The 121896-nt window shown below is 28.1% G+C and overlaps 2 protein-coding genes across 2 annotated transcripts; one reads left to right on the top strand and one right to left on the bottom strand.

Moving 5' to 3' along the window:
• Positions 1–2440: 2440 nt before the first annotated feature.
• On the bottom strand, positions 2441–79375 carry LOC132931886 (casein kinase I-like). Its single transcript, XM_060997957.1, has 4 exons — positions 79252–79375; positions 5171–5240; positions 3308–3478; positions 2441–2859 (listed from the first exon to the last, which is right to left on the bottom strand). The coding sequence occupies exons 2-4, from the start codon at positions 5208–5210 to the stop codon at positions 2717–2719; spliced, it is 354 nt and encodes a 117-aa protein (XP_060853940.1). The 5' UTR covers positions 5211–5240; positions 79252–79375; the 3' UTR covers positions 2441–2716.
• LOC132918539 (uncharacterized) lies at positions 71676–72218 on the top strand. The gene is made up of 3 exons (XM_060979804.1): positions 71676–71904; positions 71983–72146; positions 72190–72218. Exons 1-3 carry the CDS (start codon positions 71771–71773, stop codon positions 72216–72218), a joined length of 327 nt encoding a protein of 108 aa, XP_060835787.1. The 5' UTR covers positions 71676–71770.
• Positions 79376–121896: the final 42521 nt, after the last annotated feature.

Below are 121896 nucleotides of genomic sequence, written 5' to 3'. Positions count from 1 at the left end.
GCCAGGTCTTAGTAAATAAAAATAATCCAAACTATTGTAAAATACGTCCTATATGGTTAAAAAACTAGAAGCTTAATAATATTATAATGTATATTCAGTCGTATAAAATATAATATACAAATATTTAAACGAATATTGGAGTGGTTCAAATTTTAATTGAACTGTTAACTATACAATCGTGGTTCAACAAACAGGCTATGATAAAATTATTAAAATTAAAACGCATTTTAGTTATTAGTTATAACTTATATATTTGTATAAAATGTTAAATATACGTATGTTGATATAATATGTACATCGATGTATAGACATTACTTGACGTCAATCCATGCCCACGTCATACATTTAGGTTATCAAATGCATAATTTTGAAAAATAAATAATCAAAACAATCGTATGGTTGCACAATATATATTAGCAACATATAACACATTACGGTTTATTACATAAATCGTAATAGATTTATTTTTATTTTATTATTGTTTTAAACAATGAACTTTTCAGAATATTATGTTGACATATACTATATGCACTGCAAGTAAAACAGTACTTAAAAAAAAAAAACTTTTTCTCGGTTATTATTTTTTAGTATAACGAGTGTGTACGTGGAGAAGGCAAAATTGAAGTTGAGTGTTCTCGACTTAAAAAAATCCCTTCAATAAAGGCACTTGGACTTGGACGGTAAATGCTACTTTTTTATTAACTTATAAATAGCACTTTTGGTTTTAAAAGTTGTTTATTTATAATTATAGATACTTAAATACATGATGTTAAGACCCAGATTAATAGTAAAATGATCAAAAGACTAATAATATTATATCTTTTTTGATTAAAAAAAAAAGTTTAAACAATAAAGAACTTTAAGAAAATTAACATATTTTCAAAATATGAGTTTAGTCTAAATTAGTGGAATTTTGTTGAGAAATGTTTATGTCCATCTTACTGAAATCAATAAAATAAAATGTATATTTTAAATTTTTGAGCCGTTGGTTTTTGAATAACTGTAAAATTACTCAAAACAATTTTTTTTAAACAAGGCTTATCATTATGTTTTTACTATTAATATTTTTCATGATATTTTTCTTGACACTCAGGAAAACTAATGATGAACAAATAAAATAATATTTTAAAAGTAATTACTGTTTAACATTATCATTAAACGATTAAACTAGAAAAGGAAATATGAGCGCAAACAAAAGTAAAAATAAAATAAAACTCAATCGTTAGTAAATCAAAGTTGGGTTATATGCTTAACTCCACTTAGAGTCTAAAATGAGAAAAAACTTAGGTATACTTATAATTGTATTATATACTTTATATAACATTAGTTTTTTTTTTTTTATTATTATGATTTAAATTTAATAGAATACATTGAAAAGCGTAACTACGGTTTCCATATTTTATTAAGATGTCGGAAATAAAAAAAACTGATATTTAATATTGATATATAGCAATGCAATTTATCAAAGTTTTACTAAACTTAAATAAAAAAAAATTAATACGTACTGTAATAAATTTTAATTGAATGATTTTATTTGAACGTTATTATGAGATATTCTTGAAATAGGTTAAATTTATTATACTCCAAATAATTAACACGTTTATAAGGCGCTTCGTAATAAGTCATATATTAATTGTCTAATTTTACGAAACCGAAAATATTAGTATATAAACAACTACATAACGCGCTATTGATAACCCGCGTGGATAAATATATTGCTTATTAGTAAAAATATTTAAAATAATAATAAACTGATTGCACCAAACTCTGTAAATTTAATGATGTTACTTTTAATTTATTATTTGATAATTTATTATAGTATTAGATAATTTTGTTTTTTCAGAAAATTACCATACAATTTGAAACTGAGAATTTGAATACGTGATTTTTGGTAAACATAAATTATTATCTTTGTTCTTACGATATACCCATAAACTGTTTTAATGTCTGGTAATAATAATAATAATAATAATAAATAAGTATATAAGTTATAATTACATAATAAATCACTTATTTGATATTCCTATCTATAAACATCGTATTATATTATATTTGCTATACGATTTTGTAATGTAAAAATTATTTTTTAACTGGTATGACAGTTTATGTGTAAATTATTATAAGTTAGGTTATTAATATCATAATAAATAATAATATATCAGATATCTAATTATTAAAAAAATTAAAATTAAAATTCATAATTTGCTGCAAATGTTGTTCGTATAATAAACTGTTACTGTATACAAATACATACAATTATTATTATTCGTTTTTATCACCTATTTTTTTTTTTTTTTTTTTAATAAATGTGCAATGAATTGTAAATTGCCATAGAAAGTATTGTACATTATTTTGTATATATATATATATATATATTTATAAATGTATTTCCATCGCTAAAAGTTAGGTGATTTTCTTGAAGGAAAATACAGTACAAACATTTTCATGAATGCATAAATTATATTTTATATTTATCGTCTACAGATTAAATTAAATTATTTCATTGTATAGCACTAGTAATTTTTGCAGTTAACAGGTAGATTCTTCTTTCCACGCAAATATTGCAAGTAAAATAAAAAATGTATTATAGTTGTATAATATTATGTTTGTGATAATTTAATTTTTGTTTGAAAAATGATAGGGCTTACAATTAAAATGAATTACGATATTTTTTTTACTGTTTATATAAAAAAGAAATAAGTTAGTAGCACCATTTTTATTTTTCAATCCAATCGAATATTTGATCGTCTTCAAATCCGTTTTTATGAAGGGCAGTGGTAAAAATATGTCGGAGAAGTCTATAATTGGGTTCCTCGTAAAATTCAAGATGTCTGACGTATTGCATGTATTCTGCCATTTCTATCAATACAAAATAATTTATATTTCAACATAAACAATATTTGAGAGGGTTTAGAAGTGGTTACTTGCTGTCTATGTACAGTAGAGTAGCATAGTACCGTTCTCTTACCATTATAGCTTCCAATTAATATACATAGTAATTCGATAAGTACTCCAAAGAAAAAAATTGAATTTGATGTGCACATGAAATATACTATATATTATATATAATATATATACTATATATCATATATTTTCAAACTTGTAAGAAATCAACCAAAACTAATTAAATAAACCATGTTTTTATTTAGATTTGTTGGGGGCATAAGGTGCATAAGTGAAACATTATACATAGACAGCAATTTATTTATTTTGGTGTATTTTTATTGAGTATTATTTAGTATAATATTAAACATATTATTATAATATGTATTATATTTTTTCTATTTATGATATTATAAATGTTTACCAGGGTAACCCTCGCAAAGGCTATCAATTGGTGTATTTTTTTTCATTTCGCCGATTTTCTGAAATCGCTCTTTTGCGTTTTGTACTTTAAGCCCTTGCCAAGGCAAAGAACCTCGTGCCAAGTACATGTACATATGACCCAATGATTCCAAATCGTCACGACGGCTTTGCTCTGAAACGATAATGATTGTAACCTAACTTTCATTTTAAACTGTGCAATTGCGAAACATTTGAACGCTCTTAACACTATTATACTATATTGATCAACCTTTTCCGAGGTGAGTGTTTATACTCATGTATCTAGCTGTACCAGTCAGATTTTTTTTCTCTCTGTAAGGTATATGCTTTTTCGTTCTATGATCGATATACTCTTTTGCCAGTCCAAAATCTGTTTATTATTTAATCTGTTAAATTTTTTTACAGTTTAAAAGTAAAATCAATACGTAATCGATGAAAAATATTTTTCACCTATTATATAGATGATATTATCTTTTTTCAGTAGATTCCTGCCAACGACAAAATTTTCGGGCTTGATATCTCTGTACACTATTCCTCTTTCGTGCACGGTTTCTATCCTTTGTAACTATAAAATAATCAATTGTAATGGCGAGATGTAAAGTGTTAACAATAAATAAATAAATGATTGACAATACTGTGTGTATAGCGATCATTAGAATAGTTTTCAAAGTGAATTTCCTTTTACAGACGTTAAATAAATCTTCCAAAGATGGGCCCAGTAATTCCAAGACCAAAGCATTGTATTGTGTTCCGGCTAATTTGTAACAGTAAACTTTTGGTATGCCTTTCATATTATGCGTTCTATCTACGTAATGATATTTTGAGTTTAAGTATCAGCATTTTTCTTTTATTAATACTTGATCGTGTAGTTTTTAGAAGGGAATTTAATTTCGAACAATAATAAAATAATCGTTATATTCTATGAAGGCTTTGAGATAAAAGTATATTTCACTTTTATAATAGACTATTAAAAATACAGATGAAACATGGTATTTTACAGACAAAATGCTATGCTCCGAGAGCATAGAAAAACTATATATACATCATGTACATATTATTAAATATTTATATTAGAAATTATTATGTAATATGTTTAACAGTCTCGCAATTGAGTATTAGTAGTATGAACCTGTTATAATGTATCAATACTTTAACTTATTTATAATATAATATAGGTACTAATTGTATACACGACATCGCCCGGAAAAAATGAAAAAATTTAAAATAGAGTGTTATAATATTTGTGTATTTGGGTTTTAGAGTACATATAAGTTACATATAAGTTTTCTGGGAAATCGATGTCGATGTATTTTGTGGACTCATTCAACCGAGATGGGCAATCTACCTATTTAGATATAACGTTTAGTATATTCAAAGATGATATTTTAAACTATACTTTTGAAACGTTTTGAAATATTCATTAATATCGGATACATAGTTTTAAATCTATAAGCAATATAATAATGTTATGGGAAATTTTTTTATAATTTTCTGTAACCAATAGTAACGCTAATTAATTGTATAAAAAAAAATTGATTTTATATTGAGTTAAGGCGAAATTTATGTATGTGCCAGAGTGGCTAAAAGGATTGAAAAACAAAATTATGAACACCCTTCGAATCTTAAGGAATAAGCATTGAAAATTCGGTTCAAATTGGTTAAACATAGTTTCTAAAATCGTTGTAATTTCAGTGGGAAATTGTCAAATCTTCTAGTTATATACTCTACGCATATCCGAGACAAGATTAAAGTTAAATAATATATTAATGTTAAATAATATACTAAATGATTTCTGCTTGGCAGTATCTAAATTAAACCCGGACTTTTTGGTTTTCAAATCACTTACCCGTTGCTCCCAACTGTCTATAAATGTTATATTCAAACATGAGTTGTGGTATTTTTGCTGTTACAGCTTCCTGTAAAATATAAAGAAAATAATAACTCATTTTATTATTAATAGATATATTGTTTGTTGTATATAATATAGTACCTATTTGTAAATATGTTGATTATTTCTATAATAATAATAATAATAAAATATTTATGTAATTTGTGTTTTTGATATAATTCGTGTATTGAGTTTTTTGAAAGATATTTTAATATAAACGCTACTATTTTTCTGTATGCCAAATGATGTAGATCTTTTTAAATATTTTTATCTTATGTTTTTTTAAATTTTAGACTCAAATTACCCATTTAAAAAATATTTGATATATCCTAATAATAATAATAATGGTAATAATATTTTTGGGGTATGATATATTTATTTAATACAGTGGACGCCGCTTATAAGACTAATTTTGGGACCAGTACAAAGTGAGTCTTATAACCAAATGAATCTTATTACATATATCTTATCTTACTACATATTTTTCTATAATTTTAATTTACTTTAATCCATAATATTACATAATATTACATACTCATTATTGAATTAATTTAAAAATTTTGATAAAAAAAAATTAAAATTATAATACATATTATAAAAATTATTACATTTTAATAAACAATTATAAAATATGTATGATGTATATATTATTTATGAAAAACATTTTTAATTTTGGTTTGTTTTGAGTTATAAACTAATATTTCGAAAATATATTTCTCGTACTCATATTACGATCATTACGACAATTGCGAAAGATGTGAAATGCTATAAAATTTGTTGTACACATATTATACAGCATGAATCGAAACCAGAAATAATCCGAAAAAATAATTTTTTTGCGAAATTTGAGTCTTGTAAATGAAGTGATGAGTCGTATAATCGAATTTTTTATAATGTATTTGGATACACCTTGTCCATTCCAAACGATTTTGAGTCTAATAAGTGACTGAACCTTATATCAGTGAGTCTTATAAGCGGCGTCCACTGTATATTGTATATAATATGTATATTGTCTTAAAATAATAAAATATATATTCATTTAAATTTACAAACTTGTTCACTATAATTTTTAAGTATATAAGGTCAAAAAATAATCAAATGAAAAAAATCATGACAAATTTTCAAAACATATCATATTCTCTGTAATTTTACTTTAATATTACTTAAAAATCATAAGAAATGAATTTGCTTGAAAAAGTTTTATCAATATTGCTGGTTTGTGAAGGAATTACATGGTTATTAATGAATAAATTAAATCAATTAAATTTAATTTCATGTTTTCAGGAATAGTCAATGACCATAGTTGAATAGTTTATGGATCACCATCGATGTAACGTACTGATCGAAAATCGATCTATAAAAGAAAGCATGCTCTATGTGCATGGTTATTCCCTGGCTTGTATATGATTTATGAGTTAAAAATAAACAAATATATTATAATTAGTTTTACCGTATAATTAAATTCATTATGTTGAAAATTTTAAATTACTTGATAGGTGCTCAAAAAAAATGTTAATTAGTTCATCTGAATTATATGTAAACGTTGCGAGCTGTGGTAAATACTCTAATGGATAATCAATGATAAATTAAATAATGAAATATTGTATAGGTACTATTATTATTATTAGTAGTAATTGTAGTAGTATACTGTCTATAATAAAACAATCTATAAATTATATCTCTAAGCTCTAGGCCAAAAATAATCTATTAATCAGAAAATATATCGTAAAAGAATATATTTATCAAATCAATATAGTATATTTCAGGCTAACTAATAACTGTATATCAATAACAAATTCGGTGGATGCATAGGATAAGGTCAGAACGGTATTAAAAATTTAGTGTATTTCCAACTTCATAATATAACATATAATAAACCTGAATAATTATTTAAAATCTATTATACTTATTATTAAATTGATTTTTTTATTATTTGTTTTTAATTAATTGCAAACATATTATTTACTTTAACTTTTTTAAATCCATTATGAGAACAGATATCATTATAGTTTGTTGTTTAACATGAATTAATTGAATATATCTCTAATAATAATACAAGCTAGTTATGGTATTTTTTATCATCAATATAAATAAGAAATTATGATTTTATTATTATAATAATTGATTTTTAACAGAATCATGAATTTGTTTATTTATATTTTTTTGTTATGAGTTGTTTTTATGAAATGATTCAAAATAACTTATCATTATATCATACAGTATACACATATTATACATAAACGACATTAAAGACAATTTAAATGTAGTTTTTTTAAATGTTTCATTAGTTTTTGAATAATCATAAAAAAATCTATGAAATAATGAAAATAAAACAACTACGGTTTTATTATTTATATTATAAGTACTAAAATCTATGAATAAAAGTTATGTTTTTCAATTGGTTTAAAATTCACAGGTTTCACGAGTAAGAGTATTTCAATATCTATACTATATTAATTTTTAATCCCATCGTAAGACTAAATTTATAAACGTCATGTATCATTAGCTTATTTTCTACCACAAGATTGACTGTAGAAAGTAAAACTTATAGGTCCGAATTAAACACTGATTTATTTGCATGCTAATGTGGATTTAAGTTGTTTAATCTAAAGGAAACAAAAAAAAATGTATTAATTTATTTATTAAATATGCAGTTCTGTGTAAAGATAAGACATCTAATTTATATTAAATTATCATACAAGGTATAGTAAGAACAAGTAATAAAATAATTAACTAATATTGTTGAAAATCTTTTAGAAATATTGTTATTATTATTTGTTTATTACTACCTACAAAATATTCTCTTAATAATATATAATACAGGATAATTTAGTATATAATTCAACTTCATAATATTAGCAAATGATAATTCACAAAATTAATGATATTAACTTATTGAATAGTTTCAAAACTTTTTTTCCAAGTTCTCTAGTACATCATTATGAACTAAAATATAATATAACAAATAACGTAAATCAAACTTTTCAAACTTTTTGTAGCGATGCGATTGATAAAAAAATCTAAGAGTACGTTTTTCGAACGCCAAATTCTACTCCTATGGAAGATAATATAATAGATTGGATTGCTATATTCTCGATTTTATCGTGTTAATTGCTTATGTTATATTATAGTTCATTTAACTTGAAATTTATCTAATAATCAAATAAAATATAAATATTTTTTAAAATTGTAACGTATGTACGGTTGAAATTTGTTAATTACTCTAAATATTATGATTAAAGAATTATCTATGATTGTTAAAATACTGTTTTTATGGCCACGTCTTCGTTATTTCTTATGTCTTTTCCAATTCGAACCTCCCCAAAATTTCCTTTTCCGATTTTTTTACCAAGTCTGTAATGGGTATCCACTAAAATGGTTTTGGAATTTTTGACGAGAGCTTTCTGAGTTAAACTAGGAGGCTGAACGATTCCCGGTACTGCAGTTTTCTTTTGTTGTGCCATCTAAGTAAGATAGTTCATTAAATCCATCGATAACAGAAACAATATCGTTATTTCGTTAATATAATATTACGTTTTCTACACAGCTACCTTTTAATTGTGTATCAAGATGAATATAATCGATGTAATTTTTTCAGTATTATTTTTTATGTGTCGGCTTTGAAGTCTTATATTTTTATCTTTATTTATTTTGAGCGTTTATTTGATTAATCCTATGACACAAAATATTAAAGTAGGCAAATACACTTAACAAAATGCGTTACTATAGGGAAATATAAATATAAATAACTGATATGAATAGAACGTAATGTATATTGAACCTATAATTTATATACATTTTTTCTACGTGAATGAATAAGTCAATGCATTTTTTTTTGTATTTATTAGTTTAAATATTATTATAAAATGTTACGGTTACAATAAACACTTTTTTTGGCCACGATACGCTATAATTATACATTTATACGAGTGTTCAATGTTTTCACTAATACCCATTGTGTATAATTTTTAATATATTTTACATCGGTAGTATAAAAAAAATTAAATTTGTATCGACAACATTATTAACGCAAAAAATAATGTATAACAATGCATATGATGGACGCAAATATTTGTTTGAATACAATACAGTATTTTGATCGTTTAAAATGTTAAAAACTTTACAAGTTAATTTATATCTAACGAGTTAATACGCACAGGTGAATTAAAACGTATTTTTCGTTATTTTGGTTTATATTAATGTGCGTGTTAAATATTCAAATGGATGCTCGGTGTTAAAAAAAATTACGTAAAGATGCGCAGGCAAAGAAAAAACGGGTCTAGAGTTAGTTTAAACATTTTTAAATCCCCGCGGGAGAGCATATCCTACGCCAAAACTTTTACAGTACGCACGGTGTGAAACCCCACATATTTGTTATACCAAAATTGATCTTGCAAACCGACCGCCATAGTATAGTGAAACGTCTGTTTAATATCTGCCACTTGTCCGCGGAGAACGGCTCACGGAAATCCATTAGTCTGTTTAACACTCGCAGTCTAACACCACTTGCACTTGCATCCACGTCTATAGTGTCGCGCACAAACCATCGTCCTATGTACCTATATATTTTATTGAACACAATTAATCGTAGAGGAACATTATTATCGAAACGTTTTGTTTCCAATTTATAAACGCACCAAAACTTAAACGAATTTACACAATTTAAACATACAACATGTACCTTGTTCAGTGTTGAACAGTTACGAAGGAGGACGAAATGAACAATGCATAAAATATCGGTTAACCAGAATATTAATAAATATACGTTGCGGTTTAAATTCCGAATTCTAACAAGAAAATTCCTTTAATTTCTAGCTTTGTAGATAGAATAGTATAGATCAATTTTAATTAAATTTACGATATACATACATATACATATACATATATATATATTATATTATATTATATAGAAAATAGATGATTAATTTATAAGGTCGTTGTTTTTTTTTTATTCATATTATACTTTTAGTATTCTGTTGTAATTTTATGTACAAATAGTAAATATTTTCGTTTTAAAAATAATAAAAATAAAATAAAATGTATCTTGTTAGAGAAACAAACATAAAGTTAAATAAACTTAATAGGATATGATCTTTATATAAAAATATATATTTATTAATGTTTATGAATATTATACATTGCTTAATCCTTTAACATTTTGTTCATTCATCAATTTTATTTCTCCTTTTTAACACAACCTTTTTATTAAAAAAAATATAAAATTCATTAAATAATTTTACGCGTTTTCAAAAAGAATATTATTCACCCATTTGATATAATATAAATAATATACTTAATGTAAAATATTGAATTAACCTATTTGAACAATTTGTTTTACTGATAACTAACGTTTAATGTAAAACAGGAAGCTGTAAGGCTGCGTGGTGTGCGGAGTAACATTATACTTAATGTATATATTCTTAACCTCCGTTATACACCTCAATAATATTTCATTTTAATCATAGCTTAGTGTTAACTTTATACGTAAATTATAATTAGTTATTTTTAGTGATTTAGGAATTACGTATTATTCAAATATAAATAAGGTGCGTAGATAAAATAATTTGAAATTGTCAAAAAAATAAACACAACAAACTAAATTTAAGTTTTCCATGTTTGTTTAATAAACGAAAAGGTCTAACGGATGTTTGTTTTACGTATTGTCAACGATATTTTTTCGATTTAATGACAAAGTGGTTCTTTGAAATTTCAGTGTGCACAGTTAAGTCAATATTGTCAATGGCCATCTAAAATATGTTGTTTAGGTATTTTAACCTTTTAGAGTATAATTTTGTTTTTAGCATAACATGATTTGAGTCGAAACAATATCAAAATTTTGTTAGAAACTGCATTAAAAAAAAAAAAATAAAAAAAATACTACATTATAAAATGCAGGTGAATAATATGTTTTTATTTTAGCTTTTTCTTGTTATAATATTACATAAAAATGAAAGAAAACATTAAAACTAATATTATCCAATTCTAATTATTTTAATGTTTACAAGTGTTATGCTTGAATTGTATTTTCATATCATATAGCCTATAAATATGTATGAACAATTATAATTCCAAAACTTTAAATTAAAATTAAGCATATCTAATTAATAGTTGTAAAACTCTACATAAACATATTATACTAATTATGTGTACCTAATAATATATACATGTAATATTATGTATAACGTGATGGGTGTACATCAGTATACAGTAAATTAGAACAATTTTTAACAAAGATGCAATATTTTTTTAGAATATTTAAGCATTTCATGAGAAACTTTCTGTGAAAAGTCTTAGATGAAAAATTTATATGACATAAATTATTTTAATTAATTAAAACTAATAATTTTTTTTATTCCTAGTTAAATTATTATCATTTGGAAATAATTCTAAAATCGTTCATAACGGTTCAATAACGAATATATTAATTGTTAGTTCTAAATACTTACTGTGATCAATGAGAGAGACACATACTTAAACTATTCACTTAAGTACTAAACAAATAAACGATCAATTGTATGTATTGTATATAACTAATATATATTGAGCTTATTATTTAAATGTATTTAATTAACCGACGATTTAGACCAATTTATTTACTTTTAAACAAAATTCTAATAATGTATTGGTATTTTAAATGAATAATATAATACTATGCATTTTTGTCTAGAATTTAATTAAAATGTTCGTGGAATAATGTGGTTTTAATGTCGTTAATATATAATATTATATAGTGTATATTTCATTTGGGATAATTGTAACCGATTTGAAACTATCTTCTGGTGATGTAGAATTTATATTATTAAGTTATATAATCTATGTAGTTGATCTGTGATAGTATAATTTATACTTTCAAGGTGTCAGATATTATATGGAATTATCTAATTTCTATTTAGGTGACACCACCGACACATCTGTCGCTACTTTTTAAGTAAAACAAAAGATGCAATAGACTTCATACAAGTTACAACAGACAAATACAAGACGACAAACGTTGGTTATATATAAAATAACAAGCTCACAAAAATCTACAACTAATAACACGTATTAATATATATATATATATATGTAACATGTGTGTATTAAATAATACATTATCAGGCGCAGTAAGTGAATATTACCTGCCATAAACGTAAAGACAAAAAGGCATAAGCGTTACAAACTGTAAATTCTTTTGATTTTTCATTATATTCTATTATTACGATTATAAATATACAAATTTCAGTGATAAGTTATATAAACGTGCAGTTGATACCTACCTCTACCTATATAAATAATCGTACTTTAAAAATAGGATACAATATTATTAAACTTTTTTTTTTTTATTTACGAACATATATATTTATTAATAATGTTATTGATTTAAATCATAATTGCATCGATTTTTTTGGTTCTGTAATATTTTATCAACAATCGCCAAAATATTTCGTCGTTATAATTTATACAGCGTTTTATAAGATTAACTAGTTACCACACTAAAATATTTACATGGTATAAATAATATATATTATTTTAGGTTTAGACAATAAATATGGTAATATAATATTTTGATTTAATGAGTCACGTGTGTTGGCTTCACACATTCGCACTCATTGCGTTGTATTTTAATAGGGTTTTTTATTAATAATATAGCGATAGGTAAAATTTGAGCATAATTTTTTAAATCGAATTAAATTGTATGCAGATTATATAAGTTTTGTACACTTTATTTATTAGGTACCTATTTAATATGAAGTTAGACTAATACTTTGAAGTAACGCGTTTTATTCAGTAACTTTTATTAATTTGATACTTTTTTTTTTCAAAAACGTGCCGGATTTGCAACTATAAAAGAAAAAAGATTTTATTTTTAGAATTGACATGTTTCAGAACAAATACTTTTTGGAAAAAAGTCAGGTGTCGAATTATAACAAAAGGAAAAGTTGGAATCATTTTTGACACGTTAATAATGTGTATATTATGAATTGTTACAAGGACAATATTTGAGTATTCATCAATTTTTATTTGAAAAAGTTTTAACACAATAATCTTGTCGATATTGTTTCGTACTCAATTTTTAATCATATTTCATTAACTGATATAATACGAGCTGACTATAAATTATTAAAGACACATTAAAAATACCATTTTTTAAGCATTATTATCTATTAATTAAATGTTTTTATATTATTTTCTATATTTGCTTGTGTTAATAAATCAAATGATTTATAAATATTGATTATTTAAACATTTCAAATACAAAATAAGTATTTAAAATTATTACACCAGTTATATTTTTGGATCTATGGCGTTTTAAATGATTTATGTTAAATAACAATTACTGAAATTTTTTTTATAAACATAAATTATCGCAATTAATTAATATAAATATAGATTATATTTTCTGAACTAATTAAGAAATGTTTATTTATGTAATTTAATTAGATATATGTTCTGAGTTCATATTAAGCGATAAAATAAGTAAAGAAAAATTCATTAAACATTTGAATTTTAGATAATTTTATTTACAAATTTTTACTCTACACTTTATTATGACATTTACAAGTTGCTGCCATTACTCAATAAATTTTAACATATCTTCATTATTTATATATATATTAGATTATATTTATAAAATTTTAAAATATATTAACCGTGATATATTCATTTTTTTACGATCTACTTATTCATAGCAAAATAAATATAAATTAATATGTAAATATTTTTCTTTCCCAATGGTCATTGTTGTCGGCTGACGATGGTTCTTAAGAAAAATAAAATAAAAATATCTACTGTATAAAGAAACCAGATATTATTGTATCATTTGTATCTCATTCATTATTTACTCTGTAATATTAGATGGTATTTGTTTTTTCTCTACGTATACGTAGCCAAGTACAAAATCTTGAAAAATGTTGGTCTTTTGATGTAATATATTGTGCTATATACCACGCATTCCAGTATGGACGAGTAAGGGTGAATATAAGATTGTTTACAAGGAATAGTACACCTATCGGTATGTTTACAAGGTGAAAAGAAAATATATCATTTCACAATCAAAAGAAGAGCGTTTGCATTTCAAAGCGAAACACAAATTTAAATAATATAAAATAAAGTATATTCCTGAGAAAAAAAAATAAGACCGGGGAACGTAAATCGTCAATTACAACACACTGTTGTAACCGGAAGCGATGAATAGGATCCATATATATATATAAACATTATAAATGTATAATAATATTGCTGCAACAAACAAGTATATGAACGGCGCTGTGCGATTTACGAGCGCATTCTGTAATAATGGTTCCTACAAGTAGGTATACCTAAATGTATCTGATTTATGAGTATACAACGAATTACGGCCGATGATAAATTATTGATATTATAAATTATTATTGTTTTATTGTTATCATATCGCCTAATAAAATTCAGCGTAATAAATTGTTAATAATAATTACATTCCTAAAATGGCAAATTTGATGTATTAATCTGCTTGTCGAAAGTAGTAGAAAGCCAGAAAATAATAGTTATTGGACTCTCAGTGGAGAGATGGATATATTGATTTTTATCTGGTTTGTACTTTAAATAGGTAAAACTTAAAAATTACTAGTACTTATTTTTATAATCGGAGAATTTAAAGAAAAACAGAATTTATTACGCAAATCCAATTTTATATATTTTATTTTTATGTAACTAAAAAAAGAATTACCGTAAATACTTAAAATTTACACCATATGTTTATATTATTGTTTTTTATTTACGATATTTTCAAAATATTTCGACTTATTTTTGAGTTAGGTATTTATAGACATATGAAATTGAAGAAAATTTTTTTTTATATGCATTAGGAGTTAAAATTTTGTCAAAATTTCAAAAAATTACACACTATTTTGTAGTTATAAATGTTAAAAAAGTTTTTATTTTTTATTTAAGTTTTGAAAATGTAATACAAGATTACGCATAAATAGTTCATACGGGCACCATAATTATCTAAAAAATGTACAAGGTCAATTATTTTTTTTATAGAGATTTTAAGTTCGAATTTGAATTAAATAACTTATTTAAACGATAAATAACTATATATTAATTACTATTGTTATGATATAAAAACGTCATTAATCTTTTATGTATTTTATTTAAAAGTAAATACATTAGTATTTAGTAATGTTTAATAGCAATATAAAAAAATAAATATTATCACTTGTTGATATTGACTGAAAAGTTAATAACAATGATATATAATATATATCGTATAAATATATAATATGAATGTATTATACTAATTAAATACTAATAATATAATAAATTATAAAAAATTCTTCTCTAGTTTAATTATACGAAAAGATGACTTGAATTTAAGTTTAAGACATCCATTACTACAGCGATCTCTCTCGACGTCGAGCAGTCATGATATTAAACTCGAAACTTATTGTACAGTAGATGTGACAAATCTCCTACAGGCTTTTGTTGAGTATAAACCATTTCAACTCAAAAAATAAAACATGTACAGGTACATGTAATATGAATAATAAATGATTAAATGTAAAACAAAGTTTTTTTTTTGTGTACATAAAAAATGTTATTTATATTATAATATTGCAAAAGTAATTTTTATAACAATAAATAAATAGGTATAAAGTAACCAAAAATATTAAAAACTATTGTGACAGAATAGATGAATAAAAAAGGGGGAAAGAGAACCGATGGCGTTTGCAAGAATTGAACACTGCAGTTTATCTATATTCACATTACTGAAGTCAGTTCCGGGCGGTCGAGTGCAGTGTTGGACATAGGGGTGGTGACGGCGTGACTGCGACGGACTGAGAAAGCGATTCGTGTGATGTAATGCACTTGGATGGCAGTGGCGGCGCTGAGTGATAACGGTGACTTGGGTGAGTGCAACTAGTGTAAGTGCACTTGCAACGAGTGCAACAGCTAGAACGGATGGCGGAGAATTCAGTGAATCAGTGCGATGGTTCGTGTCGTTTACGCGGGTTTTTTTATGTTCACCAGGCCGAACATCGGTCAAGCTCCACTTTTCTTCGGCTTCTTTTTTAACCCCATCTCGGTCACACAATTACAATAAATTATGTTTCTCAATAGTGGGCTCAGATACCACCGTTTCTGCGGTCTCTACCGCTATACCAACAAAGTCACCTCGGTCAGCCTTGATAATTGTTTATTTGTTTTAAGATATTACCTATTTATACTATAAATAACATACTTTATTAGATATGGTACTCTACGGTATTTACAGAAACATGTTATTATGTCTTGAGTTGTTATAAAGTTGATATAATATGGTATAAATATATATAATTAATTATAAAATGTAATATTTTCGATAAAAATTATATCAACTTACCGTAGTACTATAAGTAAATTATGACTTTAATATAATATATTACAATATAATGATAAGTCTGATATTTTGATAGACCGTCTTCGCTCAGAATCGTTTCTCGTATTCAAATTTAACACACCCATAACAGTGACCCACTGAACACCTAATATACAGAAAAGCGTTACCCACTTACCAAGTTTTTAAAAAATATGTTTTTCATAGTAAATTATCAACTAACGGTATTATTATATTTTGTAATTGCGGTAACCAAAACCGCAATTGAACGATCACCGCGGGCTCATAAAAATAATTAATTAAAATCCAAAACCTAAATGGCTGTTTCAAACTATATTATGGTCACATCTTTTGACGTCTACAATATGAGAAAATAATTCCGTTTAAGTGGTAAATTGTTTCCGGCATGTATGCGAATTATTTCCCCTCACTGGGTTGTCCTCAAACTACTGTGGGCAATTCAAATATCGAGGCTTGAAATAAATGTTGATACCAATTTCGATGGAATCGAGTAAGATGAGCGCCAACACAAAGTTTTACTACACTTGTTTGAACTGTGGAGAGATGACTATAAAACTATGTTTATGATGAACTCGCAAATTCTTGCAAACTATTCGTATAATATATCGATGCAATTTTAACGATGGTGATAAGTCGGTGAACCAAGTTCATGGACATAAATTCTGTAGCGGCGCCACTATCATTAGAAAAATATACATGCGTGTACAATAAATTTATTAACATCATATCACATTCGATCGGATAAAATGAAGTCATAATTTAAATTTTAAACTATATAACAAGCGTAAATATAGGTATATGATATACCTACCTTCTGAGAGTAGTACATCTCCGAATACCCAATTACTTATAAATTTATAATGTGTGTAGCTTATAGATTAAAAATAAGTATTATTATAGAAGTGCTGAGATATTTTTGAAAAATAAGAGTTACTCCGTTCCCTCACAAACGGACACCAACACAACTGATTCAATCGCTTCGTTGGAATAACTATTAATAATTTAATATAATCTTATATACAAAATATAAATAAAATTGAATGTTGGCTTTTTTTAAATGCTTTATTTCGAAGACTTTACTTGAAACTTTTGAAATTTAAAATAGATAATTACTCGGTTGATTATGAGATAGGTCAGTAAACATAAGAATCCCCAAAAATGCAATCATTAATCACCGGGAAGTGGGAGGTGATTATTAGTAAATAGAGATAGCTTTTATAAAACATATATGTAATATAATATTTAAATCTAAAAATATATCTTTCGATTTTTATTTATCCGTTTATATATATAAAGTAGAATTTAATGTCGCTTTGTTTCTCGAAATTCGTGGTGTCGAAAACTTTATACCATATGTTTATTTACATTATTTTATTTTTATTCATAAGGTAGGCCACGTTAATATATTTGTTAAATCGCAACTCGCGTAAAAACTGGGTACCGCCAGCTAGTATTAAAATATTTTAATTTGATATGATTGTGCTACATGCGTTCGGCGGGATGCCAGCCCTCGACGGGCGACCGAATAGGTTCTTATGGCTTATTCCCTTATTTTACGTCGGGGTGGCCGGCGTCGAACGGGCCGATAAATAACGCAGGCGGCCGTGTGGATAGCACAATAATATAATATAAACCATGTGTGTATTGTATACAGGGTGTTGAGACACCGCGCTTTGAGCCCGTTAATATATATTTTATTTCCAATTAGTTGGAATTTCGCAATTTTTGAAAACGATTACAGCGCAAAAGAACCACACGCGATAATAATTATTGTAGTATCTGTATTGTTATTACAATTTATTCAGAGTAGTTTTCGGTTTGCACAGAATCGTAAGTCGACTGCTGGAAAATTTAAAGTTCGTTAGACGATTTATTCATATAACATCTAATACTATATTATCGTTTCCGTATAGGTATTTAAAAGATTTTTTTTTATTATTATTTTCTATTCAAGTCACTTTCGGGTTCGTTGGGTGCATGCTTTAATGTATAATTGTGAATACATCGCCGAAAAAAAGTGACACACCCTGTATACCATATTCATGGAGTACAACAGCCCACCAGCTAGGCCGTTATTAAAATCGTATTTATGTTTATATAGATACACACTCGACCCAACGCGACTTACGTGCTTTATATATATATAAATGCGCTTGTAGTGTGTATTGTTGATATATACTTATGCGGGTACACGATTTCGTTACAGAAGCCGCGCGCCTTTTACACACAAACGTGGACACGAAAAACACATTAGCACAGCGGCGGAGGGTCATTAAAAATAAATGTATACGTGTATGTGTGTGGGTGGGTGGGTTTGTGAGTGTATATGCAGTGGCGTCATTTCGGTAGACAGCGTATTGCATGTATGTACCGGACTATATACGGCGGCCAGTGTGAACTTATCAATTTTCTTGGTAGGAGGGTACATTTTGTTTATTATCGACGAAAACTTTGGCGTAAGTAGAAACCGAATTAGACGTCAATGAACTTAATACATGATTTTGTATTTTTTTTTTTTTTTAATTATCTGTAACGTATGTTATAATATTATGTGGCTCGCATTTTCAGTATTAATATAATATATAAAATAAAAGTATAATATTAAACGCTAACTAGCAATGGCGATGGTAGTGATGTAACACAACATTTTTTTGTATATATAATTACGCCTACTTATTAAAGTAGTAAAAACAATTAGAATGATTATCTAATTTTAATTTGGCATGACCAAAACGTGTGTAAATTACATTTCTTACATCTAATATATTTTTAAAATTTGTGTATTGCTTTAGAAGTTTAGAACTCGTGTCGCATACGACTTAAATAACTATTATACATTACGTAATGAAATATTGAACATAATGATAATAACAAAAATTACTACACGATATACAACTAAAAAAATATGTATTATTAGCATAGACTATAATATGAAAATTGTATGGGTTTCATTTCTAGTCTAAAAAAAATGGTTTTTGTATATTGTGTTTGTATGAGGGTCGGTAGTCTAGCTATATATATAATATATATATAATATTATAATATAAGCCACGCGTATACTTTCGATAAAGTTATACGGAAATGTCGGCAGCACGCGGTACCCATCTAAAACGCATTATTATTATTATTATTATCATCATCAAAGCTCTCGGCCAGTCGCCCGTTTGTTTTGCATTTAAACAATAATACTATTATATAAAATCTGCGAGAGCGCCTATACATAATATTTTGTTATATTAATACTGTATCATGTATATAATAAATGTTGTTGGGAAAATAGCTTTGTGAACTATAATCATATTAAATTGTATATAATTTATTTTGTTATTGTTCTGCGACGGTTGAAAGTATCGTCTAGTTGTATGTGCTTCGCGTTATCGCTGAAGACTCTTTATTAATATGATGTATATATAATATATAAATATATATATATATATATATATACCTAATGGTAAGCGATTACACCGATACCATCATCAATTGAATTTACTGTCCTGTCAAATACACAGTGGACGTCGAATATTTTTGACAACTTTAACATTGGAAAAAAAAAAAATAAAAACAATAATACCATTGCAAAAAATGTTTTAATATATTCACTTATTTTACCTGCGTTCTTATCGTCGTAAACGTTATACGATAATTTTATAACTTATGGCGGGTATACATTATAGGTACTTCCGTCGTATTGATTTTCGATTTGAATGATTATTCTCGGTTTTAACGCTTATTACAGTATTTTATTATGCCGAATTACATATGGGTACTCCGGTATACTCGATTAAAACGTTTTAATGTTTAGACAATATATTATACATTTAATGTAATGACATTTACATAAAGTCGTAAAACTGTAAAAGTACATTAAGTCAATTCAATTCGGTGAGTAAACGATTATAATGTAATATTAAACGACGTTTTATTTACAAATTAAAAACTAATATATTTTAAGATTGTGGTTTCCGTTTGTTTTTATGGGCTTTATATTAAAGCGAGTTTATTAACAGGGGATATTGAAATTTTACAAATCACCAATGCCAATTAAATTATTGTATAAGAAAATATGTAAATTTGATATGCATTTGCATGTAATCTAGTTGACCTAAAAACAAATGCAATTGATTTTATGTAATAGATTTTGAGTGGGGTGATAAATGTATTGATTTTACGATGTGTGTTTATTTTGTGTCTGTATAATATACGATAAGTACTTGAAAAAATGGTTACATTTTCAACTTTGAGGATAGTTTAGGATAGAAAATTGGATCTTGTTAGTTGTTTAAGAGAAATTAAAAATTATTAGTGTTTCTTATAATAATCAGGAAAAGGAGGATTTTTACACAAAACCAGCTTTCGACAAAATCGATATTGTTTTTGGTGTAACTCAAAATAATAACCGTAGAAACTTGAAATTTTCAGCAAATATTTATATTATCATTTTAATTATATGATAAAATGTTGAAACTTTTTAATATTTTTTGAGTTATTTTTAGACAAGACAAAATATCATTTTTTTTAAAATTTATTTTCCATAATTATTGTCGATAAAATATTATTTGTGTGTTCAAAATGCTTTAAAATGTAATCCATTTTACACCTATATAAAAATAATAAAAATACTTTTGCACAATATTTTTTATGTCTATATTTTAAGTTAAAACGAAATTGGTCAAGTTTAAAATATTTTGTAGTTAGAATTTCAAAAAATTGTTTTGTTATATATCTACATTTTAAACTTTTAATACACGTTTCCTTATTAGTAGTTCATACTAAAATCATAAAATCTAAAAAATGGCAATTATTTTTATTGACATTTTAACTACAGATTTTGATGATATTTATTACTTATTGAAATAATAAATAACGATGTTATTTATTTTGTTATAATTTAAAAACATTTTTTGTGGAACTTAAAAATTGTACGTTCATTATATTATACAAACATTATTATATTGTATTTTATTATACGTAATGATGTTTTTGATTGATTTTAAAATATCTATATTTATACTTGAACGTACCTACTTTTATTGTTTTACGGTATTTACAGAAAGATGTTATTAAATTTGCAGTTATATAAGTTGAAATGAATTACTTTAATACCTATATAATATACATCAAAGAAACATTATTAAATATACTATAGTGGTATAGGTTGACTCTTAGACAGACTGTTTTCGTATACATAATTAATACATCGCTACATTCAAATTTAACACACATATATCAATGATCTACTTGTTACCTAATGTACAGCAGATTGGTACCCACTTATTTACATCTTTTGTACGAATCTTAATAAGTATCAATATTAAATATAATTATATTGTAAAAATGATTTAGAGTTTCACGAAGAAAAAAAACAAAAGAACCAATAGCTTTTATTTTTTCATTATTGGTAAAAATATGAAGTTTTCAATTTTGAAGCTAAACTAAAAGTTAACACTTATAATAGGTATTGAATGGAAATGCAGAGGTATATCAATTATCTATAATTTATTAGTCAACGTTCAATAAAAATGTTATCATGATTATAGTTTCTAATGTTTCTATAATACCTATTAACATTTAAACGTTCCCAATATACTGTAATGTGGAGTACGTATTTTTCAAACTTATCATTCACAATACCATTATACAACTTCCTGATTTAATTGTAATTAAGAAAATAGCGGTGCCTAACTACTACAATCTATTCGCTCTATTTTTCGTGGTCGTTCGGCGTAAATTACAGTGGTCAAACCTATACAATTATCATCGTATTTCATTTGAAGTCTAACTATTGAAAATAATAATACGTTTCAATTCATCTTAATTTTCGTTGTAATAAATTGTTATTACTACTATTGCACTATTGGATACAGTATTTATTTTATAATGTTTATTGAAATAATAAATTGAACTTATTATATATTTATTACAACATATAGATATTTCAACATTTTACAAAAATGATAAAACCAATTTATCTGATTAATATTTGTATAAATTTAAATTAAATAAATTAGTATAGGCACTTACTAACTTCTGTTTTTCATAATTATTTACAAGTATAATATTATATTGCTAATTATACATGAATTTTTATTTCTGTCACCAGGATAAAAAATATGTTTATAATTTTCAAACACTGGTTTTACGATATCGTATGTCCTGTGGTACTTCAAACTACAAAAATATTTTGTATATAGTAAAATTTCAACGTAATTTTTTCATCTGTATAAGTAAATTATTTAGATAAAAATTGTCTTATAGTATATCTATCAATGTCAACTTATTTGCAATTTTTATTCATAATTAATATATATAATATATATGTAATGCATAATATTATATAATTTAGCTATATTATAAACACTATACTACAAACTTTTAGTCAATGGTTAGCAACTTTTTTGGACTCTCAGGCAACATTCACAAATTAAAAAGAGTTCACTGACCAGATAAAAACAAAAATTTTATATTCTTAAATTATTTACTAAGAAAAAAACTTTAACATATTAAAATTTATAAAAATAAATTGGTCATTCTAGAATTTAAAGCAGGCCATATTAAACCGGTTACCGACCACTGCAGTATAAAGCTTATACGAGATGAAGAATTGTAGCAGTTCAATAATAACTTTATAGTCGCTATTAAGGACGAACAATACAAAGTTAAATATTGCAAAATTCAAAATAAAAAAACGTTTATACAATTCCATTTAAATAGTTATTAGTGTATTCATTCGTTTGATCTCGAGCAAATGCGAATAAAAAATAAAACATAAATATATGTGTAAAAAATTGATATAGATTGGCTAGAGTAACGATGTTTACACATATATAGCCATAGTTTAATGAGCAAAAAATATAACTCTCTCTCTCTCTCTATATATATATATATATTTATCTTTCTATCTAATCTATCTACCTCTTTCCAACCTATACATAATACATATTTAGTGTTATTTGTTCGGTCTGAAATGTATGCAATTTGTCAACATAGTTAGCAGTAATCTTTTCAGGGGATTGTGTTTGTACAGAGAGTTATTGACGTTGCGTACGCCCGGCCGTATGAAGAATAAATATGAATTTATTGTTGAGAAAAATGCAGTGCAGTGTTCGACGCTTTTCGGCTCACGTATGACGTGTACAGTTACCATATACTTATACATATATATATATATTATAAAATATTGTGTAGTTTTATGTTTACGCGTCATTAGATCTTACGCTATTGCATTTAAATGCATGTACCCGATGTACGTGCACACGTGAATATAATTCAAGTAAAACGCGTACATTACGAACTATACACGCTCAGTAACGGACGTGCGAAATACATTTTGTCCATTGAAAGGTGTTAGTTATTGCCTTATTGGTTATGGGTAGATTTTTTTTTTTTTTAAATTTCACGTATACCAAATTGTATTATATTGTGTTTTGGCGGAACAAACCATTTATTAATAAATGTATACTCCATGGGCCGCATGACAAAATAAATTCATATTCTACGACGAGAAGGAGGGCCTATAGCTATTATGTTATTGTACGCCACTGCAATTTTTTTTTTCCATAAATATATACGCATGCATTGTACAAGTCACATATGATAATCGAAACCTTTATCGTGGGTTAAATTATACACTTTTATTTATATTATTATTATTATTTTTTTTATGTTGTAACAGCCCCGACTGCGACTGGCCAACTGTCATATACATTTGTTTGATTCGATCTCCTATACGCGGGTATATGCTTATACTATTATATATTGTAGCTTCGTGTGACCCTACATATACGCCATGCCATTAATTATGGATTTGTCGGCGACGGAAGGGAGGACACGACTGTGGCCGTGGCGGGAACGTGGCACAAAACAGTCTAAAATGTAAAATCGCAAATTAATTTAGACACTTTGTCCAAAACGGGGTTAGTACAAGGATTAACGTATTACGAGCTTACGTGTAACGTACCGTCTATTGTACATATTAGTTTTCGTTTCTATCAACGGTCGACATCGTCCGTCATTCCAACGAGTGAAAATAATATTTTAAGTATATATATATATATATACCTATATGGCTATATATATATATAAATTTATTATATATAAACGACTAGCTATTTAGAATAATATTTTATATTCAACATTTATTATAAAAATAAAGCTTAAAATAATTTTAACGTAATTTTAATATTTAATTATTTTACGAATACATATAATCAAGTTTTATTTTCGTTTAGTAGTTTTGCAGGAAAGAAAGCCATTTACAATACATAAGACACAAATTGAAACGAATAAATGCTGATACAGTTTAATTTTCAGTGGTAACATAAAATGTTTTCGGTTCGTTTACACCATCACGCTGAAGCATGTAACTATGTAACTATAATGTAAGTATAATAATTGAAATTATATTATTGGTATTTTCAATTGCATATTAATAACTGTGGAGATCAGTATTTTATGATCGCATTTATTATCATTTGCAAATAATATGTGCTATCAGATCAGACTATGCACTCAAATATAAGGTTTTTTTCATTTTGAAATATACGTTTACATTATTTTTTTTTTTTTTTTTGATATATTAAAAAAATTTGTTTCATTACATTTATCATTAATTTTAAATTTACATAAGAAAAATAAAAAATACAAAAGTATAAAAAGTGTTTGAAGTAAAATAATATGTAATGTTATTGATATCGGATCACTAGATAATGTACCTATACACAACTATATATTATATGTATAAAATATACTCGTTTAAATAAATTGTTTTGAACCTAGACACCGTGAAATAATTGTTTTTTAAATCAGTTACACGTAATTATGCCGTATAATATACACGTTTTACGAACAAATGTGTAAATTTAAATAAAATGTGATTTTACGCGTTTTACCATTTAACCCATATTTTTAACTGCCGAGGAATTTGAAAAATGACCAAGCTTTAACGAGTTTAACGTATAATGGTTCTATTGTTAAACTTTTGTTCCGTGTAAAGTCATATAGATTGAACACAGCACAAGAAATTCTGCAAATGAATTATTAAATATTTAAATCATATAGTATGGTGGATAATTAGTAATTATCCGTAGGTATAGTATGATTAGTATGTATAATATGTATATACTAAATAGTATATTTGCCTTACTTATAATGTATACATGTTATGATATTTCATGAGTTACCATATGCACAATATTGTACGCATATTGTAGAATATTTTTTTCTTATATCATACCGTTTTTTCTTCAATTTTTAAGAACATATATACAGGGTATAACTTGTATCATTATAAATCGTATTAAATAATTCGCAGTTTTTTTCGAAACTAGTAAAAAATATTAAAAATCAGGAGATTAATGAAATTAAAATTTTGGAACGTCAATATTTTCAAAAAAATGAACTCTGCAAAGTGGCTATCTTCAATTTCTTGACTATAATTAAATAAAAAATATATATTTTTTTAATTTTTTACCAAAACATTAAAATAAATTTAAAAATGAAATATTTGTAGTTATTGTCTCTTTGAATATTTTAAAAAACCAGAAATATAATATTTCCATTATTTCAGGAGATATCACATTGGGTAAATCCTCACGGGACACCCTATACATATATATTGTTATCTACTATGTCCTTAAATCAGTGTCTACGGAAAATTTAAAATAAATGAAGTTAAATCGTATATTGTCGTGTCCCGGATACAACATAAATATTATGTTTACGGGCTCACGGTAAAACGAAAAAATATCCCATGCTTTCTACACAATATTATTATTATATTATAATATATTCAAAATGATATGTACAATGTCTATTATATAACAATATATATTATTGTCAATCGGACGCGGTCGCATATTCAATCATCAATTACCAACGCATGCAGTAGGTATATACACGCGTAGATATTGTGGTGCACACACCTGCGGTCTATTCGATGCCGCAGCCGTTCGATTCGTATTTCGATTACCGCACCACCACCACTCGCCTTGCAGTGGGCTTAATGTAACGCATAACACTATAGGGCCGGCCGCCCTCTCGTCGAGCCCGCGACGTTTAACAATAATGACAATAATAATAATGATGATGGTGACGATGACGACGACGACGACGACGATGATGATAATAATAATAACAGTCGACTTGTCACGAATTAGAAACGACGGCCAGATGTGGTTTTGTGTAGGTACTCCTGCAGCAGCAGATATCTGCATTCTGCACACCGTCAACAGCCTATAGTGTCGGGGTTCGAGTGACAACGATATAATATTTTAAATAGTTGTATTTTTACTTACGGCGGAAGAAAAAAAAATATTTAATGTTTGCCGGGCTCGTACAGCACGGAAACGGTACAGTACTATGTATTATAACTTAACCGTTCTATTATCTTTTATTATAACTGCATTATGTCGTGCACGACTATTATAATATATATTTAGGTACGCATAAAAGAGTGAAGACTCGTGCAGGAGGGGGTTGTCTGTATTTCTTATCGCCGTTTAAAATGCGAGTCGGAGGCGATATTTAAATATCCCCCCAAAAAAAAAATCGATTCGATTTAAATGTCATAACTCATAGGCGTTCGCGTAGTGTTGCTCGTGAATTTAAAAAATTTATACTTATACGTTTTTACGGAAAATTGAACAATTATTGTCGCATCCCTTAAACGTTCGCATGTGTGCAGTACACCATAAATGTATGTGCAGTGACGATTTATCATATTATTTTAATATCGTCATAAACGAGTGTAATATATTATGTACTGTTTGTGCAGGCATGCGCGAGTTAAACAGAATACGCGACCGCGTCATTCGCGAGATGAAATAATTAAGATAATGACCCTCGTTTTGTCGACAACGCATTTATGCGCAATAACGTATACAACAAATTGTAATATGTTTATATGAATATAATGTGTGCGCTTAATCTGAAATCTACTTTGTGGAATTCGCGAGATGATAAAACTTTCAGCGGAAAGATTCAAAAGCGAAGAGACGTCAGCAAAGTAGGATAATGCCTGTCCGTCCGCACATCACGCACACGCGTATCATATTAATTTATTTATATTTATGTACACGTTGTATACGCGCTGCGAAACATTGACAATATAGTCGTCGCGAATTTTATCGTAAAGTTTACATCGTTTTTATCGCTTACATTTTTATTTTACTCGAAATCATATTATATTATACATAAACTTTTATACAATTTTATAGTTGCAAAGTCTAAAGTAATTTACGATTTAACCTAAATATAACTACGCCGTGGCAAATGTTTACAACCCAAATACTTAATAGCGACGACACGTTTATTATAACTGACGTCAGACTTTGGATTAATGTATATTGTATATATCGAATTTCGACCGTGTTTAGTTTAATTCACGATGAAACAAATTTGAAGCTTATAAAAAATATAAATGAACTAGGTTGGCGATCATATATATTATTTTACTTATTAAATAATCAACTTACGAATTAAGCTGAAACATTTCAGTCGGGAATCGTATAATTTTGTAGTTTATTTTTCTTTGAACGCGTATAACGTATAAGTACATATTATTTTACCGTTTCAACGTTTCAAAGGTAATTTTTTATTACAGTTAATACGAGCCGTAGAAACAGTGGATATTTTCAATACGTTTATTAGATTATTTATATGCTGTTGTTCAAAAACAATAATAAAAATCACTCTAAAACATTGCACACAAAAATACACTACATCTCATTTGAACTGAATTCGATCGATTTCATTCGAATGCACAGTTTGACTATTTGAAATTCGAAATGGTTAGAAAACGTAAGTCTGTTACAAATCACTGAACAATAAGACGATATTTGTTCATGAGTGCTTTTACAGTGGAAGTATTTTTTTTTTTTTTGTAAAATTACACATTATAGGCACTTCCGTGATTTTATACACATATCATAAAAGGTAGTTTGTTAAAAACATTACGTATTGAACAAATTTCGAAAAGACATTAACAATTTTAAGAATAATACCCGAATTTTGAAATTTGTCTGAAAGTGCCCACTTTGAATTTTATTTTTTTTATAATGATGTGAAAATGAGGTTTCTTCAGTTATTTTTGATTGACTGCATCTCCGGTGGAACAACGACATAAGTGCAAATTTTTGACTTTTTGACATAAGTACGACAACAGTACAATAACATTTCATTTTATCTAATGGAACAATGACATAAGTATAATACCTATTATTGACCGCTAGAGAGCAGTTTCGTCATTGTTGAAAATAGCGGTTTTTAATCACATGTCCAATGGAACAATGACGTTTTCTGAAGAACAATTACATTTTCACTTACGCCGTTGTTCCACCGGAGAAGCGATATGTTTTACACCTTAAATACTCTTGATGGAACGAGAGTATCGATGCAAAAGACTCGAGGATGAAGAGGATATCTCGCGGCTAATTTATAATATGTGAATATGTCTATTATTGTCTAGTATACAGAACCGATTAATGGTACCAACTGAATAAGAATACTATATAGCCATACATCGGTATATACGTACTACAATACTTATCCCTTATTGGTCACAAAAAAATATAGCATATAAGTATATTATGTCATGCATTGTGACCCACTGCTGCGGAGTCAAAGACCATTTTCCGCCTAATCTAGACAGTTTTCATGCAATTTTTTTTTATTCTTATGTAAACGGCGTTGTGTATTCTCTGCGTAGTCATTAAAATCGATTTTCAATTTTCAGCCGTAGCGCGTGTTAAACGATCAATTTTCATTACGATACAGCCATCTATATATATTAGTATTATTAACTGCGCGTATTACAGCACCACAGCAGTAGCCATTTTATATCATGGGAAACCAATTTTTCTAAAGTAAATTAAACGTGACAGTACACACCTATATATAAATAAACACACATACACACATCTAACCTATATAATTACACGTCCGACAGTCGTAATGAAATTCGATTCCTAATAGCGCCCGGCTGTGTATTAGCGTTTTTTTTCTTTTCTCTTCTCCGCCACCGCCACCTATTGCTCCTACTCCCCCAAAAGTATTTTTCGGTAACGATTGCCAGCGGGATTGGCCTCCGTGGGTCGCCGTGCAGCAGGTCGTTAGTGCGCTGCACTATATATATAATTATATATATATATACGTTAACTGCTGCTGCGCCGTGGCGCGTAACACGGGCATGCACGTAATTTATAACGCGTGTAGCCTAATAAACATAATTAGGCTTTACGCGTGTCTGGCCATTTTCATCCGTTTGAATACCAAATTTCCGGCCCGCCATTGCCTCTCCGATCCCACCCCACAACACCTCCCGCGGTGGCGAACATCATTCGAAACGATGGTCGCGTAGACGATCCAAATATTGCGAATTCGAGCACGTCCTTGTTCGCAAAAACAATAATAAAATAAAACTAACTGTTTCACGTAATGTCTATTGCGCATTTGCGCCAGATCGAAATCGATTAGAAAATGCATGTCTTGTACATGAATCCGATCGCGGTTCTTATAATATAATGATAATATCATCGTACCATTCGTACCGTTTAAATTGTTAAGTCAACTGTAAACGATGACGGGCCATTCATCACCCATGCTTATGATTACGATTAATGTACATAGGTACTTATCGGCTATCGCTTATGTACACTCAAGAACACATAAATGGGGAGGAGGAATCGCCAAAGATAGATAAATTGGTTATTAATGTTCGATTATTACAATATATTAATAGATTAGAGTAGACTACTGGATATAAAATTAATGTTGATAAACAATCATTTAATTTATACTTTGGTCCACTAATGTAGCTCTAGTTTACTTGTGAGTTTTTGTGCCTTATATAATAAAAATCACCTAGTGTATCACAATTTTAATATTGAAAAAATATGATCATCGATTAATCAATGATACATGAATTTAATCAATGAAATTGCATTATATTATAATAGACAACTATGATACACCTACCGGATAAACAAGCCGATGCCAGCATATGATGTACCTAAATAATCTATCTAAAACGCCGCACGATCATATTGTAATATTATTGTTTAAGTGCTAACCTTTCTACGCGTGTCTTATACGATAGTTTATCATGGACCAAATGTTAATAAAAACGCCCAAAATGTTGTTGCGAAATTAAGCGGTTTAAACAAATAAATTATAATTTATAAACATTTGTAGTTAGTATATATAAAAAAAAAAATCATTTACCTGTTTTTTCGTGTTGTACGTATATCACTATTGGAGTAATGTATTACTTCCTTCTGTGTATAATTGAATACATTTGTACGTAACTATTTAAAAAAAGCAAGGTAATTGGCTATAATAAATGAAATATTTTAGCGTTTTAAAGCTATTCTCATATCGGTTATAAGTTATAAGTTTATATATATAACGTTTAAAATCAAATAGAAGTATTATCGAACAGTAGCGTATTAATGGAAATAATATGCGTTTGATGACTACTTGAGCGTAAATGCGTAATACAATTACGCGCCGCCACTATCTGCACACGCTTAGCATACTATTTAAATAAATTAATTTTAACCCACGTACTGTGTATATGTTATATTAGAGTAGCATATTATATTGTGACGGTTTTATTTGCTTTTTAGTCCGATTTTCCCTATGGTGCGTTTAATATAGGTGCATATATATAATAATACAATGTACAATTTAATACCTATTCGGAATCAATAGACATTTTCGAGTGCATAAAACTTATACAAAATTTGAAGCGGAAATGATGAAAATCACCGTGGATGTCACTCGCTAGTGGTTGAGTGGTGGCGGAGGACAGGTGATGACGATAACGTTCATTCAAGTGTCACGGTTTGTTGACCTCTCAGTTTTTCTCTCTCTCTATCTAGCGCGCTTCCTGTTCCCTTAAAAAAAATGCTCGGTGGAGACAAATAAAGGTCGAACGAAAGGGTCGCATTTACGAAGGGCACTGTACTTGACAAAAAAAAAAAAACTCTTATGTCCCGTTGCCCGAAAACCCCGGAAACCCTATTAAAAATGTCAGCGGGCCGTCCATGAAGGGGGTTGAAAATACTTAAAAAAAAATAAATAACAAATAATAAATAAATAGGCTGAGTACCAAAGGCTTACCGCGACTCGTAAGTCCATGAAATAATACAAGAGTATTGACTGTATAATATAATATATATTTAACAAAACATCTGATTGAATGCAAATAATTAAGTGCCCGTGGAGACGAGGGAGAGAGGAATGTGAATTCGAGCGATAATTTTCAAAGAGAAGTTTCTGGTGTTTTTTTATATGCGTGCAAGTGGCGTGTGTACTTTATTACTTTTGTGCGATACAATATCTAATAATATATTCTCCTGAGAGAGGGTTGAGGGGAGGAGAGATTGAACGTGGACAATGGCGGGCCGCACTCTATTCTCAGACATTTACCAACAAGGTGACAAATATGTTAAGCTATAAATGCTCCAAATTGAGTTATATTTAATAAAATACATAGTATGGATATTTGTTATTCATTTACGCAATTGGATTTAATAAAATCACAATAGTGCCAGTAAAGACTTTTTTTATAACATATTAGGTATATTTAAATGTATAAATACATTAAATTATAATGTGCTATAAAATGTATCGAGTATATAATATGCTTTTATTATAGCCAAGGTTAAGTTTTTATTTATTAAAAACTAAATGTTTGTGCCAGATAGTTGTTGAAAAGAAAAATTGCGAAAGTAAATTCATAGACCGTACAAAAAAGAAAAACCCTTATAGAATCGAAAATTTGTGTATATGTCTGGCGCCAATAAAGATTGAATACGATTTTGTAATCGATGGCGGAATCATGCCAACGTTCACAATATTCAGTAGACTACGAGTTTATAAATCAGTTATAAGATTATATCATAATTTGTTGTTTATTTTTTACTTGTCCTGGGCAAGAATCAGTTTCATTTTTTTTATTGTTAAATAAAAATATACAATCTTTAAAACATGTTTGTACAATAAGCAGGTTTGATATTATAAGCTGTATACACCGCTGAATTGGAAAATTACCCAATACATTCAGCACGTGTGTTAATTATTGAGAGATGACAAAGCAGAAACTCCCTACAAGGGACAAAATTTCATTTTTAGTCTTCGTCGAGGATTATCATCGAGTAGTTTGTTTGTTGATATTTTAGTGATTAAAGGATTAGTGTGCGATTGGAGCTTAAAGCTTAAAACGAATTCTAGAGTCATACATTTTTCAAAGTTTCAACTTCGAGATCTTTATGAAGGTTGTTGCGTGTTATGTACCTGCAAGGTTAGGTACTTAAATTGTATTGTGTAATACGTTAAATACGATCGGTGTATAGATGTGGGCGCGTACCTGTCTACTATAATATACTTATTAAATGCGATCAAAAACTAATTAATATAATAACGTCGCGGCGGGTATTCAAAAAGTTTTAAATTGAAACCGTCATAAAAACATTTCTTATGATATAGTATATTCTATAGTTGGTTATTTTCACTAGACATGATCTGTAATATATTAAAACATTATACTATTTTTATGATATTTTAATATATTGTTAACACTCGTGCAAGCGAAAACATGCACAAGATACCTAAGTGTACGTGCACACGCGTCACTGTCACATACACAACGATGTCCATGATCAGAAATCTACAAACTCTATACCTATATATCACTTATCTATCATAATATTATAATTTGGTACGTTAATATCTATATATCTATGACGGTTATCGGATAACGTCGTTTGGTGATTCAAATATTCGATTATGTTCGTGTTAAATTTAGCCCTGCAGCAACATTCCGTCCGAAGAATAGACAACAATCGAAAGTTTTTGATAAAAATGATGTATAGACATTTTGTTAGGAACGATAACTATTATAATGGTATATGCGCGTAATACACCACAAGAGGGCAGTGCATAAGGCATAATATAGTAAATAATATCACCACACATTTCCTATGGTTATGGTTTTTTGTGCACTTTTTTAATGCATAACAACTGAATTTCCACGTGGATTTAGAACAATATGTAGCAATATAATAAATATAACATAACTTATCATGTGACTATATATTAGGTACTTGAATATTATTATTTTAAAATACCCAAAGTCATGATAATTAAGTACTTTTCTTACTTAATCAATTAAATTATTAACTTTACTAATTTAATTTGCTGTCATCCGTAATAACATGGATTTTAAATCAATTAAAAAAATAGTATTTGGCGCATTACGCTTATACAAACTTGTTTATTTGTTTATCTATTTATTTTTGTTTTATCACTTTGTAAACAATGTTTTTAATTTTAAACAAATAACCAATTTTTAATTTAACAATTTAGTAGGTAGAAAAAAGTATTTAACTGCCAAAGCTACTGCAATGTAATCTAAGTAGAAATAGTAGGATACATTTTGAACAGAATGGTTAGTTATTAAAAAAAAAAAAAAATAAATGAAATGAAATGTTGCACAATTACTAATGCATAGTAAAGGTTAGGTTAATTGAGTTAAGTTCATATTTTTCTCTGTATTTACTTTTGACTTTTACAGACTTAAATAAATGACGTAGTAACTATATTAACTTAACGTTATCAACGTTGAATTAATTTAATTAACTAGTGTTAATTTTTTCCATTAACTTGCTTACCTTTGAGCTTTATATTTATTAAACGAGACTTATAATAACAACAGATAATAAGCATATTATTGGTCTAAAATGAAAAGTTCGTTTTATTACATCTATTAACCTGAAGATAATAATGTATTGTTTTATTTGCCAAACTATAATATATAATATAAATGTATAATATATTATTTATTATGATATGTATTAATATGCATTGATCTATTTTATAGCTATATAGAGGTAACTTTCTAAATGTAAAACAACAACAGTTTTTTTTATATATCTAATTATATATCTAATTAACAATAGTTTTTAGGAACACTTATTAATTATTGGAAAAACAAGCATGTTAAAAATATGTTGGTTTAAATTTAATATTCTGAGCGGGCGGATTAATTTATTTTGGCTCTGGTATGCTATGATGTCTGTGGTGATGATATTATGATTTTTGCGTGGGCGGTAATAATATAATAACTTTACGTACAATGCAAAATTGTTATTATATTACCCACCGCAGTGATGTCACGTCAGTGTGTGAGAACCTTTATCTTGAAGGCACCTCAGAATTATAGAATTATAATTTACTTATAATGCTAATTTGTATATAGATTATAAATTAAGCATTTCTCGACAAAATAAAAAATATTACAATCGTCTTTTTCCTGGATGGCAAAGGGATACACTTTAAAATTTGTCTCTACATAGGGTACTCGTTAGTACGGCATTTAAGTCTATCGCTAATCTTATTTTTCCGAAAATTCACTTGGATTTCACGTTTGAAAGAAATGATTTTCATATTATGGCAACGCGCAGATTTGAAGTAGATTGATCGTATTCATTGTGTCCATATTTTACATTCTAGAATTATGTGGGAATATTAAATTTCGACCCCTTTTATTCTGACGGCTACCGCCGAGTAATACACTCCCCCCCTATATCGCTGTAATTATCAATTGGAAGCACGCACGAAATATTTGTCAATTCTTATCGCTCCATGGCGGCCGTCAACCGAGATATTATATTTATTGTTATGAAGTATCTCTTTAGTCTTTATTTCATACTCGTAAACGATTGAACAAAAACAGTTTTCCGTATTGTATTTTTTTTTTTTTTTTAATTTATAGCTGAACAGTTTTATAACCTCTCAGCCGTATGCTCGCAGGTCAAATTGTGCACGAATAATAGAAATAATAATTTAATATCTTATATAACTTATAGTTTTTATTTGGATTTTCTTAACGACCGTAATAACAATCATTGTCTTCTGATTTTTTTTTAAAATTTAATAATAAGTATTTTTTTGTTATATTATAATCACTTTTTTATTTTTGTTACTAAAATCACGTACAGTGAATGAGTTGGTACAACGCAGCAGCATTAAACAAATTATTTATGTAATAAACTTAAATATTTATGCATAATTATTAAAATTAATTTTTATGTTATAATTATTTTTATACTCATCCCTTTTTTACTTATTCACATTATAGCTATTAGCTTGCATTCAATTAGAGTCAATAAACCTTTAGAGTGGTTTTATTGTTTTGTTAATTATAGCAGGAAACATATTAATCAATATATTGGATGCCATAGATATGGGATATCTTAATTCCTATAGTTGATATTACCTTGATAGGTAACTAAATTTTGAAATGAAAAAACAACTTTTGAAAAATAATGAGAAGAATTAATATAAAATTTGATTGTAAAATAATTAACAGCGAATATTTTTGTTCAATCTGACTGACAAGTCAATATACCTATGTATTTTTTTTCATACATTTTCTTTTTAATAAAACATCGAAAGTTTCCTCGAATTACTCGTAAAATACACAAATACTTGATATATTTTATTAAATTTATAATTCTTATAAAAAATCTAAAATTATTTTCTAGTACTTTATTTTTTTAATTCTATACTTCGATACTTTAAATTATTACAATATTAAATTTGTTGTTGCGATAAGTGCTCATTATAATTAATAAATTATACAAATTATAATTTAAGAACCATAAGGTATTATCTTTTTTTTTAATCGAACGAATGACCAAAACATTCATAATCATTAAAATAATTAAATCATTTATAGTTATTACTAGTTATTAAGGTTGAGAACTTTCATAATACAAGGAAGTTGTATTTAAAATTTGATTTTGCTTATGTTGTTATTATACATATAAATGCATATTTGAGAATATTAGATAAATTAAGAGTATTAGGTACATATAATATATTCTATATACATTTATGTGTAAGATTATTTTAATATTAATTGGTATAATGGTATTGGTAAACATGTAACAATCTGTATTAGGTATATCGTTAGCAGATAGCAGACACTCGTTTCAATAAAAAAATATCTTGAAGATTCTTAAGAAATTTCTTGTTGTTCAATACAATAGTAAAGGTAATAAAAAAATTAGTTACATATTATTACACAATATTTATATACTGAAACAATTTTACAAAATACATTTTCATTATTATTTATTAAGGTAAAAAATAAGATGAAAGCAATTATTGTTTTAAATTTTTGTTAATTAATTAAACAACTTTTTTTTACATATACGATTTAAATATTTTGATTTAAGTACTATATTTTATAATTATATATATATATATATTTGTTTTTTAAATCCATAAGTGCATACATATCTTAAAATTTTTAAGTGCTAAGTACTAATATATACTTAGATGAGAAAAAGTTAAAGTTTAAAGTATACAAAATATTATTATATTGTGCTTATCATGGATTATGAATATCTTTTGTTTAATATGAACATTTTTAATTGAAATTCAACAATATATTATATTATTATTCTATAATAAAGTTAGGTAAATGTTAGGTATTAAATAATGTAGGTATACAATTAGACATATTTTGTCAAAATTAATAAAAGTGAAAAAGATTGATCTGCAGTAGTCGAGTTATGAATAGCTGTAAAATGTTTATAGTAACACAAATCGGGATCAAAATTCTAAATAGGTATTTAAATATTACAACTTTGACAAATAATATGAAGTACAACGGCGAACCAGAATGTGTTATAATATATTGTTATAAACACTCGCAAATATCGCCGCGAGCTCCGATTGCGGATGTCTAGCCAATAGAATATGACGTGCATAAATCTACAGACAGCCGCATATATAAAATATATTAACATAGTAACTTTTAAGCCCTCTGCTCAAAGGTCTATTGACTCTATGCCTCTTCCTCCCTCCAACCCGTTACGATTGCCTATACGTTTTCAAACTGTCTACAGTAGATCACTCAATTTGAATTTTTAACAATTCATGTACATGTATATATAAGATGTTTAAAGTTTTATTATTTTCTATTTCACCCACGTAAAAACACGCTTTTTATACTTTATCGTGTTATTTTTTTATGGATCTACGTATCTCATTGCCTTTTAAATATTTAATGACATTTTATTTTAAGTTGTATATATATAAATCCTAAGAAATATTTTAAAATAACAAATAGAAATATACGAAAAAAAAACATTTAATACATATATTTTTAAATTTAAATTTACCGTTGTAATTTAAAAATTATAAAAAATAAAAATTATACACAACATATTGATAAAATATTTAAAAAATAATAATAATTCTTAGATATTTGTTCAAATGTAATCATTAAAACGTTATGTAAAACGGTTCTAATTATACCTTACGATATATAAATATATGAAATTAAATAAATTAATTAATATCTACAGACTACAGTAGGTACTAAAGGTACTTACATATTATATAATAACATATTTAATTAAAATTATTATCTGTTGATTACAATTTATTTGACTAATTTAATTTATGATATTTTTAAGCATGTTACATATTACATTTGAAAATTAAGTAAACATTTCATTAATACATTCATCTGATCAGATCATATATCGTTCTGAATTATAATATATACATATTAATAACTAATCAACTATACCACGAACTATTATTTAAATTAAATATAGGTAGTAGGTACACATGAATATATTTCTTAATTATACTAAAATATTGTAAAATGCCTTACTTCAATTATTTTCAATTTACAACTCGGCTAATTATTGCATACCAATCCGAATGAATTACGTACTTGTACAATATAGTTTTTAAAGAACCCATAATATTAGTATTATTATAATTTATAGTTAAACTCTCGTAAAAAAAATAAATCTATACAAATAATTCATTAATTAACCATAATTCTTTATTATAATTTATATCTTTCAATATTCTAAATTTCTAATAACATTATTTAGTTAAGGTTTTCGAAATACAACGATAAACAATTTAATCTTGTTTGTTTTGATATTTAAATTATACATTACCATAATAATATAGGTAAACACATATATACCTATATATGGCTATATATCAATTTAATATCATCTGCAATGAAGATGAACCATCAAATACTGATAGGTTATTTCAGATATATAATGAATCTATCTATATTTATAATTTTTATATATATTATTTATTTTACAATAGTTAATTAACGTCTATCTCATTATGCACCATAATAGAAACTTTTAAGTCGACTATGGTTTCAAGGTCTTATTTTATTATTAATTAATACTTTTAAATAACTATAAAATATAATAATACATTTATTGTTTATCATTGATGAAATTATAGGTGATTGCATTTTTAGGTTGTTGATTAATTTCAAAAACGATAAAAAAAGCTATTAAAATTATTTTTAAAAAGTTTTTAAAGGTAACTAATATATTCTTAAACATTAAAATTGTATGATAAACAAGTACAATTATTATCTATTAAAAACATTAAATAATATAATGAACCTTGCTATCAATTATAATTTTTCTTTACGAACATCTATAATAACGAAGATATTATTTTAATACCATGTCCTTATTATGTATGCCTATAGTCAGGATCAATGATTTGACAATTGTGCGCTATTAAAATTTAATTTTTTAAATAATCAAACACATAAAAAATTGTTTAATGTACAACAAATACTATTTATGTGAACTATCTATCAGCATACTACCTTCACCTATTATTTATCATACACTCCATTTATACTTCAACCTAAACTCCAAACTATGGGTTTTATTTTACTATTACATTATTACAGTAAACGTTATCACAAATCAAATACATTTAAAACATACTAATATATATTTTACTTTTACAGCATAAATAATATCTATATATTAATGTATTATGTATGCATGTTGTATGTAGATAATGTTAAAATTATTCTAAAATTTTATATTGGATCTCGTCACGGTGGACTTCACAGACGACTGTTTTTTTCCATTTTTTTTTATTATAAAAAAATATTAGTAGTTATAATATATATGTGTATGCATATAATATTATGCCGTGTTGTGGCTATAACGTGTAGGGGTTCGTTTTGGAATCGGATTGTCGTGCGTGGAGCGCGCGTTTAGAATCGTAAATGTACCTATAAATTTCGTTTGTCACGCGGTGAGCAGAAACATTAGGAAGAGAGCAAGTGAGAGAGAGAGATAAAGTAATAAAGCGTTTGTTGAAGATACTACCGACACAGATATATATATATATGTTTGATATATGGCTATTATTGTTAAGGATTTATATTATATGAGCTACATAGTTCGCGGGATTCGCGTGCGGTACTCTGGGCCACGACGATAGTGTCGTCGCAAACGAGATGTAATATCGAAAGATCTGGACGGTGATGGAGATGAAAAAATGAGCTGAAAACGGTTTGGCGTGGGCGCCGCTGGCGAATAATAAGGACAAAAATCGAGTGGAATAAAACCTTTGGCGGGGAGAGAGTCGGTCTCTGCCAATATAGGGCGGCGGCGGTCCCCTCTGGTCGGACGCGATACGCATTTTAATCGTCGTCATCAATCTCACGCGCGGAAGCTTAGCGTGCCCGTTGGGCGGAGGACACGCGCCTCCGCCCCCGACGACGACGGCGTCGGCTACAGGACCCAGGTGGGATAATCCTCATCGCGTTTATATATATTTATGTATAATTTATATAGTATGTACGCGCGCGCTTATCAAAGAGTGCCGATTTAAATAAAAAACGATTTTTTACCCCTTCTCGGGGGCGCACTAATAATAATTTAACGTCACGAACCGATTTGCGCGGGGACGGTGTCGGCAGTCGAATAAGTGACAGTTGGATGGGTGTTTGGTTTGCGGTGAGGTGTGTGGGGGAGAGGGGAGGAGAAAAAAATGTGAAAAATTCAACGCGATTTGTTCCAGCGGCGTCACCGCTGCTGCTGCGGCTGATGCCGAAAAGCGAAAGCGTATTATTAAAAAGCATTTTCAGAGGGCTCAGCAGAGCGTTTATGTATACGTATACAATATATTATACAGCCCGGTGAAGGAACGTATAAAATATTATGTCGTTCGGACGACGGCAACACGCACACAACCGACTGGGGAATATAACGAGTTTTCCCGTCCATGTCAAATCGGAATTAAGAAAAACTCGATAGACTGCACGATCACCGATACGGGGGACGTAGTGGGTACGACGATGGAGATGATTGCAGGGTGTAGACGGAGCTAGGGAGGGTTTGAAAGGACGAAAAAAAAATAATACAACTATTCCGAGGGAAAGTATAAAAAAAAAAAGAGCGCCGACGAGTAATAATAGTAAAAACGAAAAGCGTAGATAGTAAAAAAAAAACCCGTTTCCACTGGGGAAACCTGCAGCATGTGTGTGTGCGCGTGAGCATTTATATATATATATAAGAAAAGGCGTTGTCGTTGCGTATAATATAAGTATATAATATACAGTACGTGAGATGTGAATGTACGTTTGAGAGTGAGAGCGAACAGTGACGAAATCCCGTTTCTCTCGCCCTTCTTTCGCCACCCCGCGCTGAGGTGGACGCGTGTGGTGGAAAGGCTTAGCCCAGGAAATTTTCTCGGGGGAACCGTCAAAACGCCGGAATATTTTTTTTCCTCCCCTAAACGCATCTCGCCGCGTCCGAAGCGCGTTAGGTTATATTATTATAGTATTATAACGCCGTCGTATACGCGCAAGACGGTTGTATTATATTATGTTGTTTGTGTTATTCAAAAAGTTTTCGCGTGTGGGTAGGCGACGCGCATCATTTCACACAACCGAAGATAGCAAGAAAAATATAATAAATTTTGTGTTTATAAGAACTTTTTCTCCGAAAGTCTGAAATGTGAAATTAACAATGGAAAGACGGTACGTTAAAAAAATAAATAAATAATAAACCGAATCGAATTATTTTTAAAATTTATTATTCCAATTCGTTCTTAAAAAAAAAAATATAATGCCCAATCTATAAATAACAAAAAGGCTCTCGGCCGCCAGTATACAACAACAGCATTAGTTGTCGGTCGTCTCTCACGCGTATAAATTGTATTATATTATGTAACGTGTTGGCGTTTGTTAGGTAGGTACTTACCTTTTTGCATACTCCGCAGTTTTCGCACTTGTGAACTTGTACACGTAAAAAAAAATACGTGCAAAAATTACTACATAAATAGATAGGCGCAATGCGTAGCAGTATTATTGCTAGTCGTGTGTATATATACATAATCCATTTTTTCGTGACGTAAGTCTCTAAATCATATAAGTTGTAGAAAAAAATGTGCCTATAAATTATTACTATATATACATATTTATGTACATGTTATTAATAGACGTTTGATTGCGTGTATACATCTAAATACGCTCCGCAGTCCGACCCTTTCCGATCGATGTTGGCGGTGTATGTTTTAAACCGTCGGTATAATATAATATTATTACCTACACTATATTATACCTATAATTTGTGACCACTTAAGAAATGATAAAATGTGTCGGAGATAGATCGGGTTCTTATATTTCGACTTTTTTTTTCAGTTTTAATTTAATAAGTATGTGAATTAATATCTCCAAACAAATAACTTCACAATTATTTCTGTTGTTTTATCCACTTGTTTTTTTGTTTTAATGTTTTCGAACGAGATTTTATTTCAACATAAAACTAAATATATTGTTTTATTTTAACATGTATACATTTAATCGGAAAACACAAATGACGTACACGACACATAAAATAATAATACAATTATGAGGAAAAAATTAATCTCTTATAATCTCATTCTCATTATAATAGTATTATACATGATTTCTGTTTATTAGATATTAATTTATAATTAACTATTTTATTGTTGGTTATTTTGGATTTTTCTTTTTTTCTTTATTATTAAATTCTAATGATTAGTATTTTGTGTTTAGAGTAAAATGTTTGCCTGCGTGAATGTTATTCATTTTATAAAATTAACACTGATTTCGTTTATAAAAATTTTAAATATTATCAATAATGGTAATCCATTATATTATAAAACTTAATTCTCTAATCTCTATGGAGTTAAAATAAAAGGTAAAAAACGTACACTCAAATTGACATGATTGAAATATCATAATTCATGCATATTATTGCATTGGTATTCGATAAGCTTGTTTATGACATTGGTCAGTTAGCAAAGTTAGTTATAAACAATATTATTATTATATTTTTAAAATACATTTATATTAATAATTTATTAACAGGCCTAAAACAAAGTACCTACCTACAACAGTATTTAGAGTCCATTTCAAACAAATTCTGAGATAAAATTTAATCTGACTTAGTTTTAAAACAAATGGCCTCCGAATTTTATTATTTAATAAAGTTTATTTTTAAATATTCTCTATACACATAATATAAAACAAATTATTTTAAATAAAGCATAAATTAATACAATTTTTAATAATTTTCATGATAAATATTGTGTACTTACAGTTTTTTTTTAATATTGCAATTTTTTGAAACGTAACAATAATAATTATTGTGTTCTTACCTGTATAATTATCATGGAATTGTTTTAAAATTATATTTATTCCATTTCATATATTTGATTTTTCACAATTATTAATTAATGTTTAAATATTTTTCCATTTGCAATTTGAACAATGCATATTCTGAATAGATAAGAACTATATAACGTAAATTTATTTATTTCTCGCATACTTACATTATTTTATAAAATAATACTTTTATTTTGTACATGGAATATAATTTATTCGAATAAATTTTATAAGTATGGAGGTATTCAGGATAAGCATTCAAATACTTTTATTTTAAATTTTAATACATTTATACATTTATTTGAATATATTAAAAGACTGATTTTTGGTATACAATTAAATTGTCTTTTTTCAAAATGTTATTTAAAAAAATGTATGTTCAACATAAAACCTATTAACAAATGAATACTTAAAATATCTAACCGTTAAGACTAATAATTTGAACAAGTTAACTAAAAATTAAATGTTCACATTAGGTACCTAATGTTAATGCAAATACCTTAAGTTCGAGATTCATTAGCTAGAAATGTTATTAAAATATTATGGACATTATCCTGGAATGTGATTACCTATCAAATGGGATCAAAAGTCTTTGAAACATTGTTTTTTGATACCAATAGCCAATTAAATTGTTTTTGAATATAAATGTTGGTATAATAGAACTAATAAAAAACCTCGATTTTAATTAATGCATTTACAACAACTAATATACCTTTATTTCCAGGTTATATAATTAAAATTAAAAAATTTGATTAAATCTAAAAATATATAAAGGTAAAATAAAATAAAAAAAACATCCTGTTATTTTCCATTAACGTTTGTTTCATTATTAATTAATTTAATTTCATAATAGTAATGTAATAAATGTATTACTTCTAATGTTATTATCATTATAATAAATTGTATTAATACTAAGAATTATAGTTCATATTTTTTTTCTCTTTGAATAAATACAAATAAAGATATTAAATATATATGTTTTAAAGTATATTTTAATTAAATGTATTAATGTACTTAGCTATTACATTTTAAAACATTTTATTTTAAATACTGTTATTATTTTAATATCGGTATATTGATATTGATGTATGTGGAGCTACGTAAAGCTTAGTAAATGCAAAATAATTAAAAAAGTTGTACACACATATAATACATAGACATTACATATTATATAAGTTTGTGTGCAACACATTTTTTATATTTATAATGTCCTACATTTTTCAAAGTTATATTTGAAACAGGACGTATATGGATACTAGGATACTTCAGGATATCCGTAGGTTTTCATCCTTAAATGTATGGTGGGTTTCAACGACCATTTGTTTTCAAGTCAATAATGTCCGGGAAACGTGAGACCCGCCAGGAAACAATACGATCAGGAGTATTAGTTTTTTTTTTGCCAACCAACGACAAAGGAGTGCGTACGGCGGGATATTATATATTATATTATATTATGGGCTTTCACTGTCAACTCGACCGTTGAAACGATAGTCCGATAGACACATAAACCTCGCGGCAAAGCAGTTTTTTGGATCCATTCGCGCATTTATTTTTTTGACAACGTGACTTTTTCTACTATTATTCTATTTTCAATCGTTCACAGTGACAGAATAATAATATCGTCATAATAATATATAATATTTCATATTCGTATTAAATTTTGGATACTCACATAGAGAACTGTCGTCTCCGGGCTTTCGACCATTGCATAGTATATCTTATTATACATACGCTTTTCGACTGAACAATATAATATTAATATTTATTTTGAACGACCGTCGTTGTTTTTGTAGACCGACACTCAAAGGGCAGACAACGGTGTTGCCATTATGTCACGCGTATAAACGTAGGTACCTATATATTATATTATTAATATTATAACGGTGGTAATTTCACCCCCTCAGTCGCTACAGTGACTATACCCACCCGTTTCGCCTACATTCAATCGGATACAATGACCCTAATACTTTTTATTATTGTTATTGTTGTTATTACGAATGTCTCCATTGAATCGATATTGTTTGTATGTATATATATATATATTATATTATTGTGCACTCGGTGTCGTCAGACGTATACAGCATTCCGTACAAGCATATTGTATGATATAGTGGTACTGTCTTCGTCGTTTGACGTCATATGCTGTATCACATAAAAGTTGATACTGTTCGGTGTTATCTGTGACAAATTAAATGTTCGCTGATTTTTCATATCTAAACAAAGTGTTTAATATAAACCGTAAAGATTTTTAACACAGTTATTAGGGTTGTTATGACCATACAAACCTAAAATCCTATCATAATAACTATATTATTTTTTGTGACTTATGATAACCTTTTATAAACCAACAATATTCGTTTTTCCACTGCTAACAAATCGTTGTGTAACCTTCTAAAAAATTCAAAATTGTTGAATATTGTTTCGAGGTTAATATTAACTTAGTTATACCTATGTACCAAAGTTCAGAACTATGAGTGAGACACACTGGACAGTGAATAGTTTACACACACATAAAAATAAAGAATAATATGTAATTTATAAATATTAAATATGTATATAATCGTCGGCAGTAAACTGTGGCGGTATTATTTTATGTACAAACATTTATAATTTAATAATAAACGCGTGGCTGAAAGCAAAATGTTTTGTTTCGTTCAGGGGGAGAGGAAATAGAAAAAGAAGATTACAGCGTTTTTGGTCCAACTGTTTTTCGTTTTTGGGACGGACGCGTTTTATTATATGCCACTCTCTATATTATATATATGTGTATACACAACTGCGTGGATGCAATGTCTGGAATGATTCCCCTCCGATCGTCGCTGCCACTGGAAACGATGCGTAAAAACAAAACAAAACGAAATAATAATAATATATAATATCGTGTCTCCTGTTCTTTTTTTTTTTTTTGCTTTCAGGAAATGGGATTCTCCTGCATTTTTCGTTTTTTTCGCCAGCAGCCGCCTCCCCCATTCTGTACAGTTAATTGTGGCCATGATTATTTTTAATTGTTATAGCAAAGAAAAAACCAGTGCTCTAAAACGATAACGGTATTTTTTTTAATTAAATACACGCGTTTACGTAACACGCGTAAGAGGAGTTGGACGATGTATTATTATAATTATTGCAGACTGTAATATTGTATATTATATCGTCTCAACGATCGTGATTTATATGTATCGATTTCTACATTTTTCGATCACGATAGCGTTGACATATTTTCCACACGCTAAGGGCTAGCTTGAATCTTATTATCGACATCTTATTACATAAGTCGGTTGTTATTAAACCGTTATGGGAATACATAATGAAAGAAGTGTAATCCTCATTGGAATATGTACGACAGTATACAACGCTGTCTGAACCGATAGTGCAGTGATTAAACGGTTCTCAAACGATGTGAATTTTACTAACGAGAGTTAGTAGGTACCTACTTTTTACAGTCACTATGACCGTCTATATTACTATAATAATTTCGATCAGAAATTATTATTCCAAGCGTTTAATCACTGCAATAAATACCATTTGGGTTATAATCGAATTCCGAGATTTTTTTACGATATAACTAAAGATATTCATCTCGTTTGCGTATATACGACATAGTATTCGACTGCAGTATAATACCAATACAATAATAATTTTATGTGAAAATACACTCTTCGAATTTTAATTAATTAACAACTTGAGCCGAGTCACTTTATATTTACTGTAATATTATGTTTATTGCTACAAACACATGCACACACACACACACACACACACACACACCACACAAACGCATATTATACAAACTAAATTAATTAATAATAGCACTCCATGTGATGTGTTATATCTTTATACGAGCAGAGACGACCGAGTTAAATCGTAACAATAATTATTATCGTTGATTGTCGAAGTATTCGTCGTTATTTTGCGATTCCGTTAAAACCATCAACAGTTTAAACTAGCGTGCGCTATATATATTTTCAAGCTTAATTATTATTGTTATTATTGTAGTTTTATTATATTTTGGTGTGGAAAGCACGTTTTACCGAAGCAGCCTATACGTTCGAGTATGTTATGTTGCCTAAACAAATTTTGTACTCGACTCGTTCAAACCGAACCAAAAACATATAACACGTACGTAGCACCTTCAGAACTGAAAACTTGATATTAAGTAAGTATACCTATCGTATTATTCCACGGTAATAAATTAATTATTTAAATAGTAAAATCAATCGACATATAGGTAAAATATTATTAGAATGATTATATATTATAGTATATAATATTATTACGTATAGCGTTCTAGTATATCAAGATGAGTGGGTATTAATGTACTTATATACCTATAACACTTTCTTAGCATTTTTTTTTTTTTTGTGCGGTGTTAGCATTATTTCGTGCATGCGCCATAGTAGTAGATCGTGAAAGATTTATGGCGGTACGTTGTTGAAATTTGTTATTCTTTTAAGATGGTTCACGATAAACGACAACATTTCGGTCTAAGAACTACGCCATTAATAATAAATAAAAACAAAACAAAAAAAAAACTTACGTACAGATATTTAAACGAGTATGGAGGTATACGAAAAAAAAAAATGAAAATAATGGTAAAGACTGGCGAGGAGGGAGAAACCCGCGTATAATTTATTGCTCTGTGTGTGTGCGCGCGCGCTCCATAACAATCTTTGCCAGCGATCTTCCGTCGAATTTATCGAAGCTGGTTTCCCAAATAAGTCTCGTATAGTATCAACTAGGCGCACACGTCTCGTGCGTATATAAATGAAAAACGATTTTTCTCTGACCACTGTTGCAGCAGTAATAGATACCGCAATGGATTTCCTTCGGTCGACGAGGGAGGACGGCTGTAGTTATTATAATATGTTTTGCTGACACCGTTTTTGTTAAAAATTACGACTGATTAAAAGGGATTATGTCGTTGATAAATACATCGTCATAAAGATAGGAGATTTATGTATCATGTATACATATATATAAATATATATATTTATATCATACAAAAATAAAATCTTTTACGATGTCCGCGTTCAGACAACTTTTGATAACTTAAGACTCATTAGTTTATAAAATAATCTTCTTTTGAGATACTTAAAAACTTCTCGAACGGATACAAACGAGAACAGTAATTTACTTTCAACCGTCTATCGCAACCATATGTTTTTTTTTTTTTATAATTTCTCATTCCACAACTCTACATATACATCTTTATATTTTACTTATATATATTTGTTTTGGACATCAGTCGCTCGACATCTATATTATGCTCGCTTGTTTAGTATATTTATAAATGATTGAGATCAAAAACAATAACGCTATTTACTACGTATAATAAATCTAAAAATAAAAAAACCTATAATGAAAACATATCATTATTTTTTAATTGGGATATTGACGTACCCGAGTCACAAGACATACTTTTTAAAACAACAGACAGACTCAAAACCGTATTTGGAAGACTTAATTTATCTAATTAAAATAACGTCAATATAAATAGCAACGTAATATTTTAATAACTGACGTTTTAAATTATTAGATTTATAAGTTTTCATTAAATACAATACTATACACGCTATGTCATGATACTTTACGTAAATATAGCTGTACATGTATAGTATGTACATGGAAATAATTTATTCTCATTGGTTTATAATTAAATAAACGTAGATTTTTTATTTTTTTTTATAGATGCCTATAATATATTAATTATTATAGGTTCTTGGAGAATGTTATTTTGACGGAACAACACATTTTTAAATCACTATAAACAGTTGTGACTTTTATGTTCATGGAACCGGCTTAAGGACAAGTTGTTTTTTAATCACTATTATAGTCAGCTATTATCATAAACAAGAACTATTTCGGTCTAAGTACTTTTACTCATGCCCATTTCAGCCTATATATTCGACGTTCGCCCCTTTTTAGTTTTATCGCAGTGCAACGTGCAGAACATACAAATTACAAATGGATTCCGTTTTCTTTCTTCGGCCATGATAATAATAATATTATTCAGAGACGTCTGATGTACCCATTAATGTGTATCCTTTCAATATGCATGTCAGCTAGCTAAAAAACGCGATTGTTGAAACATAACAGACCCAAACAAACCATTGTCAACATTGTACATGCTATTTTTTTTTCAAATCAAATTTTACGTGAACAATCTCGAATTTAGGTTCATTTACATACAATACATGTACACAAAAATAAACAGTTCCCGAAACTTCCTGGAAAATATTTATTTTTATACTATCTTAACTACCTAAGTCGTACTATTGGAGAAAATAAATCAAATCCATTTGTTTGTACATCAAAGTTTTTCAATCGTGAGGGTTTTTCATTCTGTGAACATGCCTTTTTTTCTTCATTATAGATAACATATATAGTTATTGTTTTGACATAAATTTTACACACAGTGATAGAAAAAAACTTAATATAAAATTAAAAATTGGATATCGCTCAGCTGTACATAAGGTACCAAGTGGGTCACTATTATGGGAGTGTTAAATTTGAATTAATATATCATTATATACGAAAAACGATTCTGAGCGGGGACGATCTATCATCCTATATCACCAATTTTATGCCTTTTTTATAAGCTATATATTAATGTCAGTATTGTGTAGGTTAATGCATTTTTTTTAGTATTAGAATTTAATTATTATCATAATATATATTTATAATATTTCATATCAACCTCTATAACTCAACATTTTATAACATCTTTCTGTAAATACCGTAAAATAGTAGAAATAGGAGTATAGCATAAATATAAATAATATCTTGAAATTAATCTAAAATGTTATTGCGTATAGTAAAATTCATATTAATATGCGTAAAAATTTAAAGTTCCTACGAGTAATGTTTTTAAATTATAAGCGCAAACCTATTTGAAGTCTTTAGCCCAATCGAAGACAACATAATCAACAAAATCATTTAATTTTTTAAATATTTAATATGTACAACTAAATCTAAGGAAATCATTGTATTTTAACCATATGTATCATTAATATTTAATATTGTTAGAAATAATCTAAGTTTTTGAAGTTGTACCAAGAATAAAAATAATAAATAACAAAATAATTAACATCGATATTTATATATATATTTATTTATTATAATTTAAATGGACAAGCCTAGTAACAAGTATAAACATCGTCTAGCATTACAATAATATTTTGTTATTACGTTAAAAGTGAATCTTAAAATATAATTCACAAAGTAGTAAATAGTATTTAATATAATACATTTGATGTTGTGAACGTTTAAGATTAAAATAATTCACTAAAAGAAACTATTAAAAACATTAAACAATGAAAACTTAACTTAAGAATATATATATTATGTATATTTATCATTTATAAGTAATTTTGTCCATATTTATACTTAAAATGTCTATAAAAATAATTGGCTATTTTTAGATTTTAAAATACTTAATACATGTTGTATGAAATTTTTAAAACTTAGATATTAAACGATAAGTTTTTTTGAATTTTTAACTACTCGTTCCATATAGTTTGTATTTGTTTGTTATATAACTATTTGTCGGAAAATTCAAGTTTCTACAGTTATTCGTTTTTGAGTTACACCAAATAAAAAAACAAAATTAATTTAGTCAAAAAAATGAATTTGTGTGAAAATTCTCATTTTTTCATATTTTTTTTTTTGTTTATACCGATTTCAAAAAAAGGAACGATACATTTTAACTCTGACCTCTATAAAATACAAACTAGAATACTACAATTTTATATCTAAAACTTCGGTCTATGTTGAAATAAAACATATCGTTGTAAAATAAATACAATCATCGTTCCATTCAAAATTTAAAAAAATAATTTGTATATTATACTGGAGAATTAAACTATACTTTTTTACACTTGTAGAATTGTTTAGAAAATAATTGTTATGATAATAAATAACGACTAGCGACCAATCAGATCGATATTTTCAATTTTAAACATGAATCTATTGGTGTATGCATATTCCACCAATGCCTTCTACTTTGCTTGCCTACAGACTCATATAGATACATATAAATTTAATATGGGTAATGTTATTTTACGGAGGAACAACGAAATATACTATTATAATATTATATATTATGTCCTAATTTCCATATTAATAGGTAAACATTTTTAGAACATATTTTAATTAATTATTGTGTTCATAGAATCGATTTTCTTGGACTATTTTATTATTTTATTATGTTTGACAACAATATTACGTCGTAATATACTCGTATGTTGGCATATACATACAATTATGTATTTTTCAAATATTTTGTAGAAAATAAAACACGTCCTGAATGTTCATGATTTTATTACAATAAATTATAAACTGAATAATAATTTTTATTAATTTCATTGGAGACCATAAGTATAATATATTCTAACCACTGACGTCATTTTATGAATTATAATTACTTACTTGACAATGATAATAAAAATAGAAAAATTACAGAAATATGTGATTCGTAGTATGGATTTAATATTTATTACCTATGGACAATATGTCATTATATACACAAATATGATGATATCCATGGCAACGTGTCTACTTCGGACACATATGACGATGAGTACCTAATAATAAGCTGTAGATACAAAATAGGGTTTGCATATTGTACTGTATAAACTGTATAATGTATTATAGAATGTTTCTAGCTTTATAAACTTTAATAATGCATAATATATTTATTATTTGTGTACAGGATTTATATCAGCAATTTGTTGATATAAAAAAAATTTTCTGTTACCCTGTTTGGTTATAATTTCGTATATTGTTATATTTTTTTATTTTGTTGATTGGTATCGTCACTAAAAAAATAAAGTGTATACATACTAATATTCTACATCACATATTTTATATGATCGGGTAATTAATAAAGGTAGATACGTTCTGAGAAGGCTTAGTCGCTATACCTAGTGTAAATAATAAAATAAATAAATATATTCAGCTACAAGGTGTGCGTGTGCGAGAGCTCGGAAATGTGTCTATTGATGAAATAAAAAATGCCGACAACGACGGTGTCTCCTAGGTTGACATCGATGCTTACAAGTGTGAGTCGTATAATAGCAAAGAAAACTTAAAATGTCTCACGGTGGTGCACAAACGGAAATTAAAACGTCAGTGAATTATTTTTTTTACTACTAAGAAGATATGTTGGGTAGAAAAAGAGCGTGAAATAAGTCCCTCCGATGTAGACAAAAACGTGAAAGGGTCGACAAACACGTGAAAACCATTTATGCGTATTAACAGGATATATATATAACATAATATTTTGTAAGGCCAAAACACATTGTTTGCGATGAACTAATTATGTGCGATTTTTGTAGCAGCAGATTGAACACACTCGAAAGGGAGTCTCGCATTAATCCCGCCCGAAACGTACCCGCGACTAGCGCACGTAATCTTTCGAACCGCTGTGATGAGTTTTTAAGTTTAACACACATAGGTATTTAACGATAATTAAAATTATAAAAAAAGGCTTATATTATGTTTTTTATTACTTTGCGCCATGGATAAATTATCACGGTATAGTCGTTTGTGAAAATGTTGAGTACGACGGGTGCAATGATACCTATACTATTATTTTATTTAAGATTTCGGATTTATTTAAGCCACAATTTTACAGCTCGAAAATTATTTATATTCTGTACGTATTGCATTGAATCAAAAAATATCGAGCCGGGAGTGTATGATACGATTCGCATGACTATACGAGACTGCAGCTTGTCATGACGGAGAAAACAGATACATTGCATCACATGTGAATCGGGTATACAGATTATAATATTTACGTACAATATCATTGTGATGATAATATGACGAAAGTGTTTCATTATACACGAAATATAACGTTATCGGGCTAAAAACATCGTAAAAAAATAATACAACACGTGTTGATTTTGTATAATATATCCGATTTATTGTTCGTCGTCGAACTAGAGAAACGAGAAATTACCTGCATGCGGTGGGCGCGATGACGTATGACATTCACGAGTGTGTGAATGACTTTGCATGTAACTATTTTAGTCTATAGCTATCAATATTTACTACACGTATAAATCTATGTGCAAGTATATTTTAGAACGAGATGTTCAACATATGGTGGAGTGTATAATACATAAAATACGTGAGAAAGATTCGGATCAGATGAAAGATTTTTTTTTTCGTATATAATATTATATAGGTTTTGCTGAAAGAAACGTGACGTCTGAAACACTTCTATATAGAGCTGAGTCCAATTTAATAGAAAATATTAAATAATGTATGGACGAAGTTTGTATGAGAAAAAATTATGCATGAGTCATATATATTATTATAGTTATTACTGTTTTAAATCGATTCTACGTATGTAGTGCAACAGTATATCCTTAGTCCTTACTCAATTATATGCATGCACAATATATGCATAATATATATGCTAGATTGGGATTTTATCGAATTACGTTCAATGTTTCAATGCGATTTAATATTCTGTGATAAAGTGGAATGTTTTATTAGAGAATATAGAAAGAAAGTCAAATTGCGAGAAACAACTTTGGAGTGCTGTATTACAAAATTCTTAACAGCTGTGACATACATGCATTTTTATGTGATGTTTACATCATTGAACTTCTCTTTAATTTAATATACTACTATTACAGTATTACTACATATATAGTATAAAATAGATTGATAATTATAGTATTCATCTTAATATTTCATATTCGTGCAGATTTTATTACATTATATAATTTATAATTTTTTATTAAAATGAACTGTTTTTTTTCAACGACATATGACGGATATGATATAACATTTGCGGCACATTAATTTTGTAGACTATCGAAGTATGATAAAATCAATATTCGTAACTCGTATGTAGAACACCCGTATATTCAATAAAATAGTAATCAATGTGCACATAATAACATTATAATCATTACTATTACTATTATTATTATTATTATTATTATTATTATCACTGTTATTACAATGAGGTTTGCCAGTTGAACGGGCTCCCGTATTAACCACAAGAGTACTGATTTTAAAGCCTATAATGAGCATCAGTGAAACGTATTTTATTTCTGAAGTAGATAGATAATTTTTTGATTATATCTATTTGTCTCTCTCTTTCTCTTTGGATTTGCCTCTGTTTCTTTAAACCACATGATATGTAATGACACTTCAACTGAATATTAGGACAGGTACCCGATATATAGAACAACGACTTTGCACTGTTTGTGTGAAAACACAATCGTTGAACAATTGATTGCTTCTTTACGATATGATATTATAATATAGTTCTATATACGTATTTGGAAAAACAATTGTACACCCGTATAACGATCATATCTATTCGTAAATGTATAACGCCGTCAATGTCACTAAAACAAATATTTATGGTTGTTTTTTTTTTTTTAAATAATTATTTGTTTCTAGTCACGAAAAGTCATATAACTATAAATATAATAATTGTATACATGATCTTGTTAAATTTTATCCGTTAATTTTATTTTCAAATTTATACCTGATTTATTTCTAACTGTGATTGGGATATAATCGGCTTAATATAATATAATATAATATTGTATTTCTCGAATTATTTTTGTCTCTGTCAAAGAAATAATTAAAAAAATTTAATGGTAGACACTAGACAGGGAAACATGTCTACGAAGAATACATTATTTTTTTCAAAAAGCTACCACTACAGTAGAGATTAGGTATTTGTTTTCGGAAAATAAATTGCATGCTTAAATTAAAGCAATAAAAATATTTACCGCCTGTTTAAAAATGCTATTGAAGATGATTGATGATAATACATAGAGGTTCACAGAAAAGGCAATTAGATTGATTATTCTTCAAGGACATACATCCATGGTCTTGTGTGTATTAAATAGGAATTATTACTTGTAGAATATTAAAACTTATTATTTACAACGGTTAAGTGAATTATAATAGTGTTCAGATTCTTTAGACTTATGACATGTTAATTAAAGATACTTATTTATTTACCTGATAAAAATATGGACCAAAGTCTAATTAATTAATTTAAAAAACTAAAAACATTCTATCATTTTTGATTAAAAATATATTATTCATCTGGTAGGTTCTACTAAAATATAGGTTTTAATTTTCTAAATATTATCATTGTTACTTAAAACCGTTCACGAATAAAATAATTATTAAATTCTTTTTTATTAATTATCTTTTTCCAATATAATATAAATAAATAGGGTTTGGGAATTCGTGCATATTCGTGTTTTTTTTTTTTTTTGTAATGCTTATAGAATATTCCAGAAAAGATACAATTTGTTTTGTGAAATGGTGAAATTAAATAAAAAGTTTGAGTTTATATTTCATTATAATATTATATTAATATGTATGACGTATATTAACAAAGAACGCGCGTTTGACGTTTATTGATACAATATTAATTTTAAGTGTATATTTATATATATCCAAACATATTTACCTTTTTTTTATTTTATTCTAAATTTTAAATGCCTATTTTAGAGTATTTTTTGGTAACTTTAATTGCATATTGACATGCATATTTTTAATTATATTAGTGCAATATTATTCGCTAGCGCTAATAAATAATTATACTGAATCACATATTTAATTATAATTAAATATTATTTTAATCATACATTTTTGTTCATAGTTATAACCTATAAATTCAAATTCAAATAGTAGTTGCATATTTTAGAGTTAATTTTATTAGCTTATTGTATATATTCACATGGATATTTAAAATATTTTTAGTAGAATTAGCTTCGAAAACTAATAATAAATTATATTATATTGAAAGTCAGCACAGTTTAAAGCGAATTATGAGATGGTTACATTTGTAAAAGTTTAAGTAATAATTATTATAGATGTTCACTGTTCATAAGTTTTGAAAATTCGCGTTGGTTTTTACATGCGATTGGGTAATATGGAAATAAAAATGTGTGAATTGTTATAATCCACCTGTTCTGTATGTTGAAACATTAAAGTATACACAACGAGTATTAAAATATGAACGGTAATAATAAATCTCTATTTTTGGCTTTGTGTACGACGATTGGAAGTTTTAATTTTTGATTCTAAGTTTCTAAGTTGTGAGAATATATTTTCAATTTAAAGCATTTTTTGTTAAATATAATACTGTATACCTTTTTCTCTATTGGATGAATATTAACAACATTTGTATAACGTTTTGTATATGACGTAGTTTTTTTAAAAACTAATTCATTTATATTACATACACACACACACACACACACACACACACAACATATAGAAAATACAAATATTTATTATTATGTGATTATAATATGATAATATTTTTATGTATTATATTACTATATGAATACAAATAATAAAGGTTTATAAAAAATATCATTGAAAAAATTTAATCGGAAGTTATTTTATTTTTAACAATGTAAATAATTGTTGAAAATAAAACTTAATATAATCAACCATTAAGCTCTCGTAATTACGATTTATATTCATTATTATGCACAATGCACATGATGAAAAAAACTATTATGCATTAATTTATAGCTACACAGTTTTAAATATTTGAAAAAAATTCCATAAATCTTTGTTTACCAAATGTTTATATCTAAACCATTTAATATATTATAATTTATCAAATGCATAAAAAAAAAGTTAATGATTATATTGTATGAATTGAAGTGATAAGTCATAACTCACGATAAATTAATAATATTATGTAAAAACAAAAAACGATTTCGGATAAATTACGAGTTATATGGGTTTTTATAACTGCCTCCGTAACAATTTTGTTTTTATTACCAACATTAGAAGATTAAGTTGCGTTTAAAACAGCGGTACAGCGTGATACTACACTTTATATTTATTTTAAAAAGCAAAAAAGTAGATTAAATAATATATACAATCGTATTATACAAAATTCACTAGTTGTTTGCCAATTTCTGGGATATGATGACCATATAAATATGTTTTTTTCAAATAGATATTAAGTAAGTATGTTGTAAAAAAGCAATCATTTTTATTATTGTTGAAATTCGTAATATCAAATTTAAGAAATTCGTTTTACTATGAACGTATAGCGGAATTATGGCGAAGAAAACAAGTGTACCATGTACGCTATAATAACATCACTGTAATATAATATAGGGACCTAATAATAACTGGTACGTACGTGTTCAATTTGATACATAATAAATATATGCGTGTACAGTGTACATTATAATATATAACAAAGTTATAAATCAAAATTTAAAAAATGGTATTCCCTACAAGTTAAAACTATAGTAATTTCAGTATCTTACAAATCTATCATACTTTTTATGTTGTTTTCCCCTTTGTCTTTATTAAGAGAATGTAAATTGGATTTTCAGACATAACTGTATTTATCGCAATGTGAAATATCAACGTAATCTATATTTACTTATTGCAAAAAGTAAATACTATACCCTGTACCCATTGGGAGCAAGTATTTTTTTTTATTGATAATTATGTTACTATGTATAATGTACACTATGTTATGGGCGCAGTAGAAAATTGTGCATTTTATGAAAAGCCCGGGTAATATATAGAATTCCTAATGTAGGCAAACGATATATAAATTATCATAAATAACCCGGGCATTTTATACAATAGATAAAATCTAGCAGTCAATATAAAATAGTATCTAATTATATTTCATGGTGTAGAAAACTGTTAACTAAAGAAACAAATTATTATAATTATATAAATGTAGTTTATTAATATTATTAATATTTTAAAAACAAAATGATTTTATATTTTATTATTATTTATTGGAATATGGGTTACTGCCATGACATGTTTATGTACGAAATCGTCCAGCAGTCTTATATTTACGTTCTTGTAAATATGAACATCGATCATATTCCTATATAGTTTCCTCTAATGCATATACGTACTTAATTGTGGCATGTCATCAACTTTAATGAAGCACTCAATTATATCCGTATAGGTATAGCTATCCGTAGGTTAGGTTACATACTGATTATTTTAGTAAACATAGAATATTATAGCATTATAACATTACACACATAGTGATCGTCATGATTACAGATTAAAATTTAAAACTTACTTTGTTTACAATCTAAAATAATAGTGTCCATCGTAACATCCATTTTTGTTATTATGTCGTGAAATATCAAAAAAATGTTATACCCATATATTAATATATTATTAATAAATGTATGCAATAAGAAAATGCACAGGTGTAATAATTTAGTTAAGGACCCGAATACGGCTATCAAGTCGAGGTCGGAAGAAAAGAGACTTAACGAAAACAGGATTACCGTATTATTAGTTTTTCATAAATATGTTACTATTTCACAATCGGTCGAACAAGTTATTTTAGTCGCGTCGCTAAATCGTGGTTGTAAAAAAATAAAATATAAACGTATTCTACTGGGAAATTTTGATTTAAAAAAAAATAATAATAATAATAATAATAATAAAATTTAAAGTAATCCTTGCGTTTCTGCCGACTGCTGCAGAGCCGTCGGGGGAATATCATGAAAAGTTAATACAATAAATATTCACCAGCGCTGGTTTCGTAGTCCTTATATATCCGCATTATGTTCGACTCGTCCGAGGAAATAGGATTGTCTTGACGAGTTTATTTTACACGCACGTATATCAAGCTCTCAGCGCCCAGTAGTCACCGTCGTAACTATATCATGCACACATATACAAATAGGGTATATCTGGATGGGATTTGACAATTTTACACTGAAATCGCATTTGATCGCATCATATCTTTCGGATGCACTCTGTACATACTTCACTATACTGATGTTTTAATTTGCATAGGTTGTAAACGAGACGGTATTTTTGCTTCGTTTTAGTTTTTTTTTCCTAGCTTGCGTGCTTGTTGATAAAAATATATATTCATATTATTTTAATAGCACGTCATGCAAGGCGATATCGGACAGGGTGATCGCGGAACGCGTGACACGCCGTGCAGTGAAGGACCGTGTGCATTATCAGAGACGAAGTCACGCCGGGGAGGCCGACCAATGATCCGATCTAAAAAACGAAAATGGAAAACGGCGATAATGCGTTAAAGCAATAATAATAATAATAATAATAATAATAAAAACGAAAGCACGAAAAACCAAAACAACTACACAGCCCACCAAAACCGATAACGCATTACATATAACTTGGATTTTATTTGCGATATGATTTTTTGTGTATATCCTAACGGGTGATTGGAGACGATAAGAAATTTAAGTATCAGCAAGTTAGAAGTATATTTTAGGTATATATATATATTTTTAGACTATTATTAAAATATTAAATTAAAATTGAATATCATAACCACGCCAGTACAACACTCAAATATATTTTGAATATTACTATATTGAAATTTTAAAACATAAAAAATAAATTAAATTAAATGTGATGATAAGAATAATTTAATACTATATTTCAATATTTACACATGCATGAATGCATATTCAGAAATATAATCTACCACGAGAAACATCACAATGTCACAATAATTAACGTTGGACCGATGATTTTTATCGATTTAGCTGACAAGTGAGGATTTTAAATTAACTCATATAAAAATGTCTGCAACTTGAATATATACATATAGACGAATGCTTCTATTTTGAATAACCATAATAATATGATATATCTTTATACATTACATTAATTTATCCAATTCTTAACTGTTGGAGGAATAAGATAATTTTGTAATTTTATATCTTAGGATTTCTCTAGGAATATTGTCAACTTTTTCCGCTGGAAATGATGATTTTCTCAGTTATATTATTATATGAATCATTAATAAACTATTTCGTTTAATGTAATTTGTACATCTTGTGTATCTATGTAAGTGTTGTATTATCGATTTGATAATATATATTTATTTTGTAATAGCTGTTGCCTGTTACTGATGTGGTTTAATATTTATTTATTTATTTATTTGTTAATCGTGAAGTTACAATATTTATTTATGTAAAATTACTAATTTTTTTCACACCACTTTATTCGAAAGATTTAATTGTTTACCGCATTACCTATTTCATATGTAACATAATATTATAATAATATTATAATCTCTCTTTGTATTAATTTTACGCATTCTACGTGGACTTGCAACTAATATTCGTATATACTCTAGTCAAAAGACCAACGATAATAATTCTTACAAAATAAATTCAGTAGGATGATTTTTTAAATGTAAATCGTATATTTTTGTGGCCTCTATATTGTATAAATAAAACGATTCGTATTTTTACGTGTCACGCCATATAATTATAAACTTATTTTATTTATTTTATTATATATAAATTATTTATGTTGGATCAATAATCTATAGTTCATACGTTAATCTATTATTCAGTATATTTTGTTCGGGTATACTGCAGTAATTATATATTTTATTGCTCGTATATATAAATTAATCGTAGCATTCGTAGTATGTATCCACGCGATAGTAACGGATAGTGACAATTTAATTTTAATATTAAATGATTTATCACGATATAAAACTACAAACTGTTTCCGAAAATGCATTAATTAAATCGTATCCGTTACTTCTAATTGGCTTGTATAAAAGTATATACCTAATTATAATATAATATTAAATCCTAAATGCTTTTAGTAATGGCACCTAATATGTTTATAATGTCAACTATATATTTAAAAAACAGATATTAGAATATCTGCATCTATCATAATATATATATATGGAAAAATGTTATATCAATATTCGCAATTTATGTATTTTAGAATAAAAAATGTAATGGTCACTTAGGTGCAGTCGATTTAGTCGAATGTTTGCGTAGTTTATTTTTTAACGAGTGCATATTATACGAGGACTGCATAGTTTTGATAAAATTTAAACCATTCAATGAATGTATTATTTTATGCTATTATTGCGCGACCGAGTAAACGGGTATTATAATAATAATAATAATAATATGTGTAAATTGAATACAAAACATAAAATCACTATATAATTAAATGCAAACAATAAACATTGAAAATATTCATATTATTATCGTAATACTAGATTACGAATAATATCATAATAATTCGTTAAACATGGTATTATTACTATTATTTTTATTTTGTGTGCAGAAGTTGTTTAAACGTTTGTCATGCACGGGACAGTATGTGTATAGTTCTTGGCATAGATAGTAGTTGTGAACTCCTTAGTTCAACGATGGCTCCATAAAATATATGTTTTTATATACAATCAAACGCACTATAATATATAATAAAATATAATGTTTATATATATATATACAGAGCGGAGGTGAAAACTTTTTTCCACGCAGACACGCACATAATATAGAAGTTCCCGCAAGCACTCATTTAACATTATAATATGTACAAGAACACAATTGAATGTGTCACTCGCTCGTATTTCCAACGGATTTTTATGGCGATAGAACTTTAATGTTTCGCAACCATTTTAGAAAACCATATATCATATATACACGACGTTCTGTGCTACCATATAGGTATGTTACGTGTTATTATGTCATATATTAATATTGTGAGCACTGTATATTATGATTTAATAATGAATGAATGGTATGGTTTAAAGTTATCGCGTGGGCTTATATATTATAAGATATAATATAATGTACTGTTGGCTAAAACTAAAGTAGACGAGGTTTAAAAAAATGTATTGAAAATCGATTTCCCAGTGCATAAATTATACGCAAAACAAAAATAAACTATACGTTGTACTTAAAACTTGAATAATAAATAATTCTTAACGCCTGCTTTATTATTTCAGGGTTACGCCGGAATCACCGAAAGCGACATACGGAAATACATTTCGTGTACATTGTAAATATATAGCACGTATGCAATAAATTGCATTTTATTTATTGCAACGCATATATTTATTTTATATTATGATATACATTTTAATTTCGTAACGAAAAGCGTGTCTATTTCCAACGGTCTCGCATGCAATATATTATATCATACATGTTTAGTCGTTACTCAGGTTATATTCGATTGATGTATTTTTCTACGAAACCAGAATGGTTATTTTTTTTAACGCTAAACTTTTGCATCCCTTATTTTTGTTTTATATTTTGCTTTTGTTTCAATCGGATGAACGAAATTTATGTTCTCCCCCATTTATATATATATATATATATATATATATACGCGTACACATTCGTATTTGAATCGATTCGCGCGCGTGTGGTCGGAACGTGACGGGGAAAAATCGCGTCTGTATAGTGTACGCCGACCGCCCCGAGACCGCGGCATGTCATTTAGGGTTTGACGCTTACAATGAAAATGAATTTCGTCGAGAATAATTATATTTTTTAAAACAAATAAACAAAAAGACGTCGACGGGTGGTTTGTTTTTCACATCGTCGATTCGCGTGTGGTCCTGTGGAGCACCGAAATCCCAACAGGAAACTGTTATAATCTATATCATGCGCGTGCACAGTGATATTATACAGAGTGATACAATTATTTAAATTTTGATTTATTGAATTTTCAATATACTACGTAGATACAAATGTTAAAAAATCAATATTACTATATTTGAAAATTATTGAGATTTTTCTTACTAGGTACTTTAGGATTGCGAGGCATTATCTTCTACTGTTTACTGTAAATAATTGAGTGGATATGTTTTTTATTAAATGCTGATGTATCTAATTTAAAATCTAAATTTGTTTTTTCTTAGTTATTAAAATATTTATACCAACAATAAAATCCTTAAAATGGTTTTACAAAAATATATTTAATATTGGATTTGGTTTGTATTATACTTGGAAAATATTTAAAAATTATAAATTATGACAGATTAATATTAATTATTAAAATGTTTAAATCGCCATAGCCTCCTATATCTTTAAATTTATAATAACATAAATCTATTATCCTCAATATACAAAGTAAATTATCTCAAATATTTATCATCCGAATTTTAATTTTGGAAATAAATATCAAAATATTTAGAAAAAATATATGTAAAAATGTTTTTTACAGAAATATAGAACAGTGGAGTTTTCATTTTAAAAACAGAAGTTTGTGCCTGCATTAAATCCTTAAGTAGTACAAAAATCTTATGAATTTAAAAATGTGGTCCTTAAGTATACTTGAAAATTGTACCAATTGGGTTTTGAACAACTGTATTATTGTAGAAAAAAAGGAGTGTGCATATTTGGTGAATCATCCTGTATATTATCATCGTGTCGGCAGAGTGGCGAGACTTAGGTACATACATGCTGTACACTGGCAGCGACGTCGTGACTAAACGTATGTTTAATATTATTATTATATTATACACAGTTTGGCCGGGTGTGATGATGTAGACGATAATGATGATGACTATACGGGCCATGGCCTGTTACCGGGATAGAGTGTCCAGATGTAGAGAGGATTTGGTTTTTGTTCGTTGTTTACACAATAACGCGGCAATAGGAGTGAAATGACTGACGACCATTAGAAAATGCACGGCGGCGTGGTGATATTCGGAAAAACAACAAAAATCCGGCAAACGCTTGTATATATATATAGGTACTTACATCTAATAACAATAATAATATGTTTGCACATATGGGTGCGGTTGTTTTTTTAACATCTCCTCACATCTGAAACCTCATGTACGGATACACAAATACGAATTTTATTCGTAACCCCGTCTCGTTTAGTGGTGGTGTGGGGATGGGGGATGAGGGATGGGGGTGACATAAATCACTAAAACTAACTCAGGCCCACGAATTGTGTTTCGTTTGCTCGTATCTATATAAGTATAAAATTATTTATGTATAATGTATATATGTATATATTGTCTTATGGTGAAACTTCTTAACGTATATTATAATATATCACGGTCTGCACCCTTAGTTAGGTTTATGCTTTAAGTCGTTGAACTCAATGGTACATCTATCGGCAGACGAAACGATATTATGACATTATTAATACAATAATACAATTATTAAGTATTCATCATAATACATTAGTTACATAATACTTACAGATACCTCGCAGCGTTTATGAATCCATTTGGCAACAAATCATAAATGCGTAAATCATTAAGGTTAGGACTAATAGATGATATAAACTGGCGAAGGATGGTTAAAAGCGCACTAACTGTTTTTGAATATTTTATTCCATGCTCAATTTTAAGTAATATGTATTTGTATCGCTCTTATAAATCCTTTTCATATTTTTCATAATATTATGAATTATTTTACTGTACTATTTATATATTTTTTATACAAATAATAATTTAATGCTGAACGAGTTAAGTAGTGGAACACCATAAATTCAGTAGAGTACTTATCGTTACTTAATTCCTTTTATCTCAACTTAATGTGTTTTTGGTGCTTATAAAAATAAATGCTTGTTGAAATAATGCATTTTTACTAAAAAAATACTTATCTTTTTATATGCATAATTTGTATAGTCTTTTTCTGGTCGAAACTATATATAATATTATATAAATTCTCTTGTCTATAATAGCCAACTTTTAAGAACTATTATCCTTAGTATTTTAATAACTCAAATAATATGTCTTCAAAGTTTTAATTTATATATACACCAATATTATTAGTAAAGAAAAATAATTTACTTAAAAATATAGTAAATTACTGTAAAAAAGATTGATGCTAAATCAAAAAAAAAGAGGTTGTATTGAACAAGAAACTTCTTGATAAATTATAAAAAAAAATTTAAATAACTAAAAGTATAGTCCTTATTAAGAATATACATACTTAGAAATACCAAAGATCAGTTTGAATAAATTTATTATTAAACTAAATAACGGAGTGAGGATGCTTGGTGAATCACCCCGTAATACAGGGCCTGTATATAATATATGCACTTAAGTTTAACGATAATGGTAATTATTTCGAGACGCGATTTTATTCAGAAAGGGTTGATGGCGGTGGTTTTTATAAGAGGTTTTGGCTTTTGTTTCTTGTCCACCACTTTCCCTAATACACCATCAATCCCAAACCTCGATAACCCGAAATTACAATACACATTAATATTTTCTGTTGGTATAATATAATATTATTACCGCGTCGCCGACCAAAACAATAAGTCACTATAATAATATATAATATATTCTCGCCAGCATCTCTCGCGAGATCGCACGGGTTCAAAGTCGTAATTAAACGGGTCTGCGGGGGTATGAGAAAGGGCGCACTGCACCGCGATGCGTAATATTATTATTATTGCCATTATTAATTGTTATCGTTTATTTTTTCCTCGTTTCCGAGTGCTTTGTATTACGAAACAGCGCGTCGCTGTTGCCCGTAGTAACCGTCGCCACCGTTCTTTGGCACACACCACGCGGTATACCAAATTATATACCTACACGGCGGCGGGGTGCACACACCCACAGATATATCTATATCTATATCTATATATATGCACTTACACAGCGGGTATATAATAAGGTAGTATTGTGTGCAGCGAAGAGCGGCTGAGATCGTTCTTTTGTCCGTCCGACGAAAAGTTACGCCGCCACGAAGGTCGGGGTTGGAGGCTATAGTGTATAATGCACTTACCAATATATAATTATATAAAGGCGTTCTCCTTTTGTGTGCGTAGAAAAGAATCGGAAAATAAGTATGAAATATACATAATAAGGACACGTCGCGCGCACGCATACGCGAGCGGTAGGTATATGTATATAATATAATATCAGGTATATATTTAATGTAATATATTATATATATTATATACACGCAACTCATCTATCTATATATAATATATTTATATATATATATATAATACACACGTATATATATTATATATATATAGATTATGTTTAATTTATATATTGACTATATTGTATACGTCCACTAGGTTACGTACGAGTTTTCGTTTTTCTTCCTATACACTTTTTACACATTATTATAATATATTATAATAACAATAAAATTATAATAACGGCTGTCGCGTGCATGCGTCCTGCGTATTGTTATTACAATAAGGATTATGCGTGTGAGTATATTATTCTACAGCGGCGCGACTAATCGGCGATTCCTAGGATCAGAGTTAGTAGTCGCTCTCGTGCCGTACATACGGAGGGTCCTTCTGTGTGCGGCGGGGACAGAGTACACGTTTTTTGAAAAAAAAAAAATAAAAAATGAGAGATAAGAAAAAAACGAATTGTGCGGTAAATAGTTTTTCACTCGATGGACTGATTTATAGACACGCCCGTGGTGACGTTTAATCGCGAGCGCTTAGAAGGAAAATCGAATTAAAAAAATAAAAATGATTGCGTCAAACATTTGCGAAACAACAATAATAATACATACGAGTATATAGTTTTATACTTTAATAATATATCAATACATGCGTCCGTGTAAATCACAAATAGATAGATATATAAACGTTACAAACACGACCGGTTACCCGTAGGATAAAAATTGAAAAACTCAAACCTTAAATTATACGAAATGACATATGATTATAATATGTATATGCTTGTTGTGTGTAATATGTAGACACGCGGTAATTCGTCGTAGTGTGCATATACGTAATGATAATAAAACACACGCGCACGCATAACAGTAAGAGCGAATAGGTACGTATAATATTATGGTGTACATTTATACGTATAAATAAGTCGTTAAATGAATATCGTGCCGTACCTTGATGTACACACTCATTCAACTATCAATCATTGAAAAGTCAATTCCGATTACCTACGTGTGTACTTGTACGTAATCGATATTGAACGAGAGTAAACGAGATATTATAATATATATATAAATAATAATAATAATAAAAAAAAAAATTGTCATTTTAAGTACGTAAATCTCAAGTATTATAATATATTATCATGATACCTATTGAATATGATGTGAATATTTCAATGAAATACTCGATAATAAACGTACAGCTAGTGATCTGAATGACTATATTTTTTTAATTTAAATTAATATTCTTAGAATATTTAAAAAAATGGTCGCTAATCATTTATGACAGTTTGTTAAACGTATTCGTTTGGACATACATTATATAGGTATATGTTATATACCAATATCGTTTCTTGACGTCATTATTATTCATTACATTTCTTTTGGTCTACACACTCTTACAGATAAGTGATACTATCGGAGGACCACGATGATGATGTTATAATATTTGAGTATTTGAGTTCTGGTATATGCTAAAACTTAACTCACTTTTTCGATTACGAAGGACGTAGCTATATATTAATGTGAATAATATGATGGTACATACTTGTTTAATATAATAATGTTGTGACTTTTTCTAATGAAATTTAAAAAATACGGTTTACCACGTATTCGTCTATTATTGTTTATATTTTATAGTTTGCGTATTCGTGTTTTTCTTTTCAATTTCAAACAACATGTTTTTTTAAATTATATAAATGATTTTACAATATTAAACATTTCATATGAATATACATTTAACTGTTTTAATTAATTACTTTATAATAATTTTTATATAATGTCGTGAATCCATCTTCATAGCTTTTATTATTATCCTTCAGTAATTTTGTTTCCATCGTATTTATCGGTCTTTGTATCACATATTGATGACTTGATGGTCTTGATGTCAGTACTTTCAACTTTGTGTCTAAATAGTAAATACATTATTAAATATCAAAATATCGTATTAAAAAGATACAACAAAATATGAGTAATTCATCATTGTCAATGACCAATGTCATGTACCTATTATTCATTGAGCAGAGTATAATATTATAATAGTATTTTTAGCTTGATTCCGATTATCAATTTATCATCGTTATTGTTAATTTATATTTATACCTTTGAAATGAAACAAATTTGGCTGTATAATATTATTATTATTATTTTTTTTATCTCGATATTACAGTCAATTATATTCTTACTATGTTATAATTTTTCCTACTCATTAATTTAATTCCATATTAAGAAGGTATTATGTTAAACTTTTTAAATAATTGAAACTACTCGTTTTTAATTTTACAGATAATAATTGTAAGCAAATTAAAATAAAAAAAATGAATATGTTGTTAGTTTGTTACACAAGATATTATGTATGTTTTAAATTTTAAATTAGTTCCTAAATTATATTCAGTATAATAAGGAATATTTTTTAATTTTTTTTTTATTATACTTATCCTTATTCTTCCTTTAAATAACAATAAGCATTGGAAATTATGTATTTTGGTTTTTTTTTTTTTTAAGTGTATTATACTTTTTAATAATAAGAAAATAATAATGCATATAATAGCTATACCCAAGTTGATTTTTTTATTTGCATGCATGCTATATTATAATATATTATATGTTGGTACATTGTTTCTATATTTTCTCGTTCCTTTTACATAAATATAATTTAGACACTTATACAATAATTGAATGACTTAATATGGTTATATCTTATATATATATATATATATATTATAGTATGGTTAATTGTTATCATGATGCATAAAAGCCACAATTCGTTTTTTAAAAGTATATTATGTATAATTATGTGTGTATGTGTCTATGACTTACATATATATTATTATGCGTAACAATTATGTTCTTCAGTTTATGTGCTTGCTTTGTATATAAAAAGTAAACAAGAACAAACGGAAATACAATGACGTGTGTAGAGTAGCTACCTAAATTTAAATTTAAAGGTTCAAAATAAATAATGGAACAAGATTTCTCTTTCTCATTTTTTCTCTTTTATAAAAATTTAAGTCATTAAAATATATGTCTATATATTTGTAATAATAACAATAATATTTTTAATAATAAATTGTAATTAAAATAAACAGTAACATACAAGATACGGTAAAATATTTCTTTCAAACAATTATTATAATATATATAAAATATATAATTGTATTATTATATATATAAGTGTATAAATATTTTAACTGTATTTTAATATTGAACCAGAGTAACTTAACATAAACTAATACGATTATGATAATCTAGGTTGTAAAAATACATTAAAGGTATTTTTTTTCGTAATTCTTCGATACCAACGAAAGACAGAAAGATCAATTAATATCAATCTATTAAAGATTCAGATGTTTTTCATACATATGAAAAACTAATATATTTCCAGTGCTATTTCCCACCCCACATAGGCCACATTTTGATACGAAATTAATTTTGAGTAACTTAGTAATATAAAATTAAAACTATTTTATAACAATTTCACACATATTTATTAGCTGAACTTAAAACTGTGTACTGAAAAAAATTGCAAAAAGTAGTAAGCAGAAAAAAATCATAATATAGATATTTATCTATATTGTATGATTATAATAAACAGATACGACTGAGAACAATAAAAATTACGCTAACGCTTTTCTCCGATAAAGTTGGGTACCAAATTTCATCCGTCGTTGCCTATATTATAATGCATCTGTTACCAAGAAACTTTTTAAATTCTTAATCAAAATTCAAAACTTTTCTCGGAATGCAATAGAATTTAAGACTCTGCGATTGTACGATTTAAAAATAAATATCATCTTTAGGTTATATAGTTTATCCTCTTAATACATACACATACGTACACTCATTCATACATACATACATACATACATACATACATACATACATACATACATACATACATACAAACATACATATATATTATATTATATACAATACATATTACATATACAAATATACAACACACAGTTGATTTTTTTATTAAAAGCTAATGACCAAAGCCGCTGGAGCTTATTGTTCGATAATAATAATAATAAAAAAATATTATTTATGCATATATTAACTTATTGTTATTAAAACTTTAAAATGTTCATAACTCACTTTAAAATTATAATATCAATAAAATCATATGTCATTGTCTAGATAATATTCCTACCTTTAAATATAATAATAGGTAAATTTACTCTAATATTAAATCTAACATCACAAAATGTATTCTGCTGAACGAAAATTTATTATGGTGTACGTTAGTAAGACAGAGACAACACTTGCGGGTATGGCGTCCTCTTAACAACGTATACAATGATTTATTCAATGTCTAAAATAGTTATCATATTATAATACAGTACGCTAAAACCTGAGTAGCACTGTTTTTGAGGGTAGCATTGTATATTGAAGTCTGATGATCACGGAAGTAGCGGACTAGCGGAGAATGAGTTGAGCAATCAGATTAATTATTATATTAATATGAAATTATGTGTGACTTGTCTATAAGGTAGATTATTATACAAATAGTAAGTCAGATGAAAATGTTCAATAAGAATGACTATGAGCATGACAAAATATTTATTATATATTTTGTCATAATAATATCGAGTATCAAACTCGACAAGTCTGCGATTCAAACTCTATTGATATATAATTATATAAATAACGTAAATAATATATATATACGCTCGTGGTCCACGTTCCTGTATTCTGCTAACCAGCTAATCTAAGCAATAAATTCATCGAGCGTGACATAAACAACGAGTCAGTAATCTATGTAGGTACCTATCGTTACAACTTACAATATATTTTTATGAGTAGTGTAGCAAAAATATGACAGATATGTGAATGTGTAGTTCGTGCTCCTAAACAGTCTAAACACGACACCTGCACTATCTGCCTACTTAAAAAAAGTGTCTTGTCTCTTGTATCCTGACAAACTTCAACGGGATACATTTTGTCCCGTTTAATCCTATTATTATCTCATAATGGATTCTCCGTATTATGTCTGAAAAATCAAATAGAAACCAGTTATAAATTAATATAATAGTTTTTTGTGGAACGACTGAACGAGCGTCGATCGACGGTCTTTTAATTTTCAATTCCCCTCCATTGAAAAATCTTAAGTACGCCACTGATGTATATATGTATAATATAAACTGAGTAAACTTACATAGGTACCTACATAAATTAAATAGAAAAAAAAATTTAAAAAAATTGAAATAGAATTGCAGGTAGGTATTCAATTTAGCTACATTATATTATGTTAATAAAACAATATCATTATATTATATTACGGCAAACTGTATTGAAAATAGTTACAGCTCATTCATAAAACGGACTAATTAGTATTATTTAGCATAGATGAATGATTTTTAATGACATCCTTTGATGTCTCGTAAGGGAAAATCAGAAAGTCAGGAAAAAATGTTTCCAACCACAGTGATGTGGTTATTTCTTGAGATGAAAAACAGAAGTGGTGAATATATTATACTGAATATAATTATTATCATTAAATTGAAACATATTCTAGATGTAATAAAATAAAAATTTTAAGTTTTTCTTTGATTTTGGTTAATTTATTGTATTTTAAAATATTTGGTCTTTGAAGAGTATTTTACTCTTCATAGTAAATTAAATACTTTTGTTACAGAACAAGAAATTAATACAGTATATCAAGCACGTACAAAAAAAAAAATTATAATAATCAGTATTGCATTTATTTTTTTACTTGCACATGACATTCTGAAATTTTAATAGGTGGATAAATCCACATAACCTTTATATGTGCCTAATCTGTGGTGCCAAGTGAATTGTATTTTTTCATTAATTTAAAATTTAGTTGGCTTAATTAATTAAAACATATTAAAATATTGTTATTAACTCCTAAATTATTATAATATAATTATGTTATACATATTCTAAGCTACTAAAAATTTGTAGTTTTTGTTTCAATTTAAGAAATTGGGTTAGAAATATAAAAAATAACTATTTGTTTTTATAAAGGAAAAAGAAATTGTCGAGAATGGAGTCAATATGAAACAAAGATTCTTTTAGATATGTTTAGACGAAATGCTACTCAAGTAGGACCGATGAAAAAATTTAAAAGTAAACGAGTAATGTTCAAATGTATAGCACAAACAATATCTACTAAATTAAACATCACCAGAAGTGCTCATCAATGTGAAAATAGGTATATTTTATTATTTTCTTTATTTTTTTAACAGTAAAGTTGTTTTGTGTTATGTAAGACGAACTGGATTGGTTTTAGATATAAAACGGTAGTAAATCAACGAAAAGTTGGATGTTCAATATTACAAAAGTCTGTATCAAATGTCGAAAAGAAATTAAATGAAGAAGAAAGATCTCAAAATGATGTATCAGCTTCAGTGTCAGCAAATCATGATTATAATGGACAAAACTCTGGAACTAATGGTTACATACTACATTCGAGAATTATATCTTTTGTTTTTACAAGTCATGATTGTCAACTTTCAAGAAATATAAATCTTTTGACTGTAAATGTTTATAAAAATCATTAAGTTAATTATTGATTTTAGGTCAATGCACTATGAAATCTTTGAATAAATGGGGTGTTGATGATACTAAGCTTCTAATAGAATTGTACAGAAAGAACATTTCCAAAGTTGGACTGGAAAGAACATTCAGGACTAAATTAAAAATGTTTGAGTATATATAGCAGATACCATTAATAATATACTAAATATCACAAGAACTGCTGAGCAATGTCTAAATAGGTATATCTTATGCAATTTTTATCATTTAAGTTAAAAATAATAGTGCTTTAAATTAACTTAAATTAAAATATATGTTCAAGATATAAAACCATATTTAGAAGAAAAAAATGTAAACAGAATAGATTAAACAATGATATCCACTATCCAATAATACTTTGTAAATAAACGATTATAAACATTTTTTTTTTCCAAAAAATAGTATAATACACGTAAAATCTTAAATAATTTTTTGTAAGAAGCTTCATAGATTTTATGTATTGTATATTTTTATCAGTGTTTTAAATTTGTCAAAAACCCAAAATTTTAAATCTTTGACAATTTCGAATTTGTTTTTTTACAGGTCTTTGAGATGAAATAGTATCCCCGGTCGGTGAGATACCGCCTTGTAATAAATAAGAACGCTTTGCTGTTTTCAGTACCTAAAGGTTGGTTTTATTTCTAAGTAAATATTAAATATTATACAATCATATTCACGGTTCAAAACATTGAACTGCATACAATTGAACGATAAAATCTTGAATACAAAATTATCTCAATATCTTGAACACAAAAATTGTTTTCGTCAAAACTTTGGACGTCAAAATCTTAAACAAAAAACATCAAAACCTTGAACGTCATAAAGATTGTTTCTGTCTAACTACATTAAAACTTTTACCTCAATTTGTTTTTTCATACTGTTCTAGACGATACTTTAGGGCAGCGGTTCTCAACCTTTTTATAGTCACGTACCACCTGACCATTTTTTTGCTCATTAATAATGTATACGTTTATGTTATATGTATAGAATTTTATACTATTCCAATTTTTTTTTTTATATAAAGGTAGATTTTCTTCGCGTACCACATGTTGAGAACCGCAGCTTTAGGGTATTTAGTATTTACTATTTATAGACCAAGAACAGCGAGAACAGTTTTATATTGCAAAACACTTCCCTCGTACTTAGGTACCATCTACCAAGTGGTTCAAGGTGGTTAGAGGTACCCATCTATGTATGTATTTCAATTTTTTGAATGAATAATTAATCGGTGAATAAACGATAAGGGGCCGGGTGGCAGTATTGTGAGGCGAATGTAAGTTCCTACACGAGACCTAGCAGGTAAAATGTAAAAATATATATGTTAGTTCTTACATGATAGAATAAGGTACATACGTATGTAAGTTCCTACACAGAAAAAATAGGTACATACGTATATAAGTTCCTACACAGTAAAAAATAGGTGCATGAGTAAGTTCCTATTACACGGTAAAAAAAGGTATGTAACGTATGTAAGTTCCTATACTGCGTATATTATTATATGTAATTTATAAGTTATCAATCTAATATCAGTTATATTCTTATAGTTATATTAGTTATATTCAGTTACTCCACACTATTATACTCTTCTAAATGATGTTATTTTCACATCATCAGTTTGATAACTTATAGTTATAATATAATTATATAAAAAATAATATATATATATATATATAAATTTTCTTAGTATTAAAATGCTAAATATTATTTTTTATTTTTTTAGGACAGTATTATCAGTTTGATAACTTATAATATTATATAAAATATAGTATATTTTTTTTACATACGTACCTGTCTTACGCCGTATAGGCGTACCAACGTACGTACCTTTTTTCGTATAGAAACTTATACATCACATAATATGTAGAAATTAACGTATGTAATTCTTTAACTGTTACTCTCGTGTACTGTGTAGGAACTTACGATTACCCGTATTGTGATTAACAGTCCCCACTTGTTCCTTGTTTTTGGCGAAAAAAAAATAGGTATCAATAAGTGGCTGTCGATATTTAGTTGGCTAAATTTAGAATAGCCGCTATTCTATACACGAACCGGGTTATTATTGGATCGATATAAATAACATTTTCTTTTACTGGTCCTAGAAACTTATGACCTGCGTTCATAATCGAACACGACTTAAGAGGACACCATACCCGCATGTATTGTCTCTGTCTTACTAGCGTACATCATAACACATTTTCGTTCAGCAGAATACATTTTGTGATGTTAGCTTTAATATTAGAGTAAATTTACCTATTATTAAATTTAAAGGTAAGAATATTATCTAGACAATGACATATGCTTAGTGTAGGCTGTGCTGTTCTTCCCCCGCTGAAACCAATTGAACGATATAATATGATAATGTAATGCACAATATTATATTAAATGGACCGAATGGATGTCTGTCCATATTAATATAATATATGTGTGTACAGAGAGGTACGAAGCGTTTTCCCGTAAAAATAACATAGGACACCGGAAAAACAAAATGGACCATTCTGTATAATAATATAATAATACAACGGTGCAGCTGCCAGCTGTTACGCGTTCCAATATTGACCGGATAATAAACTTCGAGGGATTTTTTTCGTGTGAATAGTCTTCTCTCCTTGTATTATTGTATACAACAGGAAAATCTAACAAATTACCACGACTTCGTAGACAGTCCTCGGGATGTGTTTTGTGTAAGTGCTCTCAAAGATATTAAATGAACGAAGTCGATAGTGTTGTATGTGAATAGCATAATATAATTTCGCTGTAATACACACACACACACACACACACACACACACACATATATATATATATATATATATATACAGTTATATTATTTGAGTTTATAATCAAAATTAATTGATAGAAAGAGAATGTATACTGACAAAGTTATTACATGGAAAAATAATTGTTTCTCTATCACGATATTTGCAAAGACATTATTATTGAATTTCGTTAAAAAAATATAAAAATAAGTACATAATATATTATACCTATGAAGGTTAATATATAATATTATAGTGTATATGGATATATTATGAAATAGTTATACTTTGTAAGTCAATCGTATCGAAACAACTATGCAGAATTTTAGAAAAATAAACGAACACTATTGTCTCTAGAATAACGATTGAAGTTGAACATTCAAATATTTGTAGTCAGACTAATTATTTTGAAACTGTCTGTACTATAGCTAAGTTTTTTGATTAAGATCCTGGTAAAGAAAATCAGTAAAACTAGGTGATACATAAACGAATAAACAGCTCCGGTAAGTTAAAAAGTGAGGAACTGACTGTTGAGTACTGACAAAAAATTGCTTTAGGATCGATAAGAGCAGACCACAGTATAATAAGTTGATTAACCTATCGTAACCATTAAGTTTAAATTAAATGTTAATATTATCGGTTGGTGGATGTATTTACCGAGAAATTCAGATTTCAGAGGCGAGAAAAACTAAAATTACGTATAGGTATATCTGCACATATGCCACTGGCTACACTATTTTATTAGATCTAAAACACTCGAGATATGAGTAGGTGCTAGGTTAATTGGTCGGGGATCGATTCGTAATCGACAAACAGTCGTGTTATTGCCAATTTAGTTAGATGCGATATATATATATATCCGATCCAATGCACTGCAATATTATACGTGGGCGATGGAAGTGCGTGGTAGTACCTGAGGGAGCTGTATATGCGTCATATAATAATAATAATAATAATAATGTATAAGATTCCCGGTCATTTCCCATTCTATTTTACTTGTCTACAAAATTTTCACCTCTAGATTTCGGTGGAAAATTAAAAATTGGATATCGAATTTATATCAAAGCCACCAAGAATTCGATACGTATTATTACGTAAAATAGAAATTATAGGTATATAATAAACTATACGAAATGGTTAATATATATTATGTATAGAAAACGGACTTTTAGTGAAGCCATTTATATAAAGTTGTATATTAATATCATACGTACACATTCATGTATTAATTGCTGTATATTTTGTTTCAGGCTATGTATATCAAGAATTTGTATCGTCTTAAAGTTACATTTTAGTAATTTTGCCCAGGTCTGAAAAAAATAAATACTATTTGAATATTTTATGTGGTTACAAACCTATCATTATATCAATACATAATAATGTATAAGGGTTAACGAGAATTTAAAACATAGCATTTGTAACTCTTTAATACTCGTGATAATATTTAAAAAATTTAAAATTGTTTGTTCCGGTAAAACTATATATTATATTACACATTGCATTATATTTACTATTACTATGTTTGTATAATTCAAAGAAAATTTAATTCAAAGTTCATAAATAGCAAGTTCAATACGTTAATATATTAATGGTTGTTTTCAAACAATACGATATTGGTTTAAAATAAATGCTATATTAATAAAATAAACGAATATACCTAATGTAATAAAATAAAATAAATAGGACTACCTACTTTTAGAAAATACTTATAAGAGATAATATTCTAATAAATAACTATGTATGTAAAAAATGCATAAAGTAATAAGCTATAATTTATATTTATATACCTAACTCATTCTAGGATTAAGAAAATAATGGTACAAGAGACAATTAATAGAACTACTTTTTATTGAAAATGTAATTCAAATAGAATTTATTTTATGTATCTGTATAATATTTACTTAATATTATAATTTAATTTTTATAGCGCAAATTTTAGTGTTTAACATTGAGACTGGAGTGCATTTTTGATACTTGAATATTGTATTAAGAATTGTTTAAAATACTTTATTATGCACCCATCATCCAACTAAGCCACTCCAACCACCGAATTTATTAACATCTGATTGTTCCTTTTTATTTTAAGTTTTTATTTAAAATGAATAGAATATATTTCATTGTTCTAACCACGAAACTAAATATTATCCTGTAAATAATTTTTGGTTGTTGTTAGCAAAAACATCAAATTAAGTTCCCGTATATTCGTATACACATTTATTAAAATACCATTGTCTTGTATTTAAAAGTAAACAATGCCTGTACAAAATAGCGGTTAAACATAAAACTTACAGTTACACAACATCCCTTAAATTTATATATAAACGAACAGAATAATAATATTGCAATGGAACACCATAAATTTAAAAATAATAATGTTATACAAGTTAATAGGTATAATTACTTGAATTATTTGTATTCGATACCAAATTTTATTGTTCATGAGCATAATATATTTACTATTAAGGTATATGATGTTTGCACAATATATTTAGGTCTCAGTGTACGAATATTTAATCCTATATCTGCTATAATGATATGTAGTTTATAATATTATTATGATTGTTTGTTGCATTAAAATAAAATTAAAAACAGATTTTCAACGTAAACCATTATTGAAGTAGATATATATACATATTATACGACTTGTATAATAAAAAAAAATATTCGACTCACAGCAGATTATAACATAAAGACGAAGAAAACCAGTGTCACAAAATTACATTATAATAATAATAATACATAACAAAACGGCGAGCATGCAAGACTTGCATCCCACTTAGAGTAATAATATATAAGTAGTATCCGATTTGCGAATTTTAACGTGACAACGCCATTCGTACGCGATAAAATTGTCGCCGTGTTGTATCGTTTTGCTTGGTTCCACAACAAAATATCCCGCGTAAATAATAATTTAGAATGTTAAACTTTATTATAAAAGTTGCGATTAGAAGTAATAATCGAACCTTATCTAAAGTGAATGCGTGTTATTTTTGATAATGGTATAATGTGTCGTTGTATATCATTACCTACAACACGTGTGTCGTGAGCTAACAGTTTTAAATTAAATTATTTAATTAACCCTTTTTATAATAATTTTATATACCTATATAATAATTTTACAATATTACAATAATTTCAATATCTTTTTAAACATTTTTTTAAATTAATGACTGTGTTTTATAAATGTTAATAATAATTGTATTGTAATAATATCTATGTAACATTTAATAATTTATACTAATTTTTGACGAAAAAAAATTATTTATAATATAATATTACAATATAATTTTAAAATGTTTTTAAACATTTTTCAATTAATTTCTTGTATGTATAACATGTTAATAATAATTTTAATGTATTAAAATCTATACATAACTTTTATAAAAAGATTAAAATTTTGAATTAATATTTACGCGAGATATTTTATCGGGGATATTTTGACCTGTCACCGTTTTGTATAGATAATAATACATATACACTTTAATCATAATCGTATTAAAACATCAAAAGATCACGGGACGTTATGTTTTATGAAACCGTGATCTGAGTATCTGACCTACACAACACAATATACTAAGTCTAAGTGGCTCATAATAATCTATAATAATGCAATATATACTATTATCTTATGAGCAAATTTTAACCGTATTTTATTTGCAAAATATATGACTCATTCATATAATAATATGTACTTGTACCATGACAATGAACCGTATACGCGCGTGTAGCGTTTAAATTCCTGACGAAGTGACGAAAATAACACTTGATGCGAAAATAGTACTGAGAAAGTAGTTGTGTGCTCGTGAGTTTGGAGATGCGAAAACACCCGAACGCTTTGGACTACTGTTGAATTTAATTTTATTCGTTTCGCCCAAAACACACAAAAGTGGTGCATACTCTGAAATTAAGTTCTGTATTTTACAGCGTATTACACACGACGACGAGGTGTAAAGTTTAAATACATAACATTGTTATTGCGTATATATATAGTGTGTATTTAGTTTCCCTCGGCGGAGGTGGCGGTGGCGACACAATTTAATTTTAAATGCACATTATATAGTGTTCGCGTTTAACAATATCATAATATCGTATAATTATTGAAAAAAAAAATGAACAGTAATAATAATAATAACGACACGCCGCGTTTCGGTCTTCACGTTTCGTGACGATTATCATCGCGCGACAAGAGTTCCCTCGTAATAATATTATATAATAATTGGTATACTCACATGTACACCATCATGTATACGCCGCTGGTCCCGAGTATAAACGCGGCGGGGCACATCCTCCGCGCACAACTTATTCGTGTAACACCACGTGAGAGTGATTTTATTGCTCCGGGGATCTTTTAATTTATTATTATATAATGTTGTATGTATTTTTTTTTATTTTTTAATCCGTATAGATATCGCCGCGTGTCAAATTAAGCATTTAGCATCGGAGATTATCATGGGGAACGGAGGCCCCCTATAATATTATAGTATTTGTGTGTGCGTGTGAGTGCCATGTGTGCACCTCGATCGATTCAACGAGCGTAGCGAAATTCCGTCTATTGCCGCAGTCGTGTTGTTACACCCATCACCCTCGAGAGATCGGAGATGACGTTGCCTTTCAAACGGTTCATTATTATTATTACGCGGGACGGTTTGAGTACACGTTATACACCATACGTCTATAATAATTGTGTTATAAAAACACTTCGAGCCCGGTGTGTGTTTTTCATTCCGTGATCGTAAATAATAAATTATTTAAAATTTGATTCCGACAAACCGCCATAGAGGGTGTTGAAATACACTCGTGTGTATCGAACATACTCGTGTAATATTACGTTATATTGGTTAAACTCTCGAAACGTACATCGTCGAGTGAATATTAGAGTTTTTTTTAATATATATATATATATATATATATATATATATTTAATATTATTACCGAATTCTAACTTTCAAACGATGTACTACCACTGAATATACTATATATATTGTATATGTGTGTGTGTATTACATTGCAACGTATTCGTTTTAGATCACGCATTTTTTACCACGCTCGTTGGATATATCTATAATAATATATATTACATTCCTACACCGGGTAAAAGTTCCATACCAGATAATTGATCGTCGGTGAATTATTTACAGTGTTATTCTTATCTATGTAGATAGGTACACGCGTTTTACGTATTACTTTATTACGGTATGTATATACGTTAAATGAAATGTATGGGTTGTTAAAAGTTATTATAATATATATATATGTATTGATAAATACAGCAACACAGTCACGAAATATGATTTCAAATAAATGTAACTAAACTTTTTCTGTATAATTTAGCGTTCTATCAAGTGGAGTGTATCGTATAAAAAAAAACTCACAAACAGGAAAAATAACCAGTTATTTTAGCAAACATCATCGACATACTATATGATTTTATTTTTACGCTTGTGCGGCGTGTGTAGCGGGCCCAAATAATGTGTAGGTATAAGTCACCGTAATTTAAATAGTTTCTGGTTAATGATTTTTTTTCTCGTTATTATTGTTTTACATGAAAAAATATTTGTTGATCATAATTCATAGACCATTAGGAGGACTGTAATACAAAACACACATTTTCAAGGTAATGTGCAGATGTTCACTAGAATTTACTCACTAACCATTGGATACTCTATAATAATATCGGCATGGTAGTTTTAAAATTTCAAATTAACAGTAATAACATAAGTAATGAGTAATACGCTTTATTAATTTAACAAGGATCAAATATTTGAATTTTTTAGGACCGAATACCTTGAAATAATATTTATATTGTTAAAGTTGCAGTGTGGTTCACCCTGATTTAAACACATAATATGCGATAAAACCTAATTTTTGCAGTAAAATAATTTTGGTATTTGATTTATTGTATAGATCTATTCGTACGAACACTTCTATTAAACTTTTCTAGTGTGAAACAGGTTGTTGATAAAGTGTTATTAGTTGCAATAAATTATGTATAAATAATACGCATAGCACACGTCATATCTATAATACATTAATACCTCTGCCCTCTATAGTTTATACCTATTTAATCAAACGATATAGTAATTTTCTTGTATGATACGAATTAATATGCATATATTAAAAGTTATTAGTCAACTAAAACACATATAGTTAGGTTAGGTTAGTTAGGTATAGGTACTGTGTACAGGTATAAATCATAAAATGCACCTACGCGTTATTTTATTCGATTAAGATTTACGAGTAAAACTTTACTGAAATGCTTATAATAATATTATTTATAATGTGTATTACTATATTTTTTGCGTATACATATGTATAGAATTTTTCAATACCTCACCTATTATGTTTTATCTTGTACATCTATGCGTATACTGTGAATTTTATATATTTATTCATAAATTATATTTTTATACCAAAGCAGGATTTATGCGAATCGATATACAATTTTCGTAACGCTCGGCTGGGCCATCGTTTAACGTGTTATTTATTCGTATTCTAAGCTCCGGAACATGCATTTATATAGGTACGCAAAATAAAATCATTTTATTCGATTCCGCTATACCATGATATATAACGAGTCGTGATTTGCGAAAAAAAAAATAATAACATTTCTCTTTCCCGCAGGTTAGGACGTTAGGACATGGGTCAGACTATGATGCTTATATACCTGCTCTCTACGTATAATATCTACATATGATGTTCGTTTCATATACCTGTTTCATTATATATATATATATATATATATATATATATATATAACAGGTATATATATATAATGTGTATAGTTGTAATATTCGGAAAATAAATAAAGTCGTTTTCAAGTACCTATGTAAGATTAAGAAGCTCTGGGTAAAGGAGTTACAAGGTCCCTGAATCTTAGGATTTTCACCAGTCCCATAAAATAAAAATGAAATATTATATTAACAAAATATATATATATATATATTTTTATATAATATAGTACTTGAGTATATGTTGAGTTAATCATAAATATTATATTTGTTGGTATCTAGGCATAATGGAAGATTTTATAGTTTCACAATGCTACAATTAGAACATAAATTAAATGTAAAAATTTTACTATACATCCCGTGTACTTCAGTTTAATATAATATATGAATTTGACTGATGTATGGAGCATCATATAGTTACAGGTTAGAATAGGTTTTTTTTGCATTGATAAAGTAATTGATTAAGTTAGAATATAGTTTTATAAACAAACGTGTATTGTATACGCATATAAGTAAGCACCGAGAACGTTATGTAGAAGTTTTTTTTATACATTTGAATATAAAATAAAAGCTTTACTTTGAAAGCTTACAATCAATACGAATATAGTATATAGTTTAAACAGGTATAATTAAGTATATTTTTTTTAATATTTTATACACAGTAGGTTTTCCGTCAATTATTATTAAACATTTAAAATGTTCTACGATATTAAATTTTAATCGCGAAAACCCTCGGACGTTCTACGATATATATATATCGATTAATTTTAAGAGACATCATATACTGTAATAACTAATAATGCAATATAGAAGTGGCCGGTTATAGAAAAATACGAAACAACTTTTCAATAATAACATATAATACAAAGTTAAAAGTTAGCAAAAAATCTATAGCCAAGAACTATGCGTCTATGCCATTCCCGTGGGAATGTCCCTGCCACGCGCGTCTCCACGGACGATAGGCACGTCGCATCTTTGTTATTGTTTTTCGAGTTCCATATATATTACGCTGACGTGCCGTGAGTCTTAAGAGTGTTAAACAAAATTAAAACCGTAGCCAGACCTAACCAACACGTCCGTACGTTTTAGTCCGTTACACAGCATAGTTACGTATTAGCACACAACATTATATGGTACTATACTATATTGGTGTTTTGAACTCGAATTTATCGGCAGAGATCGTATTAGGAAGATCTTTATTCTTAATTCTTATAGAGACTATTAATATATAAATATATAATATTACATCGATGCGTCAATTTTTTAGTCGTCTAGACGATTATTTTAACGTGTTTTACGATCATACACCTTCCGTCGTACATTTTTCAATAAATAAAAAATAATTATATACGTTTTTAAAACTAAATATATATAATATATATTTTTTAGAAACAAAACGTAATAATAAGTAAATTGATAATTATACTAGTCCCGAGTACGCGTGTACACGATGGCTCGCCAAAAAAATGACTACGAATTCGGCGTGATATTTTTCAGTTGCCTGTGGCAAAATCAATAGTTATTCTAATTATTAATAAAATTAATTTGACATATTTTAAATCTCTAAATAAAACATATTATATACATTTTTCGTCAATAACGTGATGTTTTCACAAACTAATAATTATTTCGGTTGCTTATTAGCTTTAGGTCGTATTGATTTTGTGTTTTACTCTGCATCCATCAAAAACAAATACTCATTATTTATAGCAAAATCGTCAAAAGAAAATCATCATATCAATCATATAAAATACTATCATTAAATAAATTTCAGCCATCCACTTGTCCATCTGAATATTTTCTTGAAAATCGGTTTGACAGAAGATTATAGTATTGCATTAATGGATACACGCTGGTTGGTCGAAAGCACTGTTAGTGTTATATAATAATTTAACCGATAATAAATAATAATAAGTACTATTATATAATATATATATATTTTTTTTGTTACCATGTAGTAAAAATAGTAACTAATCGACAAAATAAATCATCTCGGTTTTCATAGGGTGTCCCCGACATCCTGTATTATACGTCCTGTTTGTCAGTCAAGTGTCCTGGTGTCCCGACAGTAATTAAAAAACATACATATAATGCCCCGTATTTAATTTGAACGTCCTGTATAAATTCGTAAATATCTGGTTTTTTTCCCTCATACTTGAATATAATACTAAAATAATATTAAAAAATAAATGCGTTTTCTGAGCATGTAATTTTTTTTTTTGTGATGTTATCTTTTTTTTTAACTTACATGAATATTACAAGCGAACATAATACTTAACTGACTAGTAATCGTTAGGATCTCTTTCTAAATCACAAATCGTAATAATTATGAAACGAGCTAGAAGCGTAGTTTTTTTGTATAAATAAAAAATTCTGCACAATGACGCGTATCTTATCGCAACAAAGCAAAAATTATCTATCATAATATACCCACGCAAAATTGCTTTAATGAGAGACCTTTTAACCCATCGTACAACACACTTGTACAATTATTGTAAAAATATATTTCACAGATCGTGTATAATATAAATTGAAGTAAAAAAAAAAAAAAAAAAAAATACCATTTGCTGATATTACATTATAATCATATAGTACCACGTCATAATGACCGAATTTCATTGGCCCGATAAAAAACATAAACAACAGTTGTTTATAGTGTATATTTTCATCCGACGCTAAGTCCACCACCAGATTTGAAATACGTATAACATGTATATATAATATTTTACTTGTACACAGTTCACATATATTATATTATAAAATTCTATAATCGCGTTTCGCTCTTACATGTTCAATTATAAATATTTTGGCGTAGATTTATAAACGCGTCGAAAAGCATTTGAGCGTTGCGATATTTTCTTTGTACGCATAATACAATTAATGCATATGTGTACGAAACCTGCCGCAGCCGAACATCCGAACACAACAATAACTATTTATAAATTTTGTTATTATTATGTGTGCAATGTGCATCATTTCAAACAATGCGTACGGCCACGGGGCACTGAGTTTATTAAACAATAATATATTATATATAATATTATTATATTATTTTGTACACTAGTGACTTCGAGCGCGCGGCATAGGTAAGTATTACCCGCCTAGCTATATTGCCGCCGCCGGATTTCGGTTTTCGGTTTTTATTTCGCGTTATTTATTGTTGTTTTGTTTTATACGTTTTTACATTTCCCCCCCCCCCGTTTTAGCCCAAGTCATCATCGTAATGACTATCGTCCGTGTGTGAGAACCGCTCAGCGAATTGTGACGGAGCGGTTTTCTTTCCGTCCAAGTGCGGCCGAGTGCAGAACCGTATCCGAGACGCTGCGGCGATGGCGCGAACGTGGCCCAGGGGAACAGTTGGCCGACGATCGTGTACACATTGTGTGTACTCTTTTTATATTATTTATACGCATTACATAGCTGCGGATTGTAGCGTGTGCGTGTGTAAGCGAAATTGCTAAGTTGCGTCCGAATCGTTTCGTGCAACGCGGGTCGTACCTACCTATATGTACGTCGTCTGCTTCAGCACTAATTCCGTAGTCACGCGGCTCAGTCGCGTAATATACTGTATACTATTATATTTTATATGCATGTGGTTATTATTATGATAATAATATAATAAACCGTAAAATTAAATATGATAATATTATCATAATAACCGCGTACCTAAAAAAAAAATGTAATCATCATAATATGACGATGATTTATACAACAAATATATCAATTCGAAGCGAATAGAAAAAAAAAATTAGGAACGTATTTGTGTTACACTTTAGATGACGTAGTACTTGCTGTTTAAAATAGTTTAAACATATTATTATAGAAAAAAATCCGTATATTCAAACTTTATAATATTGCACTTTTTTTTCATTAACATTTTTTTAATTACGGAAAAACATTTTTGATTTCATGATCTAAACCAATACCTATACTTAAAAAAAACACGTTGAAAAATATAGGGCAATATTTATTTTTTTCATATTTTAAAATTCTTAAATTGTTTATAAGCAAAGATAATATTGGCAATAACAATGCGCAGTATCCAGCATTAAATGCGGATTATAGTAGGTACTCTAATCCGCTCGTCTAGATTAAAGTCTAAACTCGCCTTAAAAGATAAAAAAAAATAGTTGTTATAAACAAAATAAGCTATTCGATATTTGTAAGATTAATTTTTTTTAGTAATGCATTTTAATGCAGAACGCAGATAGTAAAATTAATAATGATCACCTTCCACGCACGAACAGTCATGACTTCGCCTACTTACATATAATATGTATAATACAATAATAATTGTATTATAATACCGATACTTGAATCAACGGATTCAAACCTTGGTGGATATCGTACGGAAATTCATGTTAAAAGTATATATTATAAAACATACTATGCATCGCATACATACATACATATATCTATATATTATTGTAATTTAGTTTCGCATATTCTACTATAATATATGATTTTACCCGAACGGTGTTGATGGTTTAACGACACGGTTATACGACAACAATGGAAATTGTTACCTATAAATCATGATAATAATATTATATATATATATAGGAACATCGCGCTACCATCATATTATATTATATTAAGTGTAGTTTTACCTATATTTAATATTTAAGTCATCTCCGGCGCTGCCTTCGTCGCAGACCGTAGGCTGTGCAGTCACGCGTGTGCTACTATTATTTAATATTACTATAAAGTGTACATTATTATTATCTAATATAATAATTATCGTCTTGTACCCACCGGACGACGGATTGCGTGCCATTCTAACCGGAGAGGACGAATTTTAATACGGTTATTACCGTTCCTTCGTGATTTTTATGTTTTAATTGTTAAAGTTGCACACATACGGCGTACACACGCCCGAGACGATGACTGCTGCTGCATTGTCCGGTTGCGTGAGAATTTGTCGTCGTCGTCGTCGTCGTTCTAGCCCGCACGTATATTATTTAAGTAGTAGGTTACCTATTGCATATAGCTATGTATAGTCAGTATAATGGGTATGCGTTAAAGGTATATAATATATACGATATTAATATATTATTATATTATCAAACGCGTATATACGAATACGCCATACTGCAGGTAGATATATAGGCATGCAAGACATTATATTATTATTATACCTACCTCAATAAATAATAACTATACTCTGTATTATATTATGCATCACGCGTGATCGATCGATCCGATTTATTATTATAATATTATAATATTATGTCGTTATAGCGTTTGTAGTTATCGTGTCCAGTGGTAGTCTCTCGCTATATTATTAGGTATACCCCGCGGAAACTTACAATATTATTGTTATTACAATATTATTATGCTATACCCATATCGCCTGTACGCACATCATATTATTATTCGTTTTCATATTAAAGCAGCCGACGCGTGTGTATAAAGTTATACAATATATTATAGCTATACCATGCATTGTAATAACATAATGATAAATAGGTAGTTTTGAATAATATCAGTATACCTACTATAATATAAGTATAAAATCATACGCATTGATATGTAGAATAACCGAAAGACGATTATCCAATACGGCTATAATACGGCGGTGTAGTGAGCCCAAATGCTCTATAAATAAATGTTGCCAAGAATCGTACGCTTTAGACGTTGTGTAATTCACAATTTGCTTAGTTTAATCGTTTGATGAAAATTCAACTTTTTTGTTTTATTTAATTTTAGTTAAGATGTTTATCTTTAACCGATAGTGTTGAAAACTTAAATTTGACGTGGACTACGTTTAATGAAATAAAAATAACTCTTTAATAAGATTCTCTTAACATTTTAAACTAAAACAAAAATAAAATACATACATTTCCTGATAGATTCTAATAAATATAAATAACAATTCTTAACTTTATTTTAAAAAAACAAAATAAACTTCATGTAATTTAATAAATTATTAAAATAACTATATATGTGGATTTTTCATATTATACAATATACTTATATTATATAATTACAGTTTACATAGTAAATAATTAAACAGAATCAAAAAAAAAATCTTCTTTTTAATAAATAAAAGTGAAATAAATTATAATATAATATTTAAATATTTGAGACTATAGCATTTTTTCTTTAAAATAATAATAATTCGATTGTCATACTAATATTACTATTTTAAGTACTCTATACATATTAATATTACCTAGTGATTTGAATAAATACCAAGTTAATTATAACTGCAGATTTGTAGCTGATCCGAATTGTTGAACAATAGTTGTATGATATATCATTTGCATAATGTTGTTTTAAAATGAATTAGAATATTTATTTTTATTACTTTTGAAGTAACTTTTTTATTAGTATGATCATTTAAATATGAACCTTGCAGGTTATAAATATTTTACAAATTAAAACCTGAATAGGTAATGAAAACATTAATGAGATATTTATAACCACATGGTAATAAAATAAATGTCAATGACGAATAATTATAACAAATATGCTATTTGTTTCTTGAATATTAACTGAAATTAACCTTAACCACGAACCAAGATATATATATATATATACAAAATTGTGTTTAATTTCGGTTTATGTCTTACTTTAAGAATTGTGAAATATTAAGTGCCGGGTAATGGGAACGGAGGATTGCAATTTGACCGTTCGAAATCCGGTAAAATGTACAATGAAATCCATACACAGCTATAGTTTTAGTACAGTATAAAGTTAATTTCAATTAAAATGAGCGATTAACGCGCTAATGATTCGTTAAAATTAAATTCGGTTTACCCAAACGTCCAATATATTAGAGCACATGGATGATGCCGTTTAGTATCGATTCTTTAAACTATTGGTTAACGAGTCATTAAATGCGAAGTCTGTTTTTGGCTTGCTGAAATATGATCAGCTCGTTAGTATATTATATAGATTGAAATAATAATCATGTTGGTGACATCTTATTGATAAATATCGATATTTCACTAATAATCATTAGTATTCGACTTTTTAGGTCGTATACACATGGATATTATATTTTTTTAAATGTTTCACATAATAATATGCGACATGGAACTATGGAAGTGAAAACTAAATATTATATAACAACTCAATAATACTGATCATTTCCACGATAAATTAAAATCAGTATCTAACTAAGATTAATATTTTAACACACATGTTATAGTTGGAATAATATAAAGAATCATAAATGTATTAACTGACTAAAATGTAAATTAGCCTATAAGTAAAGAATATTCAAATTATGAATACATACTCTTGGAAAGATAAAAGGATAAAAACTTGTGAAAAATTATCATGTTTTATTACGTTTAATAACTATTCAAATAAATATAAACTATCTAAATAAGTAGCCACTAAAATCGTATATTTGAACGCACAATATTATACGTATTATGTTATTCTATCAAAATATTTACCATTGTTATAGGATTTGATTACATAATATAAATAACGTAAAAAATTGTACACAAATACTTGCATGAAAATGTTCTATGGGATAGACACCTTAAAAATATTTGAACAATTTTTTTTTTTATAAATAATTGTTCTGATATTGATGCATCTATGCTATTTCGGATGTACGACTTAATCGATAGTTGAATTGGTGTAGATAAGTGTACAATTTACAGTGTACACGCTATACAATTTATGGAAAGTTAGATATTACCACAAAAGCGACGTATGGTGAAGTCACTGTTGTGTGGTATACATTGCTGTTTCATTATCATTTTAAAATTAATTCGTTTAGGCGTTGGTCAAACAGCGTATAGAGTTATGTTTAAGTTTCGTATCTATACTTGATATAGCCTTACCGAAGTGATTTAACAGAATATTTTGGAATATTTGCATAATATCATAAAACCAATATACCCGACAGCGGTGTACCTAAATTGCCTATCTGTATCACCGTGTTACAAACGTTTTCGATTATTTAAATAAATTACATATTGTATTATGCACGTCGTACCTGTGAGATATCGAGAAGCGGAGACAAGTGGGACAATAATATTAACATATAACGTTTTATCTACAACACCACTAGTTTGCTTGTTATAAAAAATAAGTTTTTATTTTTATACAAGAAGATTTAAATATTTAATTTGTCTTATTTTTTGAATGAATCAAAAGAGTTTATAATTGAATGAAACTATACGATAAATAAATAAGTAATCCAAAATATTTACAAAAAGTTTCGTAATGCTTTATTTGTGACTTTCTATTTATGTGTATAATAAATACATTAGATATTTGATGATAACCAAGTTAATTAGTTTAACATGATATTATATTTAATTCTAAATACGATTAAAAATTAACTATAGTACAATATTAGCATTTAAGAACAAAATCTAATGTATATTTATTACATAAATTATTCCGCCATAAACGCTTAAATATATTTCAAAGATGATAATACTAAAATGAAAGTAGAATAATTTAATGTCTGAGTTTGTTAAGCGTATAAAGGAAAAAGTTTTTCCTTTGTCAAAGTTCTTATTTTAATATTATTAATAATATCTCATTTTTTATGATATCTCATTTGCAGAACTATAAAAATTGTGACTTATTTTTAATACAAATTTATATAAAAGTTGTTATCATAATATCTTATAATTATTATTATCGTTTGTATACTTTGCAGCCAACGGGAGAACACAATATTTCTTTATCTGGTTATTATCATTTACATTTAATAAATATTATTTTGTTCGTTCGCATTATTTATACTTTATTATGATTAATGATGAACGGTGAAATTACACGTTTAAAAACGTAAAGCTCTTTAGGCTTTGGCAAAGCAAAGCAGTCGTATTTTTATTTTATAATGGCAATATTTTTTTTCGACGTGTCTTTGATTATCTTTTAAGAGAACATGATTGAAAAACTTTACTTAAAGTTACTGCGTTTGCGTTGGGGGTAAAAAAATATGATAATTTTAATAAAAAAAAAAATAATAACGATAATATGACAAACAAATTATCGATGTCTTTATAGTTTACTTTACTTTGAAGACAATAATGCCAATCTGTATCCCGAGGAAATAATTTGATAAACGAGACCATCGTTTATCTCGTATACGTTTTATTTTGATAATTTCTATATCTTCAGTTTTGTGAATTTAAAATAATAATTGGTATTACTCAACTTGCGAGTCATGAACGATCCCTGATAAAGAAAAACTTTTCTGCCGGTATATGCACGTATCATGTACATATAAAAATAATTTTATATAAATGTATACAAAACACAGTAGTTTCTTGGTGAAATCGATAAATTTCAGGAAATCTCTTGCACTATAGGTTTTCAAGCACAACATCCAAGAACGATTACTGATGCGTTAAGTTCTGGTTATGATATACATCTACGACTTATTCCACAGCGTTCCGGGCGGTTACGCAACTATCCGACACGATTTCCATAATCTATCAACGTGATCCGACAATTCTGTCTCACGTGCTTTTATATTTTTATATTTTTTTTTATCGAAAACGTTATCGAAATATATACTTTTACTATTCAAAATATTATTGTCCGCGTGCACTACAAACGTTTTGCCGGGATTTCCTTGTAACGTACAGATAAATCATCCATCTACAGCGAGCCGAAAATACGCATTAAAATAATTGCATATTGTGCGTATGTTGACGTTATCAAAAGTAAATACAAAAGTATATAAATATTTTATGTGTATTATAGCTATGGTATAGCATACATTTATGGTTTTCATTAGTTACGTTATTTCGCAGTCGTAAAACCTATATAAATAATATTTATGAGTGAGATAGAACGTTAATGGTGATACCTATACTATTGTCATGACAATTCGTTATTATTTTATTGCATAATATAACGTGTATCATGCGTGATGGATTTAGAATATTTAGTTGATATTATATTTTAAAATCTATCTAGACATTACTAGTGGTAGATCGCAAAACAATATTTACCGCCAACTCATAAGTAAATTAAGTATAAAACTTGTAATGATTCGTTGGATCTATAGTTGTCAAAAACATATACATTATAATTTTTAAAACAAAATACTTATATCATTGATGAAACGTAAATATTAAACATGAATAACATACCAATAACACGTAGTATTATACATGTTAATTTAATCACGCATTACGATTTAATAAATACTATCAATATGCGTATATTATTATACGTATATTTTCTTTTGGTTTTTAGACCGTTACACAAATAAATGAAATACAAATCTCGAATGTTGTCTTGTAAATAATTATTCCTCCACATTATAACTCATTTAAGGTATTTCAAATATTATTGTTTTAATAATATAAAATGTATACGTGCAAATGTATACCACAAGTGTAAATATAGTGTATGACGAATGTTTTCAATACCAATTATAATGCAATAATAATATGTATCATAATGCAAGTTGCAATATTCTATATTAAATTATTTTGATTATTATTATCGTTTATATAGACGATATTATTGTTGTTCCTATATATCCTTACTGTATATATAATCAAACTCACATTAGCTCTGCGGTTGTGGATCGTTATTCATCAAAATCATTTCGGTGATTTCGTGTTTGCCCAAGGTTGAGTTGAAAAATGTTGGGCCAAGTATAAAATCGACTTGGACATGGTCAGTCACTATACGAATTCGTTGCGCTGGCTGAACAACATGGCCTTGAAGAATAATGGATGTGTGCATGACATAAATAATGTGTATAATACGTCTCGGAGAGCATGCCGGTCAAATACGCTTCGCTGGATTATTTCGGAGACACGGCCGCGTCCAGTGGTACACGTAGTATACAGACGTTTGAAAAATGCAAATCACTTCGATCGTACATGTACACGGACCGAAAGTTTAAATCGATGCGTTGCGGCGGATTAACGTCTATTATATTCTGGTAACGGTGACGTATGAGTATACTTTTCGAGCGCTCCCGTGCTACTTATACACAGTGATGTGAGCCACCGATTCTTGAGAAAATCTTCTCGTGCTTACGCGGAACAATAAATGAGCGGTTTTATTTACCGGTTTTTTTTTCCTGTTACTGATCCCGAACGGCGAACTCATAACTCGTGCCATGACATATCCCTGTTTGTGTTGTCATTTGACGTTGATAGGTCACCCCGATTGGATCTTCACCCTCGTGTTATTTCCTTATAATATATGAGGGACTGTATATAGAAGTTGCTAATGCGGCCAAAAGGATTCAAAACAGCTTAAAAGATTTCCCAATATTATATTAAATACCTAGGAACAATACGCAGCAAAAAGTCATCATTCACTTTGTCAAACGGTATTAGTTTATTATCATCAATAAACAACTAAATATAAAACTATATGATGCTAGACGTAGTAAATACCGAAAAAGAAGGATCCGAATCCATTTCAAAAGTAGACACATCCTATACATCCATTTATAGACGGATTGAATTGAAGTATTTATTTATCTTTTATTTGTAAAGTGAGATCATAACAAAAGAAGAAAAATCATGATATTCAAATATTTAAAAAGTATTTTTAAAGAAAGGTTTAGGTTCCAGTTTTTTGATGTTTTTATCTGTATTAAATATTTAAATATTTTCAACTATATATGTAAAAAGTATTATTTGACTACATTAAGATTTCCCTAAAAAATTTGAATTATCTTTGTATATGCTTTATTCATATTTTATAGTACATTAAATCTTATTGATTTTTACAAATAATATAACTTCTACGAATTTATGCAAAATTATTGTGCATGAAATTTTTTTAATTTTTTAATTGTCAACTACAATTTTATATTTATCAAATATCTAAAATGAATTATTTAAATATTCATAAACATAGCCTATTATATGAATCTATTAAATATTCAATTACTAAAAATATTTAAATCAATTTGATGGGAGGAAATTAAATTCGCGGTAAAAAATAACAGTTAGATATTTTTTAAGCGATAACTATACATACAATAATAATAATAATAATACAGTATACAATAATTTAATCAATGAATATTATCAAAGTTGATTCTGCATATTATTTTAGCATTTTTATACGACTATAATTAGTTATATGTCAATTTCTTAAGTGGTTTTTATGAGAAATAAACCTTTTGATCTCATTAAACTGCTACTTGGAAAATTATAATTAAATTTAATCTTTCGAAGAATATACTTGGAAAATGAATTAATTAACTTGTAAGACTTAGCGAGGTAATCGAATGGTAAATAAAAACTTCAGGTCGTTTTAATGTCAAAAAGTCTTAGGCGCTTCTGAATGCAAATATTTAAATATATAACTCTATAAAGTATGAGAAAACTTAATTTAGAATGTATTTAAATTTGAGAAAACAATTTTGGTTAAGCATCGTTTTCTTTTATAATACTTTAATCTGGTAGCAGCATTATGAAAATTGATAAGACTCAACTTTAAAGTATTAGTATACGTCCATTATTATACATTTTAACTTTTAACAAATTCTGGTAGTTTTCGCTTGGTTACCCTTTATTATTATTTTTTTATTAGAGTTCGTGATAGCATAATGATTTAAACATAACCTATTTTACATTACAGAATAACATCATTATTTATATTTTATCGCATATTCGCATAATATAACACAATATATTAAGTACTTCTATAATCTTCCATCACCTAATAATATTTATTTTTGTGCGTGATGGTTAATCCAGTTTGTGCAATTTAAGATAATTTATATAAATACTGAATGATAGATTAAATCAGGAACGTGTAAATCATATTTAATATTATAAAACGTAAAACGTTGTTCGTATTGATTATGTAGTTATATACGTGCTATTTAGTAAATATGTATAATGTAACGCACTCAATATTCATTTACACTACACAGTACGTGATACACTAAATATTTATGCAATTTCGTTTCAATATAAATTCAAGTAAGTGTGTCTAATAATACTTACTCTAATTAAAAACAATTTCAAAACGTTTAGGAATTCAATATTGAAAGTATAAGAATTCGCCAGAATTTTTAATTTGGGTGAAACGTATTTGAATGTATTGTTCATCGGCTATAGATCTTGAAAGAGTACATAATGTTCTTGAAATTATATGATTTTATAGCAGCAATAACTGATATAGATAACAGAATAAAATGTACGAATTTTAGTTTGATTTAAAAGTGATATAAAATAATATACATATATATGTGTATATATATGTATATATTATGTAATAAATAAGTATAACAATAATTTTTCATTTGTCGGAATGAAGATTATTTATGGAGTAGGTAGACGGAGCTATCTAATTTAATATTTTTTTAATATTTCTGGAGTACATTACAATGAAACACACATATATTATTATATGCATTACGACCAATAATATTAGAATTATCCTCATAGTTTAGTGTTATGCCTTATGCCTATAAGATTTTTGCTCCGACCGTAAAATCAATTCGGTCAATTATATTATGGTAGACAATACGTATGGTGTTATCGTGAGCCGATTCATTCGTATGTTACATGTTTGAGTGAAAAGGATAGAAAAAATTAAAAAAGCAGAATGATATTTCAAAGGCAACGTTGTCGTATTTCCGGAGGTCGTATATAATAGAGTAATGAATGGCGGAGTGGTGGAATATGAGTACAATATATGATATAGAAACACGTAAAGAATATAGAAAAAAAAATGGCCGAAAAGGCCAATTACACTGATTTCTCTGTGCGGATAAGAACCGTTTCCGGGGTATACATATATATTTAATAGAGTTAATTTAAAAAAGCTGTCTGTCGTAGCTAGAAGCAGATAAAAGTTTCGCTTGAATAGGATTTTCCTCTCTCCTCCAAGTTAATCTATCATCGTCTATCCTTCTCTGTCTGTGTATAGTTCATTATATGACTCAACTGCATTTAAGTCTAATATTATATGTGTGCATTGTCCTGAAATTGTTGAATCTATCTTCTCTCTTTCTATGGCGTATTTTAATTATACAAAGCAATCATTTAGTGATCTGTGCTCTAGCGTCTATAGCGATCGTTTAAACGCATGACTTTTCATCTTTTTTAAATCGTATACAATAACGCAATTACTAAAATTAACTTATATTCGTTCCTGCACGTGTACAGTAACTAATGACAGTGGGTGCAGGTTCAAACATGCTGTCGTATTATTATCGGTTGTTTGGCTGTATGTATACCACCCGACCGTTTATCGATTTGTCGTTATCCGTTTTATCGACATACGCGCACAAACGGATACGCATTAAACCAAAATACGAGTATATTATCCTAGTCACGGACACTTTCTACTTCCGTTTTTAGTGCGATTCTGTCTACCTAGATATATCTGTATATTATAGGACTACGTCAGTTTTATTTTTTTAGAACAGTTATGAGGTGACGTATGGGGTATTCTGCATCAAACAATGTTCCTCTAAACTTAGCATGCACTGCGGAATTATCTAAAATTAATATTTTATAATATATACGATTTAAGTACGCAAGTCACGCGATGACGATTTTATGATGAATTTATTTTTGAAAATGTATTTCTGTTCTTCGAATTTACACAGTGCTCCACATACAAGCGACAATAATAATAATACAGAATGTTCGGCGATGTGCCGGTGATGAGTATTATACGAGATGCGGGGAAATTTTTTTTACGTGATGATGGAAAAGATATATTATTTACAATATGTACATAATATACTGTATAGTTCATATTATTATTATTCTTGATCGACCGTGTCGTGTCGAGATCTCTGTACTCCGATAAGACGACCACGAAAGAACACTCGATCTCCGTCGTAGGTACAGGGTGGTGATTTTTTATATTATTATTGTGAACCGTGGCCAATATCCACCAGGTACTATATTATAAGGTTTTACTATTTATTTATTTTTCGTTTAAATGTTGAGGGTAAAGGTATTTGAATACGAACGAATATTGAATGGCGCGTCCTTAGAGTTAAAAAAAAATACTAAGTAAATCAAAGTACAATGGCTGGATAAGACGCTGCTTCGTTGACGATAAAAAAAAATGTACCCTGTACGCAAAATTATCTTTTGTATCCACGTCTTTCATCCTGCTCAAATCGTCCGTAAAATGCATTGTGAGAGGGTAGGACGGGAACCCGAATCGTGCATTTATCGTAGCCGAGATCGTTTCACTGCGGACGTCAAACGTGTTACCGTGTTTCGGTGGATGACGATCTCGACGAGCGCACGCAATCCATTATGTTGTCCGCTTCCATGGTTGCAACCGCCGTCGTTATGGGCGTGCGATGTGTTTTTTGAAGGGGGTCGTAGATAGTAAAAATGACGAATTGTGATCAACGGCGCCGAAAAGAATAAAAACCGTGAAGGTCTATATTATATTTTTATAGCTGCTTATAATTAAGAATTAAACAAAAAAAAAAAAAACGTAAAGCGAATACAGTGTTTTACAAGATTAATTGTAATATTATTAGATTAACGTAATAATAATATTCTGAATATGGACAACGCTATATAATATCTGATTATACTCTGATATTTGAAGATATATAATTTTATATATTATACATAAATATAAAATAAAAATACACAATAATCAATAATCAATAAAAAACATTCATACTATAGTCATAGCGTGAGATTTATACGATTGTACTAAGATATTTGACCAAATATTTTGGTCGTGGTATTTAGGATATTCGAATTTATTCATTGGCTTAGTTTACCGATAGTAAGACATAAATCATACTTTAATAATTCGTTTTTCGAAATTTTTTGTTTGAATAAGACGTATAGAATAATCTAACATATATATTTTTTTATTGAGATTTGAACATGCTTTGTTTTACCGCGACAATAAAAATATTATTCATAATAGGAAAATATTACAAGAATATCAATATTAAAAAATATTTTATGTACAATGATATAATTAATAACTCCAATATATCATGTACAATATAAAAGCTTTTATCATTGATACATTTATAATAAGTATTGAAATAGAAAGAACATAATGGAAATGAAAATTGAAATAATAGAGAAAGATAAATAACATTACAACTATAAGTAATAACTCAATTGGTAATATTATTGTCGTTATAATTGTTGATAATGAAATTTAATTAATTTAAAATAATAATTATTTAATGTGTCCAGGAATGAAATAATAGAAATTTAAGTATAGGATACTTAATAAAACTGGATATAATAAGATAATAGTATATGCAGATGAATATTAAATATTCAATATTTTAATTTTTTTTCCTCAAATATATTTCATAGTTTATTTTATACACTTCTTTTCAATTCAATATTGTCTTTCGTAGCACTATCGAGTTGTAAAACTTCGTGATAGAAACAAACATACGTTTTCTCTCAAAAAATAATACCGTCGTGGAAACCATAATAATGTATTGTTATGTATACCTAACTATAACATAGTAATTTTTACGGCGAATAGTTCGCAAATTTGCCGTTTTGTTTCTCCTTTTGTCGTGTGCTATTTCTCTTGGTTATAGAGAATTGTTTAAAAGCAATCGCGTTGTGTTCGGAAAAAAAATAATACGAATTTTGCTTACGCAACCTACGTAAAACTTTATGCGGTTTGAATACATTTTTAGCGATTCTCACGCAATCTTCTACATGACGACGCTTCGTCTACCAGAACAATATAATAATATTTATTATACATACACTAACGCGGGACAATGTGAATTGAGGGGACATCCATTCAACTCGATATAAATACGATTTCGGGAGGCCAAAGAAAATTAGTTTTTTTTATGTCGTAACTACACATAAAATACAATGTATTTGATTGGTTTTATTGAAAATTATTATGTAACAAAAAAAAAAAATAATACCACTGAATCTTAAAAAAAAAAAAAAACTATAATACTGAGAAACCTAATATAAGAATTTTCCACTAGTTAAAAATTAAAATATAAAATATAATGATATGCAACAAAAAAGTACTTTGTATGTTAAAAACACAGATGATAATAAAATACTGTTTTACAGCGATAGTATCGCCAATATGTTTAGTTCGACGATTAAAAAATATAAAAGTCCTACCGCTCATTAATTATATATATATATATAAATGGTATATATTGTACTCCATACAAATTAACCAAATTTAATAATTTAATATATAACATTATCAAACAATGATCTAACACACTGTAGAACGATATTACTACCGTGTACGGAAAACTGAAATGAAATACAATAATATTTATATGTATTTATATATATTTGTACTAAATTTAATATATTATATAACAATATTAATACATATTTCACATATTTTTGGTTGGTTTTTAAAATACGCATTTTTATAGAGCGCTTCAGATTTCATTGATGTTGGTCACACCTAAAACCTTTGTAAATATTGTTGAAGATATAGGCATTTTTTTCTGGTATTTTCTTGTAATCCGGCACTTGTTTATAATAATATAGAAATCGATTACCCTACGGAAACGTCGCACAAACGAACGACTGTCTCTCGCCCGCTGTTTTGAGATTATTAATGTAGAAAACACGCGGGTGTCGCACAGGGCGTGGTGCGCGCGAGATATAATATTATTCATCGCACAATAATATCTTTCAACTTATTATTATAAAACGTAATTATTATTAATAAATGTATATACCTAGGCACGTCATAATACCCAAAACGTGGACCAGTTTCATTATTCATCGACCGATCAAAGCGTCACGCGGCGGTACCTCTATCGTTCTATCGAGTGAGGCTTTTACGTACACGCATATATAATATATAACATTATCGACGACCGACGTAGTAATAATATCTCACTTTATCTACACGATAAAATCTATAATACCAGTGCATTACAATATTACGTTACGACCGTATAAAAGACAATAAACTGAATTGTATACGATTATGTTGTACGATTTTTTACGGCGATTAAGACCATATACCGCTGGCGCAGGGTTTTGTATGTACCTGTATTTTTTTTTCCAACGACGATGATAATATAGTGGATTTTGTCGAGAAGTGCTGCGAGAGGGTAAAAACGTAGTATTCGAACGGACACGAACACACAATTAATATCCTATCGTGTGCTACCGGCGAAGTCGTAAGTATAGGAGGTATAGCCGGTATAGGTAGGTATAACTAAGTAGGTAGGCCGGTTGGTATGTATATATATCCGCGTCACGTTTATGTCTAGGATATATTATCATATAAACCTACCTAGCTACCTACGATCTATGATAGTGTTTTTATTCTTCCTCTATAACGTAACATATAATATATAATATATTATTATATATTATTAATATTGTTATATGTTTGAACGTGCATTTCAACGTCGATGCTTTCGAAACGCGCATAACCTACTGCATCGTTTTTGGATGATTATATACTATAATAATATGTACTCATAGTCATGGTTATATTATTATACTAGCGCGTGCAAAGGAATCCAATAAATATGTATTGGATATCGATTGCGACAATAGCAAAGTATACATTATTTTTGTGCGTATGACGTCAACCGAATCGACTCGATTTACAAACTGCGTGTTTCGAAAAAAAAATATATAATGAACCCAGCAGACAATATAATATTATACAATATGTAAACACGCGCGGTGTCGTACAGTTTTTCAAACTAAAAATATAAACGTTTATCATAATAATATCATATTATTATAATTTTACATGCCGTGTTCGGGTGTTGTTTTAAAATTCTATAGTTATCTGTTATGTCCTTATATTAGGTTGTAGAATAAAAAGTATATTTTCATAGTATTATTAGTATTGTTGTATTCGGTTTTTGTACAAAGCACTCAACCATTTATTAGGATTTATTATCGTTTGTCTTATATTATTAGAACATGGTTGTAATAGATATAGACATGTCACATGTATGATATTCACGAGTATATTATTTTGAAATCAAGAAAATGCCAACAAAAGAATATTATATAAACACACAATTTTATATTATTTATTACAATATGACTTCATTTTCTGTTTAATGTTCCAACACTGTATACAAGGTGTAATTCTCCTTCTATATCTATAACTATTATAGCTGTCTCATTGATACATAACGAAAAAATACTTTCAGGTTTATCATTTCTAAATCGCTGGAAAGCTATCGACTTCGAGTGGTGAATCTTCCGCCAAGGGATCGTTTTATTTATTTTGTCGACTATACCATGGAAGAGGATATAATGGCCATACCCCTTACATGCATGGTCGAGCCACTTTCATCGTATATTGTTTCCACGGGCCATAAGTGACAACGGTATAGCCGTATAGGATTGCTATATTGATCCGAAAACAGTTAAAACCATATAAGATTCGGTATAAATAGAAATATCATATTTTAATAAAAAAAAAAAGCATGCCGAGGATACGGCATCTGGTAGATAACGTATATAGCGTAAACAAAAAATAATACGACGATTACGTATCAAAAATGAAAATTGAATAAAAAGCAGATAGTCCCACTACAGCATTCAAATGGGATAAAAATGGATAGAAAAATAAATTATTATGTTCATTTATATGCCTAAATATGTTAGTTTTTTTTAATAATTTATTTTAAACAAAATATACAATGCGTCAAACATTATTGGTAATACATAAAGTTATACGAACGTATAGAATAATAACCATTACAGCAGGGGGCAAATGATGATGAGATATTTCGAATCGAATAATAGCTACATGTCTGAAAATATACGTCTGTCAATCACTTTTATACACGCATGTGGCTACAAGTAAATGTAAGACGTATAAAAAATATTCAATTCTATTTCAACTTTATTATATAATATTATATTAAATATATCTTCAGATTATAATATCTGCTTATATATATGTAATAATTGGTATGACCAAATTGCCTCAATAGTGGCAATATTTTTTAACTGTTTTTTTGTCTGTTAAGACTTGGAGGTACTTAACTAAACGCGTACAAGGTTGGTTTATAAATTTAATTTGGGTTTTTGGTATTTATGTTTAAACGTGTTTAGTTTGTCCTTCGCAAATACGAGGCATTTTTTCCCCAAATTAAATATCAATATTATACTTAATAGTCTAATTTCGTAACGAATTCCATTATTTTGATGAGCTATTATTATAAAGTACTTATCTTTAATATTAAAATATTTTTTAACTAAATTTCTACCTAATCGAAATAAAATTACATTTTTATAATAATATATTATATTTTTTAATATTTTTTATCGCTATATTTTATTAAGTTTTTATTTTTTTTTTAATTATAACATATATTTTAATTTCAGATTCTGAAGCAAAGTATTTTTTTTGAGTATTTCGATACGTAAAAATTGAAATTTGAACGATTTTTATGTGTTATAACACTTATAAGTTATAAGTATTTAATGTTTATGTTATTGGTGCGGAAAGGTATGGGGGATACTTCGCAAAATATATGCTCGTCCGAATTTTGATTCGTATATGTATTGAAATAATCAGGAAAATATGCTCCTTAAGAATAAGAAACTTAAATTGTGTGTTTTCATTTAATAAAGTAAAAAACTTAAAAATTATTACGATAAGAAATGCTTTTTTATTTTAACTAGAAATTATGTGAAAAAATGTTTTTAAAAACATTGATAGATTTTAAGATAATGAATGTTGTTTGATAAAAGAATCACTCAGTACATACTAAATGCGTATAAACACAAGTCATGGCTACGTTGCACGCAAAGATAAAAAACGGCTCTTATATTTTATATATATATATGCACTATGTTGGTATCATGGTTTAATTCGCGTATTTTCTTTAGTTTAAAAACGCAATTAATTTTATCCAAAAACATGTATAGAAATACTCGTGGCGGTCGGGTGTGCGCTGCGGGACCCTCGGCTACGCCAATGCAACATTAAGCTTACGCCATACTTAAAATACGTTCTAAAAATGTTACGAGACGACAGACATTTTTGGGGGTAATTACTAATTGTTTATTTATCATGCCAATACACTCATATGATACACATATATATATATATATATATATATATATACAGTCTTTTACGTCTTTATTATTTTTCGGGACGGCTATATTGTATACCGGAAGATAAAAATTCGTTTCGGAGTTTGAATCACTAAGTTTCTGACTCGCAGTGGATGCAGGGGAATGACGCTGCACAATACTTACTTTAATATTAAACCAGTACAATAGCTCGTATCAGTTAAAATCGAAATATTACCAGAGTACGACTGTTGTACTTGTATGTTACTTTGATTTTTATTTTATTCACAGTGATAGAATTAAACCCAATTAAAATGTACATTTCTAATTAATTTAAATTAGTATATAACAATGACCAATATTATAAAAAGTGGATATTTTTGAAATAAAGGGTTTTCATTTACTAGTTTAAGTATACGGTTAAATGGTTCATTTATAGGTAGTTAGTTGAAAAGTATGGAATGAGAAATTGCGTGTTTTTGCAAGTAAAACGTAATGGTACTTTTTATAGTTTACGAGTGAGAGGAGGAAAAAAGAATCAATTTTAAAAGTGATGTGGTCATTGAGAAAGGTTAACTTAGGGAAATGAGAAGTGACGACGGTCACATAGTCAGGTTATAACTTTTTAACGTTTATGTATTATTATATTAAGCACTGGGGTATAGTCATAAGGAAAACGAGTAATTTTTAATTTATGGCTTGTACAGCTTAGGAACTTTCTTTAGATTTGTTCGAGTTAACGGCTTGAATTATTATTGTTTTATAATTTTATAATTCCAACGTCACGGAAAAACAAATCCGTAGGTGCATTTGGACAAGTCGCCGTCTGCGCGTGGAATTATTTCTTGTTGTTGAATACGATAGATATTATTATTATATCTACCCGTTTTATATTATTATCGTCCTTACACTCGAAATATTATACGAAGTGAGAAATGGAAAAAAAAACTGTTTACCTACAATCGTATTCGTATGTCATATTATATATTCCACATAACAATATTATAACGATATGTATATAAATTATTACGTCACGAAAAACCCTGCGAGTCGTCCGATTGCTTATCTATATATACACGACATGTCTAGCATAATATATAAATCGTGGGCAGGTATTACGATAGGTACCTACAACAGCGCGTATATGTGTTTAATAATAATAATAATAGTGTAACGTGTGTTCTGAGACGCTGGGCCCGCCGATTGTTCGGATTGCGCGTTATCGACAAACAGCGGTACCTCATACCTGTATATAACACCATACTATAGTGTATACGTATTATTATTATTATTATTATTATCATTATGCGATGATGAGAGACGTACATGTGGCGTTTGTTTACCACATGTGTTTTTGAATACCTGTCTTGGGGTATGGAAAACTGATTAAACGGATTTGTCGAAAAGACGTTAATCTTTTCCGAAGCGTATATACGACGACGACGACGACGACGGCTGTTCATAATAGCTTTACATATTATATATACAATACGTATAATTTCGTGTACCGCGTGTACACCGTGTACGCATATTATATGGTTTGCAGCATAATATATACTATTCGTGTTACTTAATATTATATGTATTTATATTGTGTGTGTGTGTGTGTATAGGAAAAACGCTATTGTACGCGTCGCCGTGTACTACAAGCGAACATATTATACGACATAATAGCGAAATGAAAAGAAAAAAAGAATCCACCGAGAATAATGGCTGGTGCATACGACGCGTGTTGTAAGGATCGCGGCATTGTGAAACGTACGAATTTTTTTTTCCTCGATTCAATTACAAATAATTATTACACGTTATTTTCTATCGCCAGCCCGGGGAAACCAAGAGCGCGTGAAAAACACAAACGACTTCCCGCGTGGTTATTCTTTCGAGACCTTTCGGACGGAGCCGTGTGTACTCCGTTATAACTTATAATATGAGTGCTGTATACGTATGTGTGTGCGTTTCCTCCTATATATATATATATATATAGATGTGTGTCCTTCCTCTGTAATGCTCGTTGGGATTTTCGAGGATGTGATTTTATGACTTTGAGTTTTACAACTTTACACAATGTACACGAGCAGCGCGTCAATAAAATAAACGTTGCCGGCTCTACTTTTATGTCGTTTTGAAGGAGAAAAAAATTAAATCAATGAACTATACAATCACTCGAAAACATATAAATAATACAAACTGCAGTCTACTATACCTATACAATATCGTTGCCTATTTCATCTCATATATGTACACTTTGCCGCGTTTCGATATATTTTCACATCTCAGACGTTTTAATATCGAAAATACATTTATTTTTATACACGGTCGTATAATGTTGTGTATTCATCAACATCCTTAGATATACCCATATATATATATATATATTATATACATTCAATATACAACATATTATTATATACATAAAAAATTTTATCGCGTGTAAGGAAATGCGGCGCCGCAAACGCGTCTGAAATAAAATAAACGAAACGTCGAGGGTTTGTTTCTGAGGCAACAATTCCGTAGTATACATTTTTTTGTTGACATTTACAGTATAATTTTACGACGACCGTGCAGGTACACACAAAACGTCCCCATATGAAGCGAATTGTATCCGATACGATTAATCGACCCGAGAGCAAATACGGGTTTTAATTTTGGATAATAAACTTTTGCCGGCTCAGTATAATATAATATACTTAGTTAGACTGGTATACTGGTATACTTAGGTGTAATTTAAAACATCGCGCGTTACATGTGATATAATATAATATTACACACCAAGGTTTCGTTTGCGGTAATACGATTGAGATTATCGTGATGCGAATGACAAGATGATATCTCATTACGGTAACGGTCTTATACGATTCGCGTTTTATTAACTCGATTTCGGGTCTGAGGCGTTTTCGAATCGTGTTATGCAGTACAAAGAACAGTCTCCTTCTAGCTAATATAGTATTTAGTTTTTCCGGATTACAAGTATTCCATTTCCATTAAAAGTATTCCGTCCCATTCGAAATTTATATACCAGCGTACTAATAAGTACAATGGAAATCGATCCATACGAATCACATTAATTTGCAAAAATTATGTACATTTTTCAAGTATCTACGATAATGAATGTATAATTTATTCTCTTATTATTATTATTATATAATCTCTAATTAGGATGGTGTGGTATACTCGTGGTCTGCTTAGTAAAGCGACGAGTCCATCATTCACTGCCTGTATCAACACAACAATCGAGACCGTGGTCACACCTTAGCAGATTAATTAGTCTACAACGTTATTATGTTAATAGCATTATTTCCTCGTTCGTATTTTTTATGATTATATTATAATATACGAATAAGAATATAACAGTTTGTGTTAATTTCTAATTATAACTCAAATAACTTAAAATAGTTAAAATGTTTTGTGTATACGTAAGGTGAACACGTATATATGTATTACTTATTAATGTTAAAATAATTAACTAAATGTAACGAAAATATTTTTTTACATATTTTTTTTTCTACAGTTTTATTTATACCATATCCATCGAATTAAATACAATTATTAACTATTTAGACTCTTAAAGGAAGATATATTTAATTCGACAGTAGTTCAAATAATTTAATACACTATTATATGTTATATTTATAAAACGTGTAACCTTTAAAAACAGCAATTGGATTTGGATTGCAAATGTCAAGGACATTAACATTTAAGTGATTATTTTTTAGTTTCTTAATGGGAAAAAATATGAAGAATCCTTTTTTGAAACATAGTTTTTAGTCATTAGATATAATTTAACACAACGTTAACACGATTATATACTTATAATATACGTATATTTTCCCCAAGTGACTGGAAAAATATGTAATAATGTATTCCCATAACTTGTAAAAAACTGAAAAAGAAATACATTTTACCGAAACAAGTCGGCAGTTGCAACGGGACACGGATAAACATTAAGCTTACTAAATTTAACATAATAATTATATTTCCAAGAAACATTTTAACTAAATAATAAAAAAAAAATACATAGATAATAATAATAGTTGTAAACTTGAATCATCAATATTACGACTCGTAAATGACACAATCCAATGTAGGTAGGTACCTATAAACTATTTTGGTGATTAACTTCGTATAGATCCAGGTGGTTCTATAAATCCGCTTTGATATAATTAACATAATTATAATTTATTTTTTATTTTTTTTTAATCGTGATATTAAAATAGTTTATATTATATTATATAATATCGTATACAGAATATTAAATGTATTAAGCTAATATATTTAAATGAACCCGTGTTAGGTTTAAATATTCTGTAATTTATTTTTGTATAAGCTCCAAGTCTTTCGATAAAAACATTTTAAATAACAATTTCAACTTAATTATGCAATTATGCTAATATGATTTCTTTTCCAAACCGTTACTTTTATATATATTAAACTCCTTATTTAAATTTAACTCAATTCTTAATTTAAATTAATTATATCGTTGACTTTCATATATTTACAGAAATTTACCACTAAAACTGTTATAACTAATATTGTAGTTTTTTGTTTTATTTTTATTATAATTAATATTATTATTATTATTTAAACTTTTCAGCCACGTGTCGTTATCGTCGTGGATTTATTATAATATTTTTTTATCAGACGTTAAAAACGTGCATACGATAATACTAATTTACGATTTACAACGATTGATATTATTAATTTTGTATATTCACACATTATGTTATTATTATTATTTATCTGTTTAGCTGGCACATGAGCGTTAGTGGTAGACTGATCACGGACTCGCACACAAAACCCGAAATTGTATATTATATTATAATATACTCTCCGCACCATCTGAACTAAGCTACATAATATTATTATAACCACAGAGTTTTCAACCACCTGTTGTCGAATGCGTCAGTTGAGATTGGCGTTCGTATAAATGTAAAATATGTACCTAATATTAAATTTACATTTAATTTACAGTGTGTTCTGGCATTCGTTTAACCAAACGGCGTAATTATCAATAATAAAATATCGAACAATCGTTATATAGAAGCGTACGACCGTATATTATTATACTTACATACTTTAATAGTATAATAATATATATGATAATTAATCATAATAAAATATTATAATTTTATAAATATCATTAGTCAAAATTATTACAGAGAGCTTTATTTATTTTTTTTTTTTTAACACATAGTCTACAGTATAAGATATAAGACAACTCTCTATACCTAAATATTACGCATTTTCTAATAACAAAGACTTATGCCAAATTTGTTAAATCATCACTATACATTTAATGAATACAAGATGAATTAGCATGGTTTAATGATTTAGTGGCGCACGATTGATCTATTACCTTGATATTAACTAATTAATTAATTTTTTATGTAACACTGCAGCAAACTAGTATTAATTATTTATATTGACTATTCGAGAAAAATAATTTGTTGGCTTTGCCATTAAGGATTAAAATGATTTTTTTTTTACTAAATATTATGAAGCTGAGATTACTGCTCCGCTAAAATCTAGGCAAAATCTAGGTTTAAGATAACAAATGAACTTGGTATATAATTATATAATAACTGATGTATAAAAACCACATCCATTATTTCAGTTTATGGCAGAGGACATAATATTGTTATTTTTTACCATCTATTTGACTGTTATATAAAAATTGAATATATGAATTATCTCTTAATAAACTTAGTCGTCAGTCGATGTACTTTTTTTAGGGGATTTAAATTATTTTATGATAATAGTAAGCTTCTATTCCGTGGATTGTCGGCTGACAGTACATTGCCGTGGTAGATCGTGTGCATAACGCGTCGGACATACCAACAATTCATAAGTCCACGCATAATACGATACAAGGGGACTACGTAATTAGATCGATAACATTGTTGGGAAATTTTAGGAATCATATATATATATATTTTTATAATATTTTATTAATCGTATTAATTTTTGTTGTACTTATATACAGGATACGCGACGCGTAGACAATTATTACATTATTATCGTGCGAGATGATCATCCGAGCCCGGTTCAGGCGATCGTCCTACTACTAACCAGCTATTATATTATATATTAATATATTATCTTCGTATGGCCTAACCCAACCTCTATTTATTACACCAGGTCCGTGACGATTTCCTAAAAACAAATTTAATCTCACTATGTAATAATATATGGTGGGATTTATTATTTCATTATAAATATATACCTACGTTATATGTATGCATATATACATGGAATACTCGTATTATACACGGTGATGCATATAACGCGTGAGCCCAGGGGGCGTATTTAATTTGGTTGTATACTACCTATATATAATATACATAAACGGTAATTTTAACCGTATAATATCAACATTCTTTAAACGATAAATCGCATCGGCTGAGTGCTGTTCGAATATATTTTTTTCCAACGCACCGTCAATATTACTAGAGTAAATATATAGCACTTACAACTGATTGATAATAACGACGAGGCCTCTGAGAATCGTACAGTGACATTATCAAATATTAAATAGTATTTTTACTGTTTGGTCATTTGTTACATAATTATACATATAAGGTAAATATAGTTAATCTATTTTACCTATATACCATTATATTTTATGCCTGTAAAATGAAATGTCTTCAATAAGTATATTGTTAATAAATATTTTACTAACAACTCAGTGAACCTTTGTGACAGTGAAAAGATCCAAACGGACGTCCAATGAACAAATATTTAAATTTTTACATAATAAAATCAATATTGCATTATATTATAATTTTAATTATATTTTAAGCACATTGCGAACTTATACAAAAAAAAAAAAAAAATACTTAAGCAGTCCTTCTACAATAATATCTTAGAATATCTAATGTTTATATCGTGATAAGGCGTAGTTCAAATTAAAAACAACCTCATACTTGTTTTTGGCAATTTGGCATAACCTAACCTATGTAATCGTTTACAAATATTTTTTTTTCAGAAAGAATATTCCTATACACACTATTCTCGTGCATAATGTTTAATGAACAATGGTATGGTTTGTACGTAAACTAAAAAAAATAAAAGTTCGTGTAAAATAATAGCATGGTTATATAAACACGTGGTTTGATGGAATACACAATTTGGCATACGCAGTCATTAAACATATTATATATATATATATATATATCAATGTGTGTGTGACTTAAAATACTTAGTGTAATGCGTTATAATTACGGTAATTAATTGTCGCTTTTGACACATAATTGATAGTTATTTCGATATTCTTTTCACGAGCTCACGAAGTGCATAAAAAAATATCAAAGAAAATGGAAAGAGACAAAAATGACCGAAGAAAAAATAAGTACTAGAAGAGAACACTCAGAGACGGGCATATGTTGTTGCACGCATGCATGCATGACATGGTGTTTTTTTTACTCGCTCTCTTCTAAAATAACATGTGCACGTAGCCGGTTCTATAGGCGAACATACAATTTATCTTATAATCTTTAAAAGGAAGGATAAAATAATAATAATGAAAAAAAAAAATGTTAAAGAACGCATTATTGACTTTACGATGCACACACGAATGAAAAAAATAAATATCAGCCGATGGTAATTTTCGTGTCGCTATCTAATCCTATATATGTATAACGTGCACGCTTGCGAGGACTTTTATCTCTCCCGTCCTCTTTTTATAAATACTCACTGGTATTATTATAATAATATGAGTCTTATGAGTCACGCAATAAGCTCGACATATCGAATACCTACTAATGCGTACCGATAACATATTTAAACAAAAAAGATTGTATAACGCAGTGTAATAATATGTATATGTAATTAAATCGTCTACTGAATGATATAAAATAGAATAATTTATTCATACAACAATATACAGACAGATATATTGCATATATCTACATGCAATGATGACTAACTTGATACTTAACTCCAAACTTGTACCTATCACCGTGATACGAGTAAAGTTTATGTGATCATCGAAGACAGATCAACTGTCCAATTAAAATTGTTGATTATATAAAATATATATGTATTTAAAAAAGATTTTAATTTTTTTAAAACATTCAATAGTTATTTTTAACCCTTTGTATGCTATAATATCGCGTTTAGAAAATATTTAAAATTGTTTATAGAATTATTATCATAATACAGATAATTATATCTATATAAGTTATTACTGGATGATTTTAAATGAAAATAATGTCAGCTATAAATGTATGCATATAATTACATGAGTAACAAAATTATCTAGAAAAAGATAATCCATAAATAATTATTTTATTATATAATATAGGAATAAAAATCACACATGAGTCTGTGCATAAAGTTTTAGTATTTCAAAAACCTTTATATTTAGTTTATTTTATCAAATATTCGTTTTAAGCTATTGTTACTATATGTATATATAGGACTCTTTGGTATAGAAATAGATATACTTCTAAGAGATTTTAAATAAATTTAATATAGTCTAGGAACATAAAAATATTTAATATTTCACCATGATATTGAAAATATATATATATAACAGTAACTGTAAAAACTATCTTAGAAAAAAAAAGTGAAGGTGAAGTATGTATTAGTAGATAATTATAATAGTAGTAGTTAGAAAAACAACAGTAATTGAATCAATCGAGAGAAAGTGTATGACAGGTCCAAATTAACAAATTAATAACGACGTAGATATTACACTGGAAATGCAGCTTGTAATTTTCATAATAATTATTTTAGAGGCAGGCGCGTTGGAATGCATTGAAAATAACGAATTGGTACATTGAGTGAGAAGAGACTTAAAAAAAAACAAGAGCTAAAACAGTATAGGCAGAGAGTAAACTTTACATAACCCTGAGATACCGAGATACTATATTTTAATATGGATTACGAAGGGTGGGCAATTTATTTTCAAGACGTAGCTGCCATGGTAAATTTTAAGAATTCACGCTGAACACGCTCTATCTAACTTGAGCTGGTGTGTTGTCAACTTAAAGTCACTGCAACCGCTACCCGCTTAAGTGCCTTTCAGCAAAAATTTTCAAAGGTAATGGTTGGAAGAGTATGTATAGAATATAGATAGTGGAAAGATTATGTGAAGGTATATTATGTACATAACTTGGGAGTATAACAAATATTTAACGATTTATTTATTTTTAATATTATATATTTAACAAATAGTTTATTTTTTTGAAACATGCATTCTTTTATATTTATACTACATAAACTAATCAATAATAATTGTTAATAACACGAAATTCATTTAACACTTCAAGTAATAATTATAGCCACAATATAGTTAATATAAGATGTTTAGCCAGTTTATTATATGTATAATATATGAAAAAGAATAATGTTTTACTAAATGCTGTCTCACAATATTGTCTATTATCATGCAAAATATTCGTTAATTCGTTCCGTGCGTGGTATAAAATAAAAAATTAAACTGAATTAGTTTTTCCATAACAACTAATGATTTGCTTTTATGATATAAATTTGTAAATTATGTTAATAACGTTGAAAAAATAAACCCAGTAAATAAATTGTGTAGTGAGATCTTTATTTTTTTATACTATGCTTTTGCCTTTTATATATAACGGGTAAAATACTTTTAACAAAATAATTATCCATATCATAGTATATTTCACTCATTAGTGGTTTTTTTGCGTAAAAATTTACTTTTTTATATATATATTTAACTAAATTAAAACGATAAAAAAAATAAAATACTTTACTATAGTCGTTTTGGTACACACTTTTTTGCAGTTAATGTAGTTCGATCATCACAATAATCACTAATATAGTAATATACATTGATATGTAATACTATAGTAAATAGTATTATTTGCGGTACTAAAGAGGACGATAATTTCAAAAATAGCAAATCCATGTATTTCTAGTTAAACATCCTCTCTATAACGAGGCAGGACGTTAATAATAAAAATACGAAAAAAATATAAATATTATGAGGATGTAGAGTTATAGGGAGAAAGAGGAGGAAAGATTACGACAATTAAATCAAAAAATACTAATTTATCAGATCACCTGATATAGATATATTATTAAAAAATTATAGTATTAGTACACATTTCATAGATAGACACACTGCAGTGCAGACAGGACGCAATCGAAATTTCACGACGAATATTATAAATTAAATTATAATACTCATATAAATATATCATATATTATAATGAATCCCCTAACAAACGGCGACCTAAAGACATTTATTTTACATTCGCAAATAATACAACTTAATAATAATAATAATAATAATATATAAACGTAACGTGTGAATGAAAATAATACAAATAAAAACAAAATATAATATACGGTATTGTATGTATTCACGTACCGCTATCGAGATGTTTTATTACATCTAATAATTGAAAATAATAAATTACCGGCGTGTATGGAACATTATCCATCATATTATTACGTGTGTGCAAGTAGTCATAGTAAAATAATAATTCAGAAAGTTCATGTTATAACTCTTTTACAAAACTTTCCAGTTCGATTACTCGGACGACGATAATACGGCACTATAAATAATAAATCATTTTTAATAAAATATTATACTATACACTATACTAACGAGGCGTTGTACGCAATCGAAAAAAAAATATAATAATATATAATATTATTACGATTATAAATAATTATGTCACGGGAAACATAAAAGGTACCCGCGTAATTTGTGTAGCTAAATTGCCTATTTGAAACGCCGTGTTGTCGTAACAATACATTATCGTATTGTTTTTAATGTGTTAAAAAAAATTTAGTTATGTCATTGTGAAGTTTAATAATTTTTTGAAGTATGGTATCATATATTTTATCAACCTTGGCGTCTGAAGCAACTTCCACTTTGAACTTTTTGACTTCGCTAAAATTAAGCAAACAATATCCTATACTGTATTACGATTGATGTATGCAAAAGATCGGTTGGAGCCTTAAGTACAAAACGCATATTTAAGTAAATATTGTTCATTCTTTATCGTGCATGACACATTTACCGAAAATCATTGGCAAACACGCGATTGACAAGTACAAGTATACCGTGTTAACGGCATAGCAAATATCCACTGTGCAGTGAATGTCAAGCACATATTATCCCAGTCATGATATCCCACGCCAAACGATTAGTGTCACCGTCGTATCACTGTCATTCTCGGGCTCTTCGACGATCTGTCACCGTATACATATTATATTATTTATACCTACTACGTTTACTGATTATAATGTGACAACGATATATCGTATAATAATAAATATAATATATTACGTTCAGCGTATCAGTACGGAGGCAGCACCGCACTGCAGACGGACCCGATGGGTCGTAGTTATATTGAGCGAGCCACCAGCCTTCGGACTCAATGGACCGGACTACATAAGACGAGATTTTAGTGTTCACGTGTGACTATGCACGTAGCCCTCAGACACGCGTGGTGTAGATACGGGACTTGGTGTGAATAAGTGATGATGATCGACGTCGATTTAAGATACCATTCTACCCTGTTTAGGTATACCGTAGGTTAGGTTCCTATAGTGTGTGTGTGTGTAAAACACGCGTTTTTTTAATGCAGTATACTCAATAATTGCTTCTTTAGTTTTTGTTTTTAGGTACAATATTTTACCTTGGAAACAGCAATTATATTATATCATTAATTACACCGTTTGATGAACAGCCAATCAGGAATTTTTTGCTTTAGTTATGGGTTATGTTATAATAGTTTAAAAGTTAATTTAAGTTTGTGAATATACCCTATAATTATAGGCAGTTATATACTAATATCACTGATATTATGGGGGTAAATAATATTATTAAATATATAAGCATTTAACATATTATAGAGAGAAAAATACCTAACGGTTGACTATTTTACAGAATAATAAATTATAAAACCATTATTATTTGTTGTTAATATTTATTCTATTATTGTATTAAAAAAAAAACAATACGTGATTTCTAAAATAATCATCTCGTGATTAAAAAAAAATATCACCTTGTCATAATATTGTGTCTCCTTGAATTGTAATTTTTACGGATAAATGTAATCTGACCTATAAGAGTACTATACGAATAATAATAATAATAATAAATGTTTATTTATTTCAAAATCTATACAAATTCAAGAAAACATACTTATACAACTTTGAAATTTAAAATATTTTCCTTTCACGCTTACTTATACTCTTCTAGTTTATGCTAGAATGCATAATATTCTGTAAATATTTTTAATTTACGTCCACATTCAATAAATTATAAAACAATATTGTTAATTTTTGAGTTTCAAAAAGTATTATGAGAAATGTTACAAAGTCCAATTATTGATATAATTATATTATATAAGACTTCATTGTGTTTATAACCATTTTAGGTTTGGTCTATACTTGAACAATATAATGTAGACATTTTAATCACTGTTAAATATCGTTGATTTATATGTTTGTATAATTTATTTGTTATTCTAACAACTATATAAACTACAAACTATTGTGCGATTTCAAGTTTAGATTTAGAACTGTGATTTCAATGAGATATTGGTTAATAGTGAAACACTAAATAAACTACTGGTAATAGTTAAGTTCGACTATTGAAAGTTGAAACTTGAACGGTTTTCGGAATAATAATACAATGTTAATGCGAAATCTTGTAGAATAAATAAAGCAATTCATTTGAACATGTTCAATGCCGTTTCAATATGCGTGTAATTTGACACGATTACACTATGAGTTCAGATTATAATTTTATCATGATAAATAATTTAAACAAAATATGAAAACTAGATTGTTTTACGCAATCATTACGTAAATAAATTCCTAAATTTAAAAAAAGTGCATATTGATCTAATCATTTGATTTTCAACTCAGGGTTTCTCATTAAAAAAACTTCGCCAAGAGCATAGTTTGAAAAGATAATTTACATATTTTCATTTATATGTAAACGATAGGTTTAAACGTCAACCGAATGTGTCATGTAACGTTTTTAATAATATTAGTGTGATAATATTTATTAACTATTTTGTTTTTTATTAATAAATTACACTTTCTGCATTTAAGAATCAAATGTGGTAGCGAACAATTAACATCTAATAAATTATGAAAATAAGATAATTATATAATATAATTGTTCGTCGATCACATACGAGAACTACGTCCTTGAAAACTATATTATAATGATATCAAAAGTCAAATATTTGAGCGGAAAAATACGTTTAGTTCTTTCTATCTTTTTCACGTTTTTAACACAGTTATTTTTTTCACCAAGAATCGTCATCTTTATAGTAATTATTATTCCTGAAACAAGAGGCAAACTCGTTGACCCAAATAATCGCGTGACTTCCGGACCGCGTGCTGATTTGGCCTTTTAAGAAAAAAAAACCACCGCTAGTTTGTATGTGAGATGTTTGTATTGGTTAGCCCATAGGTACTTATATTTACCGTGAACGCAAACGGAATGATGTTTTACCGGAGAGTACAACAGTCCTTATATAAACTCGACTAGCGGATCGTTTCACGGACAGATAAACGCCATGAATCACGATATATAATTCACGGTATCGCGGAATAAATCTCAAGTCAAATATGTGTACATAAACTTCGGCCGCTTTCCGGTATTTTTCTTTCGCCGAATGTCTTTTTATCTTCCTTTATCGCGAACGTCCGGTCATTGTGAACTGCACGTCGCAGTGATAGTAAATTTATATACGCACGTGTAAATCTGTGTGTGTGTGTGTGTGTGTGTGTGTGTGTGTTTCAGTGTAATGCCATTTGGCAAAATGAATGATGAATTTGTGTCTTGTGATCTTCGGTATTTATAACGGAAAATCCACCCGAGAGAAAAGCGAAATCCCTTTGGTCGCATTAAGGGCTTCTCCGCCGGCCACCCTCTGCGAAGACTTGACGTGATAAAACGGCGGCGAATCCAATCAGTGCCAACCGTACGAATGGGGAAAAAAAAGTCGGATATATTAAGTAATATATGAGTGCATGTGTGCGCGCGTAAGTCGTCCAGAGAGGGTCGTATTGGGCGTATGGGGTAAGAAACCGGAGTTGGTGAACTGGCTGAAAAGTGTAATGGTTTTAACGAAAACTTCGCATTTCCCACCGATATTTATGATGAGACGGTACCGACCAGACGTCTCCGTTTCCGATGTATAAACACGAAGGACACTATACCGCTGTAGCGATGCGTGCAAACATAAAATTATGTACATATTATACTATTACAGTATTTTGTTGCGGACAAAACCGATTTTTGTATGGACAGGCCGCAACAACTATCGAATTGTTGGGCGATTGGAATTTTTTTTCACACAAGCACGATTTGGAGTGTTTCGAGTAAAAACGTATAATACATATAATATAACGCTACTGTGCACGTCAAATGCGTGACCAAAATGTTCAAGGACATTCAGCCAGCGCATCGAATTCACCGTGTGACACGGTGTCTTAGTTCGTTTGTATTCTCACTAATGATTTTTTTTTCTTACTCTTTTTCATTTCTCCTATCCTATCATCAAATGGCGATTCGGTTCTAAGCAAACCGCTTACAATTCGCCAATCTAACCACAAAATAAATAAAGTACTACGCGTAACGATCTACATATGATGTGGTTGTACAATCGTCGTTGTGCTACAATACGCTAATTTATATAATATATATAGGTACTCGTCGTACTGTGTTCAAAATAATATTGTTATGATTTTCCAAGCCGACCGATATAATATAATGTATTAAAACGAAAAATAATTAATTAGTTTTGATAAAACAATAAAAATATACGGTGTCGAGTCTAACTACCATAAAATGTAACGCCATCTTAAAAAAACCGAAACACTATACACTTATTATATCTTTAATTTACCGTAACTATCTGAATGTGCATATTATATAATATTAAATGATGTCTGTTCAAACATTTTAAAATCTTTCAACAAACGCATTAATGCGAGATTACAATATTATATCACCCGAGTGTTAAAATTTGGTTTTTATGTTTGTACCTACATTACACACATATTATAGTCTATATGGTTTATACTTTTCGATATTCGTTATCGTATTTATTCTAATATATGCCGTAAATACAAGTTGTAGGTATATTATATATTATAATAATGTGATGTTACGTAACTTTTTCAAGTAGTAGTACGACTACGGTATAACGTTATTATATATAACACGATAGTATTAAAATATACCTGTACGCTTATATCAGAACCTCATAATTTGTGAATATTAAAATAATAAATTATCTAAAAAAAATGTCAACGCAATCGTTATAATATTTATTTACAATCTCTAGAGAAGTCGGTGGTATAATTTAGCGTTTTCGTTCGGTTCTGATGAGTACTCATTAAAGTACTCAAATATAAGTAAATATTTATACGATGTAACATAATATTATATAATATAAGAAGTAGGATTTTCAATAATATTTTCTAATAAAAAAATATTACACAAAGTACTTACAAATTGTTTCATATTCACAGGAAAAGCAATAGCTATCTTAATGGCTATTGACATCATAATCCAAGAGGCACATTCTAATAGTACATCAACCTTAGAAATTCTCGAAGTACTATAAAAAGCCTGCAAATTCAATCCCAGTGATATCGTTACTAAAATCCAAAACAAACTTGACAAAGCAACTAACTTGGACAAACATATTATAACCACAATGTAGATATCTGGTCACTCGGGAATAATAGGTAATGAAATAGCCGACGAACAAACCTCGGTTGCCACTAACAATAATGCAATTCCTTTAATTAAACAAATGTCATTATGAAGACTTATACAATTGTATTAACGTTACCACTTAAAATAAATGTCAAAGTATTTCGAACAAAAAACGCCAAATTAAACGAAATCAAAAGTGATATTAATCGTTGGATGAACCCATATTTTAATCGTCAAAAAAATGCTTTCCTCAATAGATTGCCAGAAAGGACCCACCATATGCCAAATCCGTGGAACTGCACTCTCTATTAGACACATTATTGCAGACTGTATAAAATACAATCAAGACCGGATCGATCATATAAGATATCTCACAACCTCGATAACGCGCTTGATTCATGGACGTGACCTAGACTTAATCAATTTTCTCAAACAAACTAATTTGCATAACTGTATTTAAAAAATAAATATTTGGCCTGTGCTGTTAATGTTATATCAATCAATAGAAATAATAAATAAATGTATATAGTATTATGTTACCCCGCACAGTTATATTATATTTCTTATCTTTATAGAATTACCTGTTTAAATATGATGATTTCTTCATTCTAACCTAGCCTAGATTTGGTGGTACTTATTCTACTGTATACACAATATACGCATATCTAATTTCCCCGTAACGCGATTTTGTTTATCACACAATATTATATTATCGTGAAGTCACACTCGTAGAAATAATCATTAACAGCGCGTAAGGATTAATACAACCGAAAGTTCGAGTACGAGGGGATTTGACATTTCACGTGTATATTCTTAATACCTCTGCGGACGTTATAATACAATGCAGATATGATGCAATACAAACTACTACGTAAGGCTCAAAAGACGACAAGATACATTTATAACACTACGCATAATATATTATAATATACTACAGTGTCTCAAAGCACATATGATAAGATACTAAGAACGATAATGTGCATAACGATACCAAAAACCCATTCTACTGCGATAGATTTATGACGTTTCGGTAATCGATAGGTATAGATAATTAATTATAATAATTATCATACACGTGTAAACAAAGTGATTTACATAGTATAATAATTATCAAAACGAATAGTTGTGAAAAATTCTTATTGGTTGATTAATATCTAAATGATTCTTTTTTTTTTTTTTTTTGTTAATTTTAATAGTTTGAAAACATTTTTTCGATGTAGAAAAGGAGATATAGTTACTAAAAATTCCATGTAACGTTAATCTAAAATTAATAAATAAAAATAGAATTCGATACCTATTGTGTCGAAAAGGTTATTTTTGTAGTTTTGCTAAATATAAGCAATCATATATAACAATCGAAATACTATAGTGGCCATAAGCGAAATTTTGTAAATCGAAAGCTGTTTTGCTTTTTTTATTTTTTTGTCTTAATATTGTGTTCAAATTGTTGGTGATAAAATAGAAAAACCTAAGTTAACGTACAGCAACTTCCCTCATTAAACATTTTAACAGTTGCGTATATACGAATAAGTATCAAAGGAAAACGATAATTACTGGCAGAGACGCAGAGTGGCAGTGCTTCGTAAATATTGCCACAGTTACGCACATCGTCGGATTGCATTATGACAGTAGTCTTACTCTGATTATTTTTTCAATATTACATTCCAAGCATTCAACCACAGACTGCACTACTGAAATCATATTTATATCTAACGCGAGGAAGAGCTACTTTTATATAACCAAACGCTCGAACTTCACCGTTTCTTTATGTAATTTACGATTTTGAAATGTTTCCATTATAATTATAATACCACATTAAAGCAATCTGATCAAATTCCAATATGTTCGATGTGTTGAAGTTGCTCAGACTACGCGTAATCAACATTGACTATCATCATAATAATAAAACAACAGTTAGTACATGCGTAGCAGACGTACGAAATAATACAATGTAGTGATATATTTGTACTTAATCCAATTTTAATCAAACTATAATACATTCAAGAGGACAATAATACATGGGTATTAAGAATAATATAATATGTCATTAGGGTAAAATGACCGGAACGTAACTTTATATTATTTCCTGAAAAATATAATAAATATTTTTATTTAAAAAAAAAAAAATTTATTCATTGTCAAATTTATTAAGTTATGAGTTTTAACTTAACTTATATAGGTTTTAAAAAAACGTTTTTACTAGCCAGATATTACGTTAATAATTGCAATTTTGCGATTTGTGCTTGCGATTTCAAAAATACCAATACTTAAAATATATAATAGCACGCATTTAATATGAATTTCAAATAATTTACGATATTTCATAACAACATTGTTTCATTTGAAATATTGTTTTTGATGAGTTGTTATTAAAATATTGCTTGAAATATTACTGTGCGTAATTCGACAACAGTCGTGCAAACGCATGCTAAATGGTGCTGAATTGTGGTCGTTCTAAGCCTACAGTTTTGTTACTTATTGTGAACCGGTTGAATTGCGTATGATATGCACGATATTATTTTAACACATGCTTACCGTCCGTATGCGATGCGGTTGAAAGCAACTTTGTTCGAGCTTTGCGGCCAAAAACCATTGTTTTATATACAGCCGTTAGCCGCGTTCGCCAAGCTTAAAAGTATTCTTATTGTGCTCGGTAATTTTATTGTAATATTAAAAGTATCCATTGTTATTGCGATAGAGCTATATAGGTAGTTAAGCAATCGGTATGTGTGTGTGTGTGTGTGTGTGTGTGTTTCTGAATATATGTGAATATGGGTACTTATATGTACGCATTTGTTTCCATTGTTATACGTTATACTATACCGCCCGCATTATGAATATATATATTGTACGTGTGGCGATATGTGAGGAAAATTTTTTTAATAATATCATTATTATTCCACATTATTATTTAAAGCTGCCAGTCGTCTCGATTGCTACACAAAACGAAAAGCAAAAACATTTCAAATGCGGCAAACCGCGGACTTAGAAAAAAACGAGATAGAAAAAAATTCAATTCGATACGTTACAGAACACATCTACAGTCGCGTACCACGTCATCGTATTGGTTTTCGACGCGCATATTGCATAATATAACATAATATACTATAATATACAACAATGACAATTACGACGAAGGGTGCAGTAAATATGTAAAATACGAAGACGGCTCGCCCTTTATCTGTTCGTCTTTCCCCATCTCTCTCTTTTCTTCAGATGCTGCCTCGTGTAGTCACGTTATCTGCTGCAACACTGCAGCATCCGTCCTATTCGTATATAATTATTATTATTATCATAATCAGCAAGCGGTGGCAGCTCGTAATAATTGACACGACGGAAATGAAATGCCACCACCCTATCCACGCACACGCTTGATGTCAAACACACCCTCACGCCGCCAATCACGGATACCGCCTTTCCAGACAACGACGTTCGAATTAAACTCAACACGTGTTCGGGACAATTGACGCAGGCGAACACGTCCATCTCGGCGGTGGTCCCTGTGTGCATATTATATAATAT

The sequence above is a fragment of the Rhopalosiphum padi genome, chromosome 1 (assembly GCF_020882245.1).
Source record: "Rhopalosiphum padi isolate XX-2018 chromosome 1, ASM2088224v1, whole genome shotgun sequence".
Classification (NCBI taxonomy): Eukaryota; Metazoa; Arthropoda; class Insecta; order Hemiptera; family Aphididae; genus Rhopalosiphum; species Rhopalosiphum padi.
The sequence above is the reverse complement of the archived record's forward strand: the minus strand, read 5'-3'. Positions and strand labels throughout refer to the sequence as shown.

Bases quoted from the DNA above. Each gene is read 5' to 3' on its own strand.
- LOC132931886 (XM_060997957.1), bottom strand. From the start codon at position 5,210: ATGTTTGAATATAACATTTATAGACAGTTGGGAGCAACGG. The intron at 3,479-5,170 runs GTAAGTGATTTG...TTATCGTTTCAG, and splicing joins TAGACAGTTGGGAGCAACGG to AGCAAAGCCGTCGTGACGAT. The intron at 2,860-3,307 runs GTAAACATTTAT...TTGTATTGATAG, and splicing joins CCTTTGCGAGGGTTACCCTG to AAATGGCAGAATACATGCAA.
- LOC132918539 (XM_060979804.1), top strand. From the start codon at position 71,771: ATGTTTAGACGAAATGCTACTCAAGTAGGACCGATGAAAAAATTTAAA. The intron at 71,905-71,982 runs GTATATTTTATT...GATTGGTTTTAG, and splicing joins GCTCATCAATGTGAAAATAG to ATATAAAACGGTAGTAAATC. The intron at 72,147-72,189 runs GTTACATACTAC...TGTTTTTACAAG, and splicing joins ACAAAACTCTGGAACTAATG to TCATGATTGTCAACTTTCAA.